Source organism: Solanum dulcamara, chromosome 6, assembly GCF_947179165.1.
Source record: "Solanum dulcamara chromosome 6, daSolDulc1.2, whole genome shotgun sequence".
Lineage (NCBI taxonomy): Eukaryota > Viridiplantae > Streptophyta > Magnoliopsida > Solanales > Solanaceae > Solanum > Solanum dulcamara.
Genome location: NC_077242.1, coordinates 64,313,019 through 64,457,197, shown reverse-complemented (window position 1 = coordinate 64,457,197; position 144,179 = coordinate 64,313,019). Strand labels below are relative to the sequence as shown.

The 144,179-nt window shown below is 36.0% G+C and overlaps 1 protein-coding gene across 1 annotated transcript; it reads left to right on the top strand.

The window, feature by feature from the left end:
- Nucleotides 1-65,431: 65,431 nt before the first annotated feature.
- LOC129892897 (uncharacterized) lies at nucleotides 65,432-66,006 on the top strand. Its single transcript, XM_055968420.1, has 2 exons — nucleotides 65,432-65,954; nucleotides 66,002-66,006. The coding sequence occupies exons 1-2, from the start codon at nucleotides 65,432-65,434 to the stop codon at nucleotides 66,004-66,006; spliced, it is 528 nt and encodes a 175-aa protein (XP_055824395.1).
- The last annotated feature ends 78,173 nt before the right edge of the window (nucleotides 66,007-144,179 follow it).

The following is a 144,179-nucleotide window of genomic DNA, read 5'->3' as shown; positions in this document are numbered from 1 at the left end:
TATATATATAGGGGCCGAAGGCCAAGCATTTTCAACCCCAATAAAACAATATAATAAGGCTCCTCAAAATAACAGTTCAACCTCCCTATACTCTAGTCTATGAAGCCTCTATCAAAGTCTAAGAGGTGCCAATGACAAGTCCATGGCTACCAAAAATCAAAATAAAGGGAACGACAACACACTATACAAGAAAGCTCAACATCCTCCGGAAACTAGGAGGACTCACCAACTATCTGGGAGTGTATGTGGATCTTCAACGGAGCGCCGGTTGATGATCTTTAGTACCTGTCTCTGCATCATGAAATGATGCAGGCGAAATAGCGTCAGTACATGGAATGTACGAGTATGTAAAATGGCCGAATACAATGAACATTAAGAAAGAATCAGTCAACTTGGAATCTCAACTCATATATATATATATATACAGGACCACTCACTCAAATGTCCTAAGTCTAAACAAGAATATGATTTAGACGAGACCAATCATATACAATTCAACTCAATCTGACTCATAATACTAGCAAGGCATATTTGGGAGTTTCTCTTACCCGACAACCATCACTTATGAGCCAGTGAAAGTATAACAAACTGACATTGTTGCCGCATCCGCTCATACTTTGCCAGGGTATGAACGAATCAACCAATCATGGATCCAATCCAACCAAGTCCTACAATGTCAGGACAAACATCTCGGGAAAGCATCCGAGTTTAATGGTTCAATCCACCCTACGTTCGGCGATGTAGTTATTGGGTTCGAGTATGGACTATACCCTTGCCCAATTCGGTGCTCGATACTTCTTCCAAGGCTCAATGCTCATAAAACTCTATCCAATCAACTCAATCAAATCATATTGACAAGTCTTATACAACCTTGTCAACTCATTGACTCTATCACGCTCAAATCTCTCTCAATCATACTATCCGATCAATCTCAATCATATCTTTCAAAAGAAATTTAAAAGCACATTTATAGCAATATATAAACATAACCAATCATTTACTCCATCCATTTGAGAAATCCTTGAGACTCATCACAACTTCAAGACTTTAAATCACACTTTAAAATAAGCAACACTTCTTAAGAAAATAACATCTTTTATCATAATCCACATGGTTAAGAAGATCAATAAAACATATTTTAACAACTCATTTCCATCAACTCATACTCACATAAGGGATCATTTTAGAAACTTCCTAGCTCAACAACATCAACACATATAGAATCAAATAAATTGGGGACAAAACTCATTTAACCATAAACCATACCAAGAAACTCTATTTTCATGGACATCTAACCTCAAAGCAAGAGTAGGGCACATGGGTGGACTCAACCCATGTTTTGGATAGCCTTACCTACCTTATTGAAGGCTTGAAGAAAACCTTGTGGTTGGGTCTTCAATGGTGAACTCAAACCTTGAAGCTCTTGGAACTCTTCTTATTGGAGGGGGATTTGGAGAGGAAGAAGAAGGGAGAGAGAGAAGAACTCCTAGGGCTTTTTAGAGAGAGAGTGGGGGCTGAAAATATGATCTCAAAATAGTCTAGGGTGATACATATATAATTTGGGTAAGTTCCCAAATTTCCCCTTCTCAAAAGTTCTGAAAAATAGGCAAAAATGCACCTGGCGCGATAGTGGCGCATCGCGCTATTACAGCGCCAGGCTAATTACACCTAAAACCTGCACACCTCGCAGTGGCGCGCCGCGCTAGAGACCAAACTACTGAGGCATGTTTCTGGCGCGATAGTGGCACGTCACTCCTTTACAGCGCCAAGGCCAATATTTTTTGGGTTCTGGAAATTAGCTTGAAAAACCCTGCACACCTTTTAGTGGCGCGCTGCGCTAGAGACCAAACTATTGAGGCATGTTTCTGGAGAGATAGTGGCGCGTCGCGCCATTGCGTTTCCAAGCCCGATTTTCCAGCAATTACAACCCAGGCCTGGAAATCTCTGCTGTGCTAGTTCATCTTAGGATCGTCATATCTTTTGACTCCAAACTCCAAAATGTACATTCTTGGTGGCGTTGGAAAGAAGACTCGACGACTATTAATTTAATAGGTCGTGGGGCACCCAGACCGTCATATATAAAAATATAGGGTCGTTAGAAGTCAACCCCTTATGCGAACTCCTCCTCAAACTTAGTCACGACTAATTTTTTGGACTTATCTTGGTCCTAGGGGTCCTTTGTGACCCCACATCACCTCTAACACTTCTCAATTTCTCAAGGACTCATCTTAACTCATGAAAATGCTCCACAATACTCGAGTTCGACCCTACCCAAATATAAGAAGGGTCCAAATCTTAGGGAAAATTTTAGAGGGGTATTACATTTTCTCCTTCTTGGAATCATTCGTCCTCGAATGACGAGTGACCAAGAATGGACTCGGGGTACAAATCACAATCAAAATTCAGTAATTCAATCAATCAAATTCTTAATCAATTATCAATCAAGACTGAAAATGCACAAATGAATTCAAATCAAGGAAATGGGCATTACCTTCAACATTCTCATCGGTAGGCACAAATAAATGTGGATATTTAGATTTCATGGCTTCCTACGATTCCCATGTGGCTTCCTCAACAAATTGGTTCCTCCACAAGACTTTAACTGAGGCGATCTCTTTATTCCTCAATTTGCGGATTTGGCGATCAAGAATTTAGACTGGAACCTCTTCATAGGATAAGTTATCCTTAACTCCGATCCTATCAATGGGGACTACGAATGAGGGATCGCCCAAGCGCTTTTTCAACATCAAATGTGGAATACTGGATGAATAGAGGCTAGCTCTGAGGGTAACTCCAACTCATAGACAACACTCCCAATCCGCCTCGAAATCTGGTAAGGACTAATATATCGAGGACTGAGCTTCCTTTTCCTTCTAAACCTCATGACACCCTTCATGGGTGACACTTTGAAATACACCAATCAGCCACCTCAAACTCCAAGTCTCTCCTCCTCACATCAGTGTAAGATTTTTGGCGGCTTTGGACTGTCTTTAGCCTTGCTTAGATAACTCTCACCTTCTCCATGGCTTGGTGAACAAAGTCAGGCCTAATTAACTCAATCTCACCAACTTCAAACCACCCAATGGGCGATCTACACCTCCTCCCATACAAAGCTTTATACGGAGCCATTTGGATGCTTGCATGATAGCCATTGTTGTACACAAACTCTATAAGAGGTAAGTGGTCATCCCAATTTCCCTTGAAGTCAAGCACACATGCCCTCAACATATCTTCCAATGTCTGGATGGTGCGCTCTACCTGGCCATCTGTTTGGGGATCAAAGGCTGTACTCAAGTTCACCCTCGAACCCAGTCTCTTCTGAAAGGATTTCCAAAATTGGGAAGTAAATTGAGCTCCTCTATCTAAGATGATAGACAAAGGGACCCCATGCAATCTGACGATCTCCTGAATATACAACTTTACATAATTTTATACGGTGTTAGTAGTCTTAACCGCTAAGAAGTGAGCTGATTTCGTCATTCTATCCACAATTACCCAAATCTAATCATGCTACTTTCGAGACCTCAGTAGACTTGTAATAAAGTCCATGTTGATTATTTCCACTTCCATTCCAGAATTTCTATATTTTGAGCTAAACCAGATGGCCTTTGATGCTCAACCTTCACCTGTTGACAATTAGGGCACTCGGAAATAAATTCCGCAATATCTTTCTTTATCCCACTCCACCAATAGATTTCCTTCAAGTCATGATACATTTTCGTAGAGTCGGGATGGATAGAGTATCTAGAACTATGCACTTCAGCCATAATTCTTCTTTGAACACCATCGATATCTGGCACACACAATCTATTTTGATATCTCAATAAACCATCTCCCCCTTTGGTGAAAACCATTACCCTCTATTTGTGGACAACTTCCTTCAATCAAAAGAAGACGGGGTCCTAATCTTGTTTCTCCTTTACCTCCATCATAAGTGAGGATGTAGACCCATCCTGAACAGTAACTCCGTCTTCATTGTTCTCTTCCAAATGAACTCACAATCGGGCTAATCTGTGTACCTCCTTCACCAATTCTCTCTTTCCTTCCTCCACATGGGCAGTGCTACCCATAGACAACCTGCTAAGGGCATCAACAATAACATTAGCTTTACCTGGATGGTAGAGGATGCTCATGTCGTAGTCATTGAATAGCTCGAGCCATTTTCTTTGTCTCAGGTTAAGTTCTTTCTAGCTGAAAACATATTGTAAGCTCTTGTGATCATTGAACACATCAACGTGCACTCCATACAAGTAGTGGCACCAGATTTTAAGCGCAAACACCACCGCTGCCAGCTCAAGGTCATGAGTTGGGTAATTCCTCTCATGAGCCTTAAGCTTTCTTGAAGCATAGGCTATCACCTTCCCCTTCTGCATCAACACACAGCCCAAACCAACTCTAGATACATCGCAATAGATCACAAAGCCCTATGTTCCATCGAGAAAAGTTAGAATAGGAGCAGTGGTTAGCTTGGTCTTCAATTTCTGGAAGCTCTCCTCACAAGCATTGGACCATTGGAACTTAGCCTTCTTTTGAGTCAGCTTAGTCAATGGTGATGATATGGATGAGAATCCCTCCACAAACCTTCAATAATAGCCATCCAAACCCAAGAAGCTCCTTATCTCTGTCGGGGATGTGGGTCTGGGCCAATTCTTCACAGCTTCAATCTTCTGAGCGTCAACCTAAATACCATCTCTAGATACAATGTGACCTAGAAAGGCCATCGATGCAAGCCAAAACTTACATTTGGAGAACTTTGCATACAATACTTGCTCTCTCAAAGTTTGTAAGATGATTCTAAGATGATGGGCGTGCTCCTCTCTATTCTTGGAGTAGACCAGAATATCATCTATGAATACAATCACAAATATATCAAGATATGGTTTAAATACTCTATTCATGAGATCCATAAAAGCTGTGGGGGCATTAGTCAACCCAAAGGACATGACCAAAAATTCAAAGTGGCCGTAACGAGTCCGAAAAGAGGTTTTCGGAATATCACATCCCCTCACCTTTAACTGATGGTAGCCGGATCTTAGGTCTATCTTTGAGAAGCAAGTGGCACCCTGAAGTTGATCAAATAAGTCATCTATTTGGGGGAGAGGGTACTTATTCTTTATAGTGACCTTGTTCAGCTGCCTGTAGTCAACACACATTCTAAGGGACCCATATTTCTTTCAAACAAATAGGACCAGAGCTCCCCATAGTGAGACACTCGGCCTAATAAATCCCTTATCTAACAAGTCTTTCAACTGCTCCTTCAATTCTTTTATCTCAGCTGGGGCCATACTATAGGGAGGAATTGAGATAGGCTGGGTATCAGGAAGAATATCAATCCCAAAGTCAATCTCCCTATCAGGAGAGACTCCAGGCAGATCTTCAGGAAAGACATCTAGAAACTCATTGACAATCGGAACCGACTCAAGGGATGGAGACTCAACATTGTCATCTTTCACTCAGACAAGGTGATAGATACACCCTTTTGAGATTAGCTTCCTGTCCCTAAGGTAAGAAATAAACCTACCCTTAGGCATGATAGGACTCCCTTTCCACTCTATGACTGCCTCATTCGGGAATTTGAACTTGACAATCCGAGTCCTACAATCAATAGAGGCATAACAGACATAAAGCTAGTCCATGCCAAGGATCACATCGAAATCCACCATGTCCAACTCAACCAAGTCAGCCAAGGTATCCTTATCATTAATTTACATAGTTTAATCTCTATAGACTCTCTCAGCTAAGACAGAATCATCGATGGGAGTAGCTACACAAAAAGGCTCACGAAGATATTCAGGAACCTTATTGAATTTACTAGCCACATAAGGAGTTACAAAGGATAGGGTGGCACTCGGATCCATTAATACATAACAATCAAGAGAAGAGACTCGAATTATACCCTTCACAACATTAGGAGAGTTCTCTTGATCTTGGCGACTACCCATGGCATATAAACGATTTGTACCTCCCCTTGTGACTAAAGTAGTGCCCCTCTGATCACCCCTAGTCGGTGGTGCAGTAGTAGAGAACTGGACCCTGTCTCCCCATGCTGGACACTCTCTTTGAAAATGGTTCATTTGGCTACACTTATAACAACCGGCCTTCCCCGCTCTACAGTCTCCCAAGTAGAGTTTACCACACTTGACGCATGGTGGCTTTCCCTGCGAACCTTGACCCATGCTAGCTTGTGATCGAGAACCCTAGGGTATGAAATTCTAGTGACTCTGTCCTTGCCGGTCATACTTATTCTGCGGCATAGGTGCACTTGCTATAGATGAGGCATAATTGAGAGGCCTCTTCTGGAAGAAGGACCTATTGCCTTTGTTTTGCCTCTGCTCATTCTCATGCCCAGCGGATCTTGCCTTCTTTCTCAGATGCTCCTCCCTATCTTTCCTCTTCTCATCCTCTACCTGTTGAGCCTATACCATTAGTCTCAAAATATCCATATCCGAGATCAATAATGCTTCTTTGCACTCCTTCTTCACATGCCTCCCTAACCCAGAGACGAACTTCCTCATCTTTGACCTCATATCTGGGATCATTTCTGGAGCATACCTAGATAGCTGGATGAAATACAGGCCATACCCTTTAACAGTCATGCCTTCTTGTTTCAGATTTATAAACTCCTCCACCCTTGCTTCCCTCAATTCTCGGGGAAATAAGTGGTCAAGAAAAGCTCCTTCAAATTCTTGAGTTGATAAGACACCAACTCAACCCCATCAATTTCTGTAGCATGAATAGCTTTCAAAATTTTCCACATCTCATCAATTAAGTTTTGGAGGTCTTCATCAACCTTAGAACCCGTGAATGCAGGCGGATTCATCCTCAGAAAGTCTCTAATTCTAGTGGCAGCAAATGGCTCTTGGGAACTAGAGCTAAGAGTCGGCGAACTCTGGTTGCCATTCCGGGCATCCATTAACTGAGTGAGCATTGCAATCGCCCCTCGAAATTTTGCCTCTGATGTGGGTGCAGGCAGGGTAGCAAGCACTTGAGGCGCCTCCGAATACCTCACAGGTCGGCCTCTAGCCCTTGCCGGGCGTACCCCAGACTGAGGTATCTCTGCATTTTCGGTATTTCTCTAGCTGGCAGTACGTTTTTGAGGCATTATCTGTAACGTATAAATGCACGAATTAGAAGGAAAGTTTCATAGAGTTGAACTCCATTGCACGAATTCAGAGTATGAAAGAAGTGAAATAATTTCTAATGTCCTATAGCCTCTTGCTTATAAGTGTGGTGCACAACACGCCCATAAGCAAGACTCTACTAGACACGACTTCATAGACTCCCTAGGACTCTTGAACTCTGGGCTCTGATACCATGTTTGTCACACCTTGGGAGGGTACCCTAGGCGTGGCCGGCACTCGAAGGCCATTTCTGACCTCCGAGCGAATCACCTAGTCCAGTCACATATTTATTCAATCATGTTCTCTTAGCGGAAAACTCAATTAATGAAATACTGTTCATATATATATGGGGGCCGAAGGCCAAATATTTTCAACCCCAATAAAACAATATAATAAGGCTCCTCAAAATAACAATTCAACCTCCCCACACTCTAGTCTATGAAGCCTCTATCAAAGTCTAAGAGGTGCCTACCAATAATCAAAATAAAGGGAACGACAACACACTATACAAGAAAGCTCAACATCCTCCGGAAACTAGGAGGACTCACCAACTATCTAGGAGTGTATGTGGATCTTCAACGGAGCACTGGTTGATAATCTCTAGTACTTGTCTCTGTATCATGAAACGATGTAGGCCAAATGGCGTCAGTACATGGAATGTATGAGTATGTAAAATGGCCGAATACAACGAACATCAAGGAAGAATCATTCAACTCGGAATCTCAACTCATATATATATATACAGGACAACTCACTCAAATGTCCTAAGTCTAAACAAGAATATGATTTAGACGGGACCAATCACATACAATTCAACTCAATCTGACTCAGAATACTAGCAAGGCCTATTTAGGAGTTTCTCTTTCCTGACAACCATCACTTATGTGCCAGTAAAAGTACAACAAACCGACGTTGTAGCCGCATCCGTTCATACTTTGCCAGGGTATGAACGAATCAACCAATCATGGATCCAATCCAACCAAGTCCTATAATATCAGGACAAACATCTTGGGAAAGCATCCAACTTTAACGGTTCAATCCCCCCTACATTTGGCGACGTAGTTATTGGGTTCGAGTATGGACTATACCCTTGCCCAATTCAGTGCTCGATACTCCTTCCAAGAATCAATGCTCATAAAAATCTATCCAATCAACTCAATCAAATCATATCGATAAGTCTCATTACAACCTTGTCAACTCATCAACTCTATCACGCTCAAATCTCTCTCAATCATACTATCCGATCAATCTCAATCATATCTTTCAAAAGAAATTTAAAAGCACATTTATAGCAACATATAGACATAACCAATCATTCACTCCATCCATTTGAGAAATCCTTGAGACTCATCACAACTTCAAGACTTTAAATCACACTTTAAAATAGGCAACACTTCTTAAGAAAATAACATCTTTCATCATAATCTACATAGTTAAGAAGATCAATAAAACATATTTTAACAACTCATTTCCATCAACTCATACTCACATAAGGTATCATTTTAGGAACTTCTTATCTCAACAACATCAACACATATAAAATCAAATAAATTGGGGACAAAACTCATTCAACCATAAACCATACCAAGAAACTCCATTTTCATAGACATCTAACCTCAAAGCAAGAGTAGGGCACAAGGGTGGACTCAACCCATATTTTGGATACCCTTACATACCTTAGTGAAGACTTGAAGAAAACCTTGTGGTTGGGTCTTCAATGGAGAACTCAAACCTTGAAGCTCTTGGAACTCTTCTTGTTGGAGGAGGATTTAGAGAGGAAGAAGAAGAGAGAGAGAGAGAGAAGAACTCCCAGGGCTTTTTAGAGAGAGAGTGGGGGCTGAAATTATGATCTCAAAATAGTCTAGGGTGATACATATATAATTTGGGTAAGTTCCCAAATTGCCCCTTCTCAAAAGTTCTGAAAAATAGGCAAAAATGCACCTGCCGAGATAGTGGTGCATCGCGCTATTGCAGCGCCAGGCTGATTATGCCTAAAACCTGCAAACCTCGCAGTGGCGTGCCGTGCCAGAGACCAAACTACTGAGGCATGTTTCTGGCGCGATAGTGGTACATCACTCCCTTACAGTGCCAAGGTTAATTTTTTTGGGGTTCTTGAAATTGGCTTGAAAAACCCTGCACACCTTTTAGTGGTGCGCCGTGCCAGAGACCAAACTACTGAGGCATGTTTCTGGCGCGATAGTGGTGCATAGCACCACTGCGGTGCCAAGCCCGGTTTTCCAGCAATTGCAACCCAGGCCTGGAAATCTCTGCTGTGCTAGTTCATCCTTGGATCGTCATATCTTTTGACTCCAAACTCCAAAATGTACATTCTTTGTGGCGTTGGAAAGAAGACTCGATGACTATTAATTTAATAGGCCGTGGGCCACCCAGATCGTCATATATCAAAAGATAGGGTCGTTAGAAGTCAAACCCTCATGCAAACTCCTCCTCAAACTTAGTCACGACGAATCTTTTGGACTTGGCTTGGTCCTAGGGGTCCTTTGCTACCTCACATCACCTCTAACACTTCTCAATTTCTCAAGGACTCATCTTAACTCATGCAAATGCTCCACAATACTCGAGTTCGACCCTACTCGAATATAAGAAGGGTCCGAATCTTAGGGAAAAATTTTGAGGGGTGTTACAGTTTTAAAAAATACATTTCATATAGATATTTAATTCAGTCATCGGTTGCTCAGTTTCAAAAGTTTAGTTTTAAGTCTTCGATTTCATCAATTGATTTTGATAATCATAATATATTTCTTATATTTTTGTACTCGAATATTTCACGATCTTGATGTCTATCATATTCATGTTCAGTAGTTCAACTTTATTAGTTATAGTATCATTTTTGTTCAGCTATTTTACATCCCGTACATTCAAGGTATTAAAGCTATTTGGTGCTACATCTTTTTATGATACAGATTCAGGAATTCAAAACCAATGAAAAAAGACTCCTTAGCTCCACTGTCCTGAGCTGAAGTGAGTCCTCCTTGCTCTCAAAGGACTTAGTCAGATTGAGTTCAGCTCAATAGTTAGTAGTAGCTGATTAGCTAAAGGTAGACTGGGGGCCTTGTCCCAGTAGATATTACTTAGTGATAATAGAGGCTTCATAAATAGACAATTAGTCATATATTCTAGGTTTGACCTTGGTGTCATTATGCTTCAAATTTTCAATAATTTATTTATGAAAAGTTTTTATTAGAAGACCTATTTTCTTTATTATGATAGATTTCTCAAAGAGTATGTTCTAAAACTATGCATTCCACTAATGTCTATATGTATGCTCATATTTTATGCCATGTTATAGGTATGCTCTGGCCAGAAATGACATCGAATGCTGGCCACGTCAAGAGTGTGGGCTCAGGACGTGACACATGTGATATCAGATATGTGTATACACTGTTATGTATGTTTTGTTGTGGTTGTTGTAAACCTTGTTAGTCTATTGTATGGTTGCTGGTTTCGTAGAAGATTACATTTGAATAATTCTCTCTTTTAGATGCAAAAGTAAGCTATATATAAACACATTAATCAATACAAGATCTATCATATTTACAAAAATACAATGCGATAAATAGTTATCAAAATGAGATTAGGCATGATCAAATTTTATATAGTAATAAAGGATAAACGTGTAACGCACGTTCCAACAACTAGTAATATTCAAATACGAGAGATATGAAAAAGAGATGCAGTACATCCATGAGAAAAGGGAAATACGGAAGAAAAAGATGGCATACATTAAATATAGATGCACTCTATGTTTGATGTTAGAGCTTCACTATCAAAACCATACTAAAATAAAAGCAAAAAAACTTGTACCAAAAGAGTTAAGTGCTCTCTATACTAACATAAACGCAAAAAAAAAAGGACAAAAGCACACCCTTATCTAGATAGAAGTTCTCGTACGCAGAAATATCCCCATTAACCGATTTTTGTAGAAAATTCTATTTCTTTTTCGTCACTTTGGAAAGAAAAGATAACAATAATTAAATAGGTCAAATAAAATTATTTTTTGTATCCACACTATACATGCTCATCTGCCAATATAGTTAAGTGAACTTCCCATTAAAGATTCAATTAACAAATCTACCAAAAAATTAAGTATTTCCCTGATAAATTCTATCTTTTATATAATAAATTATTTTCTTGTATCTCATCATTTGTTTGTCTAAGAAGAAAATTCACAAACTGTTGAAGGAATAAATAATCCAATGGAAGCTCCTTTTTTATGGTATGATTGAAGAAATTTGTGTAATCCTGGTAGATCATGATAAAGATCTTGCTACTGAGATGATCGATTAAAATAAATTTTGTGCATATTCCTTAAAAATGACATTCCTTGATTAAGGAGTACAAATTCTATAATATTTCTAGAGATGTCACCTATTAATAAGACTCGAAAAAACCAACATCTCAATAACAAACTATATGACATGATCAACCAGCATCACACAAACTTCTTCTATCATACCATAAAAAAGAGTTTTCATTGAATTATCTATTCCTGCAATAGTTTGCAAATTTTCTTTTTAGACAAAAGAATGAGGGAATATAAGAAAATAATTTGTTATATATAAGGCTAAATTAATGAGAGAAATACTTAATTTTTTTTGGAAGATTTGTTAATTGCATCTCTAATGCAGAATTCACTTAACTCTACGTCTAACAAGCATGTTTAGTGTGGATACAAAAAAAATATTATTTGACCTATGGAGTGAAGCTCACCATGAAATATAGAGACTAGATCGTACTAAAAACCTAGAAGAAGATCTAGCTTGTGAAATGGAGAAGAGTCATCTTCGAAACTGAGCAAAAAGTGAAAAAGGGGGAAAAACAAGGAGAAGACAGAGAGAATCAACCAAAGAACTCACTTATGTGGATAATATTTTTTTTATCTTGTAATTTCACTTTTGTGTTAGAAGGAATATGCAAATAAATCAGAAATTCACTAAAATTTATAAGAGTTCCTCTAAGATTAGAAGAAGGCTATACATTTGTTTTTTTAGACTTGTAGAAAAAATTTCACATCTACTTTTATGTCGTTTATGAATATAATTTTATTTTTTAAGAGAAAAAAAATACATGTGAAAATAATATAACAATCATTTGTAACACGTGTTTATGCTCACTTGTACGGAAAATTCCTACACTACTTTTATGTCGTTTATGAAAATAATTATTAGTATTTTAAAACAACGATATTTCATATGTACACCGTTCATAATATTTATTTCAAGAGCATAGTTTAGTGTAGAAGACATACATTCAAAAAGGAGATTCCTTCAGTGGAGATTAGTAAGACAGATCGATAGTGAAAAAGTGAAATGGAAAAAACAACGACAACAAAAGTTAACAAATGTATTATAATGTTCTAACATGAGACATATAATATAAAAAAAAGATGTAGTGCATTCATGTGAAAAGAAAAATACAGAAGACCACAAATGGCATACATTATTTCTAATATGAGTATAAATTCATGTGAGATACATTTGTGTATAATGTTGAAATCATGTTCTTTAAATGCATCATTTTAATGGAAAAATTACTTTCATAAAAGAGATCTCTTTAATTGAGATTATTTATATATTATAATAGGTGAATTTAAAATTTGAAATTATCGGGAATTCAGTAAAATATTAAAATATTGCTAGAGTTAGGAGACTTAAACAACATACTTAACCAATGCCCCAACCAACCTTTGTGGATTCAAGTGACTAAATATTCCCTTGTCAAGATATATGTCATGATCCAAAATCCAAAATGTCATGATGACAGCTACACCATCATCCATTAGATGATTTAATTATTTATCCAAAATACAACAATTAAATAATCATGTAAATTCATAAATTAACTTTTATATAAAAACATAAATGTGGACAATAACCAATTACAATATAGAACTTGTTGCCACATGTGCAAAAGCATCTAGAAGCTAAAAAGAATTATTTCATTACCAATGCATTGTTTGAAATGATAATGACATAAAAGTAAGGATGGAGGGAGTCTGGTGACAAACATTAGAAATAAATGAGTATTGATTCATGTAAAATACATTTGTGTATAATGTTAGAAATCATGTTCTTTAAATGCATCATTTTGAATGAAAATTGCTTTCATAAAAGAAATCTCTTTAATTGAGATTATTTGTATATTATAATAGGAGAATTTAAAATTTTAAATTGTCGGGAACCCAGTAAAAAATTAAAATATTGCTAGAGTTGGGAGACTTAAACAACATCCTTAACCAATACCCCAACCAACCTTTATGGATTCAAGTGACTATATATTCCCTTGTCAAGATATATGTCACGATCCAAAATCTAAAATGTCATGATGGCACCAACACCACCATCCATTAGGTGATTTAATTATTTATTCAAAATACTACAATAAAATAATCATGTAAATTCATAAATTATCTTTTATATAAGAACATAAATGCGGAAAATAACCAATTAGAATACAAAACTTGTTGCCACATGTACAAATGCATCTAGAATCTAAAAAGAATTATTTCATTACTAATGCATGATTTGCAATGATAATGACATAAAAGTAAGGATAGAGGGAGTCTGGTGACACAAAATTCTCTATGTAGCTCATCACAAATTCTAGAAATTACTTCCTCTGACACGAATTAGCGATCCCTATCCATACTAGGACGACAATTTGCATCGAAAGAGTAGCATGTGTATTATTATTACGGGAAGCACGTGTACTTAGAAGGCATCATAGCATGACAAACCAGGAATTCAAAAGTAATATCACATAAAGTATCAAATATGACTGAACTAAATCATTAGCTTTTAAACAATTAAATGAGGGTCAGGGAGAGATCAACTAGTCAAACATCACCAAATAGATCATGTATATGAATTTTAAGTAAGAAGACGATGCGGTGTACTTACAAAATGTAATACAATGCAATGACCATATGATCCGACAGGTATACACTTTCTGCTAATGGTGGCAAGTCAGGAGCCTGGACCCATGGGGAACTCAAGGTCCATATACTTACCCAAAATCATTTTCCTTCGAGCGTCACATAGTAAAAAGTACCAAAAGCATTTTCCTTTGAGTTTCTAACCAAAGTCAAGTACCCATACCATTATCTTTTGAGTTTCATCACTTTGTTATATCTATCGTACCATAACCATGATCCATTACAAATCAATTTGTATGCATGATTAAAATAGTAAAAGATGTTCATATGCAACTGAAAGAAGAATATATCTTTCAAAACAAAATCCTTAATCCATTAAGTCATCAAGGTATAATATAAGACATAAATTAGAGTGATGCAAAAACACATAAGAAATTCAAGACATATAACTCCTATCAACTAACTTTAAACCTCTTTTACACATAAATAGTCATTTTTTACACACTAAAGGGCAGCCCGGTGCACTAAAGCTCTCGCTATGCACAGGGTCCGGGGAAGGGCCCGACCACAAAAGTCTATTGTACGCAGTCTTACCTTGCATTTCTGCCAGAGGCTATTTCCAAGGCTTGAACCTGTGACCTCCTGGTCACATGGCAGTAACTTTACCAGTTACTCCAAGGCTCCCTTTCATGAATAGGCCAATATGCCCAACTCATAACAGACTTGATAAACTAAACAATCCCTTGATAAAAGTCTAATAGAGTAATTTATAACAGTCCTTCAAAGCTTAGAAAACATGTCAAAACCCTACCAAATACACCATTCTCTTCCTAACAGCCTCGAAAAACTCCAATCTATCAAGAGTATACTATACATGAGTATAAGTTTTTTATCCCCATATTGCTATACTTTAGTACTGATCCCCTAAGGTGGAAATATGAATGTTATTTCACAATCGTTTTACCCTTTAGACAAGTCTCAAATATGAAATTTCTTCAAAATCAAATCTGAATTTAAATCCAAATAATAAAAATACTATTTCTCAATTTAGGTACAAAATTTCCAATTTCTGAAACTCAAACATGGATTCAATCACGTAAAAAATTATGGAATAGCATGTAAATTTAAAATATAGGTTTGATTCTTACCTCCGAGCCAAAATGAGCAATCTTCCCTTGAAATCATCAAAATCTAAGGTCCAAAGCTCCAAAAAATCAAAATGTGATATCTAAGTTTGAATTGGGAATAAAAAACTGCCAAGTAACAAATCCTTCTTTTGAACACAGTGTGGCCATTGCGAACGTGATGCACTTACTTATACCCATCGCACGAGCCTTCTTCACAAACATAAATTCCCTCTCTCTAACACGAAGATGTATCGTCTTTGCCCAAATATGAACAATAGACGACTAACATTGAAAGCAGAACACAAACCTATTTGCTCTATTCTGGTTTTTTGTTAAGTGTAGCAAAATTAAGATTGATGATAAATTCAACAAAGTTTTTAGTGTGTTCAACCTTTATGTAGTCTCAATCCACATTAGAAGGCTCCACACCTAAGCCTCGTTAGACTTTTCTTAAGTAAGGTATAATTAAAGAAAAGGAAGAGATGACTATACATATAGGTTGATCCCGACATTTAGTTCTTTCCATATCTTTTATATTATATGTCGTCTTCTAAGCTCGGCCGACCTACACCGCCTATTGAGTATCTCATGTTTTGATAATTATACTAAATATTTGTATCTTTTTTTGTCACGCCCTAGGAGGGTACCCTAGGCGTGGCCGGCACTCGAAAGCCATTTTTGGTTTCCAAGCAAACCACCTAGTCCATCCACACATTCATTCAAACACAATCTCCCAGAACAAGACTCATTCAATGAAGTACTATTCATAATTTAGGGCTAAAGGCCAAATAACTATCAAATCAACAAATAGTTATAAAAGAACTACTCAAAAGAACAATCCAACATTTCTACACTCCAGTCTATGAAGCCTCTATCAACAATCTGGGAGGTGCCAATGACAAGCCCATGGCTACCAACAATCAAAATAAATGGAACAACACAAAACTATACAAGAAACTCAACATCCTCCGGAAACTAGGAGGACTCACCAACTAACTGGGAGTGTGTGGATCTTCAACGGTTCGCCGATTGATGATCTCTAGTACCTGTCTCTGCATCATGAAATGATGCAGGCCAAATGGCGTCAGTACATGGAATGTACTAGTATGTAAAATGGTCAAATAAAACAATATGAGAAAGAACCAAATCATCTTAGGAAGTTCAACTCAGAAAGAAGTACAACTCAACAAGCGTCCTAAGTCTAAGCAAAAATATAGTTTAGACGGGACCAAATCATATACAAATCAACTCAATCTGACTCGGAGTACTACCAAGACCTATGTGGGAGTTTCTCTTATCCGACAACCATCACTTATGAGCCAGTGAAAGTACAACAAACCAACATTGTTGCCGCGTCCGTTCATACTTTTCCAGGGTATGAATGAACAACCAATCATGGATTCAATCCAACCTAGTCCTACAATGTCAGGACATTAATTTTGGGAAAGAATTCGACTTTAACGGTTCAATCCCCTTCTACGTTTGGCGACGTAGTTATTGGTTTCGAGTATGGACTATACTCTTGACCAATTCGGTGCTCGATACTCCTTCCAAGACTCAATGCTCATAAAACTCCGTCCAATCAACTCAATCAAATCATATCAACAAGTCTCATTACAACCTTGTCAACTTATCAACTCTATCACAATCAAACCTCTCCCAATCATACAATCCGATCAATCCCAATCATATTTTTCAAGAGTAGATTAAATATGCATTTATAACAACCTACAAATCTATCCAATCGTTCCTCCATTCATTTAACAAATCTTTTGGGACTCACCATAACTCCAAGGTTTTAAATCAATAATTCAAGATAAACAACATATTTAAGAAAATTAGCATTTTTGTCATAATCCACATAGTTAAGAAAAATCAATAAAGCATGCTTAACAACTCATCTTCATCGACTCATGCTAAAAAGAAGATTTTAGAAATTTCTTAGCTCAACAACATCAACACAAAAAGAATCACAATAATGGATGACAAGACTCCTTTGGACATAGGCTTATCAAGAAACTCCATTCATATGAACATTTAACCTCAAAGAAAGTGTAGGGCACATGGGTGGACTCAACCCATGTTTTGAGTAGCCTTACATACCTTAGAAAAGACATGAAGAAAACCTTGATGTTGGGTCTTCAACGGAAAGCTCGAATCTTGAAGCTCTTGGAGGCACTTCTTGTTGGAGAAGGATTTGGAGAAGAAAAAGAGAGGGAAATTTTCTAGGGCTTTTAGAAAGAGAAAGAGACAGAAAATATGGTCCAAAACATGGTAAGGCTGATACATATATAATTTGGGAAAATTCCCAAATTGCCCCTTTTCAAAAATCTGGAAAATAGGCCAAAAACACCCTTGGCGTGATAGTGGCATGTCGCGCCACTGCGGCACCAAGTCGAATAGGCTAAAAACCTACACATCTTTTAGTGGCGCATCGCGCCAAGGACCAAACTACTGAGGCTTGTTCTTGGCGCGATAGTGGTGCGTTGCGCCCTTACAGCGCCTAGCCCAAGTTTTCTGGATTCTAGGAAAATAGTCTTGAAAACCCTGCACACCTCGTAGTGGCGCACTGCGCTAGGGGCAAAACTACTGAGGCTTGTTCCTGGAGCAATAGTGGCGCATCGCACCACTGTGGCGCCAAGCCCAGATTTCTAGCAGTTACAACGCAGGCCTGAAATTCCTATCGTGCTAGTTCATCTTATGATCGTCATATCTTTTGACTCCGAACTCGAAAAATTACATTCTTAGTGGCGTTGGAAACAAGACTCGACGACCTTTAATTTGGTAGGTCATGGGCCACCTAGATTGTTGTTTTTCAAAAGATAGGGTCATTAGAAGTTAACCCCTTAAACGAACTCATCCTGAAACTTAGCCACGGTGAACCTTTTGGACTTAGCTTGGTTCTAGGGGTCCTTTGTGACCCCACATCACCTCCAAAACTGTTCAATTACTCAGGGACTCATCTTAACTCATGCATATACTTCACAATAATAGAGTTCGACCCTACCCAAATACAAGAAAGGTTCGAATCTTAGGGAAAATTATTTGGGGGTGTTACATTTTTGATATAAGAGCCTATAATGAGTCATGCCCATTGATTTCTGCTTATCTGAGACCTTTTTGATAATCAAATCGTGTTGAGCTCTTGGTATCCGAAGGCTTACTGCTTTCCCTCTATTATTTACTATCTATATTTTGTATTTTGTATTTTGTTGGACAGCTATGTATTGTACAACTTACTCTCGTGCGTTTGTAACTCTTGAACCAGTGACACCAGGTCCTTGGTGATATCGTATATATATAGTGTCTTTCCATTTTCCCTTAGGGCACATGTCATATATTTGTTACCTATTATGTAGGAAAAAAGGACATATATACCCTTGAACTATCAAAAATGGTAATAATACACCCACTTTTATAGTTTTAATAAAACCATGCCCCTATTGAAGTTTGGCTCTACTGACTTGTTATCACCTGGTGCATCCAAGTTTTTCATCCTCTTCGCATGGCTCTTTTCGTATTCGCAAAGAGACTTATAGTTAATGAATTGTGATTGATGAGGGTCAGGTAACCATCACATAGAAGGAATCCATGCAGGGCTAAGGAAAGCTCATGTTATGAAATGGCTTAGCCCTTAAATAATTTTAATGAAAGTAGTAGTGAGGCATCGGTAAGGAGTTGTATCGGCTCTCTTTATATAGACACAACTAAGTGACATACCTAATGTCTTCTATTTGTTTCACTTATACCTTACACTTAAGCTGAGTCTAACGAGGCTCAGGTGTGGATCCTTCCACTATGGATTGAGACTACACTAGTAAAACACCCGTGAAACATTATCGACTTTTTCCTCAAGATTGATTTTTCTACACTCAAAAAGAATTCAGAATAGCGGAAATAGGTTTGTGTTTCACTTTCAATGTCAGTCATTAGTAGTATACACTAGGAAAAGATAATTCTCACTCGTGTTTGAGAGAGAGCCTTTATATTTGGGATAAGGGTCCCTGGTTGGGTATATGTAACACCTCAAAATTTTTACGCTAAGATTCAAACCATTCTTCGTATGCGTATAGACTTGAACTTGAAGACTTCAAACTGTATATATGAGTTAGGATCAATTCCTAAGTATTTAAAGTATATTAGATGTGAATTAGGGTCATAAGGGGATCCCAAAAACTAAGCCAAGTCCAAAGAATTCCTCTCGGCTAAGTTTCTGAATGAGTTTGTATAAGAGTCAACTTTGAATGACCATATATCCTAGCATATAATGACTTGGGTGTCCCATGACCTATCAAATTAAATTTCTTTGAGTCTTCTTTCCAACGCAACTAAGATTGCATTTTTTGGAGTTAGGAGTCAAAAGTTATGACCATTTTACTACAGACTATCACTTCAAGAATTTCAAGCCTGGTCTATCACTACAGGAATTTAAGGCCTGGGGCTCCAGTGGCGACCGGTGCCACTATAGCTGTAACACCCCCCAAAATTCTTTACTAAGATTCAGACCCTTCTTCGTATATGTGTAGGATCGAACCCGACTATTATGAAGTGTATGTATGAGTTAGGATGAGTTCCCAAGTAATTGAAGAGTGTTAGAGGTGATGTGGGGTCACAAAGGATCCCTAGAACCAAGCTAAGTCCAATGAATTCGTCTTGGCTAAGTTTTAGAATAAGTTCGTACAAGGGGTTGACTTCTAACGACCATTCCTTTTGAAATATAATGATCTGGGTGGCCCATGACCTACTAAATTAAAGGTCTTTGAGTATTATTTCCATCGCTGCCAAGATTTAAATTTTCAGAGTTCTGAGTCAAAAGGTATAACTATCCTAAGACGGACTAGTACTGCAGGAATTTCAGGTCTTGGTGGCAACTGCTGGAAACCTGGGCTTGGTGCCACAGTGGCGCGATGTTCTACTATCGCGCCAGGAACAAGCCTCAGTAGTTTAGTCCCTGGCGCGGTGCGCCACTATGAGATTTGTAGGGTTTTCAAGCCTATTTTCCAGAATCCAGAAAATATAGGCTTAGCGTTGTAAGGGCGCGACGTGCCATAAAACAACCTCAGTAGTTTGGTCCTTGGCGCGATGCGCCACTATCAGATGTGCAGGTTTTAAGCCTATATTCGACTTGGTGCCGCAGTGGTGCGATGCGCCACTATCGCGCCAAGAGTGTTTTAGCCCCTTTTTCCAGATTTTTGAAGAAAAGGGCAAATTGGGCATTTCTCAAATTATATATACACACTAGCCTTGGACGTTTTTGGACCATTTTTTCAGTTCCACTCTCTCTCTAAAAAAGCCCTAGAAATTCCCTCTCTTCTCCTTCAAATCTTTCTCCAACAAGGATTGTCTTTAAGAACTTCAAAGATTCAAGCTTTCCATTGATGACCTAATATCAAGGTTTCTTCAAAGTCTTCACAAGGTATGTAAGGCTACTCAAAGCATGGGTTGAGTCCACCCATGTGCACTACACCTTCTTTGAGGTTAAATGTTCATGATAATGGAGTTTCTTGATAGACTTATGTCCAAATGAGTCTTTTTATCTATTAATTTGATTCTTGTTATGTTGTTGTTGTTGAGTCAAGAAATTTCTAAAATCTTCATGTTAGTATGAGTTGATGGATATGAGTTGTTAAACATACTTTATTGATTTTTCTTAACTATGTTGATTATGTTAAATATGTTAGTTTTCTTAAATATGTTGCTCATCTTTAAATTGTTGATTTAAAAATCTTGGAGTTGTGATGAGTCCCAAAGGATGTGTTAAATGAATAGAGGAGAGAATGGATAGGTTTGTATGTTGTTATAAATGCATATTTAACTACTGATGAAAGATATGATTGGGATTGATTGGATACTATGATTGGGAGAGGTTTGATTATGATAGAGTTGATGATTTGACAAGGTTCCAAATGAGAATTTTCGATAAGATTTGATTGAGTTGATTAGATGGAGTTTTATGAGTATTGAGTCTTGGTAGGAGTATCGAGCACCAAATTGGATAAGAGTGAGTAATAAATCGAATCCAATAACTACGCCTCCAAATATAGGAGGGGATTGAACCGTTAAAGTCAGATGTTTCCCCAAAATTATTGTCTTGACATTATAGGACTTGGTTGGATTGGATCCATGATTGGTTGATTCATTCATACCCTAGCAAAGTATGAACGAACACGGCAACAACGTCGGTTTATTGTACTATCACTGGCTCATAAGTGATGGTTGTCGGATAAGAGAAACTCCCATGTAGGTCTTGATAGTACTCTGAGTCGGATTGGGTTGAATTGTATATGATTGGTCCCATCTAAACCATATTCTTGTTTAGGCTTAGGACACTTGATTGAGTTGTTCTTCTTTCTGAGTTCAGATTCCAAGTTTGTTTGATTCTTTCAGATGTTGTTTTATCCAGCTATTTTACATACTTGTACATTCCATATACTGACGTCGTTTGGTTTGCATCATTTAATGATGTAGAGACAGGTACTCGAGTTCATCAATCGGTGCACCATTGAAGATCCCCTTACTTCCAATCAGTTGGTGAGTCCTCCTAGTTTCCGGAGGATACCAAGATTATCTTTATTGCTTTGTTTTATTCCTTTGTTTTGATTATTGGTAGCCATGGACTTGTCATGGGCACCTCCTAGATTGTTGATAAAGGCTTCATAGGCTAGAGTGTGGAAGTGTTGAATTGTCCGCTTTGACTAGTTTTATTCTAGTTAGTTATTGATTGGGTATTTGTTTGGCCTTTGGCCCTAAAATTATGAATAGTATTCTTTTGATAGAGTCTTTCACCGATAGAATGCAAATGAATGAAAGTATGACTGGACCAAGTGGTTCGCTTGAAGGCCAGAAATAGCTTTCGACTGCTGGTCAAGTCTAGGGTACCCTCTCGGGACGTGACAAACGTTAATATTCAGGATGGGTCTGCATCCTCACTCGCGAAATTTGTTTTCAAGTGCCCGAATTGCCAATAGGTTAAAGTTGAGCATCAGAGGCCATGTAGGTTAGCTCAAAACATAGAAATTCTAGAATGGAAGTGGGAGATGATCAACATGGACTTTATTACGGGTTTGCCGAGGTCTCGAAAGCAACATGATTTGATTTGGGTGTTTGTGGATAGAATGACGAAATTAGCTCACTTCTTGGTAGTTAAGACTACTGACACCGTAGAAGATTATGGAAAATTATACATTCAAGAGATCGTCAGATTGCATGGGGTCCCCTTGTCTATCATCTCAGACAAAGGAGCTCAGTTCACTTCCCAATTTTGGAAATCCTTCCAGAAGGGGTTGGGTTCAAAGGTGAATCTTAGTACAGCCTTTCATCCCCAGACAGATGGCCAAGCAGAGCACACTATCCAGACATTGGAAGATATATTAAGGGAATGTGTACTTGACTTCAAAGGAAATTGGGATGATTACTTACCTCTCATAGAGTTTGCATATAATAATCGCTATCTTGCAAGCATTCAAATGGCTCCTTATGAAGCTTTGTATGGGAGGAGGTGTAGATCACCAATTAGGTGGTTTGAAATTGGTGAAGCTGAGTTGATTGGGCCTGATTTTGTTCACCAAGCTATGGAGAAGGTGAGAGTTATTCAAGATAGGCTAAAGATAGCCCAAATCCGTCAAAAATCTTACACCGATGTTAGGAGGAAAGACTTGGAGTTTGAAGTGAAAGATTGGGTATACTTGAAAGTATCACCCATGAAGGGCGTCATGAGGTTTGGAAGGAAGTAAAAGCTTAGTCCTCGATACATTGGTCCTTACCAGGTGGTGCGGAGGATAGGGAGTGTTGCTTATGAATTGGAGTTATCCTCGGAGCTAGCCGCCATTCATCCGGTATTTCACATTTTGATGTTGAAGAAATGCTTGGGCGATCCCTCATTGGTAGTCCCCATTGATAGTATTGGAGTTAAGGATAGCTTTTCCTATGAAGAGGTTCCAATCCAAATTCTTGATCGCCAAATTCGCAAATTGAGGAACAAAGAGATCGCCTCAATCAAACTCCTGTGGAGAAATCGATTTATTGAGGAAGCCACATAGGAGGCGGAGGAAGATATGAAATCTAAATATCCACATTTATTCGTGCCTACCGATGAGAATGTTGAAGGTAATGTCCATTTTCTGGACTTGAATTCGTTTGTGTATTTTGAGTTTGGATAGTAATTATTTTGAAAATTTGATTAGTTGAATGACTGAATTCTGATTGTGATTTGCACCCGGAGTCCATCCTTGGGTTACTCGTCATTCGAGGATGAATGATCCCAAGGGGGAGATAATGTAACACCCTCGAAAATTTTTCACTAAGATTCAGACCCTTCTTTGTATACGTGTAGGATCGAACCCGACTATTGTGAAGTGTATGCATGAGTTAGGATGAGTTCCCAAGTAATTGAAGAGTGTTAGAGGTGACGTGGGGTCACAAAGGATCCCTAGAACCAAGCTAAGTCCAAAGAATTCGTCTTGGCTAAGTTTTAGAATGAGTCCGTATAAGGGGTCGACTTCTAACGACCATACCTTTTGAAATATGACGATCTGGGTGGCCCATGAACTATGAAATTAAAATTCTTTGAGTCTTCTTTTTAACGCCGCCAAGATTGAAATTTTCGTAGTTTAGAGTCAAAAGTTATAACTATCCTAAGATGGACTAGTACTGCAGGAATTTCAGGCCTAGGTGGCAACTGCTGGAAACCTGGGCTTAGTGCCGCAGTGGCGCGACGTGCCACTATCGCTCCAGGAACAAGCCTCAGTAATTTGGTCCCTGGCGCAGTGCGACACTACCAGATATGCAGGGTTTTCAAGCTTATTTTCCAGAACCCAGAAAATATAGGCTAGGCGCTGTAAGGGCGCGCCGCGCCACTATAGCGCCATAAAACAGCCTCAATAGTTTGGTCCTTGGCGCAACGTGCCACTATCATATGTGCAGGTTTTAAGCCTATATTCAACTTAGCGCCGTAGTGGTGCGACGCGCCACTACCGCGCCAGGAGTGTTTTAGCCCTTTTTTTTAGATTTTCGAAGAAAGGGCAAATTGGGCATTTCCCAAATTATATATACACACTAGGGACCATTTTTTTAGTTCCACTCTCTCTCTAAAAAAGCCCTAGAAATTCCCTCTCTTATCCTTCAAATCTTTCTCCAACAAGGATTGTCTTTAAGAACTTCAAAGATTCAAGCTTTCCATTGATGACCTAATATCAAGGTTTCTTCAAAGTCTTCACAAGGTATGTAAGGCTACTCAAAGCATGGGTTGAATCCATCCATGTGCCCTACACCTTCTTTGAGGTTAAATGTTCATTATAATGGAGTTTCTTGATAGGCTTATGTCCAAATGAGTCTTTTCATCTATTAATTTTATTGTTGTTATGTTGATGTTGTTGAGTCAAGAAATTTTTAAAATCTTCATGTTAGTATGAGTTGATGGATATGAGTTGTTAAACATACTTTATTCATTTTTCTTAACTATGTTGATTATGTTAAATATGTTAGTTTTCTTAAATATGTTGCTCATCATTAAATTGTTGATTTAAAAATATTAGAGTTGTGATGAGTCCCAAAGGATGTGTTAAATGAATAGAGGAGCGAATGGATAGGTTTGTATGTTGTTATAAATGCATATTTAACTACTGATGAAATATATGATTGGGATTGATTGGATACTATGATTGGGAGAGGTTTGATTATGAAAGAGTTGATGATTTGACAAGGTTCCAAATGAGACTTGTCGATAAGATTTGACTGAGTTGATTGGATGGATTTTTATGAGCATTGAGTCTTGGGAGGAGTATCGAGCACCAAATTGGGTAAGAGTAAGTAATAACTCGAATCCAATAACTATGTCGCCAAACATAGGAGGGGATTGAATTGTTAAAGTCAGATGTTTCTCCAAAATTATTGTCCTGACATTATAGGACTTAGTTGGATTGGATTCATGAATGGTTTATTCGTTTATACCCTGGCAAAGTATGAACGAATGCGGCAACAACGTTGGTTTGTTGTACTATCACTGGCTCATAAGTGATGGTTGTCGGATAAGAGAAACTCCCATGTAGGTCTTGATAGTACTCTGATTCGGATTGGGTTGAATTGTATATGATTGGTCCCGTCTAAACCATATTCTTGTTTAGGCTTAGGACACTTGATTGAGTTGTTCTTCTTTCTGAGTTGAGATTCCGAGTTTGTTTGATTATTTCTGATATTGTTTTATCCGGCCATTTTACATACTCGTACATTCTATGTACTGACGCCATTTGGCCTGCATTATTTTATGATGCAGAGATAGGTACTCCAGATCATCAACTGGCGCACTGTTGAAGATTCCTTTACTTCCTGTCAGTTGGTGAGTCCTCCTAGTTTCCGGAGGATACCGAGATTATCTTTATAACTTTGTTTTGTTCCTTTGTTTTGATTATTGGTAGCCATGGACTTGTCATGGGCACCTCCTAGATTGTTGATAGAGGCTTCATAGGCTAGAGTGTGGAAGTGTTGAATTGTTCGCTTTGACTAGTTTTATTCTATTTAGTTATTGATTGGGTATTTGTTTGGCCTTTGGCCCTAAAATTATGAATAGTATTCTTCTGATAGAGTCTTCCACCAATAGAATTCGAATGAATGAAAGTGTGACTGGACCAAGTGGTTTGCTTGAAGGCCAGAAATGGATTTTGAGTGCTGGCCACGTCTAGGGTACCCTGCCGGGGCGTGACAATAGCGCCCGAAACTAGCCTCAGTAGTTTGTCCCTTGGCGCAACGTTCCACTATTGCACTTGCAGGTTGTTTTGCCTATTTTTCTACGATTTTGATGAAGGGTAACTTAGACATTTTCCCTAAACATATATACACGAACTTGGAAGGTTTTGGGATGAATTACTACATATTTTCACCTCCAAAGAACCCTAACCTTCACCCTCTTCTCTCTCAATTCATCTCCAATAAGATTTGCCCTCAAAAAAATTCAAGGATTCAAGTTTTCTATTGAAGACCTGCCATCAAGGTTTCTTCAAAATCTATACTAACGTATGTAAGGCTACACAAAACATGGGTTGAATCCACCCATGTTTCCTACATTTTCTTTGAGGTTGAATGTTGATAAGAATGGAGTTTCTTGATAGATTTATATCCAAATGAGTCTTTTTCATCTATTAAATTAATTTTTGTTATGTTGATGTTGTTGAGTCGAGAAATTGATAAATTCTTCATATTGATATGAGTTGATTGATATGAGTTGTTAAACATATTTTTGTTAAAAACTTAAATATGTTGATTATCTTAAATTATTGATTTAGAATCTTGGAGTCTTGATGAGTCCCCAAAAGATTGGTGAAATAAAGAAAGAAATGATTGGATAGGATTAAATGTTGTCATAAATTCATATCTAAACTACTTTTGAAAGATGTGATTGGGATTGATTGGATAGTATGATTGGTTGAGATGTTGATTGCGATAGAATTGGTAATTGACAGGGGTCCGAATGAGACTTGTTGATATGATTAGATTGAGTTGATTAGATAGAGTTTAATGAGCATTGAGTCTTGGGAGGAGTATCAAGCACCGAATTAGGTAAGAGTAAGTAATAACTCAAATCTAATAACTACGTCGCCAAAGGTAGGAGGGGATTGAACCGTTAAAGTCGGATATTTTCCAAATTATTATACTGACATGATAGGACTTGATTGGTTATGGATCCATGATTGGTTGATTCGTTCATACCCTATCAAGGTATGAACGGATGTGGAAACAACGTTGGCTTGTTGTACTATCACTGGCTCATAAGTGATAGTTTTCGGATAAGAAAAACTCTCATATAGGTCTTGATAGTACTCTAAGTCAGATTAGGATGGATTGGGTTGAATTGTATGTGATTGGTCTTGTCTAAATCATATATTGTTGTTTAGACTCAGGACATCTTGATTGAGTTGTTCTTTATTCTGAGTTGAGACTCCGAGTTGATTTGATTCTACCTTGTGTTTGTTTCATTCAGCCATTTTACATACTCATACATTTCACGTACTGACACTATTTGGACTGCATCATTTTATGATGCAGAGATATGTACTAGATATTATCAACCGGCGCACCATTGAATATCTATTCTCTTCCAGCTAGTTGGTGAGTCCTCCTTGTTTCCGGAGGATACCGCAGTTATCTTTTCAATTTTAAGTTTGTTTTCCTTTGTTTTGATTTATGGTAGCTATGAACCTGTCATTGTCACTTCTTGGATTGTTGATAGAGGTTTCATTGACTAGAGTGTGGATGATGTTGAATTGTTCATTTTGACTAGTTTTATTCTTACTAGTTGTTGATTAGATAGGTGGTTGGAGTTTGGCCTTAATTATGAATAGTATTCTTGTGATTTGAGTCTTCCGCTAATAGAATGTGACTGAATGGAAATGTGATTAGACAAAGTGGTTCGCTTGAAGTCCAGCAATGGTTTTCGAATGTCGGTCATATCTAGGGTACCCTCCCGGGGCATGACAGTATAAGTAAGTGCATCACGTTCACAATGGCCACACTGTGGTAGAAAGAAGGATTTTTGACTTGGCAATTTTGTATTCCTAATTCAAACTTAGACATCAGATTTTGATTTCTGGAGCTTTAGAGGTCAATTTTTGATGATATCAAGGGAGAATAGCTCAATTTGGCTCGGGGATAAAAATCTAGCCTATATTTAAATTTTACCCATTATTCCATCATTTTTTTCTTGATTGAATTGATGTTTGGGTTTTAGAAATTGGAAATTTTGTAGTTAAAGTTGAGAAATAGTATTTTTATTATATCGATTCTAATTCATACTCGATTGATGAAATTTCATATTTGAGACAATTGTCTAACGGGTAAAATCAGAAATAACATTCATATTTTAACCTTAGAGGATCGGGACTAAAGTATAGCAATATATGTGTTAGAGATGTCACGACCCAAAAATCAGAGTCATGATGGCACACATCTCAAACTCCATCCCCAATATGTAAGCCGAAAAGTAAAATCATATGAGATTACCAAAGGGAAGTCAGGCCACGAATAAATAAAAAATAAAGGACAACAACGTAATTATACCAAAACCTGGTGTTATAACTTTAAGAGCATCTAAATACAAAAGTGTGCTTGAATACATAGTACAAGTCTCTAAATGTAGAAAAGAATATAAATAAAAGATGGACTAGCGGTGATCTGAATCCCAAGATCTCAACACTGATCTGATAGTAAAAATCTGCAACAGAAGGGATCAATTGATGTGCGGGATACCTTGACTAGGATCTACATCAAAAGGTACACAAAAGTAGGGGTAATTACAATCCACATGTACTCAGTAGGTTTAACTGACTAAGTATAGGGAATTAGTCAAAAACTATGTAATAAGCTAAGGAACGCTTCCACCTACAATCTCAATGTATTAACAACCTCACAACCCAGCTTGTGGATAATGACTCATGATACTAATATCTCTTCCACTCACCACCTACTCGCGGTCAAAGGATCACAATGTATCCAATACTCTCCCGCAAAACTTCCTCGGTCAAGTGTCACATTTTTTTTCTCAAAAAGAATTACCATAGATCTTAACTTCCCAATGATCAATGATAATATGAATAAGGATGAATGCATTCATATCATATAAGGCATGGAGGTAATTTACAACTGAACATCTAAAATAAGGTTCAAAGTTCTCAAAATTTAACCTAAAAATGATATTAACCCTCAATAGACAGTAATGACAAGGAAATGCCTCAGATTAAGTATTCACCCATTTCTCAACAATATTTCAATACTTAGCCATGCTTAAAACCTCCAAGTCAACCCCTCAGGCAGGCATTATGAGTCAAATAACCTCTTCATATCTCTAGCTCAGTTAAGTCATGGATTACACAGTCTCAATCACAAATAAAATATCACATAAGGCCCCTACGCGAGGTATACAACACAAATAAGATCTCACACGGGCAGGACAATATAAATTATCAGTCTTAAACTACACTACTACCCCATCCCAAAGTCTACAATATAGAATTTGACTAATCACCCCAACTCATCCCCCAAAAGGATAGTCAAACCTTCCTCGATAGCCGAAACCGAACTCGAACACCTCCCCTAGATGATCAACTCTCCAATTCAATGCCCGAAATGAAAATCCACTATCAAAAATGAAACGTACATGTCAGAAGGAGTCCAATGACACTCATATTAATAGGTTTCAAACTAGAGGTAAAATATGTAATTCTTGTTTTGATAGGTTCCTAAGACATCCATATGGAAACTAAAATGTCTCATGTGCTGAGTAAATCTCTGTGAAGCTTCTATAACTTGGAATCTGGTTGCTCAGATTCTATCATAGGTGAATTCTATGGATGATCATTTCTTGCTTAGTTTCAAAGAACAGTTCTACACTTCACAAGTTAGAGCTTCTCCTCGATTTTAGGTATGATCTCAACTCTATGTTTCATGGTGAACTTCACTACATAACTATGAGATTTGTATCATTGATGAGTATATCCATGACTACATTGCAAGTGATTTTGAAAGATATATGATTACTTTTATTGCATACGAACATCTTTTATTATTTTGATCATGCATACAAATGGTTTGTAATGGATCATGGTTATGGTATGATAGATAAAACAGATTGATGAAACCCAAATGATAGTTGTATTGAAATTTGATTTTGGTTAGAAACTTGAAGGAAAATGGTTCTAGTACTTATTACTATATGATGCTCGAAGGGAAATAATTTCGGAAAAGCATATGGACCTCGAGTCCCACATGGATCCAGGCTCCTGACATGCCACCAGTAGCAAAAAGTGTATACTATATGGATCATATGGTCATTGCATTGTACTTACATTGCATTGTCTTCTTACTTAAGATTCATATGCATTCTCTATTTGATGATGTTTGATTAGTTGATCTCTCCCCGTCCCTCATTTAATTGGTTAAAAGCTAATGATTTGGTTGAGTCAAACTCGGTACTTCATATGATATTACCTTTGAATTTCTGGTTTATCGGCTTATGATTCCATTTGAGTACACGTTCTTCCGGTACACATATTACATGTGCTACATCTTTCGATGCAAATTGTCATTCTAGTACCAATTGGCCTTGATATTCATGTCAGAAGCAGTCATTTCTAGATTTTGTGTTAAGTTACATAGAGAATTTTATGTCGCCAGACTCCCTCTATCCTTTACTTTTATGTCTTTATCATTTCAAACAATGCATTAGTAATAAAATAATTTGTTTAGATGCTAGATGCTTTTGATACACGTGATACTAAGTTCTGTATTGTACTTGGTTATTTTCCATATTTATGCACTTATATTAAAATTAAATTATGAATTTACATGATTATTTGATTGTAATATTTTGGGGAAACAATTGAATTACCTAACGGATCGTAGTGTAGGTTTCATCATGACACTTCAGATTTTGGGTCGTGACATATATCTTGATGAGGGAATGTATAGGCACTTGAAACCACAATGGTGGTTTGGGTCATTGGTTAAGTTTGTTATTCAAGTTACGCTCATGATAGATGAGATGGTTTTGATTCCTAACTCTAACAATATTTTTTAGTGGGTTCCCACAATTTCAAATTTTGAATTCGCCTATGGTAATGTAAATATAATCTCAGTTAAACAGATCTCTTTCATGAAAGCAATTTTTCATCCAAAATAAGGCATTCAAAGGACATGGTTTGAATATTATACACAAATGCATCTTACATGAATTTACACTCATCTATTTCTAATGTATGTCATCTTTGTTCTTCTGCAGTTTCCTTTTCATGTGGATGCAATACATTATTTTTCATGTCTCTAGTGTTTGAATATTATAGTACATTTGTTAACTTTGTTATCATTGTTTTTCCCATTTCCCTTTTTCACTATCGGTCTATCTTACTAATCTCCACTAAAGAAATGTCCTTTATGAAGGTTCGTCTTCTACTCTAAATGATGGTATACAAATAAATGTTGTGAATGTTATCCATGTGAGATATCACATGATTTTTTTTCTTAAACAATAATAATTATTTTCATAAATGACATGAAAGTAGTGCTGAAATTTTTTGTTCAAGTGAGCAAAAAAACGTGTTAGAAGAAGGCTATACATTTGTTCTTTTACAACTTATATCGAAATTTTCACACCTACGTTTATGTTATTTATGTATATAATTATTATCATTGAAGATAAAAATAAATACATGTGAAATATTTTTTTCATCCAAAATGATGCATTTAGAGAACATGATTTCAACACTATACACAAATGTATCTCACATGAATTTATACTCATTTATTTCTAATGTATGTCATCTGTGTTCTTCTATATTTTTCTTTTCACATGGATGCACTACATCTTTTTTTATATTATATCTCTCATGTTTGAACATTATAATATATTTGTTAACTTTTGTTTGTTGTTGTTTTTCCCATTTTACTTTTTCCACTATCAGTCTGTCTTACTAATCTCCACTGAAGGGATGTCCTTTTTGAATGTTCGTCTTCTACTCTAAATTATGCTCTTGAAATAAATATTATGAACGTTAAACATGTGAAATATCACTTTTTTTAAACACTAATAAATATTTTCATAAATGAGATGAAAGTAGTGCAGGAATTTTCTGTACAACTGAGGATTCATCTAATATTTCATATGTATTTGTTTTTCTCTTGAACGATAATAATTATATACATAAACGTCATAAAATTAAGTGTGAAAATTTTGATATGTCGTAAAAGAACAAACGTATAGCCTTCTTCTAATCTTAGAGGTACTCTTATAAATTCTAGTGAATTTCTGACTTATTTGCATATTCCTTTTTACACAAAAGTGAAATTACAAGAGAAAAATATATTTTTATCCACATAGGTGAATTATTTTTTTAATCAAATGAGTCTTTTATTAAATAAAAGTAGACCAACACATGTGTATAGGCCCAAAAGTGGACTAGACCCGGAAGAAAAGAAGGCAAAACAAAAAGAAAAACAAATAAAACAAAAAATCAAGAACACTCTGGAACAACTATTCAACTTCTCGGACAGACCATCGCCGACTTAGGGAAATGTCTCCACCAATCTTCCATCTCTGATCACCAACAACCATCCACAGACAGACACTCAAGTGTGGCTTGTAATCATTTGGACATCCAAAACTTCTCACAAATGTCATGATTCAACACTATTGAAGCCTTCTTCAACTCAAATGTGATAGATCTTTTTTAACTCTTGAGGGGGATGAATATGCAGATCACCATGAAGCTTATGGAGCTTTGATTTCACATGAGAATCATATAAATAAGATCCTGAGCTTCAACCAATCTCAGGTAAGAACGATCCTCAACTTGAAAATTCAGTTACCATATTTTGTAGATTTTAATTTATCCTCTCAACAGATTGAACCCCTTTGGAGTTGATACCAGTGTTCAAGAAGTTAAATTTCCAGCCGCATCATAAGGTATTAGATCTAATCCCTAAAACCCTATAAGATGATGAAACCCAATTGAAAATCTTGTTCCAACATGTTGTGTGACTAGTTTCGTATCCTGTAGCTTGTATTTTGTATTTTCCTTATTCACAGATTTGGCATGCCTTCCTTTTCCAATTGTATAATTTCATATGGTTTTTGAGGTATCTCTTGCATATTATTAAATTGATTTCTTTGTGTACTTGCAAAATCAAAATCATGATTAGCAAAAGAAAAATCTGCATGTGTGTTATCTTCTCAAAATGTATGCACTACCTCCACTTTATTAATCATCATTAAATCATTTATGTACCGTACATCTAGAACAATCAACCAAGGAACCTTCCAAATTCCATTTAATACTTTTTGAGTCATAAGTGAATCTGTTTCAATAATCAAAGTGTCACGCCCCGGGAGGGTACCCTAGATGTAACCGGCACCCGAAGGCCATTTATGACCTCCAAGCGAACCACCTGGTTCAGTCACACATTCATTCAATCACATTTTCTTAGCGGAAACTCAATTAATGAAATATTATTCACAATATGGGGGCCGAAGGCCAAACATTTTCAACCCAACAAACAATTATAATAAGACTCCTCAAAATAACAATTCAACCTCCCCACACTCCAGTCTATGAAGCCTCTATCAAAGTATAAGAGGTGCCAATGACAAGTCCATGTCTACCAACAATCAAAATAAAGGAAATGGCATCAAAACTGTACATGAAGGCTCAACATCCTCCGAAAACTAGGAGGACTTACCAACTAGCTGAGAGTGTATGTGGATCTTCAATGGAGCGCCGATTGATGATCTCTAGTACCTATCTCTGCATCATAAAACAATGCAGGCCAAATGATATCAGTACATGGAATGTACGAGTATGTAAAATGGCCGAATACAACGAACATTAAGGAAGAATCAATCAACTCAGAAGCTCAATTCAAGAGGAATAACAACTCAATCAAATGTCCTAAGTCTAAATAAGAATATTATTTAGACGGGACCAATCACATACAATTCAACTCAATCTGACTCAGAGTACTATCAAGACCTATTTGGGAGTTTCTCTTAACCGACAACCATCACTTATGAGCCAGTGAAAGTACAACAAACCAACGTTGTTGCCGCATCCGTTCATACTTTGCCAGGGTATGAACGAATCAACAAATCATGGATCTAATCCAACCAGGTCCTATAATGTCAGGACAAATATCTCAGGGAAGCATCCGACTTTAACAGTTCCATCCCCCCTACGTTTGGTGACGCAGTTATTGGGTTCGAGTATAGACTATACTCTTGCCCAATTTGGTACTCGATACTCCTCCCAAGACTCAATCCTCATAAAACTCCATCCAATCAACTCAATCAAATCACATCGAGAAGTCTCATTACAACCTTGTCAACTCATCAACTCTATCACAATCAAATCTCTTCTAATCATACTATCTGATCAATCTCAATCATATCTTCAAAAGAAATTTAAATGCACATATATAGCAACATCTAGATATAATCAATCATTTCCTCCATCCATATGACAAATCTTTGAGACTCATCACAATTTCAAGACTTTAAATTTATATTTTATAATAAGCAACATTTTAAAGCAAATAGCATCCTTTATCATAATTTACATAGTCAAGAAGATCAATAGAACATATTTAACAACTCATTTTCATCAACTCATACTCACATAAAGGCTCATTTTGGGAACTTCTTAACTCAACAACATCAATACATATAGAATCAAATAAATAGGGGACAAAACTCATTTAAACTTAGACCATACCAAGAAACTCCATTTTCATGAACATCTAACCTTAGTGCAAGAATAAGGCACATAGGTGGACTCAACCCATGTTTTGGATAGCCTTACATACCTTAGTGAAGACTTGAAGAGAACCTTGTGGTTGGGTCTTCAATGGAGAACTCAAACCTTGAAGCTCTTTGAACTCTTCTTGTTGGAAATGGAGAAGAAGAAGAAGAAGAAGAAGAGAGAGAGAGAGAGAGAGAGATAGGTTTCTAGGGCTTTTAGAGAGAGTGAGGGATTGAAAATGATCCCAAAATGTGCTAAGGCTGATACATATATAATTTGGAATAATTCCCAAATTGCCCCTCTTTAAAAGTTCTGAAAAATAGGGGAAAATGCACCTGGCGCGATAGTGGCGCATCGCGCCATTGCAGCGCCAACCCGATTATGCCTAAAACCTGCACACCTCGTAGTGGCGCGCTGTGCCAGAGACCAAACTACTGAGGCATGTTTCTGGCGTGATAGTGGCGCGTCGCGCCCTTACAGCGCCAAGGCCATATTTTCTGGGTTCTGGAAATTTGGCCTGAAAAACCCTGCACAACTTTTAGTGGCGCATCGCGCTAAGGAACAAACTACTGAGGCATGTTTCTGGCGCGATAGTAGTGCATCGCACCCTTACAGCGCCAAAGCCATTTTCCCAGCAGTTGCAACCCAGGCCAAAAATGAAATTCCTGCCGTGCTAGTTCGTCTTAGGATCGTCATATCTTTTGATTCCGAACTCCAAAATTCATATTCTTGGTGGCGTTGGAAAAAAGACACGGCGACCTTTGATTTAATAGGTCGTGGGCCACCCAGATCGTCATATATCAAAAGATAAGGTCATTAGAAGTGAACCCCCCTCATGAGAACTCCTCCTCAAGTTTAGTCACGATGAATCTTTTTGGACTTAGATTTGTCCTAGGGGTCTTCCGTGACCCCACATCACCTCCAACACTCCTAACTTACTCGGGGACTCATCTTAATTTAAGCAAACACTTCTAAATAATTGGGTTCGACCCTGCATGAATACAAGAAGGGTCCAAATCCTAGGGGAAAAATTCTGAGGGGTGTTACATTATCTCCCCCTTGGGATCATTCGTCCTCGAATGACGAGTAACCAAGGATGGACTTGGAGTACCAATCACAATTAGAATTCAGTCAATCAACCAATTGATTTCTCAAACAATTTACCAATCAAACTCATAATATGTAAACAAATTCAAGTCAAGGAAATGGACATTACCTCCAACATTATCATCGGTAGGCACGTATAGATGTTGATATTTAGATTTCATGGCTTCCTCCGCTTCCCATGTGGCTTCTTCGACAAGTTGATTTCTCCACAGGACTTTGACTGAGGCGATCTCTTTGTTCCTCAATTTGCGAATTTGGTGATCAAGAATTTGGACCGGAACCTCTTCATAAGATAAGCTATCCTTAACTCCAATACTATCAATGGGAAATACCAACAAAGGATCGCCTAAGCACTTTTTCAACATCGAAACGTGGAATACCGAATGGATAGAAGCTAACTCCGAGGGTAACTCCAACTCATAAGCAACACTCCCAATTCGTCTCAAAATTTGGTAAGGACCAATATATTGAGGACTAAGTTTCCCCTTCTTTCCAAACCTCATGATGCCCTTCATAAGTGACACTTTCAAGTATACCCAATCATCCACCTCAAACTCTAAGTCACTCTTCCTCACGTCGGTGTAAGATTTTTGGCAGCTTTGGGCTGTCTTTAGCCTCTCTCGAATGACTCGCACCTTCTTCATGGCTTGATTAACAAAATTAGGCCCAATCAACTCAGGTTCACTAACTTCAAACCACCTAATGGGCGATCTACACCTCCTCCCATACAAGGCCTCATAAGGAGCCATTTGAATGCTTGCGTGATAGCTATTTTTATATGCAAATTCTATGAGAGGTAAGTGACCGTCCCAATTTCCTTTGAAGTCAAGCACACATGCCCTCAACATATCTTCCAATGTCTGAATGGTGCGTTCTGCTTGGCTATCTGTCTGGGGATGGAAGGCTGTACTCAAGTTCACTTTCGAACCCAGTCCCTTCTAAAAGGATTTCCAAAATTGGGAAGTAAATTGAGCTCCTCTGGCTGAGATGATAGACAAAGGGACCCTATGCAATCTGACAATTTCCTGTATGTACAACTTTGCATATTCCTCTGCGGAGTCAATAGTCTTAACAGCCAAGAAGTGAGCTGATTTCGTCATCCTATCCACAATTACCCAAATCGAATCGTGTTGCTTTCGGGACCTCGGTAGATCTGTAACAAAGTCCATGTTGATCATTTCCTACTTCCATTCTGGAATTTCTATATTTTGAGCTAAACCACATGGCCTTTGATGCTCAACCTTCACCTTTGACAATTCGGGCACTTGGAAATGAATTCCGCAATATCTCTCTTCATCCCACTCCACCAATAGATTTCTTTCAAGTCATGATACATTTTCATAGAGCCGGGATGGATAGTGTATCTGGAATTATGCGCTTCAGCCATAATTCTTCCTCGAATACCATTGACATCTGGCGCACATAATCTATTTTTGTATCTCAACACACCATACCCCCCTTTGGTGAAAACCATCACCTCTTGTTTGTGAACAACTTCCTTCAGTCGAAGGAGGACGGGATCCTGATCTTGTTTCTCCTTTACCTCTGCCACAAGTGAGGATGTAGACCCATCCTGAATAGTAACTCCGCCTTCATTGTTCTCTTCCAGATTAACTCTCAATCGGTCTAATCTGTGTACCTCCTTCGCCAATTCTCTCTTTCCTTCCTCCATGTGGGCAGTGCTACCCATAGACAACCTGCTAAGAGTATTAGCAAGAACATTAGTTTTACCTGGATGGTAGAGGATGCTCATATCATAGTCTTTGAGTAGCTCAAGCCATCTCTTTTGCCTCAGGTTGAGTTCCTTTTTGCTAAAGACGTATTGCAAACTCTTGTGATTGGTGAATACATCAATATGCACTCCATACAGGTAGTGGCACCAGATTTTAAGTGCAAACACCACAACTGCCAGCTCAAGGTCATGAGTTGGGTAATTCCTCTCATAAACCTTAAGCTGTCTTGAAGCATAGGCTATCACCTTCCCCCTTTGCATCAACATAAATCCCAAACCAATTATGGATGCATCACAATAGATCACAAAACCCTCTGTACATTCAGGCAAAGTTAGAACATGAGCAGTGGTTAGCTTGGTCTTTAATTTCTGGAAACTCTCATCACAAGCATCGGAATATTGGAACCTAGCCTTCTTTTGGGTCAGCTTAGTCAATGGTGATGATATGGATGAGAATCCCTCTACAAACCTTTGATAATAGCCGGCCAAACCAAAGAAGCTCCTTATCTCAGTTGGCGATGTGGGTCTGGGCCAATTCTTCACAGCTTCAACCTTTTGAGCGTCAACCTGAATACCATCTCCAGATACGATGTAGCCTAAGAAAGCCACTGATGCAAGCCAAAATTCACATTTGGAGAACTTTGCATACAATACCTGCTCTCTCAAAGTTTGTAAAACGATTCTAAGATGATAGGTGTGCTCCTCTTTATTCTTAGAGTAGACCAAAATATCATCTATGAATACAATAAAAAATATATCAAGATATGGTTTGAATACTCAGTTCATAAGATCCATAAAAGCTGTGGGGGTATTAGTCAACCCAAAGGACATGACCAAGAATTCAAAGTGGCCGTAATGAGTTCAAAAAGTGGTTTTTGGAATATCACATCCCCTCACCTTCAACTGATTGTAGCCGAATCTCAGGTCTATCTTTGAGAAGTAAGTGGCACCCTGAAGTTGATCGAATAAATCATCTATTCTAGGAAGAGGGTAATTATTCTTTATGGTGACCTTGTTCAACTGTCTATAGTCAATACACATTCTCAGGGACCCATGTTTCTTTCGAACAAATAGGACCGGAGCTCCCTATGGTGAGACACTCAGCCTAATAAATCCCTTATCTAGCAAGTCCTTCAACTGCTCATTTAACTCTTTCAACTCAGCTGGGGCCATCCTATAAAAAGGAATTGAGATAGGCTGGGTATCAGGAAGAACATCAATCCCAAAGTCAATCTCCCTATTAGGAGGGACTCCAGGCAGACCTTCGGGAAAGACATCTGGGAACTCGTTGACAATCGGAACCGAATCAAGGGATGGAGACTCAATATTGTCATCTTTCACTCGGACAAGGTGATAAATGCACCCTTTTGAGATCAGCTTCCTAGCCCTAAGGTATGAAATAAACTTACCATTAGGTGTAACAGGACTACCCTTCCACTCTATGACAACCTCATTCGGGAATTTGAACGTGACAATCTAAATTCTACAATCAATAGAGGCATGACAGACATAAAGCCAGTCCAAGCCAAGGATCACATCAAAATCAACCATGTCTAACTCAACCAAGTCAGCCAAGGTATCTCTGTGATGAATTGACACAGTGCAATCTCTATAGACTCTCTCAGCTAAGACAGAATCACCGACAGGAGTATCTACACTGAAAGTCTCAAGAAGACATTTGGGAATTTTATTAAATTTACTAGCCACGTAAGGAGTGACAAAAGATAGGGTGGCACCTGGATCCATTAATACATAGCAATCAAGAGAAAAGACTCGCATCATACCCGTTACGACGTTTGGAGAGTTCTCCTGATCTTGGCGACTACCCATGGCATATAGGCGGTTTGTACCCCCACTCGTACCTGAAGTAATGCCTCTCTGGTTACCCCTAGCTGGCAGTGCGGTGGTAGATAACTGGGCTATGTTCCCCCATACTGGACACTCCTTCTAAAAATGGTCTATTTGGCCGCATTTATAACAACCATTCCTTCTCGCTCTGCACTCTCCCAAGTGAAGCTTACCACACTTGACACATGGTGGCTTCCTTTGCGAACCTTGACCCACGCTAGTTTGGGATTGAGGACCCTGGGGTCTGAAATTCTGGCAACTCTTCCCCTGTCGATCATACCTGTTCTGTGGTATAGGTGCACTGGCGGTAGATGAGGCATAGTTGGAAGGCCTCTTCTGGAAGAAGGACCTGTTGCCCTTGTTTTGCCTCTGTTCACTCTCATGGCCCGCTGCTTTTACCTTCTTTCTTAGGTTCTCTTCTCTGTCTTTTCTTTTCTCATCCTCTACCTGTTGAGCATACACTATAAATCTAGAAATATCCATGTCTAAGATCAATAATGCCGCTTTGCACTCCTTCTTCACATGTCTTCCCAACCCGGAGACAAACTTGCTCATTTTTTACCTCATAGCTGGGATTATTTCCGGAGCATACTTGGATAACTATATGAACTTCAGGCTGTACTCCTTAATAGTTATGCCTTCTTGTTTCAGATTTACAAATTCCTCCACTTTCACTTCCCTTAATTCTCGGGGAAAGAAGTGGTCGATAAAGGCTCCCTCAAATGCATCCCACCTAGCAGGTTCAGCATCCTCACCCCTACCTTGTTCCCATTGGTTATACCAAATGTTTTCTATGTCCTTGAGTTGATAAGACACCAACTCAACCCCCTCGATTTCCGTAGCATGCATAGCTTTTAAAATTTTCCACATCTCATCAATAAAATTTTGGGGATATTCATCAACCTTAGAACTCGTGAATGCCGGCGGATTCATCCTCAGAAAGTCTCTAATTCTAGTGGCAGCAGACGGCTCTTGGGAACTAGAGCTAAGACTGGGTGAGCTCTGATTACTGTTTAGGGTAGCCATTAACTGCGTGAGCATTGCAATTGCCCCTCGAAATTCTGCCTCTGATCTGGGTGTAGGTGAAGTAGCAGTCACTTGAGGTGCCTCCGCATATCTCGTAGGTCGGCCTCTAGCCCTTGCTGGGCGTACCTCTGACGGTGGCATTCCTGCATTATCAACATTCGTCTGGCTAGCAATACGTTTAGGAGGCATTATCTGTAATGTATAATGCACGAATTAGAAATGAGTTTTATAAGGTTTAACTCTATCGCACGAATTCCAGAGTATGAAAGAAGTGAAACAATTCCTAATATCTTATAGCCTCTTGATTATAAGTGTGGTGCACAACACACCCATAAGCAAGACTCTACTAGACAAGGCTTCATAGACTCCCTAGGACACTTGAACTGTGTGCTCTAATACCATGTTTGTCACGCCCCGGAAGGGTACCCTAGACGTAATCGGCACCCGAAGGCCACTTGTAACCTCCGAGCGAACCACCTAGTCCAGTCACACATTCATTCAATTACATTTTCTTAGCGGAAACTCAATTAATGAAATACTATTCACAATATGGGGGCCGAAAGCCAAACATTTTCGACCTAATAAACAATTATAATAAGACTCCTCAAAATAACAGTTCAACATCCCCACACTCCAGTCTATGAAGCCTCTATCAAAGTATAAGAGGTGCCAATGACAAGTCCATGGCTACCAACAATCAAAATAAAGGAAATGGAAACAAAACTATACATCAAGGCTCAACATTCTCTGGAAACTAGGAGAACTCACCAACTAGCTGAGAGTGTATGTGGATCTTCAACGGAGCACCAGACCATGATCTCTAGTACCTGTCTCTGCATCATGAAATGATGTAGGCCAAATGGCATCAGTACATAGAATGTACGAGTACGTAAAATGGCCGAATACAACGAACATCAAGGAAGAATCAATCAACTCGGAAGCTCAACTCAAGAGGAATAACAACTCAATCAAATGTCCTAAGTCTAAACAAGAATATGATTTATACGGGACCAATCACATACAATTCAACTCAATCTGACTCAGAGCACTATTAAGATCTATTTGGGATTTTCTCTTAACCGATAACCATCACTTATGAGCCAGTAAAAGTAGAATAAATCGACGTTGTTGCCGCGTCTGTTCATACTTTGCCAGGGTATGAACGAATCAAAAAATCATGGATCCAATCAAACCAGGTCCTATAATGACAGGACAAATCTCTCGAGGAAGCATCCGACTTTAATGGTTCCATCCCCCCTACGTTTTGGCGACGCAGTTATTGGGTTTGAGTATGGACTATACTCTTGCCCAATTCGGTGCTCGATACTCCTCCAAAGACTCAATCCTAATAAAACTTCATCCAATTAACTCAATCAAATCACATCGACAAATCTCATTACAACCTTGTCAACTCATCAACTCTATCAATTAAATCTCTTCTAGCCATACTATCCGATCAATCTCAATCATATCTTCAAAAGAAATTTAAATGCACATATATAGCAACATCTAGATATAATCAATCATTTCCTCCATCCATATGACAAATCTTTGAGACTCATCATAATTTCAAGACTTTAAATTTATATTTTATAATAAGCAACATTTTAAAGCAAATAGCATCCTTTATCATAATCTACATAGTCAAGAAGATCAATATAACATATTTAACAACTCATTTTCATCAACTCATACTCACATAAAGGGTCATTTTGGGAACTTCTTAACTCAATAACATCAATACATATAGAATCAAATAAATAGGGGACAAAACTCATTTAAACTTAGACCATACCAAGAAACTCCATTTTCATGAACATCTAACCTCAAAGCAAGAATAGGGCACATGGGTGGATCAACCCATGTTTTGGATAGCCTTACATACCTTAGTGAAGACTTGAAGAGAACCTTGTGGTTGGGTCTTCAATGGAGAACTCAAACCTTGAAGCTCTTGGAACTCTTCTTGTTGGAAATGGAGAAGAAGAAGAAGAAGAAGAAGAGAGAGAGAGAGAGAGAGAGAGAGAGGTTTCTAGGGCTTTTAGAGAGAGTGAGGGATTGAAAATGATCCCAAAATGTGCTAAGGCTGATACATATATAATTTGGAATAATTCCCAAATTTCCCCTCCGTAAAAGTTCTGAAAAATAGGCAAAAATGCACCTGGCGCGATAGTGGCGCATCGCGCCATTGCAGCACCAGGCCGATTACGCCTAAAACCTGCACAAATCGTAGTAGCGTACCGCGCTAGAGACCAAACTACTGAGGTATGTTTCTAGCACAATAGTGGCACATCGAGCCCTTACAGCGCCAAGGCCATATTTTCTGGGTTATGGAAATTTGGCCTGAAAAACCCTGCACAACTTTTATTGGCACGTCACGCCAAGGACCAAACTACTGAGGCATGTTTCTGGCACGATAGTGGTGCGTCGCGTCCTTACAGCGCCAAGGCCATTTTCCCAGCAGTTGCAACCTAGGCCAAAAAAGAAATTCCTGCCGTGCTAGTTCATCTTAGGATCATCGTATCTTTTGACTCCGAACTCCAAAATTCACATTCTTGGTGGCATTGGAAAGAAGACTCGACGACCTTTGATTTAATAGGTCATGGGCCACCCAGATCGTCATATATCAAAAGATATGGTCGTTAGAAGTGAACCCCCTTCATGCAAACTCCTCCTCAAGTTTAGTCACGACGAATACTTTTGGACTTAGCTTGGTCCTAGGGGTCCTTCGTGACCCCACATTACCTCCAACACTCCTAAATTACTCGGGGACTCATCTTAATTTAAGCACATACTTCTAAATAATTGGGTTCGACCCTACACGAATACAAGAAGGGTCTGAATCCTAGGGGGGAAATTCTGAGGGGTGTTACACAAAGGCACTAGATGGTGACTCAGGCAATACTCTATACCAATTCTAATAGACTTTATTTCAACTTCAATAATAGAAACATTCTCCTTAAGCCTTGATTCAGCATATATCATCTCTCCATCATTATTTTTTACACAGCTAGTGACCCAATCTATTATGAGTCAATCCATCGAACCATGCGGGCATCTACTCTAACACCTAGATAGAATAACCCTTACAGAAATAACATGCGAAAGATTAACAATTTTCAAATACCAACCTAAAATGTCAGGAATACACCATAATTGAAAATTTTAAAACTCTAAGTTTTATTACTAGAAACATAATAACACCCCCAAGGATACTAGTCTAAATAGGTACAAGAGCATCTAAGGATATATAGTATAAATAAAGTAATGATACAACTCCCACTATAAGGAAAGAAGAGTAGAAGCCGTTGGAGAACCATCTTCGTCTTCACCTAAGAAACATCACTGATCTTGCAATCAGACTAAAAAGATTTTATATGTACTTTTGTTATTCCCATTGAGTAAGATATGTAATTCTTGATTTGGTAGATTCCTAGGACATCGATGTGGAAACAAAAATGTCTCATGTGCTGAGTAAATCTATGTGAAGCTTTGATAAATTGGACTCTAGTTACTCAGACCCTGTCATAGGTGAATTCTATGGATGATCATTTCTTGCTTAGTTTTTGTAACACCTCAGATTTTTTTTCGCAAACACTCGAATATTTCTTCACGTGTGTGTTGACTCGAACCGAAGGACTTGTAATTTTATATATGAATTAGGATTAATTCCTAATTATTTAAAGTGTGTTTGATGTGTTTAGGAGTTATAAGGGATCTCTAACACCAAACCAAGTCCAAAGAATTTCAATCGATTAAGTTTTCGGATGAGTTAGTAGAAAAGGTCAACGTCAAACGAGCATAGCTCCTAAAATATAATTATCTGGGTGGTGCACGACCTACCAAATTAAAGGTCTTTGAGTCTTCTTTCCAACGCTAACAAGATTGCAATTTTTAGAGTTTGGAGTCAAAAGTTATGACCATTTTACTATAGACTAGTACTGCAGGAATTTTAGGCCTGGGCGACCACTGCAGGAATTTCAGGCCTAGCGCTGTAGTGGCGCGACGTGCCACTATAGCTCCAGCAAGATTTTTTCTAGTTTTCCAGATTTTGATGAAGGGCAACTTGGACATTTTCTCTAAACATATATACCCTAACTTGGAATGTTTTGGGATCATTTTTCAGCCTTCTCACCTCCAAGGAACCCTAAACTTTATCCCCTCTTCTTTTCCAAATAATCTCCAACAAGATTTGCCCTCAAGATTCAAGGATTCAAGCTTTCCATTGAAGACCTAACAGCAAGATTTTTTCAACATCTAATCTAAGGTATGTAAGACTAACCTAAAATATGGATTGAGTTCTTCCATATGCCCCATAGATGTGTTGGATGAAAATGGTGAAAAGCTTGAACCTTTTATGAAGGTTTTCTTGAAACCTTCCTAAACTCTAAAATATTTTTATATACTAGTAATTGATTGATGATTTTCATGACTTAAATTCTTGAATAATTATCTTTTATAATTATTTCACAAACTATAGTTACATATTAACTACAATGGATTTTTGTATATAAATTCATATGTATTGATAGTGTTCTTGAGTTGAGTTTTGTTGAGAGTATGAATTCATGTATTCATTCACACGAACCCAAGATGAGATTTCTTTTTGCCATAATTATCTTGAGGTTGAAATTTATGGTTTTTTTGTATATGTGTTGATTGGATTGAAAAGAATGAATTAGGATAGTTATGAATGTGAAAGGCATAAAAAAGGAAACGAAACCTTGATAGAGCTAGAATGTCATTTTTGTTTCTATAAGTGGAATATAGAATTAAATAAGAATTTTGGAGCAAGATGTTTGATAATGATGTGAATGATGATGTTTGATGATGAAGTGAATGGTGGTTATTTAACATGGGTATAATGATTGATGAAGAGGTATGTTGATGATGATGTTTGAGGTGAAATAGATTGGAGTCTAATGTGACTACATGATATGTGATATGCAGCATAGTTGCACTTGCGATGGATGAGGCATAGTTGGAAGACCTTTTCTAGAAGAAGGACCTGTTGCCCTTTTTCTGCCTCTATTCATTCTCATGCCTAGCTGATTTTTCCTTCTTGCTCAGATGTTCCTCCTTGTATTTCCTTTCTCATCCTCCACCTGTTGATCATACACCACTAATCTTGAAATATCCATGTCAGATATCAAGAATGCTGCTTTGCACTCTTTCTTCACATGTCTTCCCAATCTGAAGACAAATTTTCTCATCTTCGACCTCATATATGGGATCATCTCTGGAGCATAGCTAGACAAGTGGATGAACTTTAGACTATACTCCTTAACTATCACACCCTCTTGTTTCAAATTCACAAACTCTTCCACTTTCGCTTCCCTTAATTCTCTGGAAAAGAAGTGATCAAGAAAGGCTCCCTCAAACTCATCCTAAATAGCAGGCTCAGCATCCTCACCTCTACTTTTTTCCCACTGGTTATACCAGACGTTTGCCACATCCTTTAGCTAATAAGACACCAACTCAATCCCCTCGATCTTCGTAGCATGTATTGCTTCCATGATTTTCCATATCTCATCAATGAAATTCTTGGGGTCTTCATGAACCTTAGAACTCGTGAATGCCGGCGGATTCAATCTCAAAAAGTCTCTAATTCTTATGGCAGTAGACGACTCTTGGGAACTAGAGCTAAGTGTTGGCGAACTCTGGTTACCATTGCAGGCAACCACTAATTAAGTGAGCATAGAAATTGCTCCTCGAAATTCTGCCTCCGAAGTTAGTGCAGACAGAGTAATAGACACTTGAGGTGCCTCAGCATACCTTGCAGGTCGGCCCCCAGTCCTTGATGGGCGCATTTCTAACTGTGGAATCTCTGTGTTATCAACATTTCTCTGGATGGCAGTACATTTAGGAGGCATTGTCTGCAACGTATAAATGCACGAATTAGAAAGGAAGTCTTATAGAGTTTAACTCTATTGCAGGAGTTCAGAGTATGAAAGAAGTGAAACAATTCTTAATATCTTATAACCTCCTGATTATAAGTGTGGTGCACAACACACCCATAAGCAAGAATCTACTAGACATGGCTTCATAGACTCCCTAGGACTCTTGAACTCTGTGCTCTGATACTATGTTTTTCATGTCCTGGGAGGGTACCCTAGATGTGGTCGGCATTCGAAAACCATTTTTGGCCTTCAAGCGAACCACTTGGTACAATCACACTTTCATTCGGTCATATTCTATAAGCGGAAGACTTAATCATAACAATACTATTCATAATTTAGGGAAAAAGTCCAAACTTATATCCAATCAACAACTACCAAGAATAAAACTAGTCAAAACGAACAATTCAACATTTTCCACACTCTAGTCTATGAAGCCTCTATCAATAATTTAGGAGGTGCCGATGATAGGTCCATGGCTACCAAAAATCAAAATAAAAGAAAACTAATCAAAGCAAAAAAAGATATTTCGACATCCTCCAGAAACAGGGAGGACTCACAAACAAGCTAAAGGTGAATAAATTTTCAACAAGGCGCTAGTTGATGATCTCTAGTACCTGTCTCTGCATCATGAAATGATGCAGCCCCAATGGATTCAGTACGTCGAATGTACGAGTCTGTAAAATGGCCGAATGAACTAACCATCAAGGGAAAATCAAATCAATTCGGAATCTCAACTCAGAAGAAGGAACAACTTAATCAAGTGTCCTAACTCTAAACAGAAATATAGTTTGGACAAGACCAATCACATACAATTCAACCCAATCCGACTCAGAGTACTATCAAGACCTATATGGGAGTTTCTCTTATCCGACATCTATCACTTATGAGCCAGTGATAGTACAACAAGCCGATGTTGTTGCCACGTCTGTTCATACCTTGCCATGGTATGAATGAATCAACCAATCATGGATCTATAACCAACCAAGTCCTATCATGTCAGGACAATAATTTGGGAAACATCTGACTTCAACGGTCTAATCCCCTCCTACATTTGGTGACGTAGTTATTGGATTCGATTTATTACTTACTCTTACCCAATTTGGTGCTCGATACTCCTCCCAAGACTCAACACTCATAAAACTCCATCCAATCAATTCAATCTAATCATATCTACAAGTCTCATTTGGAACCTTGTCAGTTCATCAATTCTATCTCAATCAAACCTCTTCCAATCATACTATCCGATCAATCCCAATCACATCTTTCAAGAGTAATTTAGATATGCATTTATGACAACGTGTAATCCTATCCAATCATTTCTCCATTCATTTAACAAATCTTTCCGGGACTCATCAAGACTCCAAGATTCTAAATCAATAATTTAAATAATCAACATATTTAAGAAAACCAACAAAATATGTTTAACCACTCATCAATCAACCCATACCAACATGAAGTATTTATCAATTTCTTGACATCAACAACATCAACATAACAAAAATTAAGTTAATGGATGAAAAAGACTCATTTGGACATAAATCTATCAAGAAGCTCATTTCTTATGGACATTAAATCGCACAGAAGATGTAAGGAATATGGGTGGATTCAACCCATGTTTTGAGTATCCTTACATACCTTGGTCAATACTTTGAAGGAACCTTGATGTTAGGTCTTCAATGGAAGGCTTGAATCCTTGAAAAAAAAATTGGGCCATTCTTATTGGAGAGGGATTGAGAGAGAAGAGAATGGAGATTAGGGCTTTTTTGTTTGGAAAGGCACAAGACTGAAAACAAATGGTCCAAACCATCCCAAGCTAGTGTATATATAATTAGGAAATGTCCAATTTGCCCTTTCTCAAAAAATCTAGAAAAATGGGTTAAAAACCCTTCTGGCGCTATAGTGGCATGTCGCGCCATTGCAGCGCCAAGCCAAAATGGGCTTAAAACCCTACACATCTAACAGTGGCGCATTGCGCCATGGACCAAACTACTGAGGCTGTTTTCTAGCGCTATAGTGGCGCGTCGCGCCCTTGCAGCGCCAAGCCTAAATTTTTTTGAAATCTGGAAAATAGGCTTAAAAAACCCTGCAGGCCTAATAGGATTGCATCAGGCCAAGGACTAAACTACTGAGGTTTGTTCCTGGCGCTATAGTGGTGCATCGCGCCACTGCAGCGCCAAGCCCAGGTTTTCCGCAGTTATAGTCCAGGCCTGAAATTCCTACAGTACTAGTTTATCGTAGGATAGTTATAACTTTTGACTCCGAACTCCAAAAATTGCAATCTTGGCGGAGTTGGAAAGAAGACTCAAAGACCTCTAATTTGATAGTTTATGGGCCACCCAGTGCATTATATTAAAAAAGATAAGGTCATTGGAAGTTTACCCCTATACGAACTCATTCAGAAACTTAGCTAAGATGAGTTCTTTGGACATGGCTTGGTTTTAGGAATCCTTTATGACCTTAAATCACATCTGACACCCTTAAATTACTTAGAAATTGATCCTAACTCATGCATGCACTTTAAAATCGTCGAGTACGATCCTACACATACACTAAGAATGGTCTGAATCTTAGTGAAAAATTTTGGAGTATTACAGTCATGCCTCGAGAGGGTACCCTAGACGTGACCGGCACTCGAAGACCATTTCTGGGCTCCAAGTGAACCACTTGATCTAATTACACATCCATTTATATCAATCAATCAGCGGAAAGTTTAAAATAAAGAAATACTTTAGTGGGCAACTCAAATCATTACTCTAACTCAAATAATAAGGGCCATGGGCCAACAAATTGAACTCCAATCTAGGTCGTTAAATAGCTTTGATAAGAATAATTCAAGAAATAAAATACTCAATCGACCCATCACTATCTATTCTATGAAGCCTCTATCACTACTATCTAATTGGTGTCAATGACATGTTTATGGCTACCTCAAATCAGAATGAAAAGGACTAAACTCAATGCAATAATAACATAAGCGGTGTCCCCCGAATATAGGGGAGGACTCACCAATAAGTTGAGTGTGAATAGATGCTCAATGGTGCTCCTATTGACGATCTCTTAAACCTGTCTCTGCATCATGAAATGATGCAGGTCCAAATGGACGTCAGTACATGGAATGTATGAGTATGTAATAGGACAGAATAAAACATACCTCAAGGTAGAGTAATGTTAGTACGGATATCTCAAATCATAAAGATAAGGGAGACTCAATCAAGGTATCATAAGTCTAAAGTAAGAACACATTTTAGACATAGAGCAACCAGAAACCATCCAATCCAATCTATCATGTACAATACAATTCAATCAAATCATTCAATCCAATCCAATCATATATAATCTGATCCAATCCAATCATATACAATCCGATCCAATCTAATCATATACAATCGGTCCAATCATATCATATATAATCCAATCTAATCCAATTATATACAATCCGATCCAATCCAATTCAATCACATATCATCTAATCTAATCCAATCATATACAATCAACTCAATAATAACATCAAAGGACTCAATTCAATAGGTATGCAATTTAAAATTTAGCAATGTTATACAATCCAACTCAATCATCACAATCTTAATCAAATCAATCATATCATGCACAATCCACTCAGTTTGGGAGTTTCTCTAACTGACAACTATCACCATATGAGCAAGTGATAGTATAACATGCCGACGTTGTTGCTACGTCCGTCCATACTTTTCTAGGGTATGAACTAATCAACCAATAATGGTTCCATCAATCAATCAAGTACTATCATTACAAGATAATAAAATAGGGAAACACCCGACATGGTACAATCCCTTCCTACGCTGGCTACATAATTCATGGGATTCAAGTATTGACTATACTCATACCCAATTTGGTGCTCAATACTCCTCCCATGACTCAATATGCTCATATATATCAAGTGAGTAAAATACTCAAAATACTCATTTAGTCTCTTACGACTTATTTTCAAATCAAATCATTTAGTCTCCTTGGACTCTTTTCAAACTCAATCAAATCTAGCCTCATTGGACCTTCTTTCAAATCAACTCATCTCAAACCATCAAACTCTCTTCTTTAGAAATTGATACACTCTCAACTCAATGAATGCATTTAAAACATGGTTTTTAACTACTCAACTCACTCTCAAAATAGATGTTTCAATGTAAAAATTGTCAACTCATTTATATTCCAAATACTCATACTCAAAATAGTGATTAAGAGACTTTTTAAACTAAAATCATTCTTAAACTCTTTCTAAAGCAAAGATGAAAATAATCATTCTTTAAACTCAAAATAATGTATAAATAGTCTATACAAAAGTGTTCACAAATTATTTATTTAAAACTTTTTCTCAAACAATAATTTATACTCATATGACTCCAATCAAATCAAATTATGCAAATCACATATCATGTAGTCACATTAGACTCCAACCCATTTCACCTCGAACATTATCATCAACATATCTCTTCATCAATCATTCTATCTATGTTAAATAACCACCATCAAACATCATCATCAAACATCATCATCCACATCATCATCAAACATCATCATCCACATCATCATTAAATATCATCATTCACATCATTATCAAACATCTTGCTCCAAAATTCTTACTTAATTCTATATTCCATTTATAGAAACAAAAATGACATTCTAACTATACCAATGTTTTATTTCTTTTAATGATATTCACATTCATAACTATCCCAATTCATTCTTTTCATTCCAATAAATACTTACACACAAAAAACATCAATCTTAACCTCAAGACAATTATGACAAAAGAAATCTCTTTTTTGGTTCATGTGAATGAATACATGAATCCATACTCTCAACAAACCTCAACTCAAGAACTCTATCATTGTTTTCAATATGTAACAATGGTTTGTGAAATAAATATGAAAGATAATTATTCAAGAATTTAATTCATGAAAATCACCAATCAATTACTAGTATATAAAAATATTTTAGAGTTTAGGAAAATTTCAAGAAAATCTTCATAGAAGGTTCAAGCTTTTCACTATTTTCATCCAACACATCTATGGGGCATATGGAAGAAATCAATCCATATTTTAGGTTAGCCTTACATACTTGGAAATGAAGAACATCTCATAAAAAATCAACATGACTTGAAGATCTTGAATCCTTAAACTTTTTAGAGGATTTTATTGGAGATGATTTGGAAGAGAAGAGGGGATGAAGATTAGGGTTTTTGGGAGGTGAGAAGACTGAAAATGTTCCCCCAAAACATCCTATATTAGTGTATATATATTAAGAAAAAATGTCCAAATTCCCCTTTATCAAAAATCTGGAAAACTGGGCAAAACTCCTGCTGGCGCGTCGCGCCACTGCAGCGCCAAGCCAAAATGGGCTTAAAACCCTACACATCTAATAGTGGCGCGTCGCGCCAAGTACCAAACTACTGAGGCTATTTTCTGGCCCTATAGTGGTGCCAGGCACCACTATGGCGCCAGGCCTAAAATTTCTTCAGTGATCGCCCAGGCCGGAAATTCCTGCAGTACTAGTCTGTAGAAAAAGGGTCATAACTTTTGACTCCGAACTCCAAAAATTGAAATATTGTTGGAGTTGGAAATAATACTCAAATACCTTTAATGTGGTAGGTCATGGGCCACCCAGTTCGTTATATTCAAAGAGATATGGTGATTGGAAGTTGACCCTTATACGAACTCATTCAGAAACTTAGTCGAGACTAATTCTTTGGACTTGACTTGGTGTTAGAGATTTATTATGACCCTAAACCACATCTAATACCTTTCAAATACTTAGGAATTAATCATAACTCATATATAAAATTACAATTCCTTCGGTCCGAGTTTACACACACGTGAAGAAATGTTTGAGTCTTTGTGGAAAAAAAGATTCTGGGGAGTTACATTATCTCCCCCTTGGGATCATTCCTCCTTGAATAAAGATCAAAAAAAGTTGGAATCGAGGAATGAATAACAATAGAGACTCATTCCAATCAACCAAATCCAGAATTCTAAACAATCAACTATTCCGACTCAAGAATAGCCAAATCAATTCAAGTTGAGAGTAGGGACATTTCCTTCATCATTCTCATCATTAGGCACAAATGGAACATTGAAACTCTACCAACCGAATCATTCAAATATCTACATCATCAACCGTCGAACTCTAATTCATGAGTGACATTCCCAATACCTTTCACAATTTTGTAAAGCCAATATATCGGTGCCCAAGCTTCTCTTTCTTTCCAAGCCTCATAACACCCTTCATGTATATCCAATCATTCCCCCAAAAGTCATTAATAACCTTCTACCATCACTCTCATAGTTACTACCATACACTCAAGCCTATCACTCTAACCACCTCAACTACACCTAAGAATTTCCAGGCTTACCTTAACACTTCTACCTCCATTATTGTATGAGCTCTTACCCAGAGATATACTAACATACTCTTACCTATCTATTGCACATCACAAGGTCTCATCTCGCTCCTCTTCTGTACATCTATCCTCAACTAGACAAGTACAACACAACTATCATAATCAAGAAACACTCACTCTTCCCCATCTACTCTCACTCAACTCAGTCTATTCTCATCCTGGTTAACTCATCATATTCGAAAGCTCAAGACTTAATTTGGTTCATTACCCTATCATCTCCCCTTTAGCTCAAAGGCATCAACTAAATGATACTAACTAGTCACCCAAAGCAATTCATAAAATTGAAGCCTCATTCAAATCTATACTATCTCATATACACCTTTTAAGCCTCTTCTTACCAAATGACTTAGCCTCAATTCACTATTTACATTTGAGGGTCACATACCCCTCCATTCATAACACAGACTTCTCGTAAGTTAATATCTTAATCTCTCACATATGTCATGTCAAGCCTACTAAGTCAAATATTAAAACTAGCACTATCATAATCATTCATTATACCTCACTACTCACTTCATAAATACTTTACTCTAGTTACAGGCCTCAATCAACCACCATTCTCAGTATTTCAGTTCTACTCCTCTAACTTCCTTTTCCTAACTCTAGGATCATTCTACGAATCATAGCTCACCTTTCCTCAAATCACATTCCATCGGATGGTGACACTTATCATTTAGATACACAACTTCCCCCTCGAAGATAATAGTCGAATCAACATTTAGAGATGAGATTCTAGGATATATCTTGCTCTGGCTCAATTCAAGATACATATGAATGAGATTGCATTCTTTCAAATTAATAGACTTAAACACATTAATTGGCTCCTCTCAAGCCTTGTGCAACCTCTTCACTTCCTTAAGAATTTATCTTAACTTATCAACAAGAATCTCATATTTACTATTCCAACTACCTTGAGTATGAGGGGTAGTCGAATGGATATGAGCAACGCACGAATTAGAAGGAAACTTTTATAGAGTTAAACTCTATCGCACAAATTTAGAATATGAAAAAAGTTAAACAATTCCTAATGTCCTATAGCCTCCTATTTATAAGTATGGTGCACAACACACCCAAAAACAAAAATCTACTAGACACGACTTCATAGACACCCTAGGACTCTTGAAATCTGTGCTTTGATACCAAGTTTGTCACGCCCCGAAAGGATACCCTAGACGTGGCCGACACTCAAAGACCATTGCTGGTCCCTAAGTGAACCACTTGATCCAATCACACATCCATTTATATCAATCAATCAGCGGAAAGTTTAAAATAAAGAAATACTTTAGTGGGCAACTCAAATCATTACTCTAACTCAAATAATAAGGTCAATGGGCCAACAAATTGAACTCCAATCTAGGTCGTTAAATAGCTTTGATAAGAATAATTCAAGAAATAAAATACTCAATCGACCCAATACTATCTATTCTATGAAGCCTCTATCACTACTATCTAATTGGTGTCAATGACATGTTTATGGCTACCTCAAATTAGAATGAAAAGGACTAAACTCAATGCAAGAATAACATAAGCGGTGTCCCCCGAATATAGGGGAGGACTCACCAATAAGCTGAGTGTGAATAGATGCTCAATGGTGCTCCTATTGACGATCTCTTAAACCTGTCTCTGCATCATGAAATGATGCAGGTCCAAATGGACTTTAGTACATGGAATATACGAGTATGTAATATGACAGAATAAAACATACCTCAAGGTAGAATAATGTTAGTTCGTATATCTCAAATCAGAGAGATAAGGGAGACTCAATCAATGTGTCATAAGTCTAAAGTAAGAACACAGTTTAGACAAAGAGCAATCATAAACCATCCAATCTAATCTATCATGTATAATACAATTCAATCAAATCATTCAATCTAATCCAATCATATACAATCCAATCCAATCCAATCATATACAATCCGATCTAATCAAATCATATACAATCGGTCCAATTAAATCATATACAATCGGTCCAATTAAATCATATACAATCCAATTATATACAATCTGATCTAATCCAATTCAATCACATATCATCTAATCCAATCCAATCATATACAATCAACTCAACAATCACGTCAAATGACTCAATTCAATAGGTATGCAATTTAAAATTTAGCAATGTTATACAATCCAACTCAATCATCACAATCTCAATCAAACCAATCATATCATGCACAATCCCACTCAATTTGGGAGTTTCTCTAACCGACAACTATTACCATATGAGCAAGTGATAGTATAACAAGCCTAAGTTGTTCATACTCATTCCATCTATCAATCAAGTACTATCATTTCAGGATAATGAAATAGGGAAATATCGGACACGGTACAATCCCTTCCTAAGCTGGCGACATAGTTCATGGGATTCAAGTATGGACTATACTCATACCCATTTCGGTACTCAATACTCCTCCCAAGACTCAATATGCTCATATCTATCCAGTGAGTAAAATACTCAAAATGCTCATTTAGTCTCTTAGGACTTATTTTCAAATTAACTCATTTAGACTCATTGGACTCTTTTCAAACTCAATCAAATATGGCTTCATTGGACCTTCTTTCAAATCAACTCGTCTCAAACCATCAAACTCTCTTCTTTAGAAATTGATACAATCTCAACTCAATGAATGCATTTAAAACATGGTTTTTAACTACTCAACTCAATATCAAAATAGATGTTTTCATGTAAAAATTGTCAACTTACTTATACTCCAAATACTCATACTCAAAAAAATAATTAAGAGACTTTTCAAACTAAAATCATGCTTAAACTAGTTCTAAAGCAAATATGAAAATAATCATTTTTTAAACTCAAAATAGTGTATAAATAGTCTATGCAAAAGTGTTCACAAATTATTTATTTAAAACTCTTTATCAAACAATAATTTATACTCATATGACTCCAATCAAATCAAATTATGCAAATCACATATCATGTAGTCACATTAGACTCCAATCCATTTCACCTCGAACATTATCATCAACATACCTCTTCATCAATCATTCTGTCTATGTGAAATAACCACCATTCACACCATCATCAAACATCATCATCCACATCATCATCATTCATATCATTATCAAACATCTTGCTCCAAAATTCTTATTTAATTCTATATTCCATTTATAAAAACAAAAATGACATTCTAGCTATACCAATGTTTTATTTCTTTTTATGTCATTCACATTCATAACTATCCCAATTCATTCTTTTCATTCCAATCAATACTTACACACAAAAACCATCAATCTCAACCTCAAGAAAATTATGATAAAAGAAATCTCTTTTTGGGTTCATGTGAATGAATACATAAATCCATACTCTCAACAAAACTCAACTCAAGAACACCATCAATACATATTAATTTATATTCAAAAATTTATTGTTGTCAATATGTAACTACGGTTTGTGTAATAAATATGAAAGATAATTATTCAAGAATTTAAGTCATGAAAATTATCAATCAATTACTAGTATATAAAAATATTCTAGAGTTTAGGAAAATTTCAAGAAAATCTTCATAGAAGGTTCAAGCTTTTCACCATTTTCATCCAACACATCTATGGGGCATATGAAAGAACTCAATCCATATTTTAGGTTAGCCTTACATACCTGAAAATGAAGAACATCTCACCGAAAATCAAAGACATGACTTTAAGATCTTGAATACTTGAACTTTTTAGAGAATTTTATTGGAGATGATTTGAAAGAAGAGGGGATGAAGATTAGGGTTTTTGGGAGGTGAGAAGACTGAAATTTTTCCCCCAAAACGTCCTATATTAGTGTATATATGTTTAGGAAAAATTTCCAAATTGCCCTTCATCAAAAATCAGGAAAACTGGGCAAAAATCCTGTTGGCGCTATAGTGGCGCTTCACGCCACTGCAGTGCCAAGCCAAAATGGGCTTAAAACCCTGCACACCTAATAGTGGTGCGTCGCGCCAAGGACCAAACTACTGAGGCTATTTTTTGGCGCTATAGTGGCGTCGAACGCTATTGGGGCGCCAGGCCTAAAATTCTTGCAGTGATCGCCCAGGCCTAAAATTCCTGCAGTACTAGTCTGTAGAAAAAGGGTCATAACTTTTGACTCTAAACTCTAAAAATTGCAATCTTGGTGGAGATGGAATGAAGACTCAAAGAAATTTCATTTGGTAGGTCATGGGCCATTCAGTTCGTTATATTCAAGGAGATATGGTCATTGTAAGTTGACCCTTATACGAACTCATTCGGAAACTTAGTCGAGACTAATTCTTTGGACTCAACTTGGTGTTAGAGATGTCTTATGACCCTAAATCACATATAATACCCTTCAAATACTTAGGAATTAATCCTAACTCATATATAAAATTACAATTCCTTCGATTCGAGTCTAAACACATGTGAAGAAATGTTCGAGTCTTTGCAGGAAAAAAAATTCCGGGGTGTTACAATCACATAGTAAAAAGTACTAGAAGCATTTTCCTTTGAGAAGAAACTCAGTACCCATACCATTATCCTTTGAGTTTTATCACTTTGTTATATCTATCGTACCATAACCATGATCCATTACAAATCAATTTGTATGCATGATTAAAATAGTAAAAGATGTGCATATGCAACAGAAAGAAGAAAATATCTTTCAAAACAAAATCCTTAATCCACTAAGTCATCAAGGTATAATATAAGACATAAATTAGAGTGATGCAAAAAAACACAAGAAATTCAAGACATATAACTCCTATCAACTAACTCCAAACCTCTTTTGCACATAAGTAGTCATTTTTTACACACTAAAGGGTAGTCCGGTGCACTAAAGCTCTCGCTATGCGCAGGGTCTGGGGAAGGGTCCGACCAGAAGAGTCTATTGTACGCAGCCTTACCTTGCATTTCTGCCAGAGGTTATTTCCAAGGCTTGAACCTGTGACCTACTGGTCACATGGCAGAACTTTATCAGTTACTCCAAGAATCCCCTTCATGAATAGGAAAATATGCCCAACTCATAACATACTTGATAAACTAAACAATCCCTCGATAAAAGTCTAATAGAATAATCTATAGCATTCCTTGAAATCCTAGAAAACATGTCAAAACCCTAACAAATGCCCCATCCTCTTCCTAACAGCCTCGAAAAACTCCCAATCTATCAAGAGCATACTATACATGAGTATGAGTTTTTTATCCCCATATTGCTATACTTTAGTCCTGATCCCCTAAGGTGAAAATATGAATGTTATTTCACAATTGTTTTACCCAATAGACAAGTCTCAAATATGAAATTTCATCAAAATCAAATCTGAATTTAAATCTAAATAATAAAAATACTATTTCTCAATTTAGCTACAAAATTTCCAATTTCTAAAACCCAAACATGGATTCAATCACGTAAAAAATTATGGAGTAGCACGTAAATTTAAAATACAGGTTTGATTCTTACCTCCAAGCCAAAATGAGCAATCTCCCCTTGAAATCATCAAAATCTGAGGTCCAAAGCTCCAAATAATCAAAACATGATGTCTAAGTTTGAATTTGGAATAAAAAACTGCCAAGTAACAAATCCTTCTTTTGAACACAGTGTGGCCATTGCGAACGTGATGCACTTACTTATACCCATCGCACGAGCCTTCTTCACAAACATAAATTCCCTCTCTCTAACACGAAGGTGTATCGTCTTTGCCCAAATATGAACTATAGACGACTAATATTGAAAGCGAAACACAAACCTATTTGCTCTATTCTGTTTTTTTGTTAAGTGTAGCAAAATTAAGATTGATGATAAATTCAACAAAGTTTTTAGTGTGTTCAACCTTTGTGTAGTATCAATCCACATTGGAAGGCTCCACACCTAAGCCTCGTTAGACTCTTCTTAAGTAAGGTATAAGTGAAGAAAAGGAAGATATGACTATACATATAGGTTGATCCCGACATTTAGTTCTTTCCATATCTTTTATATTATATGTCGTCTTCTAAGCTTGGCCTACCTATACCGCCTATTGAGTATCTCATGTTTTGATAATTATACTAAATATCTGCATCTTTTTCTTATACAAGAGCCTAGAATGAGTCATTCCCATTGATTTCTGCTTATCCGAGACCATTTTGATAATCGGATCGTGGTGAGCTCTTGGTGTCTCAAGGCTTACTACTTTCCCTCCATTATTTACTATCTATATTTTGTATTTTGTATTTTGTTGGACAGCTATGTATTGTACAACTTACTCTCATGAGTTAGTAACTCTTGAACCATTGACACCACGTCCTTTGTGATATCTTATATATATATTGTCTTTCCATTTTCCCTTAGGGCGCATGTCATATATTTGTTACATATTATGTAGGAAAAAGGACATATATACCCTTGAACTATCGAAAATGATACTAATACCCCCTGTGTTATAGTTTTAATAAAACCATGCCCCTATTGTCCAATAATTAGTGCAATTATACCCTCCTCTCTAACGGATGGACAAGTGGGGACACTTGCCCTTATCTTATCAAATGACCCATTCCTAATTTACAAAAAAACACACCAATTTTAAAACCTATTTTAAAAAAGAAAACACACCCAAATATATCCAAACCCCTCTTCCTCCTCTATTCCATTCGAACAACCTCTCTTCCTCCTATATTCCGTTCAAAATACTCTGAAAGTGAACAATCCCTGTAGCTGCATCATCTCTCAGCATGTTTGAACTGCTGCTGCAACATCCATAAAAATAATAAAAAAATATGTGGAAGAATCTCTGAATCTTAGCAACAATGGCAAATTTTGAAGAAAACAAAAAGCAACATAGAGAAAAATGAAAACACTAATGTAATTTATTTTTTTAGAGAATCTATGGAAAACCCATTTACCCCAGTAGTGGGAAATAGCTTCAGAACACTGTGGGTATTATGAGAACGGTGTTGAAGATGTGAAATAGCAGAAGCTTCTTCTTGTTCATCCATGAAAAAGGAGCTATGAACATTGTGATTACGAAGAAGAAAAAGACAAGAGTAACAACAACAAAGAGAAGACGTGATGAGAGCGAGTAGCGGAAGAGAGAAATGGCGTCATGAATGTGGCCATGGTAGCTAGAAGCTTGACGATGGTGTATTGAGAAGAAAGAAAGATATTAGGGGATAGAGAGAATTGATTTGGTGGGTCTATTAGGAGTGGGGTTTGGGTATATTTGGGTGGGTTTTTTTAAAATGGATTTTAAAATTTGGGTGTGGATTTTTTTTTAATTGGGAACGGGTTATTGGACAAGATGAGTACACGTGTCCCCACTTTTCTATCCATTAGAGAGGATGGTATAATTGCACAAGTTTTTGGATGACAGAGGCATGGTTGTATCAAAAGTATAACGGAGGATATATTAGTATCATTTTTTATAGTTTGGGGTTATATATGTCCTTTTTCCTTATTAGGTATGTATTTATGCATGATGGTCCATTATCTCTTTTTTGTTTCTGCTTATTTATATTAGTGCTTATTTCCGCTTTAGTTTTGAGTTTCTAGCTTAACTACTGGAGATTTATAATAGGTACCATCACGATTCGATTTTTGGGTTGTGATAATGACTTGCTCCTTTATGTGAAGATTTAATGTGAAAATCCTATTATCCTTATTCCTATTCTAAGTACTAAAACTTATGGTATTTTGCTACTCATAACTTTATGCAAGGAATTAACAAAATTATAATAACTAAAGAACATTAAGATTAAGAAAAACAGTCAAAACCTTGAATTTCAAACTAAGTACTTGCAATGTCAGTGTACACAATTTTTGATCTCACAATAATCTCAATCAAAACTCTAGAGATTAATGAAAGATTATACAAGATTCTATAAGATAAAGGCTGATGTCCCATAAGTGAAAAGGTCTATTTATAGACTCAAAATTCAGAGCTAAAATATTGCAAAAATATCATCGCACCACCCTTATGTGACTTCATACTCACCGCAAAATGGGTATGTCGTCCATATTTTAGTTTCTGTCACTTTATGCGGTCAGAGGGTAGGGAATACGAACCTCATGCATTCTCTGCGGGTAGCATTTTTGCTACTTCATTGTTCTTGTCATGTTTTGACCCTATTTATCAACTTTGTTTCTCAACTTCGACTCCTCTGTTGGTCTTTTGGGATCATCATATGTACTTAAGCAAAACATCCTAAAAACACAATTAAATTATGCAATATGGACACCACAAAATTATGAAATCGATAGTAATAAACAAAAAAAGTCATTGTTCATCAGTTACAATAAATATGAAATGTGTTTTATGATTAGTCTCCATATTTAGTTTGTATGTGGACGGTTCTAGATGAGTTCCAAGGGATGGATCATAGTATTTGTTGAAGTTTGGCGTTACTGACTTGTTGTCACCTGGTGCATCCATGTTCTTCATCGTGTTTGCATGGCTCTTTCCATATTCGAAAAGAGACTTATGGTTAATGCATTGTGATTGATGAGGGTTAGGTAACCATCACATACAAGGAATCCAAGCAGGGCTAAGGAAAGCTCATGTTATGAAATGGCTTAGCCCTTAAATAATTTTAATGAAAGTAGTAGTGAGGCATCGGTAAGGAGTTGCATCAGCTCTCTTTATATAGACACGGCTAAGGGACATACCTCATCTCTTCTATTTATTTTACTTATACCTTACACTTAAGTTGAGTCTAACGAGGCTCAGGTATGGAGCCTTCCACTATAGATTGAGACTACACTGGTAGAACACCCAGGAAATGTTGTCGACTTTGTCCTCAACCTTGATTTTTCTACACTCAACAAGAATTCAGAATAGCGGAAATAGGTTTGTGTTTCACTTCCAATGTCAGTCGTTAGTAGTACACACTTGGGCAAAGATAATTCTCACTCGTGTTTGATAGAGAGCCTTTATATTCGCGAATAAGGGTCCTTGGCTGGGTATAAGGAAGTGCATCACATTCACAATAGCCACACTGTGTTAGAAAGAAGGATTTTTTACTTAGCAATTTTGTATTCCTAATTCAAACTTAGACATCAGATTTTGATTTATGGAGCTTTAGAGGTCAATTTTTGATGATATCAAGGGAGAATAGCTCATTTTGGCTCGGGGATAAGAATCTAGCCTATATTTAAATTTTACCCATTATTTTAATTCATACTCGATTACCATAAGAATCTAGCTCGGGGTCGATTCTAATTCATACTCGATTGATAAAATTTCTTATTTTAGACCATTGTCTAACGGGTAAAATCAAAAATAGCATTCATATTTTAACCTTAGAGGATCGGGACTAAAGTATAGCAATATATGTGTTAGACATGTCACGATCCAAAAACCGGAGTCATGATGGAAGACATCTCAAACTCCATCCCAATATGTAAGCCGAAAAGTAAAAACATATGAAACTACCAAAGGGAAGTCAGGCCACGAATAAACACAAAATAAAGGACAACAACGTAATTATACAAAAACCTGATGTTATAAGTTTAAGAGAATCTAAATACAAAACTGAGCCTGAATATATAGTACAAGTCTTTGAATGTAGAAAAGAATGTAAATAAAAGATGGACTAGCGGTGATCTGAATCCCAAGATCTCAACACTGATTTGATAGTAAAAATCCACAACATAAGGGATCAACTGCTGCGCAGGATACCTTGAGTAGGGGTAATTACAATCCACATGTACTTAGTAGGTTTAACTGACTGACTATAAAGAATTAGTCAAAAACTATGTAATAAGCTAAGGAACGCTTCCACCTGCAATCTCAATATATTAACAACCTCACCGCCCAGCTTGTGGACAAGGAATCATGATACTAATATCTCTTTCACTCGCCACCTACTCACAGTTAAGGGATCACAATGTATCCAATACCCTGCCGCAAAACTTCCTCGGTCAAGTGTCATATTTTCTTTCTCAAAAAGAATTACCATAGATCTCAACTTCCCAATGATCAATGATAATACGAATGAGGATGGATGCATTCACATCATATAAGGAATAGAGGTAATATAAAACTCAACATGTAAAACAAGGTTCAAAGTTCTCAAAACTTAACCTAAACATGATATTCACCCTCAATAGAGAATAATGAGAAGGAAATGCCTCAAATTAATTATTCACCCCTTTCTCAATAATATTTCAATACTTAGGCATGCTCAAAACCTCCAACTCAACCCCCCAGGCTAGCATTATGAGTTAAATAATCTCTTCACATCTCTAACTCAGTTAAGTCATGGATTACACAGTCTCAATCACAAATAAAATATCACATAAGCACCTACATGTAGGGGTGGGCATAAAATACCAAAAACCGAATTACCGAACCAAACCGGCTACTTCGGTATTTCGGTATTCGATAATTCGGTAATTCGGTTCAGTATTCGGGAACAAAAATCATATTTTCGGTATTCGAGTTCGGTATTCGGTATTTATGTTTATACCATTCGGTATTCGGGAAATACCGAATACCGAATTTAAATGAGAATTAGCAGCCCATTATATTGATATATTTTGTTGGGCTAAAGCCTAAAGGAGTGTAGAAAAGTGCAAAAGGCCCATTATCGATAAATGTTTAGGTCCAAACCCAAATGAAATCCTAAGTAACCCTAACTCCCTAAGTGAACGCCCACCCCTAGTTGTATACTTGTATTCACAATTCACAAATACAAAAGGCAGCTACCACTACCAGCTGCAGCTAGCGTCTTGCCGTCTTCAGTGATATTGAAACTTGCCGTCAAGATTGGCGATGTCAAGCATTTGACGATGTCACTCTTCAGTCTTCAGTGAATCAGTGCTTTATAGTTCACTCCTTCACAGAGGTAGCGATGTGCCGACGTAGCGTCTTCAGATTTCTCTGCTCGCCCTTCACAGACCACAATAAAGGTGTTGTATGATTAATGTTAATTTTTGCATAGGATTTTTATTGTATAAGAATATTAAGTGTTCCATTTTAAAAAAATAAACGAATGGTGTTTACAAGGATGAAATTGAGTCACAGCATCACATTACAAAGATGTTTTAAAAACTTCTGATACCATCTTCATCTGCTCATGCTTCATTTAAGGGGCTTTTGATAATATATTATGAAGAAGACATGCAAGTACAACAAAACAACAATTTTGCCTAAATCCTAAACATGAATGCACGCAACTGCTGATCCAAAAATGTTACCATCGTATCCAGTGCCAGTGGGGCATAATTTTCAGTTTTCAGAACAACAAAAAACAAAAAAACACAATCTTCTCATTTTATCAAGTTGTTCTATCTTGTGGAATTTTTAGAATCAATAGAACCTAAGGTCTAATCTTTTTGTGGAATTGTTACATAGGTTTAGCGCAAATTGTTCTATCAGAATTCACTATTTAGAGGTGAGCAAGATGATATCTGTTCTTTTTTTATTTTGTTTTACACTTCCAATTTATGTCTTATAACATTTGTAATCTCTTTTATATTTAGATGGAAGATAAATCAAGTCAAACAACCAATGTCGCACCTCTGGCTCTTACTGAGTCTCTTGATTCAACACCGGAAGTTGAACAACAATCAGTGACTGTGAAGAGAAAAGCTATTGAATCAAGATCTGCTACTTGGCCGCATTATGATAAGCTCATAGAAGATGGAATTAATAAAGCAAAGTGAAAGCATTGTGGTAAAGTTCTCTTAGATGATTCAACTTAAAACGGAACAAGTGGACTGAATAAACATTTGAAAACTTGTCCTAAAAATCCAAATAAGGTTAACACTTCCAATTCTAAGTATAAGCAATCAAATTTAAACTTTCCATTAGAAGGTGAAATGCGTGATAGGACAATTTGGACTTTTGATCAAGAGGTATCTCGAAGGGCTTTAATTGAGATGTTAATCCTTGATGAGCTTCCTTTTCGTTTTGTTGAAAAGGAAGGTTTTAAGAAGTTTATGAAAAAAATCCAACCTTTATTCTGAGTTCCCTCCCGTAGAACAGTGACTAGGGATTGTTATGTAGTTTTTGGTGAAGAGAGACAAAAGTTTATGAAGTATTTGAAAAAAACATCACCGAGAGTTTGTCTAACCACCGACACATGGACTTCTATACAGAGAATAAATTATATGTGTTTGACAGTACACTTTATTGATAGTGATTGGCTCTTGCATAAACGAATTTTAAACTTTCAGGTTGTTACTAGTCATAAGGGTGACGAAATGGCCCGTTGTATTAGTAAGTGTTTGCTTGATTGGAAATTGGAGAAAATAATCACTATAACTGTAGATAATGCTTCTTCTAATGATGTCATGGTGAAAGAGTTACACAAACAAATGGTTAATTGGGGATCTAACATGAAATGTGGCAACCATCTTCACGTGAGATGTATGGCTCACATTTTGAATCTTATTGTGCAAGATGGCATGAAAGAAGTTGGTATATCTATCAAACGTGTTAGGCAAATGGTAAAATATGTTAGATAATCTGCCACAAGAATTAGAAAATTTGCGGAATGTTGTGAACTAAAAAATATAGACAGTAAGAAGTCATTATGTTTAGATGTTTCAACCCGGTGGAATTCGACCTACTTGATGTTGGATGCTGCACAATATTTTGAGAGTGCATTTGATAGGTTTGATCTTGAAGATGGTGGATTGTCAACTTATCTTGCTAATCATGTTTGTGAAGATGGAAGTGTTGCAGGTGTACTTGAAAGTGATGATTGGCAAAAGGTGAGAAATGTGATAATATTTCTTAAAAGGTTTTATGATCTAACTGAGAAGGTTTCAGGTTCACTCTATGTCACTTCTAATGGTCACTTTGAAGATATAGTTGAGCTTCACAATCATTTAAGAGAGTGTATCGAAGACAATGATCCTTCTTTGGCAAAAATGGGAGAAACAATGAAAGAAAAGTTTGTCAAGTATTGGGGTGCTCCTGAAAAAATGAATAAAGTGCTTTTTATTGCCTCTGTCTTAGATCCTCGTAACAAACTTGAGTATGTTGGCGACGCACTTGAGGATATGTTTGGAGATGATAAAGGGAATGAAATAAAATGATGAAATGGTGACTTACATGAAATCTATGTTTGAAGAGTATGTAGCAAAATTCTCTAATGCATCTCGACGCTCATCTTCTCTTTTTGATTTATCGGGTCAGACATCGGATTCATCTATATCTAACAATAACACAAAATCAACAAAAGTGAGAAATAGGATCCAAATGAAGAGGAACAAACAAGATGGTACAGGTTTGGGTGGTAAGTCGGAGTTGGAAAAGTATCTTAGTGAAGAACTAGAGTTGAATGATGATGACGACAATTTTAATATCTTGTCGTGGTGGAAAGCTCATTCTCCTAGATATAAAATTCTTTTCGAGATGGCTCGTGATGTGTTGGCAATTCCAATTTTTAGTGTGGCATCGGAATGTGCCTTTAGCACCGGGGGCCGTATTCTTGATTCATTTAGGAGTTCTTTGACTCCAAAATTGGTGCAAGCTGTTATTTGTCTTCAAGATTGGCATCGAAATGAGCCTTATCCCATAAATATTAAAGAAGATTTTAATGATCTTATGAAACTTGAACTTGGTATGTTTTTCAGTTTTTGTATTTTATTTTTATATTTTTTTACTTAGTGTAAGTGTAGACACGTTTTAAATTCTTTTTAGCTATGGATGATATTGATATCTCAAAAGATTCCCTCATTCTTGATTGTAATCGCATATCAACATATCAACTTGGCATTGACTGAATTGTTCAAGCTGAGAACTGTGGAAGTTCTGAAGTTTAACTGTGGTCTGTGGTAGTTCTGAAGTTTACCTATGGGCTGTGGAAGTTCTGAAGCTTACTTGTGGATGTTCTGAAGTTTACCTGTGGATGTTCTGAAGCTATGGATGTTCTGAAGTTTACCTGTGGAAGTGAAAGCAGTTTTTGGATCAGTTATGGATCACTCGTCAAAGTTGCCAACACTCTTTGCTGATTTATAGCAGCATTGGGTGTGTATTTTATCATGCAAGCGATAAACTGGTATGTGACATTCGTGTACTTGTTTCTGATATTCTACTTTCATCTTCTTCATCTTTTTTCTCCTTTTTTGGGTCTTTCCAACAGTAAAGAAACTAGATATTATCTTTCCAATAAAACAAATAGTTATAAAGAAAGTTGTCACAAAACTAAGGGAAGGCTCGCTTTTCTTTCTGTGCTTGCACATTTAAGGGGAACATTAACTCAGATAGCAGTTCCTGTTTCAATTGAGCTGAAATGATTTTTGACAATTGAAGTAGTCGATATGTACATGAACAATTTTCAGTGCTAATGTGAGAATACTAACAGAACAAAAGAGAATGAGAAACACCTTTGTGACTCTGTTCTGCCATATCTCAATTACTTCCTAGTGATCTAAAGCTTCTTTATTACCAATAGTATAGAAAGTCAGGATCGGATAATTAATGCCCAAAAAATGTGTTTGGTATTTGTATGTGATGAAGATGAGAGGGTGTTACAAAGACAAGCAACTCCAGGAGCTTGTCCTTTCTGTGGAGCTTGTCACCTAATCTTGTGATATATCCTTCTTTTCATTTTTAATCTTGTGTCCTTCAAATTTCAAGAAAACAAAGATGTATAATCTTTTGACTTTTCAGGTATAAAGGATTTGCATGTGTTATCTAAGTTTTGTAAGTTGATTTACAAGTTTTCTTTTCTGAATTCTTTGTTGGTCATCTATAGACTACTATTCTGTTCTGGTTCCAAAATCTTTTATCACAGTGGATGCCTTTCAAGTATTATGACTATTACTTTTCCTATACTTGATGCCCATCTGTCCGAAATGCTATATGAAAAGGATAGATCTTTATGCACAAAACATATGTTAAATTGATCTTGTTGTCTGCACTACATGTAAAATATTGTAAAGTATTTAGTTTCTTCAGTTGTATATTGGAAGTGATTTCACTTAGGCCTCAATCAGTTCTCTAATTGGTTTGCTGTTTATGTTAGCTGATGGGATATTAGTGAATTCCGAGAGTATAGCCCTGAAACTGATATTCTTATATTTTATCATGCAAGCGATATCTCTTTTCTTGAATATACTTTTAATCTTTTTTCTCTGTTACTTCCCTTTCCCATTTGCACCTTGTTACTATTTTGCTTTCATAGTGAGGTGAGAAAAGAATGTTGTCTTTTGGACATACTGCTATTTGTCTGAGTATCTTTCACCTCTCTTTGCAGATTTTTTTTCGGGTTCATGAATGAGAGGAAGAAGAGGAGAATTAAATCGATTGGTGGAGCAGGGCCTCGCTAAATGCTAATACAGGATGCTTTGTGCACTATGCTGGCTGCTGCCCATGGAATTTGTTATTCATACTTAACTAAGAAACTCCAACTAGTGGAGGTTGAGAAACCTTGGAACTTACTTACACAAACTCAGTTTGTTATTAAAAATCTTTACATCTTTTATTGTTGCTATTGTGAATATGATGTACTAACATATTTCGTGTGGACTTCAACTTCAATATGGTATTACTAAATACCGTACCGAACCAAACTTTGATTTACCGATTACCGAATTACCGAATCGAAGTTTGAAAGTTCGGTATTTGGTATATACTTTGAATTACCGATTACCGAATTATCGAACTTAAATTTTAAAAATACCGAACCGAATACCGAATGTCCACCCCTACCACATGGGCTACACAGCATATATAAGGTCTCACACGGGCATGACAATATAAATTATCAATCCCAAACTACACTACTACCCCATCCCAAAGTCTACAATATATAATTTGACAAATCACCCTAACTCAGCCCCAAGAAGGATAGTTAAACCTACCTCGATAGCCAAAACCGCACTCGAACACCTCCACCGGATGATCAACTCTCCAATTCAATGCCCGAAATGAAAATCCACTATCAAGAATGAAACATACGCGTCAGAAGGAGTCCAATGAAATCCATATTAATAGGTTTCAAACCAGAGGTAAAATATGTAATTCTTGATTTGGTAGTTTCCTAAGACATCGATATGGAAACTAAAATGTCTCATGTGCTGAGTAAATCTCTATGAAGCTTCGATAACTTGGACTCTGGTTGCTTAGAACCTGTCATAGGTGAATTCTATGGATGATCATTTCTTGCTTAGTTTCAAAGAACACTTCTACACTTCACAAGTTGGAGCTTCTCCTCAATTTTAGGTATGATCTGAGCTCTATGTTTCATGGTGAGCTTCACTCCATAACTATGAGATTTGTATCATTGATGAGTATACCCATGACTACATTGCAAGTGCTTTTGAAAGATATATGATTACTTTTGTTGCATACAAACATCTTTTATTATTTTGATCATGCATACAAATGATTTGTAATGGATCATGGTTATGGTATGATAGATAAAACAGATTGACGAAACCCAAAGGATAGTTGTATCGATATTTTATTTTGGTTAGAAACTCAAAGGAAAATGGTTCTAGTACTTATTACTATGTGATGCTCGAAGGGAAATGATTTCGGAAAAGCATATGGACCTCGAGTCCCACATGGATCCAGGCTCCAGACATGTCACCAGTAGCAAAAAGTGTATACCATTTGGATCATATGGTCATTGCATTGTACTTACATTGCATCATCTTCTTACTTAAGATTCATATACATTCTCTATTTGATGATGTTTGATTAGTTGATCTCTCCCCGTCCCTCATTTAATTGGTTAAAATCTGATGATTTAGTTGAGTCAAACTCGGTACTTCATATGATATTACCTTTGAATTTCTGGTTTGTCGGCTTATGATTCCATTTGAGTACATGTTATTCCGGTACACATACTACATGTTCTACATCTTTTGATGCAAATTGTCGTTCTAGTACCAATTGGCCTTGATATTCATGTCAGAAGCAGTTATTTCTAGATTTTGTGTCAAGTTACATAGAGAATTTTGTGTCGCCAGATCCCTCTATCCTTTACTTTTATATCTTTATCATTTCAAACAATGCATTAGTAATAAAATAATTTTTTTAGATCCTAGATGCTTTTGGTACACGTGATACCAAATTCTGTATTGTACTTGGTTATTTTCCACATTTATGTTCTTATATTAAAATTAAATTATGAATTTACATGATTATTTCATTGTAGTATTGTAACACCCCCCCAAAAAATTTCCCTAAGATTTGAACCTTTCTTGTATAAGTGTAGGGTCGAACTCATTTATTGTGAAGTATATTCTTGAGTTAAGATGAGTCCTTGAGTAATTAAAGAATGTTGGAGGTGATGTGGGGTCACAAAGGACCCCTAGAACTAAGCTAAGCCCAAAGGGTTCGTCGTAGCTAAGTTTTAGGATGAGTTCGTATAAGGGGTCAACTTCTAACGACCCTACCTTTTGAAAGACGACAATATGGGTGAACTACGACTATTAAATTAAAGGTCATCGAGTCTTCTTTCCAACACCACCAAAAATGTAATTTTTGGAGTTTGGAGTCAAAAGATATGACGATCCTAAGACGAACTAGCTCGACAGGAATTTTAGGCCTGGGTTGCAACTGCTGGAAATTTGGGCTTGGCGCCGCAGTGGCGCGACGCGACACTATCGTGCCAGGAATATGCCTCAGTAGTTTGGTCCCTGGTGCGATGCGCCACTACGAGGTGTGCAGGGTTTTCAAGCCTATTTTCCAAAACCCAGAAAATATGGCCTTGGCGCTGTAAGGGCGCGACGCGCCAAGAACATGCCTCAGTAGTTTGGTCCTTGGCGCAGCGCGCCACTAATAGGTGTGCAGGTTTTAGGCCTAATCGACTTGGTGTTGCAATGGCGCGACGCGCCACTATCGCGCCAGAAGCGTTTTCAGCCTATTTTTCAGAATTTTTTAGAAAGGGCAATTTGGGAATTGTCCCCAATTATATATGTATCAAGCCTTGGACATTTTAGATCATTTTCAGCCTCTCCCTCTCTCTCTCTAAAAAGCCCTAGGAACCCCTCTCTCTCTCTCTTCTTCTTCTTCTTCTTCTTCTTCTCCATTTCCAACAAGGGATTATTCCAAGAGCTTCAAGACTCCAAGTTTCCATTGAAGACCCAACAACAAAGTTTCTTCAAGAATCTATTCTAAGGTATGTAAGGCTACTCAAAGCATGGGTTGAGTCCACCTATGTGCCCTACTCTTATTTGAGGTTAGATGTCCATGAGGATGGAGTTTCTTGATATGATTTATGTTTGAATGAGTCTTGTCTCCTATTAATTTGATTCTTATTGTTTTGAAGTTGTTGAGCTAAGAATTTCTAAAACCTTCATGTTAGTATGAGTTGATAGAGATGGTTTGTTAATATGCTCGGTTGATTTCCTTAACCACGTGATTATGTTGAATGTGTCAATTTTCTTAAATATGTTATTTATCTTGAATTGTTGATTTAAAACCTTAGAGTTGTGGTGAGTCCCAAAAGATTTGTTAAATGAATGGAGGAATGATTGGATAGATTTGTATGTTGTTATAAATGCATATTTAATCTACTCTTGAAAAATATGATTGGGATTGATCAGATCGTATGATTGGGAGAGGTTTGATTGTGATAGAGTTGATGAGTTGAAAAGGTTGTAGTGAAACTTGTCGATATGATTTGATTGAGTTGATTGGATGGAGTTTTATGAGCATTAAGTCTTGGGAGGAGTATCGAGCACCGAATTGGGCAAGAGTATAGTCCATGCTCGAACCCAATAACTACGTCACCAAATGTAGGAGGGGATTGAACCGTTAAAGTCGGATGCTTCCCCAAAATTATTGTCCTGACATTATAGGAATTGGTTGGATTGGATCCATGATTGGTTGATTCGTTCATACCCTGGCAAAGTATGAACGGATGCGGCAACAATGTCGGTTTATTGTACTTTCACTGGCTCATAACTAATGGTTGTCAAATAAGAGAAACTCTCAGATAGGTCTTGGTAGTACTCTGAGTCGGATTGAGTTGATTTGTATATGATTTGGTCCCGTCTAAACTATATTCTTTCTTAGACTCAGGATGCTTGTTGAGTTGTTTTTCTTTCTGAGTTGAGATTCCTGAGTTGATTGATTCCTCCTGATGTTATTTCATTCGGCCATTTTACATACTCGTACATTCCATGTACTAATGTCATTTGGCCTGCATTGTTTCATGATGCAGAGACAGGTACTAGAGATCATCAACCGGCGCACCGTTGAAGATCTACACACTTCCAGTTAGTTGGTGAGTCCTCCTAGTTTCTGGAGGATGTTGAGTTTCTTGTATAGTTTTGTATTGTTCTCTTTATTTTGATTGTTGGTAGCCATGGGCTTGTCATTGGAACCTCCCAGATTGTTGATAAAGGCTTCATAGACCAGAGTGTAGAAATGTTGGATTGTTCTTTTGAGTAGTTCTTCTATAACTATTTTGTTGATTTGATAGTTATTTGGCCTTTGGCCCTAAATTATGAATAGTACTTCATTGAATGAGTCTTCCACTGAGAGAATGTGTTTGAATGAATGTGTGACTGGACTAGGTGGTTCGCTCGGAAGCCAGAAATGGCTTTCGAGTGTTGGCCACGCCTAGGGTACCCTCCCGGGGCGTGACAAGTATTTTGGGGAAACAATTGAATTACCTAACGGATAGTAGTGTAGGTTCCATCATGACACTTCAGATTTTGGATCGTGACATATATCTTGACGAGGGAATAGGCACTTGAAACCACAATGGTGAGTTGGGGCATTGGTTAAGTTTGTTATTCAAGTTACGCTCATGATAGATGACATGGTTTGATTCCTAACTCTAACAATATTTTTTTTAGTGGGTTCCCACAATTTCAAATTTTGAATTCGCCTATGGTAATGTACAAATAATCTCAGTTAAACAGATCTCTTTCATGAAAGCAATTTTTCATCCAAAATAAGGCATTCAAAGGACATGGTTTGAATATTATACACAAATGCATCTTACATTAATTTACACTCATTTATTTCTAATGTATGTCATCTTTGTTCTTCTACCGTTTCCTTTTCACGATGGATGCAATACATTGTTTTTCATGTCTCTAGTGTTTGAATATTATAGTACATTTGTTAACTTTTGTTATCATTGTTTTTCCCATTTCCCTTTTTCACTATCGGTCTATCTTACTAATCTCCACTAAAGAAATGTCCTTTATGAAGGTTCTTCTTCTACTCTAAATGATGCTCTACAAATAAATGTTGTGAATGTTATCCATGTGAGATATCACATGATTTTTTTCTTAAACAATAATAATTATTTTCATAAATGACATGAAAGTAGTGCTGAATGTTTTTGTTCAAGTGAGCAAAAAAACGTGTTAGAAGAAACCTATACATTTTTTCTTTTACAACTTGTATCGAAATTTTCACACCTACGTTTATGTTATTTATGTATATAATTATTATCATTCAAGAGAAAAAGAAATACATGTGAAATATCACATGTATCATATTTGTAACACTCAATTAAAGAGATCTCTTTTATGAAAGCAATTTTTCATCCAAAATGATGCATTTAGAGAACACGATTTCAACATTATACACAAATGTATCTCAAATGAATTTATACTCATTTATTTGTAATGTATGTCATTTGTGTTCTTCTATATTTTTCTTTTCACATGGATGCACTACATCTTTTTTATATTATACATCAATCTGTCTTACTAATCTCCACTGAAGGAATATCCTTTTTGAATGTTCGTCTTCTACTCTAAATTATACTCTTGAAATAAATATTATGAACGTTATACATGTGAAATATCACTTTTTTTAAACACTAATAATTATTTTCATAAACGACATGAAAGTAGTGCAGGAATTTTCTGTACAACTGAGGATTCATCTAATATTTCATATGTATATGTTTTTCTCTTGAACGATAATAATTATATACATAAACGACATAAAGGTAAGTGTGAAAATTTTGATATGTCGTAAAAGAACAAACGTATAGCCTTCTTCTAATCTTAGAGGTACTCTTATAAATTCTAGTGAATTTCTGACTTATTTGCATATTCCCTTTTACACAAAAGTGAAATTACAAGAGAAAAATATATTTTTATCCACATAGGTGAATTGATTTTTCAATCAAACGAGCCTTTTATTAAATAAAAGTAGACCAACACATGTGTATAGGGCCAAAAGTGGACTAGACCCGTAAGAAAAGAAGGAAAAAGAAAAAGAAAAAAAATAAAACAAAAAATTAAGAACACTCTGGAACAACTATTCAACTTCTTGGACAGACCATCGCCAACTTAGGGGACTGTCTCCACCAACCTTCCATCTCTGATCACCAACAACCATCAACAGACAGTCAAGTGTGGCTTGTAATCAGTTGGACATCCAAAACTTCTCACAAATGTCATGATTCAACACCATTGAAGCCTTCTTCAACTCAAATGTGATAGATCTTTTTTAACTCTTGAGGGGGATGAATATGGAGATCACCATGAAGCTGATGGAGCTCTGATTTCACATGAGAATCATAGAAATAAGACCCTGAGATTCAACCAATCCCAAGTAAGAACGATCCTGAACTTGAAAATTCAGGTACCTTATTTTGTAGTTTTTAATTTATCCTCTTAATAGATTGAAGCCCTTTGGAGTTGATACCACTGTTAAAGAAGTTAAATTTCCAGCCGCATCATAAGGTATTAGATCTAATCCCTAAAACCCTATAAGATGATGAAACCTGATTGGAAATCTTGTTCCAACATGTTGTGTGACTAGTTTCGTATCCTGTAGCTTATAATTTGTATTTTCCTTATTCGCAGATTTGGCATGCCTTCCTTTTCCAGTTGTATAATTTCATATGCTTGTTGTGGTATCTCTTGCATATTATTAAATTGATTTCTTTGTGTACATGCAAAATCAAAATCATGATTAGCAAAAGAAAAATCTGCATGTGTGTTCTCTTCTCGAAATGTATGCACTACCTCCACTTCATTAATCATCATTAAATCCTTTATGTACCGTACATCTAGAACAATCAACCAAGAAACCTTCCAAATTCCATTTAATACTTTTTGAGTCATAAGTGAATTTGTTTCAATAATCAAAGGCACTAGATGGTGACTTAGGCAATACTCTATACCAATTCTAATAGACTTTATTTCAACTTCAATAATAGAAACATTCTCCATAAGCCTTGATTCAGCATATATCATCTCTCCATCATTATTTTTTATACAGCTAGTGACCCAATCTGTTACGAACCAATTCATTGAGCCGTGCAGACACGTACTCTAACACCTAGATCGGATAACCCTTACAGAAATAACATGCGAAAGTTTAACAATTGTCAAATACCAACCTAAAATGTCTGGAATACACCATAATTGAAAATTTTAAAACTCTAAGTTTTATTACTAGAAACATAATAACACCCAACGATACTAGTCTAAATACGTACAAGAGCTTCTAAGGATACAGAGTATAAATAAAGTAATGACACAGCTCCCACTATAAGGAAGGAAGAGTAGAAGCTGTTGGAGAACTATCTTCATCTTCACCTAAGAAACATCACTGATCCTACAATCAGACTAAGAAGATTTTAGATGTACTTTTGTCATTCCCGTTGAGTAAGATATATAATTCTTGATTTGGTAGGTTCCTAAGACATCGATATGGAAACTAAAATGTCTCTTGTGCTGAGTAAATCTATTTGAAGCTTCGATAACTTAGACTCTGGTTGCTCAAACCCTGTCATAGGTGAATTCTATGGATGATCATTTCTTGCTTAGTTTCAAAGAACACTTCTACACTTCACAAGTTGGAGCTTCTCCTCGATTTTAGGTAAGATCTGAGCTCTATGTTTCATGGTGAGCTTCACTCCATAACTATGAGATTTGTATCATTGATGAGTATACCCATAACTATATTGCAAGTGCTTTTCTACTATGGTAAACTTGTGTGATTGAACTTTCCTTCCTCTTTCCTGTGTCTGAAAATAAATCTGTTATAATACCTCAACTATTTCTAAGCTAAGATCTGAACCATTCTTCGTATGCATATAGGCCCACAACAAATGATTCTTAATTGTGCATAGGTTTTAAGATCTATTCATAAGTGTGGGAAGTATAATAGATGTGAATTAGGGTCATAAGGAATCTCTACCACTAAGTCGAGTTCAAAGCTTCACTACTAGTTAAGTTTTTTCATGATATCATAAAAGGATGAACTTCAAATGAACATATCTCTCTGAATTTGAAAGCTTAGGTGACATAGAACCTAAAAAATTAAAGGCCTATGAGTCTTCTTTCAAACACCACTGACCGTTCATTAAACCAAGTTCGGAGTAAAAAGTTATGATTGTTTTAGTGAAACACGTCTGGGCTAGAGGGTTTGGCAATGACATCTGTCAGTTCACTTAGTCACTGAAAAACATTCTTTATCACTGAACTACATCACCAAAATGACCCATAAACCTTCAGAAATTGTTAATTTTGGTGATCCAAAAGCCCACTTTGGCAATCCACTGAATATTTTGATGATGGGGCTTCCAAATAGCAGAATTCCCCCCCCCCCCCCCCCCCAAATTAATTAAAACGTCATTTTCTTCTATTTTCCTACTCTTCTTACCTTCTTAGAGGGGTATTCTTGCCTTTTTACCCTTAATTAACTTCTCTAAATTCTTCTTATAACCTAATAACATCCTAATACTAATAGTAACTCTCAAAACCCTAATTCCCCTTCTCCAAATGATCAAGAACATCAAGAAAAGGTTTTCCCCAATTTCCCAAGATCCAAAAGCTCCAAGTTCAAGATTCTCTTCAATAATGTTAGGGTTTTGAATCAAGTTTCTTCTCCAAACTTTGTCTCCAAAAACTCTATAGAAGGGTTTCTCAAGTTCAAGTTATAAGGTTCCAAGCGTAATGCTTTTGTTCAAGAACACTTGTTCTTCCAGGTGTGTACGGTAATCTCCATATGTGGGAACATTTTGTTCTTCTACATGAATTACAGTTCCATATTATCATGCCCCGGAAGGGTACCCTAGATGTGGCCGGCTCTCGAAGACCATTATTGGTCCCCAAGCGAACCACTTGATCCAATCACACATCCATTCATATCAATCAATCAGTAGAAAGTTTAAAATAAAGAAATAATTTAGTGGGCAACTCAAATCATCAATCTAACTCAAATAATAAAGGCCATGGACCAATAAATCGAACTCCAATCTATGTCGTTAAATAGTTTGAAAAGAATAATTCAAGAAATAAAATACTCAATCGACCCATCACTATCTAGTCTATGAAACCTCTATCACTACTATCTAATTAGTGCCAATGATAGATTCTAGGCTACCTCAAATCAGAATGAAAATACTAACTCAACTCAAGAATAACTTAAGTGGTATCTTCCGAATGTAGAGGAGGACTCACCAATAAGATGAGTGTGAACAGATCCTCAATGGTGTGCCTATTGATGATCTCTTAAGCCTGTCTCTGCATCATAAAATGATGCATGTCCAAATGGACGTCAGTACGTAAAATGTACGAGTATGTAATATGGCAGAATGAAACAATACTGGTTCAAATATCTCGAGTCATAAAGATAAGAGATACTCAATCAAGGTGTCATAAGTGTAAAATAAGAATACAGTTTAGATAGAGACCAATCATATATCATCCAATTAAATCCAATCACATATCATCTAATCCAATCCAATCACATATCATCTAATCCAAACCAATCACATATCATCTAATCCAATCCAATCACATATCATCTAATCCAATCCAATCACATATCATCTAGTCCAATCCAATCACATATCGTCTAATCCAATTCAATCATATATAATCAACTCAACAATCAAGTCAAAGGATTCAACTCAATAGATATGCAAATTAGAATTTAACAACTTTTACCATTCAATTCAATCATCTACAATCACAATTAAACCAATCATATCATGCACAATTCACTTGATTTGGGAGTTTCTCTAACCGACAACAATCCCACCATCTATAAGTAGGTGATGAACAATGAGCCACATCGTTGCCACATCCGTCCATACCTTGCCAGGCAATGAACGAATCAAATAATCATGGATCCATCAATCAATCAAGTCCTATTATTTTAGGACAATAAAATGGGAAACATTCGACTTTAATGGTCCAATCCCTTCCTACATTAATGGTGTAGTTTATGAGATTCGAGTATGGACTATACTCTTATCCAATTCGGTGCTCAATACTCCTCCCAAGACTCAATATGCACATATATATCAAGTGAGTAAAATACTCAGAATACTCATTTAGTCTCTTAGGACTTAGTTTCAAATCAACTCATTTAGTCTCATTGGACTCTTTTCAAAACTCAATCAAATTTGGCCTCATTGGACCTTCTTTAGAATCAACTCGTTTATTCTTAAAATACTCATACTCAAAATAGTGATTAAGAGACTTTTCAAACTAAAATCATGCTTAAACTCTTTCAAAATTGAAGATGAAAATAATCATTCTTTAAACTCAAAATAGTGTATACATAGTTTATGCAAAAGTGTTCACAAATCATTTATTTAAAACACTTCGCAAAAGATCATTTATATTCAAATGCTCATAAGACTCCAATCAAATCAAATTATACAAATCACATATCATGTAGTCACATTAGACTCCAATCAATTTAACCTCAAACATCGTCATCAACATACCTCTTCATCAATCATTCTACATATGTTAAACAACCATCATTCACATCATCATCAAACATCTTGCTCCAAAATTCTTATTTAATTATATATTCCATTTAAAGAAACAAAAATGACGCTCTAGCTCTACCAATGTTTCATTTCTTTTTATGCCATTCACATTCATAACTATCCCAATTCATTCTTTTCATTCCAATCAATACATATACACACAAAAACCATCAATCTCAACCTCGAGACAATTATGTAAAAAAGAAGTCTCATCTTGAGTTCATGTGAATGAATAAAATGAATCCATATTCCCAACAAAACTCGACTCAAGAACACAATCAATACATATTAATTTATATACAAATATTCATTGTTTTCAATATGTAACTACGGTTTGTAAAATAAATATGAAAGATAATTATTCAAGAATTTAAGTCATGAAAATCATCAATCAATTACTAGTGTATAAAAATATTCTAGAGTTTAGGAAAATTTTAAGAAAACCTTCATAGAAGGTTCAAGTCTTTCACCATCTTCATCCAACACATCTATGGGGCGTATGGAAGAACTCAATCCATATTTTAGGTTAGCCTTACATAACTTAGCGTAGATTTTGAAGAAACCTTGATGATATGTCTTCAATGGGAAGCTTGAACTATTGAGCTTTTGAGAGGAAATTTTGTTGAAGATGATTTAAGAGAGAAGAGGATGAAGATTAGGGTTTTTGGGAGGTGAAAGACTAAAAAACTTACCCCCAAACATGTCCAAGTTTGTATATATACATTTAGGGAAAATGTCCACGTTGCCCTTCATCAAAAATCTGGAAAATAGGCTAAAACCCCTGCTGGAGCTATAGTTGGCGCGCCGCGCTAGCACCCAAACTACTAAGGCTAGTTTTGGGTGCTATAGCGGCGTCGGACACCATTGAAGACGCAGGTTTGAAATTCCTGCAGTGATAGTCAATAGAACAATGGTCATAACTTTTGACTCCGAACTCCAAAAAATGCAATCTTTGTGGCGTTGGAAAGAAGACTCAAAGACCATTAATTTGATAGGTCATCGAACATATAACTCTTAGTATACCTAAAGTTATGGTCATTTGAAGTTGATACTTATACAAACTCATCCTACAACTTAGTCGATTGGAATTCTTTGGACTCAGCTTGGTGATAGAGATCTCTTATGATCCTCAAACACATATAACACACTTTCAATACTTAGTAATTGATCCTAACTCATATATAAAATTATAAGTCTTCGAGTTCGATCCTACACACACAAGAAGAACGATTTGAGTCTTGGCAAAAAACAAATCTGGGGTGTTACATTATCTACCCCTTAGGATCATTCATCCTCGAATGAAGATCAAGAAAAGTTGGACTCGAGGAATGAATAACAATTGTGACTCAATTAAATCAACCAATCAAGCAATCAAGCAATCTAGACAATCAACTATTCCCACTCAAGAATAGGCAAATCAATTCAAGTAAAAAGTAGGGACATTTCCTTCATCATTCTAATTATTAGGCACAAATAGTACATCGAAACTCTATCAATAGAATTATTCAAACATCTAGATCATCAACCTCGAACTCCAATTCATGAGTGACATTCCTAATCCTCTTCACAATTTTGTTAGGCCAATATATTAGTGCCCAAACTTCCCTTTCTTTCCAAGCCTCATAACACCCTTCACATACATCCAATCATTCTCCAAAGAGTCAACAATATCCTACTACCATCTGTAACACCCCAATTTTTTTCACTAAGATTTGGACCATTCTTCATGTACGTATAGGATCGTACTCGACGATTTTAAAGTTTATGCATGAGTTAGGAGCAACTCCTAAGTAATTTAAGGGTATTATATGTGATTTAGGGTAACAAGGGATCCCTAAAACCAAGCCAAGTCCAAAGAATTTGTCTCGGCTAAGTTTCCGAAAGAGTTCATATAAGGGTAAACTTCCAATGACCATATCTCTTTGAATATAACGAACTGGGTGGCCCATAACCTATAATATTAAAGGTATTTGAGTATTTTTTCCAATGCCACCGGGATTTCAATTTTTAGAGTTCAGAGTAAAAAGTTATGACTATTTTACGATAGACTATCACTGCAAGAATTTCAGGCATAGACTATCACTGTAGGAATTTCAGGTCTGGCGCTCCAGTGGCGCTCGGCGCCACTATAGCGCCAGAAACTAGCCTCAGTAGTTTGGCCCTTAGAGCGATGCACGACTAAAGCACCTACAGGGTTTTTAAGCTCATTTTCCAGATTTTAGAAATTTCAGGTTTGGCGCTGCAGTGGCGCGGCGCGCCACTATAGCACCAGAAGGGAAACTTGGATATTTTCCCTAAACATATATACACTAACTTGGAACATTTTGGACCATTTTTTTTAGTCTTTTGCCTCTCTTAAAGAACCCTAATCTTCATCCTCTTCTCTCTCAATCCATCTCCAACAAGACTTTCCCTCAAAAACAATTCAAGGATTCAAGCTTCCCATTGAAGACCTAACATCAAGGTTTCTTTAATATGTACACCCAGGTATGTAAGGTTACTCAAAGCATGGGTTGAATCCACCCATGTTCCCTACATCTTCTTTGAGATTGAATGTTCATAATAATGTAGTTTCTTGATAAATTTATGTCCAAATTAGTCTTTTTCATCTATTAACTTAATTTTTGTTATGTTGATGTTGTTGAGTCAAGAAATTGATAAATGCTTATGTTGATATGAGTTGATTGATATGAATTGTTATACATAATTTTTATGTCTAAGAGTTGGTTGATATGAGTTGTCGAATATATTTTTGTTAAAAATTTAAATTATTGATTTAGAGTCTTGGAGTCTTGATGAGTTCCCAAAATATTTGTAAAATGAACGAAGGAATGATTGGATAGGATTAAATTTCACCATAAATACATATTTAAACTACTCTTGAAAGATGTGATTGGAATTGATTGGATAGTATGATTGGTTGAGATGTTGATTGCGATAGAATTGATGAATTGACAAGGTCCCAAATAAGACTCGTTGATATGATTAGATTGAGTTGATTGTATAAAATTTTATGAGCATTGAGTCTTGAAAGGAGTATTGAGCAACGAATTGGGTAAGAGTAAGTAATACTCGAATCCAATAACTACGTCACCTAACGTAGGAGGGGATTGGACCATTAAAGTCGGATGTTTCCTAAATTATTGTCCTGACATGATAGGACTTGATTAGTTATGGATCCATGATTGGTTGATTCGTTCATACCCTGGCAAGGTATGAACGGATGTGGAAACAACGTCGGCTTGTTGTACTATCACTGGCTCATAAGTGATGGTTGGCCTACATCATTTAATGATGCAGAGACAGTTACTAGAGATTATCAACCGGCGCACCATTGAAGATCTATTCACTTTCAGCTAGTTGGTAAGTCCTCACTATTTTTGGAGGATACTGAAATTATCTTTTTAGCTTTGATTAGTTTTCTTTTATTTTGATTTTTGATAGCCGTGGACCTATCATCGACACCTCCTGGATTGTTGATAGAGGCTTCATAGACTAGAGTATGGAAAATGTTGAATTGTTCATTTTGACAAGTTTTATTCTTGCTATTTGTTGATTGGATATGTGGTTGGCTTTGGCCCTATATTATGAATAGTGTAATGACCCGTTAGGTCATTTTGAGAACGAATCCTCCTCCTTTCATACGATACCCTTCCCGTAAAATTTTAATGGGTTATTTGGACTATTCGGTAACTTTGGTTAATTAGTTGAGGGATAATTTTAAAGAATTAATTGAATTGATGGGCTAAAGTGTTAATTTATTTAATATCTTATACCACTTTTCTTATATTTAATAAAATAGGTTAGTATGGTTTATCACTTTTAGTACATGATTAATTTAGAAATCAAAAAGAAGGAAATAAATAATATAAAAGAAAAATAATAATAATAATATATATATATATATGACATTAAGCCATCAGGTGAAGACGGCGTAAACAAAAAAAAACAACGCAGAAATTGAAAAAAATACAGAGGAAGAAAGAAAAGAAAGGGTAAAAGAAAAATAAAGGAGAAGAGAAAAATAAGGATTTTCATTCCAAAGCATTAAGATAATTATTCTCATCCTTTCCATTAAATTTTTATGCGATTATGAACATATTTTTAGGGTATATTGGTGGAGGAATAATGCTAAGATAAGAAAATATGACCCTAGGGTTCTTCACATAAAATCTTGATTTGGGGGTCGAATAACGATCCGTTTTAGCTGAAATTTGACATGTGAGTTTATTTTATCATGAGTGAACATAATCGAAAAGAAAATTTCAGATTTGACTTCAATGACATAGAATGAGTTAGTTTCCGAATTTTGATATATTGAGATAGATAATTAAATATTAGGTATATTATATTTTATGAATTCTATTAAATTTATTATATTGAGCAAATTAGAACCTAACCCTATGCTTGAAATTCAGAAAATATGGGAGTTGACATCTTAAGTGACATCAAGATTAGGAACGTGATTATAGATTTGTGTGAGTTTTTGGGTCTAGGCTAGACATATAATAATATGGGTGTTGTTAGTTTCGAAATCTTATTGTGGTTATTTATTTGATTAGATTATACTTATTTGGAGGCCCAACGAAAGGGAAGGCTCAAGTACCGGAGTAATTGTTTAATTAATTAAGGCAAGTGAATTTCTAAGCCTCGGTTTAAGCTTGTAGATGCTTGTATTTCCGTGTTATGTGTACTAGGGAGTAATGAGAATTAGACTGGGTTATTGACTATATGATTGACCTTAAAATGAAGATGATAGGTAGAAAATAGTGATCTAATGACATGTATTGGTGGAATTGATATGTTGTGATTATGGATTTATTTTGGACATATGAAATGACTATGTTGATGTGAGATAGGAAAAATTATGGTTGTTGTCATATTATTATCGTGAATTATATAAACATGAATTGATTGCATTGGTTCTGACATATTGTGTTGAGATTGAAAATGATATGAAACAAAAAGGGTCGGGCCATACGCTCCGTGGCAGGTATTATGAAACAAAGGGGTCGGGCCACACGCTCCGTGGCAGGTATTATATATAAAGGGGTTGGGCCACATGCTCCGTGGCAGGTATTATATATAAAGGGGTCGGGCCACACGCTCCGTGGCAGGATATATATATTGAAGGGACGGGCCACACGCTTCGTGGTAGGTTACATGGACAGAAATGTCCCCCATGGGTTTCGGACTGTGATTCTGCAGATGTGTACCGATAGGACAGATATGCATCATTTCCTTGCATTGCATTACACCGTTTTGACATTTGTGAATTTGTGTTTATCCCTACATTGCTATGTATATGTTGACTTGACTTGATATGATTTATTGATGAGATTATTAATGAGTATTCTTGGACTATATTGTTGCTGTTATTGTACAAGTGTAAAGTTGGGTTGGTTTTATGCAGGTTGTAGTTACGGAGGTTCGGTTGGAAGGAAAAGAGTACTTGTATCTATTAAGTTTGGCTTAGTTTTAGTTATCCACTTGCTGAGTACCGTGTTTTTTGGTACTCACCCCTTGCTACCATACTTGTGAAGGTTGTGAGCACAGGTCTGCTTGATCTCCTACGGTTTACTACCGCTTCTGAGGATATTATCACTCCGAGTATTGAGGTAGCTGTTACATCGATCTAGCGGACACGTCTTGCTCTTTTCTTATGTTTTAGTCCTATTCTAGAGACAAAGACATTGTGACTGTATTTCTTTTCGTACTTCGATAATAAATTAGTGGCTTGTACATGTGACAACCAATCTTGGGGGGATGTTGAGCTTCTTTTATGTGTTTTCGCTTAAGTTAAGTTTTGATTCTTTTCTTTTTCTTCCGCATCTACTTTTCGTTGGGTATTAGGATGACTTATCTCGATAGATTGAGATGAGTGCCATCACACCCGGATTCGGGTCATGACAAAAATGGTATTAGAGCCCCAGATTCATAGGTCTCACGTGTATACAAGCCAAGTCTAAGTAGAGTCTTGACGATTGGTACGGAGACGTCTGTACTTATCTTCGAGAGGCTATGCAGACTTTTAGGAAATATCTTCACCTTTTGATTCTCTATTGTGCGTCCTTGATCCGATCTATTTTCTATTGCCTCACTCCATTCTCTCACATATAGTGGTGACTCTTGCTTGATTTTATGTGCATGTAGTTGAAATGTCATCACGTGGTCTAGATCTAATTTGGAGGTGGAAGTAATAAACTTATGAAAAGGGTGTATGGGGAGACTTGTAATGCACAACGATTTTAAAAGAGTAAGTAAGGTTATGGTTCAATAATGTAATTTGAGGATATGGTATAGGAAGAGGAACAATGGTATGAAAGATTATATGAACGTCTTATATTTTTTGATAGTGGTTGTTTGGCCTACCCGATGTTTGAAGTGGTTCTACAATTGAGAATGGTATAGTTAGAGGAATGACTATTTTGTAAGCAATGTGCCCTCCGAGACTACAGACTGTGAAGTTCATCGTGAAAGAATGAGTTACATAGTATGTGATGAGGATGATTTTGCACTAATCGAGATCAGAATCTCTATAGTGGTTTGATAGGGTAGATGTATATCAGGTAGGGTTATTATAAGTCTACTACCGCGGTACTTGTGATTATTTGGTTAGGGTTATGGGTTGTGTTGCTTCTGCTATTGACCTTACCTACTTAAGAGTGATATCAATTTTGAGTGGAGACTAAAATGCATTGGTAATGTATGACAGTTACGCAATAGATAGAAAGGTATAGACTATCTAGGTATGATCTTTACAGTGGGTATGATGTATTCTAGTGGTGGATCTATCAAACTTTCACGGTATGATACTATTGGTATACAAAAACAAATACATCGATTATCAAGTATGATTACTAACTACTTAAGGAGTTATCAGTTGTATCATCTTCTCATTTGATGAGATTTGATGTTGCATTCACATTTGAAAAACAACCCAACTAGTTTTTTACTAGGGACGCTTGGGGTAAGCATTATTTATAAGAAAGATCTTAGTGGTGGATTTTGGGTATGATTAATACGTTTAGGTTGTGAAGTGTATCCCTAGAATTCTAACTGAGGATTTGTAACTTAACCGTAAACTCCAAGGGAGTGGATCAATATCATAATGATAAGCTTATGGATAAAGAAAGTAGCAGAGAGTATACTTGTGTGAATGCAATTAAGAATTTTAGTGAGAGTGCGCATAAAATTGGGTTATTCCATTGGATTTGGTTGGTATAACTGGGTTTAAGGTGTTTTGTCGATTGAGAAGGTTGACTTCGAGATGATGGTAATAGTTATTGAGCATACCGGTAATAAGAATTTATGATGGATTATGATCAGGACATAACCATACTTTAAGGATTTTGGGTTAAATAGATTCAATATAATAATAATGACTTGCAGGTATCTAAATTGCGATTTTCTACTATTTGGTGAGTGGCGTGGTTGTATGGAAAGTCGTAGAATGTGTTAAGACACTACTCGAATAGAATTGAAAGAATCTAGATTCATAAATGAAAATAATTAGTAAAATGTAGTTTAGCCTTCGAAGCAAGGCGAGAACAATTATATTTACTCTGGTTATAAGGGCCGAATGTATCTTCAGAGAGAGTGGAGAATTAAATTTAGTGAGATATGATTCTGTTTATTTTACTCTGTTTATGGTGGCAATATTATGTGTTATTCATATGGGTTAATAATTATTGGATAAGATTTGAGAAATAACTCTATAGGCGTTTGACTCGAGTATGGTAATAAGTTCTTTTGTGGTTTCGAGTTTGATAACTGGTATAATTAAATTTTAACGAAGGATACAATAAGATTAATGGAGAGGTGATCAATGATAGCTAAGATGCGTGAATTTATAAAGATCTTCAATGTATGAGCTAATGTTGATAGATAATGGGATTGGATTACATGGATGAAATTCGAAATTCAAGTTGTCCATTTTAAGTCTACATTGTGGTGGTAGGTTTCGTCAAAGTATAGATCGGCAAGATGAAAATTGATCGATCACATGGGGTATTGAGCAGTTGAAAGAACTTGTGCAGGGTTTGAATTGCAGAGTTTATTGCTTTTGATCATTAAAAGGCCTAAGAAAGGGCTTCACTTAAAGTTTTGATTCAAAAGAATAAGATTGGTAAATGAGTTAGCAAAAGGAATAAGAGTCTGGTGTATTAAATAGTTCAAGGTAATTGGAATTTGCTTCATAGAAAGCATCTAAGAAATGATAAAAAATAAGACACCATGTGTAGATCTTTAGTTCAAAGTTGACGATTATACGAATTTTCGCCCTTGTTTTCAGATATGACTATACAATGTCAATTGGTCCGACACAGACTTATGAGAGATGTCACAACGACTTTTTTGAAGGTTTGTTTTTGGTTTGAATGACAAATAGTGAGGTGTCGAAGATTATGTGTTTTATGTAAGGTTAGACTCTCAAATTATGGTAGGTGACTTATGGATGCACTACGAGATGGGATATAGTTCTTCGTGGTTATTAAGAATATCGAATTGGATTGTTACTACTCTGTTGATGAGTTATACGAACTATTGTGATGTGTTACTTAGGCACTAGAGGGTAAATAGAGGCTATGTGCTCATAGTATATAGAATTATTCAGGTGACCAAGAATTTCTCTAAGTTTTGGTATGGGGAACAAACTGGTTGATTGTGGGTAACAAAAAAATCAAAGTGATGGAGTCAGATGAATGAAAATGTTTGATATAAGCACTATAGGAAAAGTATCTTGTGTTATTCGATCTTGATTTCGTACATTCTTATGTAACTATCTATTTTATTTCGGACATGATTTGAAGTATGATTTGCTGCCTATGCCCACACGTGTTTCTACTTCGGTGGATGGATCCCTAGTGGTTGATCGGTGTAACAATCCTGTGATATCCTTTTGGTAGGGTAGGATGCTTTTGCAAACTTGGTTATTTCAGTTATGATAGATTTGTTGTTGTTAGGGATTATTGAAGTATAATAGTGATTTTACATGCATAACTCTTTTTATAAGAATTTGTAGAAGAGCTACTATGAATATTTATAGTTTTCCGGCAGTCTTTAGATTCAACTCTCGTCGGGGTCTCATTCTGGATATGTATGGTAGAATGTGGGGGGCCAATGGATCTAGTGTTACCGCTCTTAAGGATTGTTTGCAATCACAACTACTGATCTACCATTTTTGATAGTATTATTAGAAATTTTGTATGCTTGGGTGTATCGCTCGCTAAGAGGGTATTCAATCATTTCATTCTTTGGGTTAGATAAATCATATTCTCTAGTAATGAGTACCTAATGTCTAAAGATCAGATTTTTATAGCTTAAGCTCGTGGGAAGCTTGGGTAGCGAGAATGGAATCTTGACAAAACCTGTGATGGTTTGCACATTATGAGTATATGGTGGTTGTTCAAGTTCACTTCTGGTTGTAGCCGGTATTAAGAACTTCATCGTAAGTATGTGAGAAAAGACTCGCCTTGGTGGTTGTGCTATGATTCAAGAGGTTTCGATTCAAATTGAATTCATGGGTTAGTTTATGGCTTGGTAATCACTCTTGATTTGTAAATCTACCAAGGTTTGATTCAAAAATTCAGTTCTTACTAGTTGATCTTGATGAAATGGTCTTAAGGAGGAACTCACTTGGAGGGATGAACACCGACTCTAGAATATAATAACTTAAGCTTTAGGTAACGTCGGCTATTCTTTCTTTTCCTTCTTTATGTTCGAGGACGAACATGACTTTTAGTAGTGGATAATGTAATGACCCGTTAGGTCATTTTGAGAACGAATCCTCTCCCTTTCATACGAGACCCTTCCCGTAAAATTTTAATGGGTTATTTGGACTATTCGGTAACTTTGGTTAATTAGTTGAGGGGTAATTTTAAAGAATTAATTTAATTGATGGGCTAAAGTGTTAATTTATTTAATATCTTATACCACGTTTCTTATATTTAATAAAATAGGTTAGTAGGGTTTATCACTTTTAGTACATGATTAATTTAGAAAACAAAAAAAAGGAAATAAATAATAATAAAAGAAAAATAATAATAATAAAAGAAAAATATATATAATAATAATAATAATATATATATATATATGGCATTAAGCCATCAGGTGACGACGGCGTAAACCAAAAAAAAACAACGCAGAAATTGAAAAAAATACAGAGGAAGAAAGAAAAGAAAGGGGAAAAGAAAAATAAAGGAGAAGAGAAAAATAGGGATTTTCATTCCAAAGCGTTAAGGTAATTATTCTCATCCTTTCCATTAAATTTTTATGCGATTATGAACATATTTTTAGGGTATATTGGTGGAGGAATAATGCTAAGATAAGAAAATATGACCCTAGGGTTCTTCACATAAAATCTTGATTTGGGGGTCGAATAACGATCCGTTTTAGCTGAAATTTGACATGTGAGTTTATTTTATCATGAGTGAACATAATCGAAAAGAAAATTTCAGATTTGACTTCAATGACATAGAATGAGTTAGTTTCCGAATTTTGATATATTGAGATAGATAATTAAATATTAGGTATATTATATTTTATGAATTCCATTAAATTTATTATATTGAGCAAATTAGAACCTAACCCTATGCTTGAAATTCAGAAAATATGGGAGTTGACATCTTAAGTGACATCAAGATTAAGAACGTGATTATAGATTTGTGTGAGTTTTTGGGTCTAGGCTAGACATATAATAATATGGGTGTTGTTAGTTTCGAAATCTTATTGTGGTTATTTATTTGATTAGATTATACTTATTTGGAGGACCAACGAAAGGGAAGGCTCAAGTACCGGAGTAATTGTTTAATTAATTAAGGCAAGTGAATTTCTAAGCCTCAGTTTAAGCTTGTAGATGCTTGTATTTCCGTTTTATGTGTACTAGGGAGTAATGAGAATTAGACTGGGTTATTGACTATATGATTGACCTTAAAATGAAGATGATGGGTAGAAAATAGTGATCTAATGACATGTATTGGTGGAATTGATATGCTGTGATTATGAATTTATTTTGGACATATGAAATGACTATGTTGATGTGAGATAGAAAAAATTATGGTTGTTGTCATATTATTATCGTGAATTATATAAACATGAATTGATTGCATTGGTTCTGACATATTGTGTTGAGATTGAAAATGATATGAAACAAAAGGGGTCGGGCCACACGCTCTGTGGCAGGTATTATGAAACAAAGGGGTCGGGCCACACGCTCCGTGACAGGTATTATATATAGAGGGGTCGGGCCACACGCTCCGTGGCAGGTATTATATATAAAAGGGTCGGGCCACACGCTCCGTGGCAGGATATATATATTGAGGGGACGGGCCACACGCTCCGTGGAAGGTTACATGGACAAAAATGTCCCCCATGGGTTCCGGACTGTGATTCAGCGGATGTGTACCGATAGGACTGACATGCATCATTTCCTTGCATTGCATTGCACCTTTTTGATATTTGTGAATTTGTGTTTATCCCTACATTTCTATGTATATGTTGACTTGACTTGATATGATTCATTGATGAGATTATTGATGAGTATTCATGGACTATATTGCTGCTGTTATTGTACAAGTGTAAAGTTGGGTTGGTTTTATGCAGGTTGTAGTTAAGGAGGTTCGATTGGAAGGAAAAGAGTACTTGTATCTATTAATTTTGGCTTAGTTTTAGTTATCCACTTGCTGAGTACCGTTTTGTTTGGTACTCACCCCTTGCTTCCACACTTATGTAGGTTGTGAGCACAGGTCTGCTTGATCTCCTACGGTTTACTACCGTTTCTGAGGATATTATCACTCCGAGTGTTGAGGTAGCTGTTACATCTATCTAGCGGACACCTCTTGCTCTTTTCTTATGTTTTAGTCCTATTCTAGAGACAAATACATTGTGACTGTATTTCTTTTCGTACTTCGATAATAAATTAGTGGCTTGTACATGTGACAACCAATCTTGGGGGGATGTTGAGCTTCTTTTATGTGTTTTCGCTTAAGTTAAATTTTGATTCTTTTCTTTTTCTTCCGCATCTACTTTTCGTTAGGTATTAGGCTGACTTATCTCGATGGATTAAGATGAGTGGCATCACACCCGGATTCGGGTCGTGACAAATAGTATCCTTGTGATTTGAGTCTTCCGCTAATAGAATGTGACTGAATGGAAGTGTGATTGGACCAAGTGGTTCGCTTGAACGCTAGCAATGGTTTTCGAGTGCCGTCCACGTCTTGGGAACCCCCCCCCCCCCCCCCCGGGGGCGTGACAAACTTGGTATCAAAGCACAGAGTTCAAGAGTCCTAGGGAGTCTATGAAGATGTGTCTAGTAGAGTCTTGCTTATGGGTGTGTTGTGAACCACGCTTAAAGTTATGTCGGAAAAAGACAGTTTAAAATTAATTTCAACTTTATAGAGAGAAAAATAATTTTAGAAAAGAGGAGTCGTCACTTAATTTTTTAAAGAAATTAAGAAAACTTAATTTAAAAGACCTTAACAGATTTAAGTCTTAAAAATTCAGAAAAAAAGGTACGAGGTTCTTATTTTCACTTTGAGAAGGTATTAAGCATTCAAAGTGGCCGCTAACGCGCGATTCTCCGATTATTTAAAAATTATTTGACTAACTTTTAAAAATATTAATTTAAAAAGAAACGAAGATTTTAAAATATTTTTTTGGAAAAAATGATCAAACTTAAACATTGAAAATAATATACATGTATATAAAAAAAGTAAAGTTTACCAAAGGCCTAAGTAAAAGAAGAAAATCATCTAAAGAGTAAATTAACATGAATTGGTTTATCTTTAGGAGAATCTGATTAGGTTAAAACAAATTAAAATTAATATCTAAGCAAGCATAAATAACATAAATAAATAAAGTATGACAACCCAAATTAATATAAATAAACAATAAATAACAAATAAAAGTATTGTCCGACACTTAGTTTCTGTACGCCTGGACTAAGGTATTGCGTCATCTGCGTTTTGGGCCTTAAGCACAATCTCACTGTATATCACAGTTGTATACACACTGTACATCAGAATGTATATATATTGTATATCAGTGTATATAATATTGTTTTCTTGCATATCAGACTATATAAATACTTTATACCAGTGTATACGACACTATTTTCCACCTGTATTCCATGTATACAGCCTAATATCACTATATAAATTATGAATATTACCTTTTTTTTCCATTTATCAACTTTCCAGCAATTCAAACAAGATGATGGGACTCAGCGATATGCAACGATGGGGTCCAAAGATGGACTCGAATTGATATCACATGCACCAAAATAAAATTACATAAGCATTTACTTATTTTAAGCTAAACCAAGGAACATATCATGATATTTTAAGTTATCAAATTGATAAGTATCCTAAAAGTGACTAACAACATGCGTATATATGGACAAAGGAAAGGAAAGAAGAAATATATTCAAGTAACTAAAGAACACAGATTTAATATATACGCTATACTAGCTCAAATTTTAAATAAAGAATTAAATTAATTAGGCCATGAAACTTCTAATTGAATAATAACTTTAAGCATACTTTTGTTATCTAAATCATGTTAAAAAAGAACTTAAAAACATGAAAATCTATATTGTCAAAGGAAACTATTTTGAAAAATAATGAACAGAACTAAGATCTTTCATTAAAATAATCCTAAGACATGATAGCTAATTAATTCTAACACATGCTAACTATAAAAAAAATTCTATCATTAATCTAATTATTCTTAATACATGCTAACTAAAAAAATAAAAAAAAAGACTACGAATCAACTAAATATAAAATATGAAATAATTAAATAAAATAAAGCTAAGAAAAGACCTTACCTCTTTCCGAGCAGCGAGACTGAAGACGACGAGCTGAAGACGACTTCACCACCGTCCAAAGGCTTGATGGAACTTCAATCTACAACAAACAAAAACAAAACAAAAATTAAAAATCTAAACTCGAACCTTCGTGGGTTCGATGTTATAAGAACACTGTTCTTAGCCTAAATTTTGACTTCAATCTCCTATTTTTCCTTGAAGAAAAATATAGATTGAAAGTTAAAAAATTTCACAACTTTTATGCTCGGGGACAAAAGTCCAAAATCCTAGGCAAGTTAAAAAAAATTCTAACTTTGGGTGGCTAAAAAAACCTCCACCTCTTACCCCATCTTAATAAGAATATGAGCCTTTATATAGGCTCCAAAAACTTCAAATTTTCATACAATTTTCGATGTGGGAGATTGGAATTTTTTTTTTTTAGAAAAAAACTAAAACTTTCTCAAATGCAAACTATAATTAAACTAACCTAATTAACATTATATTTAGTTAAAAATAAAATCTTTTTGAGATGATTTTTAAATAGCTACATAAATAGTAATCAAAGATATAGTTTATAGAAATATGTATATTATACTCAAATTTATAAAGAAATAAAAATAGTTAAAATAACATGAAAATATCTTTTTTTTATAAAAACTAATTATTTCAAAAATGTTTGAAATTCAAAGAAACTCGATAGCTAATTTGCGTTATGGAGGGTCAAAATTGGGTATCAACAGTTGTCCCTTTCTTTGGATAGGATCGATAAAAGAGATCCTGAACAAAAAAAATTGACAAATCTCATTTTGACTGACTCCATCTTCATCTTTCTAAAAAAGGGTTGGTACGGATTTTGAAATTATGGTTGGACCCCGAAATTACCACAGCTTTCCGATAGGAATGTGGTTTACTGTGGTGGAAGTCGTTCCTCAGCTCGTGTCCTATGAGTTTCATATTCCTCTTCGGACTGTGTCCAGTTCGTTACTAAGAAAAGATTCCATGTTGTGTTGCCTCCTCTTTGATGTCGTTCGCACTTTCTTTCATCCTCTTTGCATGTGAAAAATTTTCATTAATCCATTGGTAGGATAATGCCGCTCTATTATAGGAGGGTGATCCATTAATAGGATACTTGGTAAAACAACTGTATGTCTATCGATAGGATGAATGAAAATGATCCATCGGCAGGATAGATGCATGTCCATTGGTAGGAAGAATAAAGGTGATCCGTCGATAGGACATTTTAGCAAAATAACTATACGTCCATCGGTAGGATAAATAAATATCCATTGGTAGGATATAAATGTGTGTCCATCGATAGGAAAAATGAAGATGATCCATCGGTAGGATATAATGCACGTCCATCAATAGGACGAATGAAAATCCATTGGTAGGATATGTTGGTCCATCGATAGGACTAATGAAGGTAATCCATCGGTAGGATATAATGCATGTCCATTGGTAGGACAAATTAAAATTGATCCATCAGTAGGATATGATGCATGTCTATTAGTAGGACGAAATAAAAGTGATCCATCGGTAGGATATGATGTATGTCCATTGGTAGGACAAATAAAAATTGATCCATCGGTCGGATATGATGCATGTGCATTGGTAGATGGATGGATATGATGCATGTGCATTGGTAGGACGAATGAAAATTGATCCATCGGTAGGATATGATGCATGTCCATTGGTAGGACGAATGAAAATTGATCCATTGGTAGGATATGATGCATGTCCATTGGTAGGACGAATGAAAATTGGCAAGTTGCACTTCAAATCTTCTCTGATATTTGATGCGTCTTACGTGTGCCCTTCAGGCATTTATAACGCTAGAAAATGATGATATTTCTCTTCGATGAAATCGATATACAATGGCCCTCTCGGCAAATGAAAATGCAATGACCCTCTCGGCAAATAAAAATGCAATGACCCTCTTGGTAAATAAATATGCAATAACCCTCTTGGCAATGAAAATGCAATGACCCTCTTGGAAATGAATATGCAATGACCTTCTTGGAAAATAAATATGAAATGACCCTCTTGGCAATAAAGATGCAATGGTCCTCTCAAAAAATAAATATGCAATGGCTCTCTTAGCAATGAAGATGCAATGGCCCTCTTGGCAAATGAAAATGCAATGGACCTCTTGGCAAATGAAAATGCAATGGCCCTCTTGGCAAATAAATATGCAATGACCCTCTTGGCAATGAAGATGCAATAGACCTCTCGGCAAATAAATATGCAATGGCCCTCTTAGCAACGAAGATACAATGGCCCTCTTGGCAATGAATATGCAATGACCCTCTTGGCAATGAATATACAATGGCCGTCTTGGCAAATGAAAATGCAATGGACCTATTGGCAAATGAAAATGCAATGTCCCTCTTGGAAAATAAATATGCAATGGCCCTCTTGGCAATGAATATGCAATGTCCCTCTCGGCAAATAAATATGCAATGGCCCTCTTAGCAACGAACATGCAATGGCCATCTTGGCAATGAATATGCAATGGCGCTCTTGGCAAATAAATATACAATGGCCCTCTTGGTAAATGAAAATGCAATGGCCCTCTTGGCAAATAAAAATGCAATGGCCCTCTTGGCAAATAAATATGCAATGGCCCTCTTGTCAATGAATATGCAATAACCCTCTTGGCAAATAAATATGCAATGGCCCTCTTGGCAATGAAGATTCAATGGCCCTCTGGGCAAATAAATATCCAATGGCCCTCTTGGGAATGAATATGCAATGGCCCTCTTGGCAATGAATATGCAATGACCCTCTTGGCAAATGAATATGCAATGGCCCTCTTGGCAAATAAAAATGCAATTATCATCCTCTTGTATGATTTGACATGTTATCATTTTATTATTTTTTTTGAACAAATTTTTTTCTTTGGGACTCATGTCTTTGATAGAAGTTTATATGAGGACTCGGTGGCTCGCATCTTGAATTTGTGTTCGCTCTATTCTAGCAATGTTTGAGATCATTTGAAGTTGACTTCGAACTTCTGACAATTCTTGACGAAATTTTTGAGATCTTCTTCAAAAATTCTATCCCAATTAGATCTCTTGACAAATGTCGAGCTGCTGAAAAATGATTTTGACATTCTTGTGGAATTTTTGAGATCTTCTCAAAAATTCTGTTCCAGTTGCATATATTAACATGATCTCCAATTTTTACTCGCTGGAGATAGTATATTCTTGTGAATTTTTGAGATCTTCTCAAAAATTCTTTCCCAGTTTTCATTGTAAGGGAGAAATGAAAATCTTATGGGGAACATGCCCGAGCCATTGTGGCGCCTACATATCCTATTGGTGCAGGAATCAGGTCAAATATAGTTCCAAATCTTCTAGATGATGAATGCTGCAAAATTTGAGACAAGATAATCAGTAGACACATGTGTAATATGAGCATAATAATATGGAAAATTGTATTCCTTGTAATATTTACAGCTTATAAACAAGTGATATGCCGCCCATTTGATATGAATGATCCAATGAAGTCAAATAGGTATCGCACACCGATGGGATTAGCCTAATGTCATATTATTTAAAGTAAACTATCCAATTTCAAAGGAAAAATGCAATTTTATTTTTTTTCTTTTTAGAGAATCTAAAGAGATAGTCAAAGTTTGACTACAATTGGTACCAACAGTTAGGATTGCCTAGAAATATTTATCATTTCCTTTCTTTTAACTGAGATTGACTTTGAGGTAATTCCTACCTCTTCAAGTAGTACCTCAAACATACTTAAGTTTCGACAAGATTTTTCATCTTTCTTCAAATAAAGGTTTAGAATTATACCAATCCTCATGTTTCAGGTGCCCTCACAATAAAGAAAGTCTTATTTTGCACATATCTGAAGTGTTTGATTTGAGGACATTTTGCAAAGTGCACTCACACTCTAAAGAAAGTTCAACGCATGCAACTATGATACCATATGCTTGGCCTGTATGTAAGTCTCCACTAATGTGAGAATATTTGGAATGAGATCATGTAGGGCTTGTTTATTGGCTTGTAATGTAGGCGTAGGGATGGGTGAGATATTTATTTGGGATAAAAGTGACTTAATCTCTCCTTGAGCATCACACTTAATATGTACTTTTGATGATTGATACGCCTTTTGGCGCCCGATCCTCTTTGTTGTCTCCTTTTTAGATTTTCACTTCTTTTTGATTTTTTATTTTAGAGTTTTTTTTCACCCCTTTCTTTTGTCTTGATTTCTTTGAGTCCTTATTTGTTAGAGCTTTTCTCTTTTCATCTCTTCCTTTTGAGGTTTCTCCTCTTTTGTTGGAGTAGTTTCCTTTTCGTCTAACATCGACCTTGTAGGAGTTTTTTTTTTCAAAAGTCTTCTTTGCTTTCTTGACTTTGGAGACTTTACGTCATTTGCCTTTGGTAATTTCAAAGTTGGATCTTCTTCTATAATTTGCATATCTTCAGTGCGCTCAAGGAGGTTGGGCCAAGAGAGGGATAGTGCATGTAAGCACTTAAAAGAGAAAGGGCTAAGATGTGGTTGTCCAAAGAAAATGCTTTAGGCTCAAAGTGGGAAAACTACGGATTAATATTATTTGTTAGGCTTTGAATGGCACAATCGGGTCAAAAAAGGCCTACAATCCTTTCTCAAACCAAACAGAACTCAGGATTTTGCTTCAACAAACATTCAGGCCAAGTTCTAGATCAACAGTGCGATACAATTGAATTTTAGTCTAAAGCTCACCACACAATGCACATGAATCATGAGGTTAGTTTTATTCTTACCTTGAATGTCTACAAGAGAATTTTCAAGCATCACAAAAGTAGAAATGAAAGATAACAACGGAAACTATGGTTTACCGCAAAGCCAATCTTTTTTATCATACCGAATATTTCGCATGCTCCTAACTGTATTCGTCCCAATCATGAAGATATGACTCTTAAAATATGTACACAATTTATTATTATTATTTTTTTGGTTGACAAAGGAAATACCAAACCTAAGAAGGACTGCCTACGTATCTCACTGAGATAAGAATCAGGTGTGCGTAGTTCTTATAGATATGATATATAAAATTATTTAAAGATTTAGACAAAGTTAGAGTGACATCTCGTAAGTCTAGTGGTCTTTGACATCTTTAGTTGGGGAGTGTCTTTTGCCTATTTGAACCAACACGTTTTGTATCTTCTCAACCATCGGTGAGAGCACCTATCGTTATATTATTTTTCAGACATTCCTCAGAGATTATACATTGGTGTGTTCTTCTAATTTCCTATAGGAATCACTTGTTGTGTTCTTTTTGGGGATTGTCTCTTATAACTTGAATTCTTCCAACTATTCACGAGAATCATATATTATTATAACCATCCCCAACTATTGTTGGAGATAGTTTTCCTGCAAAGATATGAGAAAAGTGTGAAAGCGGGGTGATTATAAAAAAAATAAGTAACAAAAGATAGTCATATAGGAGTAAGGCTTCATGGTCAAAAACTCCCTTGATTTATCTTTCAGGCTATGTATTGATGCCTTGTGAAATTTAAGATCATCGTTATTTTCCATGAACTCTTTGACCCAACAAGATCTATATGAGAAAGGGTTATGATTTTCCTTAGATTAAAGAATTGAAAAAGATTAGGGTTAAAGTTTGTGGTTGAATGTTGCAGTAGATTTGTGATTGTCGTGATTCCCTCTCTTGAAATAATGTCACCTCTCCTGCGTACAAAGAAAGCTTGTTAGTTACGAAGAAGGTGTTGACCTCTTAAAATTGAGATCCAATTATTTATCGCATGATGTCCTTTGATAATAGCTCCTGCAAAATAAAAAAAAATCAAATTTGTTGAACCCTGGATCTTTGAGAAGTAAGCAAGTTTGAGTTTTGACACAAATCAGTCTCTCCCTGAAAAAGAAGAATAACTCAAAAGCCAAAGTATTAGTCCGTGTTTGTAATAATTAATGCAAAATATCACACAAAGAACTAAATATTTAAATATTGCTTTCTTTGAAGACAAACTAATCAATGGGTGAAGAAAGACTAAATGGACCAAAATTTGACCCATTCTAATTTTAGGATCGATATGTGAGAAAGGTTGACTTGTGTTGAATCACGAATTTCTTGCGATCCAACTTGTGTACCCTCATTCTTTTAGATGCAGAAAAAGTTCTCAATTTCTTTGAAAGAATGAGAAAAAATTTAAAACTTCAAAGACAAGACCGAAACTTGAATTTTTTTTTTATTATTATTTTTTTATTATTTTTTTTTTAATGAAACGTCAACCCTTTTTTTTAGATGAGAGAGCAAGGTTTATGATTTGAGAGTAAAGTTTGAATTTTGTTGGGAAAACTAAAGACTCATGAAGTATTTGGACGCACTTTTGATAGTGACTCGATATTTATGCCTATGAGGCTCTAGAAAAAATTCTAAAAGAGTGGAATAGCATGTCTCCAAATGAAGCAACATATTCACAAAAACAGTTATAGCATATAGTACGTAAACAGTTATTGCCTGTCCTAAACAGATATGTGACCCTTTTGTGCCAAAGATAGGCCTAACGATTTGAAGAATGTATAGCATCATTTGAAACACTCCATTGCCCAAAACTTATATTTATACAAATATTATGAATAAATTGAATGGGATACATAATGGAGAAAAATGGATACAAATAATCAATCCCACGCAGGGGCATAATCCTAAACTAAGCTTTCGTGGAAAATCCTTTGTTCTCAACTTCTTAACATCTCCGAATGCCAACGTCTTTTGGATGAAGTAGTAGCTTGTGAATATCCTTATTTGACTAGACTAAGCTACTAAAATAAACTTTCAACCCCAAGGAACAATGGTTTGTCAGATAGCGCATACAACCTTCAAATTTAAACATATAGGTATGATCGTCCATTTAGGCCGATGGCCATTTTTGACTCAAGGTGGTCTTTCTAATGGGCCCAATACACCTTGGGTATTGGGTCATCTTAGGCCAATGCACTAAATTAGGATTTTGGTTTCGCTCTACTCTAGGTGGACTTTGAAAAGCTACTGAATATCCGGGTCGGACAAATTGCGGGCTGAATATAATAAACAGTGTTGGACAACCATGAACCAACTAACCATTTATTAATTCAAGAAATAATGATTATTTTCTGAAGGAACAGTCGTAGGTGACTACGTAACCATCCTTAATCTTAATGCAAACTATTTGCCGTTTGGGGGATTTTAAATCCATGAAGTGCAACAATTATAGTTTGTAAAATTTAAACAAATAAAAAAAAATCAACATTATTACAAACATAGTCAAATAATCAAATCTAATGGTTAGAACCTATTAAATTCCCCAGTGGAGTTGCCTTTTTTGTTATGTCGGAAAAAGACGGTTTAAAATTAATTTCAACTTTATAGAGAGAAAATTAATTTTAGAAAAGAGGACTTGCCACTTAATTTTTTAAAAAAATTAAAAAAACTTAATTTAAAAGATCCTAACAGATTTAAGTCTTAAAAATTCAGATAAAAAGGTATGAGGTTCTTATTTTCACTTTGAGAAAGTATTAAGCATTCAAAGTGGCCCCTAACGCGCGGTTATCTGACGATTTGAAAATTATTTGACTAACTTTTAAAAATATTAATTTAAAAAGAAACGAAGACTTTAAAATATTTTTTTGGAAAAAATGATCAAACTTAAACATTGAAAATAATATACATGTATATAAAAAAAAGTAAAGTTTACCAAATGCCTAAGTGAAAGTAGAAAATCATCTAAAGAGTAAATTAACATGAATTGATTTATCTTTAGGAGAATCTAATTAAGTTAAAACAAATTAAAATTAATATCTAAACAAGCATAAATAACATAAGTGAATAAATTATTACAACCCAAATTAATATAAATAAACAATAAATAACAAATAAAAATATTGTCCGACACTTAGTTTCTTTACGCCTGGACTAAGGTATTGCGTCATCTGTGTTTTGGGCCTTAAGCACAATCTCACTGTATATCACAGTTGTATACACACCGTATATCAGAATGTATATATATATTGTATACCAGTGTATATAATATTGTTTTCTTACATATCAGACTATATAAATACTTTATACCAGTGTATACGACACTATTTTCCACCTGTATTCTATGTATACATCCCAATATCAATAAATAAATCATGAATATTACCTTCTTTTCCATTTATCAACTTTTCAGCAATTCAAACAAGATGATAGGAGACTCAAAACTCAGCGATATGCAACGATGCGGTCTAAAGATGGACTCGAATTGATATCACATGAACCAAAATAAAATTACATAAGCATTTACTTATTTTAAGCTAAACAAAGGAACATATCATGATATTTTAAGTTATCAAATTGATAAGTATCCTAAAAGTGACTAACAACATGCATATATATGGACAAAGGAAAGGAAAGAAGAAATATATTCAAGTAACTAAAGAACATTGATTTAATATATACGCTATACTAGCTCAAATTTTAAATAAAAAATTAAATCAATTAGGCCATGAAACTTCTAATTGAATAATAACTTTAAGCATACTTTTGTTATCTAAATCATGTTAAAAAAATAAATTAAAAACATGAAAATCTATATTGTCAAAGGAAACTATTTAGAAAAATAATGAACAAAACTAAGATCTTTCATGAAATAATTCTAACACATGCTAACTATAAAAAAAATTCTATTATTAATCTAATTATTCTTAATACATGCTAACTAAAAAAATAAAAAAAAACTACGAATCAACTAAATATAAAACATAAAATAATTAAATAAAATAAAGCTAAGAAAAGACCTTACCTCTTTCCGAGCAGCGAGACTGAAGACGACGAGCTGAAGACGACTTCACCACCATCCAAAGGCTTGATGGAACTTCAATCTATAACAAACAAAAACAAAACAAAAATTAAAAATTTAGATTCGAACTTTCGTGGGTTCGATGTTATAAGAAGACTGTTCTTTGACTAAATTTTGACTTCAATCTCCTATTTTTCCTTGAAGAAAAATATAGATTGAAAGCTAGAAATTTTCACAACTTTTAGGCTGGGGACAAGATTCCAAAATCCTATCCAAGTTAAAAAAATTTCTAACTTTGGTGGCTAAAAAAACTTCCACATCTTCCCCCATCTTAATAAGAATATGAGCCTTTATATAGGCTCCAAAAATTTCAAATTTTCATACAATTTTCGATGTGGGAGATTGAGGATTTATTTTTTTTTAGAAAAAAACTAAAATTTTCCCAAATGCAAACTATAATTAAACTAACATAATTAACATTATATTTAGTTTAAAATAAAATCTTTTTGAGATGATTTTCAAATAACTACATAAATAGTAATCAAAGGTATAGTTTATAGAAATATGTATATTATACTCAAATTTATAAAAAAAATAAAAATAGTTAAGAATAACATGAAAATATCTTTTTTTTTATAAAAGCTAATTATTTTTAAAATGTTTGAAATTCAAAAAAACTTGATAGCTAATTTGCATTATGGAGGATCAAAATTGGGTGTCAACACTTATAATCAGGAGGCTATAAGACATTAAGAATTGTTTCACTTTTTTCATACTCTGAATTCATGCGATAGAGTTTAACTCTATAAAGGTTCTTTTCTAATTCGTGCGTTTACACATTGTAGACAATGCCTCCAAAACCTACTGCAAGTCAGAGGAACGCTATCCGCACAGAGGTGCCACACACAGAGATGCCCCCTCCAAGGACTAGGGTCCGACCTACAAGATATACTGAGGCACCTCAAATGCCTACTACTCAACCTATACCAACTTCGAAGGCATATTTCTGAGGAGAAATTGCTATGCTCACTCAATTAGTAGCTGCCCACAAAGATAACCAGAGTATTCCAACTCTTAGCTATAGTTCTCTAGAGCCGTCTGCTGCCACGAGGATTAGATATTTTTTGAGAATGAATCCGCCGATGTTCACGGGTTCCAAGTTTGATGAGGATCCCCAAAATTTTATTGATGAGATGTGGAAGATCCTGAAAGTGATGGATGCTACAGAGATCGAGGGGAATGAGTTGGTGTCTTATCAACTCAAGGACGTGAAAAATATCTGGTATAACTAGTGGGAAGAAAGTAGAGGTAATGATGGGGATCTTTCCATTTGGGATGAGTTTGAGAGGGCATTCCTTGATCATTTTTTTCCCAGAGAATTTAGGGAAGCAAAAGTAGAAGAGTTTGTAAATTTAAAACAAAGGGTATGACAATTAAGGAGTATAGTCTGAAGTTCATCTAGCTATCCAGAGATGATCCCGGAGATGAGATCAAAGATGAGAAAATTTGTCTCCAGATTGGGAAGACATGTAAAGAAGGAGTGCAAAGCAGCATTATTGATTTCTGATATGGATATTTCCAGATTGATGGTGTATGCTCAGCAGGTAGAGGATGAGAAGAGGAAAGACAAGAAAGAGAATTTGAGCAAGAAGGCAAAATTAGCTGGACATGAGAGTGAGCAGAGGCAAATCAAGGGCAATAAGTCCTTCTTTTAGAAGAGGTCTTCCAACTATTCCCCATCTGCGGCAAATGCATCTGGCTGCATAACAGGTATGATTGGCAGGGACAAAGTTATCAGAATATTAGATCCTAGGGTTCTCAATCCCAGGCTAGTGTGGGTCAAGGTTCGAGGGGAAAACCACTATGCAGCAAGTGTGGTAAGCTCCACTTGGGAGAGTGCAAAGAGGGAAAGATTGGTTGTTATAAATGCGGCCAAGTGGGCCATTTTCAGAAGGAGTGACCGAAATGGGGAAATAGAGCCCAGTATTCTACCACCGCACCACTAGATAGAAGTAATGAGAGGGGCACTACTTCAGGTACAAGTGGAGGTACAAACCATCTATATTCCATGAGTAATCGCCAAGATCAGGAGAACTCCCCAAACATTGTGATGGGTATGATTCGAGTTTTTACTCTTGACTATTATGTTTTGATGGACTCGGGTGCCACATTATCTTTTGTGTCTCCTTATGTGGCTAGTAAATTTAATAAAATTCCTGAATGTCTTCTTGAGCCTTTCAGTGTAGCTACTCTTGTCGGTCATTCTGTCTTAGCTGAGCGAGTCTATAGAGATTGTACCATGTTAATCTATCACAGGGATACCCTTGCTAACTTAGTTGAGTTGGACATGGTTGATTTTGATGTGATCCTTGGCATGTACTGCCTTTATGTCTATTATGCCTCTATTGATTATGGGTCTCGAATTATTAAGTTCAAATTCCCGAATGAGGTTATCATAGAGTGGCAGGGTAGTCCTATCGTGCCTAAGGGTAAGTTTATTTCTCACCTTAGGGCCAATAATTTAATCTCGAAAGGGTGTATTTATCACATCATCCGAGTGAAAGATGACAATGTTGAGTCTCTATCCCTTGAGACGGTTTCGATTGTCAACGATTTCCCTGAAGTCTTTCCTGAAGATCTGCTTGGAGTCCCTCCTGATAAGGAGATCGATTTGGTATTGATGTCCTTCCTGATACACAACCTATCTCTACCCCTCCATATAGAATGGTTCCTGCTGAGTTGAAAGAGTTGAAAGAACAATTGAAGGATTTGTTAGACAAAAGATTCATTAGGCCGAGTGTCTCACCTTGGGGTGCTCATGTCCTATTCGTGCAAAAGAAAGATAGGTCTCTTAGAATATGTATTGATTACAGGCAACTAAACAAGGTCACCATAAAGAACAAATACCCTCTCCCCAGAATAGATGATTTATTTGACCAACTTCAGGGTACCACTTATTTCTCAAAGATAGACCTAAGATCAGGTTACCATCAGTTGAATGTGAGGGAGTGTGATATCCCAAAGACAGCTTTTCGGACTCGTTATGGCTATTTTGAGTTCTTAGTTATGTCCTTTGGGTTGACTAATGCCCCTGCAACTTTTATGGATCTAATGAATCGAGTATTTAAGTTATATCTTGATATGTTTTTGATTGTCTTCATTGATGATATTTTGGTTTACTCCAAGAATGAGGAGGAGCACGCTTATCATCTTAGAGTCGTTTTGCAAACTCTAAAAGACCAGGTATTATATGCAAAGTTCTCCAAATATGAATTTTGGCTTGCATCAGTGGCTTTCCTAGGCCATATTATATCTGGAGATGGTATTCAGGTTGATACTCAGAAGATTGAGGCAGTGAAAAATTGGCCTAGACCCACATCCCCAACAGATATACAAAGCTTCTTGGGTTTGGTTGGCTATTATCGAAGGTTTGTAGAGGGATTCTCATCCATATCATCACCATTGAGCAAGATGACCTAGAAGAAGGCTAAGTTCCAATGGTCCGATACTTGCGAAGAGAGTTTACAAAAATTAAAGACCAAGCTGACCACTGCTCCTATTTTTACCTTGCCCGATGGAACAGAGGATTTTGCAATCTATTGTGATGCGTCTAAAGTTGGTTTGGGATGTGTGTTGATGTAGAGGAGAAAAGTGATAGCTTATACTTCAAGACATCTTAAGATTTATGAGAAAAATTACCCAACTCATGACCTTGAGCTGGAAGCTATGGTATTTGCTCTTAAAAGTTGGTGCCACTACTTGTATGAAGTGCACGTTGATGTATTCACCGATCATAAGAGTTTGCAATACGTCTTCAGCCAGTAAGAACTCAACTTGAGGCAAAGGAGATGGCTTGAATTGCTCAAAGATTATGATATGAGCATTCTCTACCATCCAGGTAAAGCTAATATTGTTGATGATGCTCTTAGCAGGTTGTCTATGGGTAGCACTACCCATATAGAGGAGGGAAGGAAAGAATTGGCTAAAGAGGTGCATAGATTAGCTCGATTGAGAGTTCAGCTTGAAGAGAATAATGAAGGTAGAGTTAATATTCAGAATGGGTCTGCATCCTCACTCATGGCAGAGGTAAAAGAAAATCAACACCAAGATCCCATCCTCCTTCAGTTGAAAGAGGCTGTTCACAAACAAAAGGTGATGGTTTTCTCTAAAGGGGGAGACAATATGTTGAGGTACTAGAATAGATTGTGTGTCCCAGATGTCAATGATGTTCAAGAAAGGATTATGGCCGAAGCGTATAGTTCCAGATACTCTATTCATCCCAGTTCTACAAAGATGTATCATGACTTGAGGGAAGTTTATTGGTAGAGTGGAATGAAGAGAGGTATCGCTGAATTTGTTTCCAAGTACCCGAATTTCCAACAGGTTAAAGTTGAGCATTAAAGTCCATGTGGGTTAGCACAAAATATAGAGATTCAGAAATGGAAGTGGGAGATGATCAATATGGACTTTATTACAGGTTTGCCGAGTTCCCAAAAGTAACATGATTCAATTTGGGTGATTGTGGATAGAATGACTAAATACACTAATATCTTGACAGTCAAGACTACTGACACTGCAGAAGATTATGCAAAATTGTATATTCAAGAGATTGTCAGATTGCATGGGGTTCCCTAGTCTATCATCTCAGACAGAGGATCTCAATTCACTTCCCAATTTTGGAGATCGTTTCAGGAAGGACTGGGTTCAAAGGTGAATCTTAGTACAACCTTTCATCCCCAGATAGATGGCCAAGCGGAGCTCACCATCCAGATATTAGAGGATATGTTGAGGGCATGTGTACTTGACTTCAAAGGAAATTGGGATGATCATTTACCTCTCATAGAGTTTGCATACAATAATAGTTATCATGCAAGTATACAAATGGCTCCCTATGAAGCTTTGTATGGGAGGAGGTGTAGATCACCAATTAGGTGGTTTAAGGTTGGTGAAGTTGAGTTGATTGGGCCTGATTTTGTTCACCAAGCTATGGAGAAGGTGAGAGTTATTCAAGATAGGCTAAAGATAGCCTAAATCCACCAAAAATCTTACACCGATGTGAGGAGGAGAGACTTAGAGTTTGAGGTGGATGATTGGGTGTACTTGAAAGTGTCACCCATGAAGGGCGTCATGAGGTTTGGAAGGAAGGGGAAGCTTAGTCCTCGATACATTGGTCCTTACCATATTGTGAGGAGGATTGGGAGTGTAGCATATGAGTTGGATTACCTTCTAAGCTAGCCGCCATTCATCCGGTATTTCACATTTCAATGTTGAAGAAGTACTTGGGCAATCCTTCATTGGTAGTCCCCATTGATAGTATTGGAGTTAAGGATAGCTTGCCTTATAAAGAGGTTCCGGTCTAAATTCTTGACCGTCAGTTGCAAATTGAGGAACAAGGAGATTGCCTCGGTCAATGTCTTGTGGAGAAATCAATTTATTGAGGATGCCACATGGGAAGCTAAGGAAGATATGAAAACTAAATATCCCCATTTATTCCTACCTATCGATTAGAATGTTGAAGGTAATGTCCATTTTCTTGATTTGAATTAGTATGTCCATTTTTGAGTTTGAATAGTAAATTATTTTTAGAATTTGATTGGTTGATGATTGAGTTCTGATTGTGATTTGTACCTCAAGTACATCCTTGTTTTACTCATCATTCGAGGATGAATGATCCCATGGGGGAGACAATGTAACACCCCAAATTTTTTCACTAAGATTCAGACCATTCTTCATTTATGTATAGGATCATACTCGATGATTTTAAGTGCAAGTATGAGTTAGGAGCAACTCCTAAGTAATTTAAGGGTATTATATATGATTTACGGTCACAAGGGATCCCTAAAACCAAGCCAAGTCCAAAGAATTCGTCTCAACTAAGTTTCCGAATGAGTTCATATAAGGGTGAAGTTCCAACGACCATATCTCTTTTAATGTAATGAACTGGGTGGCCCATGACCTATTAAATTAAAGTTCTTTGAGTATTCTTTCCAACACCACCAAGATTTCAATTTTTGGAATTTGGAGTCAAAAGTTATGACTATTTTACGACAGACTATCACTGTAGGAATTTCAGGCCTGGACTATCACTGCAGGAATTTCAGGCCTAGCGCTCTAGTGGCGCCCGATGCCACTATAGCGCCAGAAACTAGACTCAGTAGTTTGGCCCTTGGAGAGATACACCACTAAAGCACCTGCAGGGTTTTTAAGCCCATTTTCCAGATTTCAGAAATTTTAGGCTTGGCACTGTAGTGGCGCGGCGCGCCACTATAGCGCCGGAATGATTTAACCCCATTTTTCTAGATTTTTTATGAAGGGCAACTTGGACATTTTCCCTAAACATATATACACTAACTTGGAACGTTTTGGACCATTTTTGTTCAGTCTTTTGCCTCTCTAAAAGAATCGTAATCTTCATCCTCTTCTCTCTCAATCCATCTCCAACAAGACTTGCCCTCAAAAAAAACTTCAAGGATTCAAGCTTCCCATTGAAGACCTAACATCAATGTTTCTTCAATATCTACACCAAGGTATGTAAGGCTACTCAAATCATGGGTTGAATCCACCCATGTGCCCTACATCTTTTTTGAGATTGAATGTTCATAAGAATAGAGTTTTTTGATAGATTTATGTCCAAATGAGTTCTTTTCATCTATTAACTTAATTTTTGTTATGTTGATGTTGTTGAGTCAAGAAATTGATAAATTCTTATGTTGATATGAGTTGATTGATATGAATTATTATACATAATATTTATGTCTAAGAGTCGGATGATATGAGTTGTCGAATATATTTTTGTTAAGAACTTAAATATTTTGAGTATCTTAAATTATTGATTTAGAGTCTTGGAGTTTTGATGAGTTCCCAAAAGATTTGTAAAATGAATGAAGGAATGATTGGATAGGATTAAATTTCACCATAAATGCATATTTAAACTACTTTTGAAATATGTGATTGGGATTAATTGGATAGTATGATTGGTTGAGATGTTGATTGCGATAGAATTGATGAATTGACAAGGGCCCAAATGAGACTCATCGATATGATTAGATTGAGTTGATTGTATAAAATTTTATGAGCATTGAGTCTTGGAAGGAGTATTGAGCAACGAATTGGGTAAGAGTAAGTAATACTCGAATCCAATAACTACGTCACCTAACGTAGGAGGGGATTGGACCATTAAAGTCGGATGTTTCCCAAATTATTGTCCTGACATGATAGGACTTGATTGGTTATGGATCCATGATTGGTTGATTCGTTCATACCCTGGAAAGGTATGAACGGACATGCAACAACGTCGACTTATTATACTATCACTGGCTCATAAGTGATGGTTGTCGGATAAGAGACACTCTCATATAGGTCTTGATAGTATTCTGAGTCTGATTGGGTTGAATTGTATGTGATTGGTATTGTCTAAACCATATTCTTGTTTAGACTTAGGACACTTGATTGAGTTGTTCCTTCCCTTAAGTTGAGATTCCGAGTTGATTTGATTCTTTCTTGATGTTTATTTCATTCGATAATTTTAAATACTCGTACATTCCACGTACTAACGCCATTTGCCCTACATCATTTCATGATGCAGAGACAAGTACTAGAGATCATCAACCAGTGCACCGTTGAAGATCTATTCACTTCCAGCTAGTTGGCGAGTCCTCCCTGTTTCCGGAGGATACCGAAATTATCTTTTTAGCTTTGATTAGTTTTCTTTTATTTTGATTTTTGGTAGCCATGGACTTGTCATCAGCACCTCCTGGATTGTTGATAGAGGCTTCATAGAATAGAATATGGAAAATGTTGAATAGTTCATTTTGACTAGTTTTATTCTTGCTAGTTGTTGATTGGATATGTGGTTGGCCTTTGGCCCTAAATTATGAATAGTATCCTTGTGATTTGAGTCTTCCTCTAATAGAATGTTATTGAATGGAAGTGTGATTGGACCAAGTAGTTCGCTTGAAGGCCAGCAATGGTTTTCGAGTATCGGCCATGTCTAGGGTTGTCACGCCTCGGGAGGGTACCCTAGACGTAACCGACACTCAGAAACCATTTCTGGCTCCCAAGCTAACCACATAGCTTGATCACACATCCATTTATTCATTCAATCAGCGGAAGACAAAAAATAAAGAGAATATTCGGTGGGCAACTCAAAATATCAATCTAACCCAAAGAATAAAGGCCATGGGCAAACAAATCAACTCTACTATTTGTCATTAAAAATAATTTGACAAGAATAATTGAAGGAAAGAAATGCTCAATCGACCCTTCACTATCTAGTCTATGAATCCTCTATCACTACTATCTAATTGGTGCCAATGACATGTTCATGGCTACCTCAAATCAAATGAAAAGGGCTAACTCGACGCAAGAATAACATAAGAGGTGTCCTCCGAATGTAGTGGAGGACTCACCAATACGCTGAATACGAATAGATCCCCAATGGTGCTCCTATTGACGATCTCTTAAACCTATCTATGCATCATGAAACGATACAGGTCCAAATGGACATCAGTACATGGAATGTACGAGTATGTAATATGGGAGAATGAAACATACCTCAAGGAAGAATAACATTGGTTCAAATATCTCCGAATCAGAAAGATAAGAGAGACTCAATCAAAGTCTAAAGTAAGAATACATTTTTAGACAAAGACCAATCATATACCATACAATCCAATCCAATCATGTACAATACAGTTCAATCAAATCATTTACAATTCGATCCCATCTAGTCCAATCATGTATCCAATCCAATCCGATCACATACCATCAACTCTAATTCAATCACATATTATCTAATCCAATCCAATCACATATCCAACCCAATCCAATCATATGCAATCAACTAAATTCAATAGATGTGCAAATTAGAATTATGCAATGTTTTACAATTCAACTCAATCATCTGCAATCACAATCAAACCAATCATATCAAGCACAATCTATTCCATTGGGAGTTTCTCTAACCGACAACTATCACCATATGAGTGAGTGATAGTACAATAAGTCGACGTTGTTGCCGCATTCGTTCATACCTTGCCAGGGTATAAACGAATCAACCAATCATGGATCCAATCCAACCAAGTCCTATAATGTCAGGATAATAAAATGGGAAGCATCCGACTTTAACGGTTCCATCCCCTCCTACGTTTGGCGACGTAGTTTATTTGTTCGAGTATGGACTATACTCTTACACAATTCGGTGCTCGATACTCCTCTCAAGACTCAATATATTCATATATATCAAGTGAGTAAAATACTCAAAATACTCATTTAGTCTCATTGGACTCTTTCAAATCAACTCATTTAGTATCATTGGACTCTTTTCAAAACTCAAATCAAATCTGGCTTCATTGGACCTTCTTTCAAATTGACTCATCTCAAATCATAAAACTCTTCTCTTTAAATTGATACCGTCTCAACTCAATGGATGTAGAAAATATTATATGCATTTAAAATATAATTCCAACTCCTCAACTCTACCTCAAAATAGACATTTTTATGTAAAAATGTTCAACTCATTTATACTCAAAATACTCATGTTCAAAATAATTAAAAGACTTTTCAGACTCAACTCATGCTTAAACTCTTTTTAAATCATAGCTGAAACTAATAATTCTTTAGACTCAAAATAGTGTGTAAATAGTTTATGCAAAAAGGTTCACAAATAATTTATTTAAAGCTCCTCCTCAAAAGATCATTTATTTTTAAAATATTCCTAAGACTCCAATCAACTCAAATTATGCACATCACATACCACAAAAATCACATTACACTCCAATCCACTTCATCACACAACATCCTCATCAACATAACCTCTTAATTCACATCATCGTCAATTACCATTATTCACATCTTCATCAAACATCATCATCTTCATCAAACATTATCATCACATCATTGTCAAATATCACCATCACATCAATCGTCAAACATCTACTCCAAAATCCTTATTTTAGTCATATGTTTAATTTATGGAAGCAAAAGGACATTCTTAACTATCCAATTCATTCTTTTCATTCCAATCAATACACATATATACAAAACCATCCATCTCAACTCAAGACAAATTATGAGCAAAGAAATCTCATCTTGGGTTCATGTGAATGAAACATGAATCCATACTCTTAACAAAACTCAACTCAAGAATATCGTCAACATCTATAAATCTATATACAAAGATACATTTGTATTCAATAATATGAAAGATAACTATTTAGTAACTCAAGTCATTAAAATCATCAACCAACCAATAGTATCTAAAAACATTCTATAGTTTAGGAAAACTTTGAAGAAAACCTTCTTAGAAGGTTCAACTCTTTCACAACTCCTATCCAACACATCTATGGGCATATAGAAGAACTCAATCCATATTTTAGGTTAGCCTTACATACCTTGGAGTAGATTTTGAAGAAACCTTGTTGTTGGGTCTTCAATGGGAGACTTGAATTCTTGAAGCATCTTGAAGGCAATCTTTGTTGGAGAAGGATTTGGAGAAGAAGAAGAAGAAGAGAGGGAAATTTCTAGGGCTTTTTAGAGAGAGAGGGAGGACTAAAAAATGGTCCAAAAACGTTCCAAGTTGGGTATATATAGTTAGGGAAAAAGTCCAAGTTGCCCCTCTTCAAAAATCTAGAAAATTGGGCAAAAATATGGCTGGCGCTATAGTGGCGCATCGCGCCACTGCAGCGCCAAGCCAAAATAGGCTTAAAACCCTGCACATCTAATAGTGGCACATCGCGCCAAGGACCAAACTACTGAGGCTATTTTCTAGCGCTATAGTGGCGCATCGCGCCACTGGAGCGCCAAACCTAAATTTCCTGCAGTGGTCGCCTAGGCCTGAAATTCCTGCAGTACTAATCTGTAGTAAAATGGTCATAACTTTTGACTTCGAACTCCAAAAATTGCAATCTTGGTGGAGTTGGAAAGAAGACTCAAAGACCTTTAATTTGGTAGGTCGTGGTACACCCAGTTCGTTATATTAGAATAGATATGGTCATTTGAGGTTGACGCTTATTCTATCTCCTCCAAAAACTTAATCGATTGGAAATCTTCGGACTCGGTTTAGTGTTAGAGATCCCTTATGACCCCTAAACACGTCTAACATACTTCAAATACTTAGGAATTGATCCTAACTCATATATAAAATTACAATTCCTTCGGTTCGAGTCTACACACACGTGAAAATGTTCGAATCTTAGCAAAAATTTTTGGGGGGTGTTACAAGGGTACCCTCCCGGGGTGTGACACCATCACTCTCATAGTGACAACCACACACTCAAGCCTATCACTCTAACCACCTCAACCATATCTAAGAATTACCATGCTTACTTTAAAACTTCTACCTCTATTATTTCATGAGTTCTTACCCAGAGACACACTAACATACTCTTATCTATATATTGCATATCACAGGGTCTCATCTCGCTCCTCTATCCTCAACTAGACTAGTACAAAACAACTATCACAATCAGGAAACACTCACTCTCCCCATCTACTCTCACTCAACTCAGTCTACTATCATCCTGGTCAACTCATCACTATCGAGAGCTCAAGACTTACTTTGATTTATTACCTCATCCTCTCCCCCTTAGCTCAAAGGCAACAACTAGGGAATACTAACTAGTCACCCAAAGCAACTCATAAAATTAGAGCCTCATACAACTCTATACTCTCTCATATACACATCTTAAGCCTCTTCATACCAATGACTTAGCCTCAATTCACTATTTATATTTGAGGGTCATATACCCCCTCCATTCATAACACACACTCCTCGCAAGTTAATATCTTAATCTCTCGCATATGTCATGTCAAGCCTATTAAATAAAATCTTAAAACTAGCACTATCACAATCATTTATTACACCTTATTACTCACCTCATAGATATTTCACTCTAGTTACAGGCCTCAATCAACCACTATTCTCACTATTTGAGTTATACTCCTCTAACTCCCTCTTTCTAACTCTACAATCATTCTACCAACCATAGCTCACCATGCCTCAAATCATATTCCGTTGGAAGGTGAGACTTATTATTTAGATACACAACTTCCCTCTCAATCATAACATTCAAATCATGATTTTGAGATGATATTCTAGGATACATCTTGCTCTGGCTCAAACGTACGATTTATTTAAATTTGAGTGCATTCTTTCAAATCAATAGCCTTAAACACACTGATCGTCTCCTCCTAAGGCTTGTCCAGTCTCTTCACATTCTCAAGACTTTACCTGAGAGTAACTCCTCAACAAGAATATGAGATTTACTGTTTCAACCACCTTGAGTATGAGGGGTAGTTAAATAGATTTGAGCAACGCATAAATTAGAAGAGAACTTTCGTAGAGTTAAACTCTATCGCACGAACTCAGAATATGAAAGAAGGGAAATAATTCTTAATGTCCTATAGCCTCTTGATTATAAGTGTGGTGCACAACACACCCATAAGCAAGACTCCCTAGGACTCTTGAACTCTGTGCTCTGAGGGTACCCTAGACATGACCGGCACTTGAAGACCATTACTGGTCCCCAAGCAGACCACTTGGTCTAATCACACATCCATTCAATATCAATCAACCAATAGAAGTTTAAAATAAAGAAATAATTTAGTAGGCAACTCAAATCATTAATCTAACTCAAAGAATAAAGGCCATGGGCCAATGAATCGAACTCCAATCTATGTCGTTAAATAGTTTGACAAGAATAATTCAAGAAATAAAATACTCAATTGACTCATCACTATCTAGTCTATAAAGCCTCTATCACTACTATCTAATTGGTGCCAATGACAGGTTCATGGCTACCTCAAATCAGAATGAAAAGACTAACTTGACGCAAGAATAACTTAAGTGGTATCCTCCGAATGTAGGAGAGGACTCACCAATAAGCTGAGTGTGAATAGATCCTCAATGGTGCGCCTATTAATGATCTCTTAAGCCTATCTCTGTATCATGAAATGATGTAGGTCCAAATGGACGTCAGCACGTGGAATTTACGAGTATGTAATATGGCAGAATGAAATAATATCGGTTCAAATATCTCAAGTCATAAAGATAAGAGATACTCAATCAAGGTATCGTAAGTCTAAAATAAGAATAAAGTTTAGACAGAGACCAAACATGTATCATCTAACCCAATCCAATCACATATCATCTAATCCAATCCAATCACATATCATCTAATGCAATCCAATAACATATCATCTAATCCAATCCAATAACATATCATCTAATCTACTCCAATCATATACAATCAACTCAACAATCAAGTCAAAGGACTCAACTCAATAGATATGCAAATTAGAATTTAACAACTTTTACCATTCAACTCAATCATCTACAATCACAATCAAACCAATCATATCATGCACAATTCACTCGATTTGGGAGTTTCTCTAACCGACAACAATCCCACCACCTATAAGTAGGTAATGAACAATGAGCCACGTCATTGCCACATCTGTCCATACCTTGCCAGGGTATGAACGAATCAACCAATAATGGATCCATCAATCAATCAAGTCCTATCATTTCACAATAATAAAATGGGAAACATCCGACTTTAACGGTCCAATCCCTTCCTATGTTGGCGGCGTAGTTTATGGGATTCGAGTATGGACTATACTCTTACCCAATTCGGTACTCAATACTCCTCCTAAGACTCAATATGCACATATCTATCAAGTGAGTAAAATCCTCAAAATACTCATTTAGTCTCTTAGGACTTAGTTTCAAATCAACTCATTTAGTCTCATTGGACTCTTTTCAAAACTCAATCAAATCTGGCCTAATTGGACCTTCTTTCAAATCAACTCATTTATACTCAAAATACTCATACTCAAAATAGTGATTAAGTGACTTTTCAAACTAAAATCATGCTTAAACTCTTTCAAAATAAAATATGAAAATAATCATTCTTTAAACTCAAAATAGTGTATACATAGTTTATGCAAAAGTATTCACAAAGAATTTATTTAAAACCAGTTCTCAAAAGATTATTTATATTCAAAATGCTCATAAGACTCCAATAAATTAAATTATGCAAATCACATATCATGTAGTCACATTAATTAGACTCCAATATATTTCACCTCAAACATCGTCATCAACATACCTCTTCATCAATCATTCTACATATGTTAAACAACCATCATTCACATCATCATCAAACATCATCATTCACATCATTATCAAACATCTTACTCTAAAATTCTTATTTAATTATATATTCCATTTAAAAAAACAAAAATGACATTCTAGCTCTACCAATGTTTCGTTTCTTTTTATGCCATTCACATTCATAACTATCCCAATTCATTCTTTTCATTCCAATCAATACATATACACACAAAAACCATCAATCTCAACCTCGAGACAATTATGAAAAAAAGAAGTGTCATCTTGGGTTCATGTAAATGAATACATGAATCCATACTCTCAACAAAACTCAACTCAAGAACACAATCAATACTTATTAATTTATATAAAAATATTCATTGTTGTCAATATGTAACTACGGTTTGTGAAATAAATATGAAAGATAATTATTCAAGAATTTAAGTCATGAAAATCATCAATCAATTACTAGTATATAAAAATATTCTAGAGTTTAGGAAAATTTCAAGAAAACCTTCATAGAAGGTTCAAGTCTTTCACCGTCTTCATCTAACACATCTATGGGGCATATGAAAGAACTCAATCCATATTTTAGGTTAGCCTTACATAACTTAGAGTAGATTTTGAAGAAACCTTGATGATAGGTCTTCAATGGAAAGCTTGAATCCTTGAGCTTTTGAGAGGAAATTTTGTTGGAGATGATTTAAGAGAGAAGAGGATGAAGATTAGTGTTTTTGGGAGGTGAAAGACTAAAAAAATGACCCCCAAACATGTCCAAGTTTGTGTATATACATTTAGGAAAAATGTCCACGTTGCCCTTGATCAAAAATCTGGAAAATAGGCTAAAACCCCTGCTGGAGCTAAAGTTGGCGTGCCACGCTAGCACCCAAACTACTGAGGCTAGTTTCGGGTGCTATAGCGGCATCGGGCACCATTGAAGCCCCAGGCCTGAAATTCCTGCAGTGATAGTCTATAGAACAATGATCATAACGTTAGACTCTGAACTCAAAAAAATACAATCTTGGTGGAGTTGGAAAGAAGACTCAAAGACCTTTAATTTGATAGGTCATCGGACACATAACTCTTAGTATACTGAAAGTTATGGTCATTTGAAGTTGATCTTTATACAAACTCATCCTTAAAAATGACTTTCCTTGATTAAGGACTACAAATTCTATAATATTTTTAGAGATGTCACCTATTCATGAGACTTGAAAAAACATACATCTCAATAACAAACTATATGACATGAACAACCAGCATCACACAAACTTCTTCTATCATACCATAAAAAGGAGTTTCCATTAAATTATCTATTCCTGCAATAGTTTAAGAAATTTCTTTTTAGACAAAACAATAAGGGGATATAAGAAAATAATTTGTTATATAAAAGGCTAAATTAATGAGAGAAATACTTAAATTTTTTTTGGTAGATTTGTTAATTGCATCTCTAATGCAGAATTCACTTAACTCTACGTCTAACAAGCATGTTTAGTCTGGATATAAAAAAAATATTGTTTGACTTATGGAGTGAAGCTCACCATGAAATAAAGAGACTAGATCGTACCAAAAACCTAGAAGAAGATCTAGCTTGTGAAATGAAGAAGAGTCGTCTTCGAAACTGAGCAAAAAAGTGAAAAAGGGGGATAAACAAGGAGAAGACATAGAAAGAGAGAATCAACCAAAGAACTCACTTATGTGGATAATATTTTTTTTATCTTGTAATTTCACTTTTGTGTTAGAAGGAATATGCAAATAAATCAGAAATTCACAAAAATTTATAAGAGTTCCTCTTAAGATTAGAAGAAGGCTATACATTTGTTTTTTTGAGACTTGTACAAAATTTTTCACACCTACTTTTATGAATATAATTTTATTTTTCAAAAGAAAAACAAATACATGTGAAAATCATGTGAAAAATATTTGTAACACGTGTTTATGCTCACTTGTACGGAAAATTCCTACACTACTTTTATGTCGTTTATGAAAATAATTATTAGTGTTTTAAAAAGAGATATTTCATATGTACAACGTTCATAATATTTATTTCAAGAGCATAATTTAGAGTAGAAGACATACATTCAAAAAGGAGATTCCTTCAGTGGAGATTAGTAAGACAGACCGATAGTGAAAAAAGTGAAATGGAAAAAACAACGACAACAAAAGTTAACAAATGTATTATAATATTCTAACATGAGACATATAATATAAAAAACAATGTAGTGCATCCATGTGAAAAGAAAAATACAGAAGACCACAAATGGCATACATTAGAAATAAATGAGTATAAATTCATGTGAGATACATTTGTTTATAATGTTGAAATCATGTTCTTTAAATGCATCATTTTAATGGAAAAATTGCTTTCATAAAAGATATCTCTTTAATTGAGATTATTTGTATATTATAATAGGCGAATTTAAAATTTGAAATTGTCGGGAATCCAGTAAAATATTAAAATATTTCTAGAGTTGGGAGACTTAAACAACATACTTAACCAATGCCCCAACCAACCTTTGTGGATTCAAGTGACAATATATTCCCTTGTCAAGATATATGTCATGATCCAAAATCCAAAATGTCATGATGACAGCTAAACCACCATCCATTAGATGATTTAATTATTTATCCAAAATACTACAATTAAATAATCATGTAAATTCATAAATTAGATTTTATTTAAAAACATAAATGCGGACAATAACCAATTATAATACAAAACTTGTTGCCACATGTGCAAAAGCATCTAGAATCTAAAAAGAATTATTTCATTACTAAATCATTGTTTGAAATGATAATGACATAAAAGTAAGGATGGAGGAAGTCTGGTGACAAACATTAGAAATAAATGCATCATTTTGGATGAAAATTGCTTTCATAAAAGAGATCCCTTTAATTGCGATTATTTGTATATTACAATAGGCGAATTTAAAATTTGAAATTATCGAGAACCCAGTAAAAAATTAAAATATTGCTAGAGTTGGGAGACTTAAACAACAACCTTAACCAATACCCCAATCAACCTTTGTGGATTCAAGTGACTATATATTCCCTTGTCAAGATATATGTCACCATCCAAATGGCACCTACACCACCATCCATTAGGTGATTTAATTATTTATCCAAAATACTACAATAAAATAATCATGTAAATTCATAAATTAGCTTTTATATAAGAACATAAATGCGGAAAATAACCAATTAGAATACAGAACTTGTTGCCACATATACAAAAGCATCTAGAATCTAAAAAGAATTATTTTATTACTAATGCATGATTTGAAATGATAATGACATAAAAGTAAGGATAGAGGGAGCCTGGTGACACAAAATTCTCTATGTAGCTTACCACAAATTCTAAAAATTACTTCCTCTGACACGAATTAGCGATCCCTATCTGTACTAGGATGACAATCTGCATCGAAAGGGTAGCACACGTATTATTAGTACGGGAAGAACGTGTACTTAGAAGGCATCATAGGATGACAAACCAGGAATTCAAAAGTAATATCATATAAAGTATCAAATATGACTCAACTAAATCATTAGCTTTTAAGCAATTAAATGAGGGACAGGGAGAGATCAACTAGTCAAACATCACCAAATAGATCATATATATGAATCTTAAGTAAGAAGACGATGCGATGTACTTAAAAAATGAAATACAATGCAATGACCATATGATCTGACAGGTATACACTTTTTGCTAATGGTGGCATGTAAGGAACCTGGACCCATGGGGAACATAAGTTCCATATGCTTTCCCGAAATCATTTCCCTTCGAGCGTCACATAGTAAGAAGTACTAGATGCATTTTCCTTTGAGTTTCTAACCAAAATCAAGTACCCATACCATTATCCTTTGAGTTTCATCACTTTTTTATATCTATCGTACCATAATCATGATCCATTACAAATCAATTTGTATGCATGATTAAAATATAAAAGATTTCATATGCAACAGAAAGAAGCATATATCTTTCAAAACAAAATCCTTAATCCACTAAATCAACAAGGTATAATATAAGACATAAATTAGAGTGATGCAACAACACATAAGAAATTTAAGACATATAACTCCTATGAACTAACTCCAAACCTCTTTTGCACATAAGTAGTCATTTCTACACACTAAAGGTCAGCCCGATGCACTAAAGCTCTCGCTATGCGCAGGATCCGGGGAAGGGCCCTACCACAAGAGTCTAGTGTACGTAGCCTTACCTTGCATTTCTGCCAAAGACTGTTTCCAAGGCTTGAACATGTGACCTCCTGGTCACATAGCAGTGACTGTTTCCAAGGCTTGAACATGTGACCTCCTGGTCACATAGCAGTGACTGTTTCCAAGGCTTGAACATGTGACCTCCTGGTCACATGGCAGAACTTTACCAGTTACTCCAAGAATCCCCTTCATGAATAGGAAAATATGCCCAACTCATAACATACTTGATAAACTAAACAATCCCTCGATAAAAGTCTAATAGAATAATCTATAACATTCCTTGAAATCCTAGAAAACATGTCAAAACCCTAACAAATGCCCCATCCTCTTTCTAACAGCCTCGAAAAACTCCCAATCTATCAAGAGCATACTATACATGAGTATGAGTTTTTTATCCCCATATTTCTATACTTTAGTCCTTTTCCCCTATGGTGAAAATATGAATGTTATTTCACAATCGTTTTACCCATTAGACAAGTCTCAAATAGGAAATTTCATCAAAATCAAATCTGAATTTAAATCCAAATAATAAAAATACTATTTCTCAATTTAGCTACAAAATTTCCAATTTCTAAAACCCAAACATGGATTCAATCACGTAACAAAATTATGGAATAGCACGTAAATTTAAAATACAGGTTTGATACTTACCTCCAAGACAAAATGAGCAATCTCCCCTTGGAATCATCAAAATCTAAGGTCCAAAGCTCCAAAAAATCAAAATGTGATGTCTAAGTTTGAATTGGGAATAAAACACTGCCAAGTAACAAATCCTTCTTTTGAACACAGTGTGGCCATTGCGAACGTGATGCACTTACTTATACCCATCGCACGAGCCTTCTTCACAAACATAAATTCCCTCTCTCTAACACGAAGGTGTATCGTCTTTGCCCAAATATGAACTATAGACGACTAACATTGAAAGTGGAACACAAACCTATTTGCTCTATTCTGGTTTTTTGTTAAGTGTAGCAAAATGAAGATTGATGATAAATTCAACAACGTTTTTAGCGTGTTCAACCTTCATGTAGTCTCAATCCACATTCTAAGGCTCCACACCTAAGCCTCGTTAGACTCTTCTAAAGTAAAGTATAAGTGAAGAAAAGGAAGAGATGACTATACATATAGGTTGATCCCGACATTTAGTTCTTTCCATAACTTTTATATTATATGTCATCTTCTAAGCTCGGCCGACCTATACCTCCTATTGAGTATCTCGTGTTTTGATAATTATACTAAATATCTGCATATTTTTCTGATACAAGACCCTAGAACGAGTCATTCCTATTGATTTTTGCTTATCCTAGACCCTTTTGATAATTGGATCGTGGTGAGATCTTGGTGTCCGAAGGCTTACTGCTTTCCCTCCATTATTTACTATCTATATTTTGTATTTTGTTGGACAGCTATGTATTGTACAACTTACTCTCGTGCGTTAGTAACTCTTGAACCAGTGACACCAGGTCCTTGGTGATATCTTATATATATATATTGTCTTTCCATTTTCCCTTAGGGAACATGTCGTATATTTGTTACCTATTATGTAGGAAAAAAAGACATATATACCCTTGAACTATCAAAAATGGTACTAATACACCCTCTGTTATACTTTTAATAAAACCATGCCCCTATGTAGCTAGTTTTTTGACAATAGGTACCATCACGTGCCCTTATCATGTCCAATGACCCATTCCCAATTTACAAAAAAACACACCAATTTAAAAACCCATTTTAAAAAAGAAAACCCACCCAAATATACCCAAACCATCTAGCTTACCTACTGGAGATTTATAATAGGTACCATCACGATTCGATTTTTGGGTTGTGATAATGACTTGCTCCTTTATGTGAAGATTTAATGTGAAAATCCTATTATCCTTATTCCTATTCTAAGTACCACAACTTATGCTATTTTGCTACTCATAACTTTATGCAAAGAATTAACAAAATTATAATAACTAAAGAACATTAAGATTAAGAAAAACAGTCAAAACCTTGAATTTCAAACTCAGTACTTGCAATGTCAGTGTACACATTTGTTGATCCCACAATAATCTCAATCAAAACACTAGAGAATAATGAAAGATTATACAAGATTCTATAAGATAATGGCTGATGTCCCATAAGTGAAAAGGTCTATTTATAGACTCAAAATTCAGAGCTAAAATATTGCAAAAATGCCATCGCACCACCCTTATGTGACTGCATACTCACCGCAAAATGGGTCTGCCATCCACATTTTAATTTCTGTCACTTTATGCGATCAGAGGCCAGGGAATACGGTCCTCATCCGTTCTCTGTGGGTAGCATTTTTGCTACTTCATTGTTCTAGTCATGTTTTGACCCTGTTTCTCAACTTCGACTCCTCTGTTGGTCTTTTGGGATCATCTGTAATGACCCGTTAGATAATTTTGAGAACAAGTCCTCCTCCTTTCATAGAAAATCCTTTTTGTAAATTTAAGCAAAACACTATCAAATTATGCAATATGGACACCACAAACTTATGAAATCGATATTAATGAACAAAAAAAGTCATCGTTCAATAGTTACAATAAATATGAAATGTGTTTTATGATTAATCTCCATACTTAGTTTGTATGTGGAGGGTTGTAGATTAGTCTCCATATTTAGTTTGTATGGATCATAGTATTTGTTGAAGTTTGGCGTTACTGACTTGTTGTCACCTGGTGCATCCAAGTTCTTCATCGTGTTCGCATGGCTCTTGCCGTATTCGCAAAGAGACTTATGGTTAATGCATTGTGATTGATGAGGGTCAGGTAACCATCACATAGAAGGAATCCAAGAAGGGCTAAGGAAAGCTCATGTTATGAAATGGCTTAGCCCTTAAATAATTTTAATGAAAGTAGTAGTGAGGCATCGGTAAGGAGTTGCATCAGCTCTCTTTATATAGACACGGCTAAGGAACATACCCCATCTCTTCTATTTTTTTCACTTATACCTTACACTTAAGCTGAGTCTAACGAGGCTCAGGTGTGGAGCCTTCCACTATGGATTGAGACTACACTGGTAGAACACCCGGGAAATGTTATCGACTTTGTCCTCAACCTTGATTTTTCTACACTCAACAAGAATTTAGAATAGCGGAAATAGGTTTTTGTTTCACTTCCAATGTCAGTCATTAGTAGTATACACTTGGGCAAAGACAATTCTCACTTGTGTTTGAGAGAGAGACTTTATATTCGCGAATAAGGGTCCTTGGATGGGTATAAGTACGTGCATCACGTTCGCAATGGCCACACTGTGTTAGAAAGAAGGATTTTTTACTTGGCAATTTTGTATTCCTAATTCAAACTTAGACATCAGATTTTGATTTATAGAGCTTTAGAGGTCAATTTTTGATGATATCAAGGGAGAATAGCTCATTTTGGCTCGGGGATAAGAATCTAGCCTATATTTAAATTTTACCCATTATTCCATTATTTTTTCCATGATTGAATTGATGTTTGGGTTTTAGAAATTGGAAATTTTGTAGCTAAAGTTGAGAAATAGTATTTTTATTATATTGATTCTAATTCATACTCGATTGATGAAATTTCATATTTGAGACAATTGTGTAATGGGTAAAATCAGAAATAGCATTCATATTTTAACCATAGAGGATCGGGACTAAAGTATAGCAATATGTGTGTTAGACATGTCACGACCTAAAAACTGGGGTCATGATGTCACACATCTCAAACTCCATCTCAATATGTAAGCCGAAAAGTAAAACCATATGAGACTACCAAAGGGAAGTCAAGCCACGAATAAACACAAAATAAAGGACAACAACGTAATTATACAAAAACCTGATGTTATAAGTTTAAGAGCATCTAAATACAAAACTGAGCCTGAATACAGAGTACAAGTCTCTGAATATAGAAAAAAATGTAAATAAAAGATAGACTAGCGGTGATTTGAATCCAAAGATCTCAACACTGATCTGATAGTAAAAATCCGCAACATAAGGGATCAACTGCTGCGCGGGATACCTTCACTAGGATCTGCATCAAAAGGGACACAAAAGTAGGGGTAATTACAATCCATATGTACTCAGTAGGTTTAACTGACTGACTATAGGGAATTAGTCAAAAACTATGTAATACACTAAGGAACACTTCCACCTGCAATATCAATGTATTAACAACCTCACCACCCAGCTTGTGGACAAGGACTCATGATACTAATATCTCTTCCACTCGCCACCTACTCGCGGTCAAGGGATCACAATGTATCCAATACCCTGCTGCAAAACTTCATCAGTCAAGTGTCACATTTTCTTTCTCAAAAAGAATTACCATAGATCTCAACTTCCCAATGATCAATGATAATACGAATGAAGATGAGTGCATTCACATCATATAAGGCATGGAGGTAATTTAAAACTCAACATGTAAAACAAGGTTCAAAGTTCTCAAAACTTAACCTAAACATGATATTCACCCTCAATAGACAGTAATGAGAAGAAAATGCCTCAAATTAAGTATTCACCCCTTTCTCAACAATATTTCAATACTTAGGCATGCTCAAAACCTCCAACTCAACTCCTCAGGCTAGCATTATGAGTCAAATAACCTCTTCACATCTCTAACTCAGTTAAGTCATAGATTACACAGTCTCAATCACAAATAAAATATCACATAAGGCCCCTACACGGGCTACACAGTACATATAAGCTCTCACACGGGCATGACAATATCAATTATCAATCCCAAACTACACTACTACGCCATCCCAAAGTCTACAATATATAATTTGACTAATTACCTAACTCATCCCCAAGAAGGATAGTCAAACCTACATCGATAGCCAAAATTGCACTTGAACACTTCCACCGGATGATCAACTCTCCAATTCAACGTCCGAAATGAAAATCCACTATTAATAATGAAACATATGCGTCAGAAGGAGTCCAATGAAATCCATATTAATAGGTTTCAAACTAGAGGAAAAATATGTAATTCTTGATTTGGTAGGTTCCTAAGACATCGATATGGAAACTAAAATGTCTCATGTGCTGAGTAAATCTCTGTGAAGCTTCGATAACTTGGACTCTGGTTGCTCAGACCCTGTCATAGGTGAATTCTATGGATGATTATTTCTTGCTTAGTTTCAAAGAACACTTCTACACTTCACAAGTTGGAGCTTGTCCTCGATTTTAGGTATGATCTGAGCTCTATGTTTCATGGTGAGCTTCACTCCATAACTATGAGATTTGTATCATTGATGAGTATGCCCATGACTACATTGCAAGTGCTTTTGAAAGATATATGATTACTTTTGTTGCATACGAACATCTTTTATTATTTTGATCATGGTTATGGTATGATAGATAAAATAGATTGATGAAACCCAAAGTATAGTTGTATCGAAATTTGATTTTGGTTTGAAACTCGAAGGAAAATGGTTCTAGTACTTATTACTATGTGATCCTCGAAGGGAATTGATTTCGTAAAAGCATATGGACCTCGAGTCCCACATGGATCCAGGCTCCAGACATGTTACCAGTAGCAAAAAGTGTATACCATTTGGATCATATGGTCATTGCATTGTACTTACATTGCATCGTCTTCTTACTTAAGATTCATATACATTCTCTATTTTATGATGTTTGATTAGTTGATCTCTCCCCGTCCCTCATTTAATTGGTTAAAAGTTAATGATTTAGTTGAGTCAAACTCGGTACTTCATATGATATTACCTTTGAATTTCTGGTTTATCGGCTTATGATTCCATTTGAGTACACGTTCTTCCGGTACACATACTACATGTGCTACATCTTTCGATGCAAATTGTCGTTCTAGTACCAATTGGCCTTGATATTCATGTCAGAAGCAGTCATTTCTAGATTTTGTGTCAATTTACATAGAGAATTTTGTGTCGACAGATCCCTCTATCCTTTACTTTTATATCTTTATCATTTCAAACAATGCATTAGTAATAAAATAATTTGTTTAGATCCTAGAAGCTTTTGGTACATGTGATACCAAGTTCTGTATTGTACTTGGTTATTTTCCACATTTATGTTCTTATATTAAAATTAAATTATGAATTTACATGATTATTTGATTGTAGTATTTTGTGGAAACAATTGAATTACCTAACGGATGGTAGTGTAGGTTCCATTATGACACTTCAGATTTTGGGTCGTGACATATATCTTGACGAGGGAATGTATAGGCACTTGAAACCACAATGGTGGGTTGGGGCATTGGTTAAGTTTGTTATTCAAGTTATGCTCATGATAGATGACATGATTTTTTTTCTTAAACAATAATAATTATTTTCATAAATGACATGAAAGTAGTGCTGAAATTTTTTGTTCAAGTGAGCAAAAAAACGTGTTAGAAGAAGGCTATACATTTGTTCTTTTACAACTTGTATCAAAATTTTCACACCTACGTTTATGTCATTTATGTATATAATTATTATCATTCAAGAGAAAAACAAATACATGTGAAATATCACAAGCATCATATTTGTAACACTCAATTAAAAAGATCTCTTTTATAAAAGCAATTTTTCATCCAAAATGATGCATTTAGAGAACATGATTTCAACATTATACACAAATGTATCTCACATGAATTTATACTCATTTATTTCTAATGTATGTCATCTGTGTTCTTCTATATTTTTCTTTTCACATGGATGCACTACATCTTTTTTTATATTATATGTCTCATGTTTGAACATTATAATACATTTGTTAACTTTTGTAGTCGTTGTTTTTCCCATTTTACGTTTTGCACTATCAGTATGTCTTACTAATCTCCACTGAAGGAATCTCCTTTTTGAATGTTCGTCTTCTACTTTAAATTATGCTTTTGAAATAAATATTATGAACGTTATACATGTGAAATACCACTTTTTTAAAATACGAATAATTATTTTCATAAACGACATGAAAGTAGTCCAGGAATTTTCTGTACAACTGAGGATTCATCTAATATTTCATATGTATTTGTTTTTCTCTTGAACTATAATAATTATATACATAAACGACATAAAAGTAAGTGTAAAAATTTTGATATGTCGTAAAAGAAAAAACGTATAGACTTCTTCTAATCTTAGAGGTACTCTTATAAATTCTAGTGAATTCCTGACTTATTTGCATATTCCTTTTTACACAAAAGTGAAATTACAAGAGAAAAATATATTTTTATCCACATAGGTGAATTGTTTTTTCAATCAAATGAGTCTTTTATTAAATAAAAGTAGACCAACACATGTGTATAGGCCCAAAACTGGACTAGACCCGGAAGAAAAAAAGGCAAAACAAAAAGAAAAACAAATAAAACAAAAAATCAAGAACACTCTGAAACAACTATTCAACTTCTTGGACAGACCATCGCCGACTTGGGGGACTGTCTCCACCAACCTTCCATATCTGATCATCAACAACCATCCACAAATACTCAAGTGTGGCTTGTAATCATTTGGACATCCAAAACTTCTCACAAATGTCATGATTCAACACCATTGAAGCCTTCTTCAACTCAAATGTGATAGATTTTTTTAACTCTTGAGGGGGATAAATATGGAGATCACCATGAAGCTGATGGAGATCTGATTTCATATGAGAATCATAGAAATAGGACCCTGAGCTTAAACCAATCCCAGGTAAGAACGATCCTCAACTTAAAAAATTCAGTTACCTTATTTTTTAGCTTTCAATTTATCCTCTTAACAGATTGAACCCCTTTGGAGTTGATACCACTGTTAAAGAAGTTAAATTTCCAGCCGCAATATAAGGTATTTGATCTAATCCCTAAAACCCTATAAGATGATGAAACCCAATTGAAAATCTTGTTCCAACATGTTGTGTGACTAGTTTCGTATCCTGTAGCTTGTATTTTGTATTTTCCTTATTCGCAGATTTGGCATGCCTTCCTTTTCCAGTTGTATAATTTCATATGCTTGTTTTGGTATCTCTTGCATATTATTAAATTGATTTCTTTGTGTACTTGCAAAATCAAAATCATGATTAGCAAAAGAAAAATCTGCATGTGTGTTCTCTTCTCGAAATGTATGTACTACCTCCACTTCATTAATCATCATTAAATCCTTTATGTACCGTACATCTAGAACAATCAACCAAGGAAGCTTCCAAATTCCATTTAATACTTTTTGAGTAATAAGTGTATCTGTTTCAATAATCAAAGGCACTAGATGGTGACTTAGGCAAAACTCTATACCAATTCTAATAGACTTTATTTCAACTTCAATAATAGAAACATTCTCCATAAGCTTTGATTCAGCATATATCATCTCTCCATCATCATTGTTTATACAGCTAGTGACCCAATCTATTATGATCCAATCCATCGAGCTGTACGGACACCTACTCTAACACCTAGATAGGATAACCCTTACAGAAATAACATGCGAAAGTTTAACAATTGTCAAATACCAACCTAAAATGTCAGGAATACACCATAATTGAAAATTTTAAAACTCTATGTTTTATTACTAAAAACATAATAACATCCCCAAGGATACTAGTCTAAATAGGTACAAGTGCTTCTAAGGATACATAGTATAAATAAAGTAATGACACAGCTCCCACTATAAGGAAGGTAGAGTAGAAGCCATTGGAGAACCATCTTCGTCTTCACCTAAGAAACATCACTGATCGTGCAATCAGACTAAGAAGATTTTAGATGTACTTTTTTCATTCCCGTTGAGTAAGATATGTAATTCTTGATTTGGTAGGTTCCTAAGACATCGATATGGAAACTAAAATGTCTCATATGCTGAGTAAATCTATGTGAAGCTTCGAAACTTGGACTCTGGTTGCTCAGACCCTGTCATAGGTGAATTCTATGGATGATCATTTCTTGGTTAGTGTAACACCCCCTAAAATGTTGTATGTGGTATTTAAATTCTCGATGAAAATGATACTATTTCTGCATTTTGGGCATAACTTTGCATACATTAGTCAAAATCAGATGATTCAAATTTTTGAATAACCCCAACATCATTATCTACAACTTTCATGGACTATATCTTACGATTTGGAGTTTAAGTAGACCATATAAATTAATCTTTGCAAGATATAGTGTTGTGATGAAATGGAGTATTTGTATAATAAAAATCATATCTCATTGTAGGTTACTCCAAATTGTCTAATTCTTAAATGACATAAAACTAGACTTCTATATCTACAATTCTTAAATGACATTATCAACAAATGTGTACACTGACATCATCCATGACATTAAAATCCTCCATTGAATTTTCAATATCATTCTTTGTAATTATTTTTATTTATTGTTAGGTCCCTCCTCCACACCTATAAATACCGACCTTATTTTCTCATTTTATTCATCAAGTTTTCTTAAGTAACTCTTCTCTCTATACACTTCTGTACTAATTCTCAAATATAGTTTTAGTTTTAGTAGTATAAAAATACTACTCAAGTGATTCTTATACTCCGGGTAGTACACAAAATGCTCCGACGAGAAGAAAAGGCTAGGGATCCAAGAGTGTTCTAATTCAGACTAAAGCTTCGCATTTAAGGTATGTAAGGCTTCCATAGCATTGGATTGAGTTCGTGCATGCGTCTAATAATTAAATTCATTATAAATGAGTTATAGTTGAGGTTTATCCAAATCTTGAATTTTAAATGAATTAATTCTTCTTCTATTGAATTAAATATATTTATGCATTGAGATTATTATTATTTTTATCTCTCATATTATTGGAATTATTGTTCATGGCTACTTTCCCATGAACCCTAATTGATTTGACATTCATGAAAATTTTTGAACATGTTTTGAGTAAGGATGTTAGCTTTTAATAATCATTGACAAAAAGTGTGATTTGAATTAATATTATATATGTATTTTATGGAGTTTTGAAAGAGCAAAAGAACTGAGTTTAAATGAATTTGATTCTTTGGATTAAATGGTGTTTTGAGCAAGATGTTTTGATGAGATGTAAATGATATTTTTGAAGTATGATGATTGATAAATAGGTAATGAGATGAGTTTGATGATTTAAATTAAAGTCCAATGAGACTAGATGATGAGGTTAATATGAGCACATATTTCGGGAGTAGTATTGAGCACCGAGTTGGGTAAGAGTTTAATTCACTCAAACCCCAAAACTACGTAGTTAGCGTAGGATGGAGGCTATACCTCTTAAGTTCCAAAAAGAGGACTTTGATAATTGGATCCAAGATGGTGATGTCCTTTACCCTGGCAAGGTATTGGATGGATGTGGCAACGACATCGCTTCGTTGTATCATCACTAGCTCATAAGTGATGGTTGTCGGTTAGAGAAACTCCACACTGAGTAAGTATTGCTTATTATTATTTTTAAATTTGCATTGCATATTAATATTGAGATGATATTGAGTTCTGAGCCGTGTCTTCCTGAGAGGAGTTTCTTGATATTTTTCCTTACTTTCCTGTCATTTTATATACTCATACATTTCATGTACTGACGTCATTCGACCTGCATCATTTTATGATACAGATACAGGTGTTAGAGATCCTCAACAGGCGCATTGCTGAAAATCATTTTTTCTAGTTATTTGGTGAGTCCTTTTTGTATTCGGAGGAACTCCTTATCCTTATATTATTATTGAGTGTGATGTTTCTTTTGAGGTATCCATGGACATGTAATTGGCACGATCTGATAGTGTTAGAGGCTTCATAGACAGAGTTTAATGATGTAACTAGAGTAGTTCTCCTTTGAAACTACTTCTCCTAAAAATTTCTTTCTTTCATTTGATGTTGATGATGGATATCCCACATAAGTATTCATATTAAGTGTTCCTCTGATGAACGAATAAGTGATGAGATCAAGTGGTTCTCTAAGAGGCCAGAGATGGTTTCTGAGTGTCGGCCACGCCTAGGGTACCCTCTCAGAGTGTGACAAACTTGGTATCAGAGCACAGAGTTCAAGAGTCCTTGGGTGTCTATGAAGTCGTGTCTAGTAAAGTCTTGCTTATGGGTGTGTAGTGCACCATACTTATAATCTGAAGGCGATAGGACATTAGGAATTGTTTCACTTCTTTCATAATATGAGTTCGTGCGATAGAGTTTAACTCTATAAAAACTTCCTTTCTAATTCGTGCGTTTACACGTTTCAGACATGCCTCCTAAATGTTCAACCAGTTAGAGGAACGCTGCCAGCACTGAGGTCTTACAATCAGAGATGCCTCCACGGAGAACTAGGGGCCAACCTACAAGGTCTACTGAGGTACCTCAAATACCTACTGTTCAGACCACTCCTACTTTAGAGGAAGATTTTCGAGGAGTGATTGCTATACTTACCTAGTTAGTGGCTGCCCAAAATAGTATCCACAGTTCACCAACTCCTAACTCTAATTATCAAGAGTCGTCTGCTTCCACGAGGATTAGAGATTTTCTAAGAATGAATCCGTCGGTCTTCACGGGTTCCAAGGTTGATGAGAACCCCTAAAATTTCATTAATGAGATGTGAAAGATACTAAAAGCGATGCATGCTACAGAGATTGAGGGGGTTGAGTTGGTGTCTTATTAGCTCAAGGATGTGGCAATTGTCTGGTATAACCAGTAGGAAGAAAGTGGAGGTGAGGATGCAGAGCCTGCTCTTTGGGATGAGTTTGAAAGAGCATTCCTTGATCACTTCTTTCCCCAAGAGCTACGTAAAGCAAAAATTGAGGAGCTTGTGAACCTCAAGTAGGAGAGTATAACTATGAAAGAGTATAGTTTGAAATTTATTCAGTTGTCCAAGTATGTCCCAAAACTGATTCCTCATATGAGGTCCAAGATGAGGAAGTTTGTCTCTGGCCTGGGCAAATATGTAAAGAAAGAATGTAAGGCAATTCTAATGATTTCCGACATGGATTTTTCTAGATTGATGGTGTATGCTCAGCAGGTTAAGGCTTCTTCTATTGAATTAAATATATTTATGCATTGAGATTATTATTATTTTTATCTCTCATATTATTGGAATTATTGTTCATGGCTGCTTTCCCATGAACCCTAATTGATTTGACATTCATGAATATTTTTACACATGTTTTGAGTAAGGATGTTAGCTTTTAATAATCATTGACAAAAAGTGTGATTTGAATTAATATTATATATGTATTTTATTGAGTTTTGAAAGAGCAAAAGAATTGAGTATAAATGAATTTGATTCTTTTTGAAGTATGATGATTGATAAAGAGGTAATGAGATGAGTTTGATGATTTAAATTAAAGTCCAATGAGACTAGATGATGAGGTTAATATGAGCACATATTTTGGGAGTAGTATTGAGCACCGAGTGGGGTAAGAGTTTAATTCACTCAAACCCCAAAACTACGTAGCTAGTGTAGGATGGAGGCTATATCTCTTAAGTCCCAAAAAGAGGACTTTGATAATTGGATCCAAGATGGTGATGTCCTTTACCCTGGCAAGGTATTAGATTGATGTGGAAACGACATCGCTTCGTTGTATCATCACTAGCTCATAAGTGATGGTTGTCGGTTAGAGAAACTCCCAACTGAGTAAGTATTGCTTATTATTATTTTTAAATTTGCATTGCATATTAATATTGAGATGATATTGAGTTCTGAGCCGTGTCTTCCTGAGAGGAGTTTCTTGATATTTTTCCTTACTTTCCTGTCATTTTACATACTCATACATTTCATGTACTGACGTCATTCGACCTGCATCATTTTATGATACAGATACAGGTGTTAGAGATCCTCAACAGGCGCATTGCTGAAAATCATTTTTTCTAGTTATTTGGTGAGTCCTTTTTGTATTCGGAGGAACTCCTTATCCTTATATTATTATTGAGTGTGATGTTTCTTTTGAGGTATCCATGGACATGTTATTGGCACCATTTGATAGTGTTAGAGGCTTCATAGACAGAGTTTAATGATGTAACTAGAGTAGTTCTCCTTTGAAACTACTTCTCCTAAAAATTTCTTTCTTTCGTTTGATGTTGATGATGGATATCCCACATAAGTATTCATATTAAGTGTTCCTCTAATGAACGAATAAGTGATGAGATCAAGTGGTTCTCTAAGAGGCCAGAGATGGTTTCTGAGTGTCGGCCACGCCTAGGGTACCCTCTCAGAGTGTGACAAACTTGGTATTAGAGCACAGAGTTCAAGAGTCCTTGGGTGTCTATGAAGTCGTGTCTAGTAAAGTCTTGCTTATGGGTGTGTAGTGCACCATACTTATAATCTGAAGGCGATAGGACATTAGGAATTATTTCACTTCTTTCATAATATGAGTTCGTGCGATAGAGTTTAACTCTATAAAAACTTCCTTTCTAATTCGTGCGTTTACACGCTTCAGACATGCCTCCTAAATGTTCAACCAGTTAGAGGAACGCTGCCAGCACTGAGGTCTTACAATCAGAGATGCCTCCACGGAGAACTAGGGGCCAACCTACAAGGTCTACTGAGGTACCTCAAATACCTACTGTTCAGACCACTCCTACTTTAGAGGAAGATTTTCGAGGAGTGATTGCTATACTCACCTAGTTAGTGGCTGCCTAAAATAGTATGCACAGTTCACCAACTCCTAACTCTAATTATCAAGAGTCGTCTGCTTCCACGAGGATTAGAGATTTTCTAAGAATGAATCCGTCGGTCTTCACGGGTTCCAAGGTTGATGAGAACCCCTAAAATTTCATTAATGAGATGTGAAAGATACTAAAAGCGATGCATACTACGGAGATTGAGGGGGTTGAGTTGGTGTCTTATCAGCTCAAGGATGTGGCAAATGTCTGGTATAACCATTAGGAAGAAAGTGGAGGTGAGGATGCAGAGCCTGCTCTTTGGGATTAGTTTGAAAGAGCATTCCTTGATCACTTCTTTCCCCAAGAGCTACGTAAAGCAAAAATTGAGGAGCTTGTGAACCTCAAGTAGGAGAGTATAACTATGAAAGAGTATAGTTTGAAATTTATTCAGTTGTCCAAGTATGTCCCAAAACTGATTCCTCATATGAGGTCCAAGATGAGGAAGTTTGTCTCTGGCCTGGGCAAATATGTAAAGAAAGAATGTAAGGCAATTCTAATGATTTCCGACATTGATTTTTCTAGATTGATGGTGTATGCTCAGCAGGTTGAGGCTTCTTCTATTGAATTAAATATATTTATGCATTGAGATTATTATTATTTTTATCTCTCATATTATTGGAATTATTGTTCATGGCTGCTTTCCCATGAACCCTAATTGATTTGACATTCATGAATATTTTTACACATGTTTTGAGTAAGGATGTTAGCTTTTAATAATCATTGACAAAAAGTGTGATTTGAATTAATATTATATATGTATTTTATTGAGTTTTGAAAGAGCAAAATAATTGAGTTTAAATGAATTTGATTCTTTGGATTAAATGGTGTTTTGAGCAAGATGTTTTGATGAGATGTAAATGATATTTTTGAAGTATGATGATTGATAAAGAGGTAATGAGATGAGTTTGATGATTTAAATTAAAGTCCAATGAGACTAGATGATGAGGTTAATATGAGCACATATTTTGGGAGTAGTATTGAGCACCGAGTGGGGTAAGAGTTTAATTCACTCAAACCCCAAAACTACGTAGCTAGTGTAGGATGGAGGCTATATCTCTTAAGTCCCAAAAAGAGGACTTTGATAATTGGATCCAAGATGGTGATGTCCTTTACCCTAGCAAGGTATTAGATTGATGTGGCAACGACATCGCTTCGTTGTATCATCACTAGCTCATAAGTGATGGTTGTCGGTTAGAGAAACTCCCAACTGAGTAAGTATTGCTTATTATTATTTTTAAATTTGCATTGCATATTAATATTGAGATGATATTGAGTTCTGAGCCGTGTCTTCCTGAGAGGAGTTTCTTGATATTTTTCCTTACTTTCCTGTCATTTTACATACTCATACATTTCATGTACTGACGTCATTTAGAGGAACGCTGCCAGCACTGAGGTCTTACAATCAGAGATGCCTCCACGGAGAACTAGGGGCCAACCTACAAGGTCTACTGAGGTACCTCAAATACCTACTGTTCAGACCACTCCTACTTTAGAGGAAGATTTTCGAGGAGTGATTGCTATACTCACCTAGTTAGTGGCTGCCTAAAATAGTATCCACAGTTCACCAACTCCTAACTCTAATTATCAAGAGTCGTCTGCTTCCACGAGGATTAGAGATTTTCTAAGAATGAATCCGTCGGTCTTCACGGGTTCCAAGGTTGATGAGAACCCCTAAAATTTCATTAATGAGATGTGAAAGATACTAAAAGCGATGCATACTACGGAGATTGAGGGGGTTGAGTTGGTGTCTTATCAGCTCAAGGATGTGGCAAATGTCTGGTATAACCATTAGGAAGAAAGTGGAGGTGAGGATGCAGAGCCTGCTCTTTGGGATTAGTTTGAAAGAGCATTCCTTGATCACTTCTTTCCCCAAGAGCTACGTAAAGCAAAAATTGAGGAGCTTGTGAACCTCAAGTAGGAGAGTATAACTATGAAAGAGTATAGTTTGAAATTTATTCAGTTGTCCAACTATGTCCCAAAACTGATTCCTCATATGAGGTCCAAGATGAGGAAGTTTGTCTCTGGCCTGGGCAAATATGTAAAGAAAGAATGTAAGGCAATTCTAATGATTTCCGACATTGATTTTTCTAGATTGATGGTGTATGCTCAGCAGGTTGAGGCTTCTTCTATTGAATTAAATATATTTATGCATTGAGATTATTATTATTTTTATCTCTCATATTATTGGAATTATTGTTCATGGCTGCTTTCCCATGAACCCTAATTGATTTGACATTCATGAATATTTTTACACATGTTTTGAGTAAGGATGTTAGCTTTTAATAATCATTGACAAAAAGTGTGATTTGAATTAATATTATATATGTATTTTATTGAGTTTTGAAAGAGCAAAATAATTGAGTTTAAATGAATTTGATTCTTTGGATTAAATGGTGTTTTGAGCAAGATGTTTTGATGAGATGTAAATGATATTTTTGAAGTATGATGATTGATAAAGAGGTAATGAGATGAGTTTGATGATTTAAATTAAAGTCCAATGAGACTAGATGATGAGGTTAATATGAGCACATATTTTGGGAGTAGTATTGAGCACCGAGTTGGGTAAGAGTTTAATTCACTCAAACCCCAAAACTACGTAGCTAGTGTAGGATGGAGGCTATATCTCTTAAGTCCCAAAAAGAGGACTTTGATAATTGGATCCAAGATGGTGATGTCCTTTACCCTGGCAAGGTATTAGATTGATGTGGCAACGACATCGCTTCGTTGTATCATCACTAGCTCATAAGTGATGGTTGTCGGTTAGAGAAACTCCCAACTGAGTAAGTATTGCTTATTATTATTTTTAAATTTGCATTGCATATTAATATTGAGATGATATTGAGTTCTGAGCCGTGTCTTCCTGAGAGGAGTTTCTTGATATTTTTCCTTACTTTCCTGTCATTTTACATACTCATACATTTCATGTACTGACGTCATTCGACCTACATCATTTTATGATACAGATACAGGTGTTAGAGATCCTCAACAGGCGCATTGCTGAAAATCATTTTTTCTAGTTATTTGGTGAGTCCTTTTTGTATTCGGAGGAACTCCTTATCCTTATATTATTATTGAGTGTGATGTTTCTTTTGAGGTATCCATGGACATGTTATTGGCACCATTTGATAGTGTTAGAGGCTTCATAGACAGAGTTTAATGATGTAACTAGAGTAGTTCTCCTTTGAAACTACTTCTCCTAAAAATTTCTTTCTTTCGTTTGATGTTGATGATGGATATCCCACATAAGTATTCATATTAAGTGTTCCTCTAATGAACGAATAAGTGATGAGATCAAGTGGTTCTCTAAGAGGCCAGAGATGGTTTCTGAGTGTCGGCCACGCCTAGGGTACCCTCTCAGAGTGTGACAAACTTGGTATTAGAGCACAGAGTTCAAGAGTCCTTGGGTGTCTATGAAGTCGTGTCTAGTAAAGTCTTGCTTATGGGTGTGTAGTGCACCATACTTATAATCTGAAGGCGATAGGACATTAGGAATTATTTCACTTCTTTCATAATATGAGTTCGTGCGATAGAGTTTAACTCTATAAAAACTTCCTTTCTAATTCGTGCGTTTACACGCTTCAGACATGCCTCCTAAATGTTCAACCAGTTAGAGGAACGCTGCCAGCACTGAGGTCTTACAATCAGAGATGCCTCCACGGAGAACTAGGGGCCAACCTACAAGGTCTACTGAGGTACCTCAAATACCTACTGTTCAGACCACTCCTACTTTAAAGGAAGATTTTCGAGGAGTGATTGCTATACTCACCTAGTTAGTGGCTGCCTAAAATAGTATCCACAGTTCACCAACTCCTAACTCTAATTATCAAGAGTCGTCTGCTTCCACGAGGATTAGAGATTTTCTAAGAATGAATCCGTCGGTCTTCACGGGTTCCAAGGTTGATGAGAACCCCTAAAATTTCATTAATGAGATGTGAAAGATACTAAAAGCGATGCATACTACGGAGATTGAGGGGGTTGAGTTGGTGTCTTATCAGCTCAAGGATGTGGCAAATGTCTGGTATAACCATTAGGAAGAAAGTGGAGGTGAGGATGCAGAGCCTGCTCTTTGGGATTAGTTTGAAAGAGCATTCCTTGATCACTTCTTTCCCCAAGAGCTACGTAAAGCAAAAATTGAGGAGCTTGTGAACCTCAAGTAGGAGAGTATAACTATGAAAGAGTATAGTTTGAAATTTATTCAGTTGTCCAAGTATGTCCCAAAACTGATTCCTCATATGAGGTCCAAGATGAGGAAGTTTGTCTCTGGCCTGGGCAAATATGTAAAGAAAGAATGTAAGGCAATTCTAATGATTTCCGACATTGATTTTTCTAGATTGATGGTGTATGCTCAGCAGGTTGAGGCTTCTTCTATTGAATTAAATATATTTATGCATTGAGATTATTATTATTTTTATCTCTCATATTATTGGAATTATTGTTCATGGCTGCTTTCCCATGAACCCTAATTGATTTGACATTCATGAATATTTTTACACATGTTTTGAGTAAGGATGTTAGCTTTTAATAATCATTGACAAAAAGTGTGATTTGAATTAATATTATATATGTATTTTATTGAGTTTTGAAAGAGCAAAATAATTGAGTTTAAATGAATTTGATTCTTTGGATTAAATGGTGTTTTGAGCAAGATGTTTTGATGAGATGTAAATGATATTTTTGAAGTATGATGATTGATAAAGAGGTAATGAGATGAGTTTGATGATTTAAATTAAAGTCCAATGAGACTAGATGATGAGGTTAATATGAGCACATATTTTGGGAGTAGTATTGAGCACCGAGTGGGGTAAGAGTTTAATTCACTCAAACCCCAAAACTACGTAGCTAGTGTAGGATGGAGGCTATATCTCTTAAGTCCCAAAAAGAGGACTTTGATAATTGGATCCAAGATGGTGATGTCCTTTACCCTGGCAAGGTATTAGATTGATGTGGCAACGACATCGCTTCGTTGTATCATCACTAGCTCATAAGTGATGGTTGTCGGTTAGAGAAACTCCCAACTGAGTAAGTATTGCTTATTATTATTTTTAAATTTGCATTGCATATTAATATTGAGATGATATAGAGTTCTGAGCCGTGTCTTCCTGAGAGGAGTTTCTTGATATTTTTCCTTACTTTCCTGTCATTTTACATACTCATACATTTCATGTACTGACGTCATTTGACCTGCATCATTTTATGATACAGATACAGGTGTTAGAGATCCTCAACAGGCGCATTGCTGAAAATCATTTTTTCTAGTTATTTGGTGAATCCTTTTTGTATTCGGAGGAACTCCTTATCCTTATATTATTATTGAGTGTGATGTTTCTTTTGAGGTATCCATGGACATGTTATTGGCACAATTTGATAGTGTTAGAGGTTTCATAGACAGAGTTTAATGATGTAACTAGAGTAGTTCTCCTTTGAAACTACTTCTCCTAAAAATTTCTTTCTTTCGTTTGATGTTGATGATGGATATCCCACATAAGTATTCATATTAAGTGTTCCTCTGATGAACGAATAAGTGATGAGATAAAGTGGTTCTCTAAGAGGCCAGAGATGGTTTCTGAGTGTCGGCCACGCCTAGGGTACCCTCTCAGAGTGTGACAAATTTGGTATTAGAGCACAGAGTTCAAGAGTCCTTGGGTGTCTATAAAGTCGTGTCTAGTAAAGTCTTGCTTATGGGTGTGTAGTGCACCATACTTATAATCTGAAGGCGATAGGACATTAGGAATTTTTTCACTTCTTTCATAATATGAGTTCGTGCGATAGAGTTTAACTCTATAAAAACTTCCTTTCTAATTCGTGCGTTTACACGTTTCAGACATGCCTCCTAAATGTTCAACCAGTTAGAGGAACGCTGCCAGCACTGAGGTCTTACAATCAGAGATGCCTCCACGGAGAACTAGGGGCCAACCTACAAGGTCTACTGAGGTACCTCAAATACCTACTGTTCAGACCACTCCTACTTTAGAGGAAGATTTTCGAGGAGTGATTACTATACTCACCTAGTTAGTGGCTGCCCAAAATAGTATCCACAGTTCACCAACTCCTAACTCTAATTATCAAGAGTCGTCTGCTTCCACGAGGATTAGAGATTTTCTAAGAATGAATCCGTCGGTCTTCACGGGTTCCAAGGTTGATGAGAACCCCTAAAATTTCATTAATGAGATGTGAAAGATACTAAAAGCGATGCATGCTACAGAGATTGAGGGGGTTGAGTTGGTGTCTTATTAGCTTAAGGATGTGGCAAATGTCTGGTATAACCAGTAGGAAGAAAGTGGAGGTGAGGATGCAGAGCCTGCTCTTTGGGATGAGTTTGAAAGAGCATTCCTTGATCACTTCTTTCCCCAAGAGCTACGTAAAGCAAAAATTGAGGAGCTTGTGAACCTCAAGTAGGAGAGTATAACTATGAAAGAGTATAGTTTGAAATTTATTCAGTTGTCCAAGTATGTCCCAAAACTGATTCCTCATATGAGGTCCAAGATGAGGAAGTTTGTCTCTGGCCTGGGCAAATATGTAAAGAAAGAATGTAAGGCAATTCTAATGATTTCCGACATGGATTTTTCTAGATTGATGGTGTATGCTCAGCAGGTTAAGGCTTCTTCTATTGAATTAAATATATTTATGCATTGAGATTATTATTATTTTTATCTCTCATATTATTGGAATTATTGTTCATGGCTGCTTTCCCATGAACCCTAATTGATTTGACATTCATGAATATTTTTACACATGTTTTGAGTAAGGATGTTAGCTTTTAATAATCATTGACAAAAAGTGTGATTTGAATTAATATTATATATGTATTTTATTGAGTTTTGAAAGAGCAAAAGAATTGAGTTTAAATGAATTTGATTCTTTGGATTAAATGGTGTTTTGAGCAAGATGTTTTGATGAGATGTAAATGATATTTTTGAAGTATGATGATTGATAAAGAGGTAATGAGATGAGTTTGATGATTTAAATTAAAGTCCAATGAGACTAGATGATGAGGTTAATATGAGCACATATTTCGGGAGTAGTATTGAGCACCGAGTTGGGTAAGAGTTTAATTCACTCAAACCCCAAAACTACGTAGTTAGCGTAGGATGGAGGCTATACCTCTTAAGTTCCAAAAAGAGGACTTTGATAATTGGATCCAAGATGGTGATGTCCTTTACCCTGGCAAGGTATTGGATGGATGTGGCAACGACATCGCTTCGTTGTATCATCACTAGCTCATAAGTGATGGTTGTCGGTTAGAGAAACTCCACACTGAGTAAGTATTGCTTATTATTATTTTTAAATTTGCATTGCATATTAATATTGAGATGATATTGAGTTCTGAGCCGTGTCTTCCTGAGAGGAGTTTCTTGATATTTTTCCTTACTTTCCTGTCATTTTATATACTCATACATTTTATGTACTGACGTCATTTGACCTGCATCATTTTATGATACAGATATAGGTGTTAGAGATCCTCAACAGGCGCATTGCTGAAAATCATTTTTTCTAGTTATTTGGTGAGTCCTTTTTGTATTCGGAGGAACTCCTTATCCTTATATTATTATTGAGTGTGATGTTTCTTTTGAGGTATCCATGGACATGTAATTGGCACGATCTGATAGTGTTAGAGGCTTCATAGACAGAGTTTAATGATGTAACTAGAGTAGTTCTCCTTTGAAACTACTTCTCCTAAAAATTTCTTTCTTTCATTTGATGTTGATGATGGATATCCCACATAAGTATTCATATTAAGTGTTCCTCTGATGAACGAATAAGTGATGAGATCAAGTGGTTCTCTAAGAGGCCAGAGATGGTTTCTGAGTGTCGGCCACGCCTAGGGTACCCTCTCAGAGTGTGACAAACTTGGTATTAGAGCACAGAGTTCAAGAGTCCTTGGGTGTCTATGAAGTCGTGTCTAGTAAAGTCTTGCTTATGGGTGTGTAGTGCACCATACTTATAATCTGAAGGCGATAGGACATTAGGAATTATTTCACTTCTTTCATAATATGAGTTCGTGCGATAGAGTTTAACTCTATAAAAACTTCCTTTCTAATTCGTGCGTTTACACGTTTCAGACATGCCTCCTAAATGTTCAACCAGTTAGAGGAACGCTGCCAGCACTGAGGTCTTACAATCAGAGATGCCTCCACGGAGAACTAGGGGCCAACCTACAAGGTCTACTGAGGTACCTCAAATACCTACTGTTCAGACCACTCCTACTTTAGAGGAAGATTTTCGAGGAGTGATTGCTATACTCACCTAGTTAGTGGCTGCCTAAAATAGTATCCACAGTTCACCAAATCCTAACTCTAATTATCAAGAGTCGTCTGCTTCCACGAGGATTAGAGATTTTCTAAGAATGAATCCGTCGGTCTTCACGGGTTCCAAGGTTGATGAGAACCCCTAAAATTTCATTAATGAGATTTGAAAGATACTAAAAGCGATGCATGCTACGGAGATTGAGGGGGTTGAGTTGGTGTCTTATCAGCTCAAGGATGTGGCAAATGTCTGGTATAACCATTAGGAAGAAAGTGGAGGTGAGGATGCAGAGCCTGCTCTTTGGGATGAGTTTGAAAGAGCATTCCTTGATCACTTCTTTCCCCAAGAGCTACGTAAAGCAAAAATTGAGGAGCTTGTGAACCTCAAGTAGGAGAGTATAACTATGAAAGAGTATAGTTTGAAATTTATTCAGTTGTCCAAGTATGTCCCAAAAATGATTCCTCATATGAGGTCCAAGATGAGGAAGTTTGTCTCTGGCCTGGGAAATATGTAAAGAAAGAATGTAAGGCAATTCTAATGATTTCCGACATGGATTTTTCTAGATTGATGGTGTATGCTCAACAGGTTGAGGCTTCTTCTATTGAATTAAATATATTTATGCATTGAGATTATTATTATTTTTATCTCTCATATTATTGGAATTATTGTTCATGGCTGCTTTCCCATGAACCCTAATTGATTTGACATTCATTAATATTTTTACACATATTTTGAGTAAGGATGTTAGCTTTTAATAATCATTGACAAAAAGTGTGATTTGAATTAATATTATATATGTATTTTATTTAGTTTTGAAAGAGCAAACGAATTGAGTTTAAATGAATTTGATTCTTTGGATTAAATGGTGTTTTGAGCAAGATGTTTTGATGAGATGTAAATGATATTTTTGAAGTATGATGATTGATAAAGAGGTAATGAGATGAGTTTGATGATTTAAATTAAAGTCCAATGAGACTAGATGATGAGGTTAATATGAGCACATATTTTGGGAGTAGTATTGAGCACCGAGTGGGGTAAGAGTTTAATTCACTCAAACCCCAAAACTACGTAGCTAGCGTAGGATGGAGGCTATATCTCTTAAGTCCCAAAAAGAAGACTTTGATAATTGGATCCAAGATGGTGATGTCCTTTACCCTGGCAAGGTATTAGATTGATGTGGCAACGACATCGCTTCGTTGTATCATCACTAGCTCATAAGTGATGGTTGTCGGTTAGAGAAACTCCCAACTGAGTAAGCATTGCTTATTATTATTTTTAAATTTGCATTGCATATTAATATTGAGATGATATTGAGTTCTGAGCCGTGTCTTCCTGAGAGGAGTTTCTTGATATTTTTCCTTACTTTCCTGTCATTTTACATACTCATACATTTAATGTACTGACGTCATTCGACCTGCATCATTTTATGATGCAGATACAGGTGTTAGAGATCCTCAACAGGCGCATTGCTCAAAATCATTTTTTCTAGTTATGTGGTGAGTCCTTTTTGTATTCGGAGGAACTCCTTATCCTTATATTATTATTGAGTGTGATGTTTCTTTTGAGGTATCCATGGACTTGTCATTGAAACGATTTGATAGTGTTAGAGGCTTCATAGACAGAGTTTAATGATGTAACTAGAGTAGTTCTCCTTTGAAACTACTTCTCCTAAAAATTTCTTTCTTTCATTTGATGTTGATGATGGATATCCCACATAAGTATTCATATTAAGTGTTCCTCTGATGAACGAATAAGTGACAAGATCAAGTGGTTCTCTAAGAGGCCAGAGATGGTTTCTGAGTGTCGGCCACGCCTAGGGTACCCTCTCAGAGTATGACAAACTTGGTATCAGAGCACAGAGTTCAAGAGTCCTTGGGTGTCTATAAAGTCGTATCTAGTAAAGTCTTGCTTATGGGTGTGTAGTGCACCATACTTTTAATCTGAAGGCGATAGGACATTAGGAATTATTTCACTTCTTTCATAATATGAGTTCGTGCGATAGAGTTTAACTCTATAAAAACTTCCTTTCTAATTCGTGCGTTTACACGTTTCAGACATGCCTCCTAAATGTTCAACCAGTTAGAGGAACGCTGCCAGCACTGAGGTCTTACAATCAGAGATGCCTCCACGGAGAACTAGGGGCCAACCTACAAGGTCTACTGAGGTACCTCAAATACCTACTGTTCAGACCACTCCTACTTTAAAGGAAGATTTTCGAGGAGTGATTGCTATACTCACCTAGTTAGTGGCTGCCTAAAATAGTATCCACAGTTCACCAACTCCTAACTCTAATTATCAAGAGTCGTCTGCTTCCACGAGGATTAGAGATTTTCTAAGAATGAATCCGTCGGTCTTCACGGGTTCCAAGGTTGATGAGAACCCCTAAAATTTCATTAATGAGATGTGAAAGATACTAAAAGCGATGCATACTACGGAGATTGAGGGGGTTGAGTTGGTGTCTTATCAGCTCAAGGATGTGGCAAATGTCTGGTATAACCAGTAGGAAGAAAGTGGAGGTGAGGATGCAGAGCCTGCTCTTTGGGATGAGTTTGAAAGAGCATTCCTTGATCATTTCTTTCCCCAAGAGCTACGTAAAGCAAAAATTGAGGAGCTTGTGAACCTCAAGTAGGAGAGTATAACTATGAAAGAGTATAGTTTGAAATTTATTCAGTTGTCCAAGTATGTCCCAAAAATGATTCCTCATATGAGGTCCAAGATGAGGAAGTTTGTCTCTGGCCTGGGAAATATGTAAAGAAAGAATGTAAGGCAATTCTAATGATTTCCGACATGGATTTTTCTAAATTGATGGTGTATGCTCAGCAGGTTGAGGCTTCTTCTATTGAATTAAATATATTTATGCATTGAGATTATTATTATTTTTATCTCTCATATTATTGGAATTATTGTTCATGGCTACTTTCCCATGAACCCTAATTGATTTGACATTCATGAATATTTTTACACATGTTTTGAGTAAGGATGTTAGCTTTTAATAATCATTGACAAAAAGTGTGATTTGAATTAATATTATATATGTATTTTATTGAGTTTTGAAAGAGCAAAAGAATTGAGTTTAAATGAATTTGATTCTTTGGATTAAATGGTGTTTTAAGCAAGATGTTTTGATGAGATGTAAATGATATTTTTGAAGTATGATGATTGATAAAGAGGTAATGACATGAATTTGATGATTTAAATTAAAGTCCAATGAGACTAGATGATGAGGTTAATATGAGCACATATTTTGGGAGTAGTATTGAGCACCGAGTTGGATAAGAGTTTAATTCACTCAAACCTCAAAACTACGTAGTTAGCGTAGGATGGAGGCTATACCTCTTAAGTTCCAAAAAGAGGACTTTGATAATTGGATCCAAGATGGTGATGTCCTTTACCCTGGCAAGGTATTGGATGGATGTGGCAACGACATTGCTTCGTTGTATCATC

Bases quoted from the DNA above. Each gene is read 5' to 3' on its own strand.
- LOC129892897 (XM_055968420.1), top strand. From the start codon at position 65,432: ATGGTGACTTACATGAAATCTATGTTTGAAGAGTATGTAGCAAAATTC.